At 40.6% G+C, this 121,896-nt stretch overlaps 2 protein-coding genes across 7 annotated transcripts; one reads left to right on the top strand and one right to left on the bottom strand.

Annotated features, from left to right (window-relative positions):
• Window positions 1–3,216: 3,216 nt before the first annotated feature.
• trmt5 (tRNA methyltransferase 5) lies at window positions 3,217–24,962 on the bottom strand. 4 transcript variants are annotated; one of them, XM_087989707.1, is made up of 6 exons: window positions 24,742–24,758; window positions 16,921–17,023; window positions 15,595–16,232; window positions 14,810–14,934; window positions 13,315–13,969; window positions 3,217–5,372 (listed from the first exon to the last, which is right to left on the bottom strand). In XM_087989707.1, the coding sequence occupies exons 2-6, from the start codon at window positions 16,941–16,943 to the stop codon at window positions 5,302–5,304; spliced, it is 1,512 nt and encodes a 503-aa protein (XP_087845833.1). In that variant the 5' UTR covers window positions 16,944–17,023; window positions 24,742–24,758; the 3' UTR covers window positions 3,217–5,301. The 4 variants fall into 4 exon arrangements, with proteins under 4 accessions (XP_087845833.1, XP_043553180.2, XP_043553179.2 ...); XM_043697245.2 differs by lacking the exon at window positions 24,742–24,758 and adding an exon at window positions 18,181–19,489; XM_043697244.2 differs by lacking the exons at window positions 16,921–17,023; window positions 24,742–24,758 and adding an exon at window positions 24,899–24,962.
• A 25-nt stretch (window positions 24,963–24,987) lies between these two features.
• On the top strand, window positions 24,988–96,973 carry slc38a6 (solute carrier family 38 member 6). Of its 3 annotated transcripts, XM_043697248.2 has the most exons (18): window positions 25,025–25,121; window positions 31,540–31,633; window positions 31,736–31,757; window positions 32,846–32,976; window positions 35,376–35,449; window positions 36,079–36,131; window positions 39,922–39,961; window positions 46,876–46,954; window positions 58,186–58,271; window positions 62,497–62,555; window positions 65,531–65,593; window positions 67,599–67,646; window positions 68,449–68,528; window positions 69,140–69,240; window positions 69,324–69,448; window positions 73,780–73,924; window positions 74,958–75,052; window positions 76,361–78,454. In XM_043697248.2, the coding sequence occupies exons 4-18, from the start codon at window positions 32,903–32,905 to the stop codon at window positions 76,445–76,447; spliced, it is 1,209 nt and encodes a 402-aa protein (XP_043553183.2). In that variant the 5' UTR covers window positions 25,025–25,121; window positions 31,540–31,633; window positions 31,736–31,757; window positions 32,846–32,902; the 3' UTR covers window positions 76,448–78,454. The 3 variants fall into 3 exon arrangements, 2 of the variants coding, with proteins under 2 accessions (XP_043553181.2, XP_043553183.2); XR_006312720.2 differs by lacking the exons at window positions 31,540–31,633; window positions 31,736–31,757; window positions 76,361–78,454 and adding exons at window positions 87,561–87,703; window positions 96,648–96,973 and having other exon boundaries at window positions 24,988–25,121; XM_043697246.2 differs by lacking the exons at window positions 31,540–31,633; window positions 31,736–31,757 and having other exon boundaries at window positions 24,988–25,121.
• The last annotated feature ends 24,923 nt before the right edge of the window (window positions 96,974–121,896 follow it).

Here is a 121,896-nt window from a genome sequence, read left to right as displayed (position 1 = left end):
GTGGGATGCTTTTCAGAGGGTTGGTATGGACTTGTTGGGCCAAATGGCCTGTTCCCACACTGTCGGGGTTCTATGATGAAAAGAACCTTAATAATTGGAGTTTAATTCTCAAACAATATAATTTGTGAAATGTTCATGTGCCTGATAAAGAAAATGGTATAGAGGATGCTTTATTAAGAGTACATATGAAGGATAGTGTGTGGTGCCTATGGACATATGTAAAATATGGTTGTTTTGTAATGTGTTGTATCTTTAATGTCAGTACACAACTGTTAACGTGCCATAGAAGTAGTGTTAAGATAATCTTGATGGGTAGTGAAAATTACTCAAAGATACATTTCGATTCTTCTGGGTGGCTGGTGTTGATGTAAAATGTGTTACTTAAAATGTTTTAAGAATTTGGATTTTGAACTAATGGCATGTAGATTTTGCTGTGAGGACGTTTCATGATTAACATGTCAGTATTTTTGAAGCATTGAGTTTTTTTCAAAAACCAGCATGAGAGAGGGAGTCATTGAAGCGTTAATGGGAATTTGTTGGCATTGGGCATCAAATTATGATTGTCTCAACAGAGTTTAGAAAGATCAAGAATTTTTTTTTTGGTGGTGGTGGGGGGGGGGGGGGGGGGAAGTTACCCAGAGCTTAGAAAACCTTTGTGTTTTCAGTTCATTAACGTTATGTTGAAGTTGAATAAAAAATAAATTGTCATAAGGAAAGGAGTTAGATCAAAAAAGTTAGGAATTAGGTTACTTCAACATGTGGATGAAAGTTCCAGACCGGACTTGGGTCGAACCTTGACTGGGCTTATTCAAAGCTGAGAAAAGTCTAAAATCAGTTGTGGAGCAAATCAAGAGGCTACCAAACCCTCAATATCAGAATTTGAAATAAACAATTAAGTTAAACCTATTGACATGATGGGGATATTTGCAAGGTTTGTAGCTCAGGTTGAGGTTTAGGGTGTAGGTTTGATATCCAGACATTTCATTACCTGGCTAGGTAACATCATCAGTGGCGACCTCCAAGTGAAGCGAAGTTGTTGTCTCCTGCTTTCTATTTATATGCTTGTCTTGGATGGGGTTCCTGGGGTTTGTGGTGATGTCATTTCTTGTTCGTTTTCGGAGAGGTTGATAGATGGCATCTAGATCTATGTGCTTGTTTATGGCGTTGTGGTTGGAGTGCCAGGCCTCTAGGAATTCTCTGGCATGTTTTTGCTTAGCCTGTCCCAGGATAGATGTGTTGTGCCAGTCGAAATGGTGGTTTTTTTCATCCGTGTGTAGGGCTATGAGGGAGAGGGGGTCGTGTCTTTTTGTGGCTAGCTGGTGTTCATGTATCCTGGTGGCTAACTTTCTTCATGTTTGTCCTACGTAGTGTTTGTGGCAGTTCTTGCATGGAATTTTATAGATGACATTAGTTTTGTCCATGGGTTGTACTGTGTCTTTTAAGTTTGTTAGTTTTTGTTTGAGAGTGTTGGTGGGTTTGTGTGCTATAAACAAGCACATCGATCTAGATGCCATCTATCAACCCCTCAGAAAACGAGGAGGAAATGACATCACCACAAACCCCAGGATCCCTGTCCAGGAGAAAGATATAAATAGAAAGCAGGAGACAACAGCTTCGTTTCACTTGGAGGTCACCACTGATTATGTTACCTAGCCACGTAATGAAACGTCTGGATATCAAACCTACACCCTAAATGATGGAGATATAAACTGTCTCCAGTGCTTGAGTACTATAAAGTGATGGATGTTGGGTTAGAAGGGGTTGTATTTTTACAGTTTCAAAATCTTTTAAATTGTGTCTATGTAAATAGTTTTGTTTATGGTTTCATTTTTCTTTTGCATAATACTATTTAATTGTTGAACCAAATCTGCAACATTGTATGCTTGTGTTTCAGTGAAAGACTACCTGGTTAACTAAAACAAAAATCTATCAAGCTAGATTTTTGTTTGGGAATTGTCCTGAAATAAAAATTAACTGGGATTATAAGTCAAGAGTGTGATGGACAACTTTGCATCTGCCTTAATGGAAAAAAGTTCCAACAGCAGCTTAACACCATCCAGGACTAGGCAGCCTGTTCAATTGACACCACGTCTTCAAGCATTCACTCCCTCTGCACCAATGCACAGATACCAACATGCAATGCAGAAAGAAGCTCCTTAACAGCTTCGAACCCACAAACATTTTCATCTGGAAGAACTCAAGTGCAACAAATACACCTGCAATGTCCTCTCCAAATGACTCACCATCCTTATGTGGAACTATTTCACCATTCCTTTCGTGATGCTGGGTCAAAATTCTGGAAATCCCTCCCTAACAGCATTGTGGGTATATTTGTGCCAAAACAGTTCAAGAAGGCAACTCACCATCACCCTCTTTCTCAAAGGCAACTGTGGATGGGTGATAATATTGGCTCAGCCAAAGCCCATATCCCTGGATGAACAAAAAATAGGATACATGGAATGAGCTGCCAGAGGAAGTGGGGGCTAGTGCAATTATAACATTTAAAAGGGATTTGATGGGAAATGAATAGGAAGGGTTGAGAGAGATATGGGCCAAGTGGTAGCAAATGGAACTAGATTAGATTAGGATATCTGGTTGGCATGGACAAATTAGACCAAAGGGTCTGTTTCCATGCTGAACATCTCTATAACTCTATGTAATGTCCTTTCGCCCTTTACGACTCGAGTCAGGAATCATACCGTAGCTGAAGCTGAAAAACCAGTAGACCGGTCATAGAGTCAGTAGGGAACAACAGTAGTTTGGAATGGTCTGCGAATAGACCCAAATTACTTCTAAATTTAAACAGCAGGTCAGATGCATAGCGACTGAAACTTATGGTGTACTCCCAGTGTAGTCCCGTGCAAAAGTATAATCTTGATGTCCAGAAAAGTCCAGAAAGCAGGAAGCTAAATTTGAGAAAAAAAAGATTCTGTGCTCAGTGAAGAAAGTGATAAGCAGGTATGATAGGAGAATGGGCAATCGAAGTAAGGGCTAAAATGCACCCAACCAATAGACCAGAGTTTAATCAAAGGGAAAGGTTTGATGGTCACGGAATGAAGTAACAGATGTACAGAATGAAGCTTCTTAGGGAGCTGATTACCAAGAATTCTATTCACGTACAAAACCTTCAAAAAACCAAAAAGAACGTATTTCAAAGCTGAAATTTAAATTTAAAATCATGAAGGAATAAAAATCACTATCTGAACCAGGATTCAGTGAAGTTAGAAAGCTGTATTTTGAAAAATATTGAATATTTTTCTGTAATGTGCAAAAGTGACAACTGCTACAGCAATTAATGTCAATCTAAGAATGCTGAATGCCTCACAACACATAGCATAAACTACTGGTATTTAATTACTTTTAACTGCTCAGTAAAAATAATAAAAACAAAGTCCAGAGCAGCCCTTTTAGCTTTACTGGCAGACAACTTGAATATTTTGCCCTTTCACACAATATTTTTCAGAAAGCTGTCACTTGGAAACAACTGAAGTTGAAACCACAAATACAAAGTGTTTTTTTCTAGGGTCGTAACGGATCAATAATTCGAGAAGGTCCCCACATTATCAACAGGGTTGATAACCATAATGTGAATGCTGCCACACTCCTGACCTTTCTCCACGCCACTGTGCTATGCAATCTAAACCAGAGGATGCACACCTGTATGACATTTGAAGTGTGCGCATTGTTTTAAAGGTAAATCATCTTCTGTCTGCTGCAGTTTGATTTACAGAAGGGTCAACTAAGAATTATCGAGTAAAAAACAGGATAGGGTTATTAATAAGTGTCTGCATATATCCTGGCTTGGGTCCTGAAAGGATCCTTTAAAAATTATTTCTCTTTCAAGTGTAGCACAGAAATATGAACTTTAAGTGAGACATCCCTAAAACCTCTATTAAATGTATCATTCATAATATAACAGTTGCTTGCAATGACATTTAAAAAGAGACAGGAGTCAAGAATGACACTCACAAAAGTGTTTGATATGTATAATAAATGTCACACACTGCCTGTATTGGCGTTTTGGAGAGAGTTTCCTGAGCAGTTTTCAGGCAATAAAGAAGAAAATACTTGTGGAGCTAATCAAGGCATTTCTCATTATGATGCCTGATATTGACCCAAGAACAGAAATATATGAGAACAGGTCACAGACCTGAAGTGTTAACTCTTTTTCTCTACATACAAATGTTGCCAGATTGCTGAGTATTCCCAGCAGACTCTTGTTTTTATTTCAGCTTTCTGGCATCAACATTATTTTGCTTTTCAAGCAAAAATATATTCCATTCCTTATCAATATTGTTTACATTAATTAGCAAATAATTCTGTATTAAAAAATAAACCAAACCTGTCTAATTAGCTACAGCCTATTCACAAGGCTCTTGTCTACTTAGATTCATTCAGATTTTTATTAAAAATATGAATTATTTCATAACAGGAAATGTAGGGATACGTTAATTTAAAGAACCCAACAAAATAGATTTGTGACTGCATTGTACAACTTCAAAGTACTTTACTCTCATCCTATTTCATTACCTCTGATGATACTAAACAATTATCTGACTGGCTTTCATTATCTTTGATATATAAAAGAAAAGACCGTATCAACGTCATTATTACACCTGAGTAGATTTACCACTGTGTAATGATAATGAATCAAATGTATAAAAGTGCAGAAGGAACTAGCATTCCATTCTGAACAATCTCAGAACATTTCACTTAAATGAGTTAAAATTAACAAAATTAAAATACACTTAATTTGTACAGTGTTTCAACAAAATAACAATTGCTTCATTTCTCTCGTAAAATGAATGCCTATTCATGAGACATAGAGCTGAAAAAAATATGTTCATGACAAATACAAATGATTTTACTGCAGTTGGATTGAAGCCATCTATTCTCAAACCGACTGAAATGTTCTCTGCTGTGCAAAACATAATTCGAACTATTTCAATTCCAAAAAATAATAATGATTAATGTACAATACATTTTTAAAATATATATTTTTGCAGTTCTGATGGTGGTGTTGAAGGCAGAATTTCCCTTTGGTTACTTATTAACATGATAGAATTCAATATGCTCAATGGAAAAACTATCCTAGTGAGCATGAAAAAAGTGAACCCTTGAGAGGGCTTCATTACCCATTATAACAAATCACTGGCTGTTTATAGAAGCAAATCATGACCAGGAGTATGGAGTCCAGGAAATGATGCAAACATTCTGAGATTCCTTTTACTGACTGGTAATTAAATTGCACTGTATTCGGTTTCTTAACTGCTAAAAATGATGTTGCTCATTTATCACAAGTCACTGTGGTCCTTCTGAGGCAGTAACCTCATCTGGCCGTAGACGTTTTGGAGCTGGTTCTTCAGTATTGTCTGGAAAGATGAAAGCGAGATTGTATATTAGTAACAGAACTCATGAACTGGAGCCAAACTCCCAAACTTGCAGGAAAAAAATGATTCTTTTTTAAACATTTGATGCTTTGATCACTAACATCTACTGTGTTTCCATGTTCTGCTATTTTTCTGACTTACAAATTAATACCGTTAATATGTATTTTATTAGTTCAGTCAATTCCTGTTGACATGCAATGCTGTCCTTAAAGCAGACACACTAAACTGAGCAGTCCACAATTTAAATGACATTCAATGAATATGCAAATGGTAAATAGACACTTGGTTTCCTGGCATTTACCTGTTTCTCTAAATGGTAACATAGATCAGGTCATCAAAGGGACTGCAATGTTCACCTAGTTTCTAATAGTTAGTTTGAAGCATGAATAAGATATTGGAAGGAGAAAATTAATCTCCATTTGGAGAGGCATGGTTTGATCAGGGATTAGATTACTTACAGTGTGGAAACAGGCCCTTCGGCCCAACAAGTCCACACCGGCCCAACAAGTCCACACCGACCCAATGAAGCGCAACCCACCCAGACCTATTCCCCTACATTTACCCCTTCACCTAACACTACGGGCAATTTAGCATGGCCAGTTCACGTGCACTTTTTTTTTGGACTGTGGGAGGAAACCCACGCAGACACTGGGAGAATGTGCAAACTCCACACAGACAGTCACCTGAGGCGGGTATTGAACCCAGGTCTTTGGCGCTGTGAGGCAGCAGTGTTAACCACTGTGCCACTGTGCCGCCCACTTTGTCAGCTTTGTCAGATGAATGTCATGCCTAACAATTTGATGGAATTTTTCGAGTTGGTGATCAGGTATGAAGATGAAGGTAGTGCAGTTTATGTAGTTTTTATGGATTTCAGTGAGGCCTTTGACCAGGTCTTAACTGGGAGACTAATAAGGAAGGTAATGGCACATGAAATCTGGGTAACTTGGCAAATTGGATCAAAAATTGGCTAAATGGTAGGAAACAGGGGGGTGTTAGAAGCTGTTTGTGTGACTAAAGGCATACCACAGGGATCGATGCTAACTCCCTTATTGTTTGTGATGCATATAAATGATGTAGATGATAAACAAGTTTGCAGATGACATTGGCTAGGTGGTTGACAGTGAGAAAAAATGTCTTAGTTACATTTTTTTAAAAGTATACATTTTTACAATTCTTATGGTGGTGTTGAAGGCAGAATTCCCCATTGGTTACTTAGTAACATGATAAAATTCAATTTGCACAACGGAAAAACTATCCTAGTGAGCATGAAGAAAAAAGTGAACCCTTGAGAGAGCTTCATTACCCATTATAACAAATCACTGGTTGTTTATAGAAGCAAATCATGACCAGGAGAATGGAGTTCAAGAAATGATGCAAACATTCTGAGATTCAGGAGGACATAGACAGATTTGTTCAGAAGGGCTGATGGAATTTAACTCTGAAACGTGTGAGGTGATTTACTTTGAAAGAACTAACAAACAAGGGAGTCAGTGAATGGCAGGACATTGGAAGCTCAGAGGAATAGAAGGATCTTGGGGTGATTGCCCACAGATCCCTAAAGGCAGCAGCACATGTTAATAGGCTAATTAAGAAGGTATATGGGACACTTGTCTTTATAAGTAGTGACATAGATTACACGAGCAGGGTGGTTACGTTGGAGCTTTACAAAACTTTGGTAAGGCCACAGCTGGAGTTGTGTGCTCAGTTCTGAACACCACACTATAACAAGGTGATGGTGATAGTGGTGATGGTGGTGGGGGGGAAATGTTGCCTGGAATGGAGAATATTCGTTCTGAAGAGAAACTGGATAAGTTCAGGTTGTGTTTTCTACAGTACAAAAGGCTGAAAGGGGAACTTGACTGAGGTGTATTAGATTATGAAGGACATGTAATAGGATGGATAGAATGCAGCTATTCAACTTAATTGATCTACAATCTTTAAAAAATACTTGGATAAGCACATGAAATGCCACAACATTCAAGGCTATGGGCTAAGCACTGGAAAGTGGGAATATTGGAGATTTAGAATAGTTTAGTTGGTGCAGATACAATGGCCCCTTCTGTACTGTATGATGTTACAAGATCATAAGATATAGAAGCAGAATTAAGCCATTCTGTCCTTTGAGTCTGCTCCATCATTTAAACATGGCTATGTTTCTCATCCCATTCTCCTGCTTTCTCCCTGTAACCTTTTATCCCTTTACTATAATTCTATATACAAGGTTGACTCGTGACAGAGCAGGAAATATGGAGAACAGATCATTTACAGTTTAAATTTTGGGGCCAGATGGTGGTAAATAGTGACTTGATTCAACCAAAAGGGGATATTTTCCAAAAGCAAGATTTCAATTTTCAAAACTGGTTATGATTCAATTTTTTTAATTTTTGACTTTGAGTTAATTTATCAATATAACTTTAAATGTACTAATGTGGTTAAAAAAATCTTGTCTCATTATTAGTGAATACTTATTGGCATGTTTGATTATAAAAACAGGTTAGAACTGCTGAACATTTCAAAAAATTAATCAATGCAAGTACTGAGGAGACAAAATTGAAATTCTTGAAAGTGCTAAATGTTTCTCTGTTACTTTCTGTTTGTAAACAGAGGGAAATAAAAGGAGACAAGATATAGTTTATCATCAAAATCTTCAACCAGAATGCTACAAGGAAAAGCGTTGACCAGATTCAGATTTAACTGGTAGATGAGTAGTTAGTAATAATGTCAGTTAAGGAGAAATTGAGGTCTGCAGATGCTGGAGATCAGAGCTGAAAATGTGTTGCTGGAAAAGCGCAGCAGGTCAGGCAGCATCCAGGGAACAGGAGAATCGATGTTTCGGGCATAAGCCCTTCTTCAGGAAGCTCGATAATGTCAGTTAAGTCAAGTTTCCCCAATGAAATGATTTAGAGATTCTTGTGTTAAGCTCCTTACATTACAGAGGCTATCACATACAACATAGAGTCATAGAGATGTACAGCATGGAAACAGACCCTCCGGTCCAACCCATCCATGACAACCAGATATCCCAACCCAATCTCGTCCCACCTGCCAGCACCCGGCTCATAACCCTCCAAACCCTTCCTATTCATATACCCATCCAAATGCCTCTTAAATGTTGCAATTGTACTAGCCTCCACCACATCCTCTGGCAGCTCATTCCATACACGTACCACCCTCTGCGTGAAAACATTGCCCCATAGGTCTCTTTTATATCTTTCCCCTCTCACCGTAAACCTATGCCCTCTAGTTCTGGACTCCCTGACCCCAGGGAAAAGACTTTGTCGATTTATCCTATCCATGCCCCTCATAATTTTGTAAACCACTATAAGGTCGCCCCTCAGCCTCCGATTCTCCAGGAAAAACAGCCTCAGCCTGTTCAGCATCTCCCCATATCTCAAATCCTCCAACCTTGGCAACATAATGGTAAATCTTTTCTGAACCCTTTCACGTTTCACAACATCTTTCCGATAGGAAGGAGACCAAAACTGCCAAAATATTCCAAAAGTGCCCGAACCAATGTCCTGCACAGCCGCAACATGACTTCCCAACTCCTGTACTCAATACTCTGACCAATAAAGGAAAGCATACCAAGCGCCACCTTCACCAGCCTATCTACCTGCGACTCCACTTTCAAGGAGCTATGAACCTGCACTCCAAGGTCTCTTCGTTCAGCAACACTCCCTAGGACCTTACCATTAAGTGTATAAGTTCTGCTAAGATTTGCTTTCCCAAAATGCAGCACCTCGCATTTATCCGAATTAAACTCCATCTGCCACTTCTCTGCCCATTGGCCCATCTGGTCAAGATCCTGTTGTAATTTGAGGTAACCCTCTTCGCTGTCCATGCACCTCCAATTTTGGTGTCATCTGCAAACTTACTAAGTGTATCTCTTATGCGCGCATTCAAATCATTTACTTAAGTGACAAAAAAGTAGAGGAACCCAGCACCAATCCTTGTGGCACTCCACTGGTCACAGGCCTCCAGTCTGAAAAACAACCCCCCACCACCACCCTCTGTCTTATACCTTTGAGCCAGTTCTATATCCAAATGGCTAGTTCTCCCTGTATTCCGTGAGATCTAACCTTGCTAATCAGTCTCCCATGGGGAACCTTGTCGAACACCTTACTGAAGTCCACGTAGATCACATCTACCGCTCTGCCCTGATCAATTCTCTTTGTTACTTCCTCAAAAAACTCAATCAAGTTTGTGAGACATGACTTCCCACGCACAAAGCTATATTGACTATCCCTAATCAGTCCTTGCCTTTCCAAATACATGTACATCCTGTCCCTCAGGATTCCCTCCAACAATTTGCCCACAATCGACGTCAGACTCACTGGTCTGTAGTTCCTCGTTTGTCCTTACCACCCTTCTTAAACAGTGGCACCACGTTAGCCAACCTCCGATCTTTCAGCACCTCACCTGTGACTATCAATGATACAAATATCTCAGTAAGAGGCCCAGCAATCACTTCTCTAGCTTCCCACAGAGTTCTAGGGTACACCGGATCAAGTCCTGGGGATTTATCCAACTTTACGTGATTCAAGAATTCCAGCATTTCCTCCTCTGTAATATGGACATTTTGCAAGGTGTCACCATCTATATCTACAGTGTATATCTTTCATATCCTTTTCCACAGTAAATACTGACACAAAATACTCGTTTAGTATCTCCCTCATTTTCTGCAGCTCCACACAAAGGCCACCTTGCTGATTTTTGAGGGTCCATATTCTCTCCCTAATTACCCTTTTGTCCTTAATGTATTTGTAAAAACCCTTTGGATTCTCCTTAATTCTATTTGCCAAAGCTAACTCTTGTCCCCATTTTGCGCTCCTGATTTCCCTCTTAAGTATACTCCTACTGCCTTTATACTCTAAGGATTCACTCGATCTATACCTTACACATGCTTCCTTCTTTTTCTTAGCCAAATCCTCAATTTCTTTAGTCATCCAGCATTCCCTATACCTACTAGCCTTTCCTTACACCCTAACAGGAATATACTTTCTCTGGGTTCTTGTTATCTCATTTCTGAAGGCTTCTCATTTTCCTGCCGTCCCTTTACCTGCGAACATCTGTCTCCAATCAGCTTTCGAAAGTTCTTGCCTAATACCGTCAAAATTGGCCTTTCTCCAATTTAGAACTTCAACTTTTAGATCTGGTCTATCTTTTTCCGTAACTATTTTAAATCTAATAGGATTATGGTCGCTGGCCCCAAAGTGCTCCCCCACTGACACCTCAGTCACACTGCCCTGCCTTATTTCCCAAGAGTAGGTCAAGTTTTACACTTTCTATAGTAGGTACATCCACAAACTGAATCACAAAAGTTTCTTGTACACACTTAACAAATTCCTCTCCATCTAAACCTTTAACACTATGGCAGTCCCAGTCGACGTTTGGAAAGTTAAAATCCTCTACCATAACCACCCTATTATTCTTACAGATAGCTGAAATCTCCTTACAAGTTTGTTTCTCAATTTCCCTCTGACTTAGGGGGTCTATAATACAATCCCAATAAGGTGATCAACCCTTTCTTACTTCTCAGCTCCACCCAAATAACTTCCCTGGATGTATTTCTGGGAATACCCTCCCTAGTACAGCTGTAATGCTATCCCTTATCAAAAATGCCACTCCCCCTCCTCTCATGCCTCCCTTTCTATCCTTCCTGTAGTATTTGTATCCTGGAACATTCAGCTGCCAGTCCTGCCCATCCCTGAGCCATGTTTCTGTAATTGCTATGATATCCCAGTCCCATGTTCCTTACCATGCCCTGAGTTCATCTGCCTTCCCTGTTAGGTCCCTTGCATTGAAATAAATGCAGTTTAATTTGTTAGTCCTACCTTGTCCCTACCTGCCCTGAATGTTTGACTCGCTTCTGTTCTCAACTGTATCAGTCTCAGATTGATCTCTTTCCTCATTATCTCCCTGGATCCCACCCCCTCCCACCTTACTAGTTTAAATCCTCCCAAGCAGTTCTCGCAACTTTCCGTGCCAGTATATTAGTCCCCTTCCAATTTAGGTACAATCCGTCCTTCTTATTCAGGTCACTTCTACCCCAAAAGAGATTCCAATGATCCAAAAATGTTAATCCTTCTCCCATACACCAGCTCCTCAGCCAAGCATTCATCTGCTCTATCCTCCTATTCCTGCCCTCACTAGTTCGTAGCCCTGGGAGTAATCCAGATATTACTACCCTCGAGGACCTCCTTTTTAAATTCCTACCTAACTCACTGTAATCTCCCTTCAGAATCTCAACCTTTTCCCTTCCTATGTCGTTGGTTCCAATGTGGACAATGACCTCCTGCTGGCCGCTCTCCCCCTGCAGAACATTCTGCACTCTCCCCGAGACATCCTTGATTCTGCCACCAGGGAAGCAAAACACCATTCTGATTTTTCGCTGCTGGCCACAGAAACGTCTTGTCTGTATCTCGGACTAGAGAATCCCCTAACACAATTGATCTCTTTGAACCCGACGTACCCCTCATTGCATTAGAGCCAGTCTCAATACTAGAAACTTGGCTGTTTGTGCTACGTTCCCCTGAGAATCCATCACCCCCTACATTTTCCAAAACAGCATACTTGTTTGAAATGGGTATAGCCACAAAAGACTCCTGCACTACCTGCCTACCTCTCTTACCTTTCCTGGAGTTAACCCATCTATGTGACTGTATCTGAGACTTTCCCTCTTCCTATAACTGCCATTCATCACACAGTGTTGTTGTTGCAAATTCCTCATTGCTTCTAACTGTCTCTCCAACCGATCCATTCGATCTGATGAGATTTGCAACCAACAGCATTTATGGCAGATATAATCCACAGTAACCCTTAAACTCTCTTTAAACTCCCACATCTGACAAGAAGTACATATCACTCTATCAAAGGCTATTTATGCTCCTTCACAATCTACAGACCCAGAAACTAACACCATCTTATTCCTCTACAAACACTGCCCCGGGTTAAATTAATAGTTATGGCTTATATTTTAAGTTTAATCAAGAGACATATCCATGTGCGGCACAGTAGCACAGTGGTTAGCAATGCTGCCTCACAGTGCCAGAGACCTGGGTTCAACTCCCGTCTCAGGCGACTGACTATGTGGTATTCGCACATTCTCTCCGTGTCTGCGTGGGTTTCCTCCAGGTGCTCCGGTTTCTTCCCACAGTCCAAAAATGTGCAGGTTAAGTGAATTGGCCATGCTAAATTGCCCATAGTGTTAGGTGAAGGGGTTAATGTAGGGGAATGGGTCTGGTTGGGTGGCGGGTCGGTGTGGACCTTTTGGGCCGAAGGGTCTGTTTCCACGCTGTAAGTAATCTAATCGAATATAATCAAGAACAAACCCACTCTACTCACTACTGCAGACTTTCTGTAGGCCACACTTAAAACAATTAACTTATCTGATTCTGTACTGTGAACTTCGCGCAACAGTTCCTCCAAGATCAGTTGTGAATTGCACTGTTTGTTAATTTTCCCAGATGCACTTCAATGTCTAGCGATACATGAATTCAAACAGCAAAGGCAGTGTCAGTTTCTTTCTCTCTCTCTCTCCTGCACTGACCTCACTATGTGCTTCCTTTGTCTGTTCTTCTCCCTTTTAAAACTGCTGTTGTTTTGACTTTTTTTCCCCCAATGTTCCAGAACAATGCAACAGCATATCAATTTTGGGCAGTTAGAGAACATCCAACATTAGTTGCTAGGGTCACAAAGATGTAGCTGATACTACTCTACACGAATATATCTTTAAATTCTGAACTTATAACAATACTTTCTCATAGTAACTGTTTCATAGAGTGCTTTTCTCTTCCTGTTATAAATGACCCAATTCAATATTTTTCAATCACAGCCTTTTTTGCAGGAATAAACATAATCATACTAATGCCAAAACCTGTAGATATGTCATTTTGAGTGCAGGTATTGCGACTAAAATACTGACCTCTTTCTGCCAAGTAATTTTTGCATAGCACCTCAGCAGGAACTTTAAAACTTATACACATCATTTCCTTGTTTGGAGCCACATTCCGAACCAAATGGATAGAGCACCGTCCCTCTAAGGATGTTCCTAGGAAATCCTCGGCTCTTCTCTGAATATCTTTGGCAGGTTCATTAGACTTAGAAAAACTATAGCAGTGGACTGTGGGTAAAGCGTCAACTAAGTTTTGCTTCTCAAAGAGTTGTCTGAAGACATCCAAGAACTCAATAGCCAAACCAGGTAGATTCATAATTATGTGAATAGAGGATTTGTTCTCCTTTGATGAAAGTATTTCAATTTGTTTTATAAAATCCTTTTTAACAGGACCTAATAAAAAGTCCCTGCCATCCATATTGAATGACTGTACTTTATTGTCGACTTTGTTCAGCTTACAGTTGTGGACTAGCCACTTATATGATTCTGGGTTCAGATCATTTGCCATGACTCTGCAGTTTTTCTTTGCTGCTGGAATAGCAAAAGGCCCAACACCAGCAAACATGTCATACACTAGATCTCCAGAGTTCAGGAGACCAACTATTCGACTATGTTCTGTACTGAGCCGTGGATTCCAATAGACTTTAGAAAAATCAAATTCATATGTTATATTGTTCTCTTTGACCTATCAAAACACAAATTAATTAAAAGTTATTTAAGAGCAAATAATAGATAAATCAAGGACATTGTTAAACTTATATAATTGAAATTGAATTGCAAAGACATTTTGTTTTACCATTCTCCATAGAGTTCAATTGATCAGCATGGTTTGTAAATTAATTTACATATTCTTTTTCTAAAAATCTGACAAATCATCCGCTTTTAAAATTAACATGGTACAGAGTATTCCCACAGATTCAGCAATGTGGTTATACAAGTACTCTCTCTATAAACTCAGCAACGTAGATGAGCACATATGCATTTTTCCAGGGCAGTTCTATAACTTTAAGCACTGGTAATATTCTTATTCGACAAGACAACCAATTATATGCACCTTCTCTCATTAACACCCTCCCACCAATTAATAATTTTATTTCTTAAATAATTGATTTAGATCCTGAAGAAGCAAGCTTTTTGCCTTCCTTCTTCTAAATAAAGCTAACTCTTGGATTTCATTGCTGTTTAATTACCAATGGCAGAAGAGGGCTGATTATCACCAGATCTGTTGTGTTTCTATTTGGACTGGTGATACTTTCACTTGTTAGTTGTCAGTCTATATTATGTGCACAAAACATGTCATTTTACATTTCTCAAAAACCAAGCCTCTCTCAGGAGTGACAGTCGTTCCTCCTCCAAAACTTAAGTGTTGACTAAAAATAATGTTAAATTAAAAATATTTTAGTAATGGATAGTTATTTGGAAAGTTCAAAGCTTATTCAGTGCATGTTATTAATAGAGATAGAACCATTTCAAGGAAACATAACTGCAGAACTTGAAAAAATGTAGTGAAATCTGAAAATTTTACCTTTGCTATCATATTGTCTTCCCCAGCTAGTACTTCCATCTGAAAATTACGGTAAGTGTTGTCAATAATATTGGTTTTATTAACCACTGAAGTTACTCCAGGATTCTTATCCATTATAACTTGGCCTAAGAAACAAGATTAGTGATTATATTCTGAGCTGCCAGACAATTACTCAAAGACTTACAATTAAATAAAATTGTAATGATCAAGATTTTAAATTACATATAAACACTTGCAACAAATTATTATTAACTTGACTGAAGAAATCCATTCGGCCCACTGGACCTGTGCAAGCTCTCTGCAATAGTAGTTTAGCTAGGCCAACACTCCTATCCTTTCCATGTCTCCATAATTCTTTTCCTTCAGGCACTGTCGAATTCACTTTGACTTCCACAATTAAGTGTCCCTTCACTATATATTCAGGCAGAGCATTCCAGATAATGATCACTGACTACATAAAAACGTTCCTCCTCATGTCATAATTCATTCTTTTGCCATTTACTTTAAATCTGAGTCTCATGATTCTCATAACTTCTAGCAATAGGGACAGGATCTATTTAGTATAGACTTCTTATGGCTTTAAGTACCTCTATCAAATCTCTTCTCAATCTATGTTCTCTAAAGGGAACATGCACAGCTTCTCCAAACTATTATGTGTAATTTCAAAACATCTGACAATTAATTAGTTATTATTAATCTAATATAATCAGATATACTAAGAAAGAACATATTCCCCTGAAATAAACTTTAAACCAAATCTAGAAGCAACAAAATTCAAATCTTACCAATCAAATACTTGTATGGAAGCTGATGATCACGAAGGTTCATGTGAACAATATGGCCGACTCTACTAAATCCAGAGGTTACATCCTGCCCTTCAGGCAAAACTGCCTTCAGAATCTCTTCAGGTTTGAAATGTTCATAAGTCATTTCTAAATGATACATGTGAATCTGAAGATCAACATTATACTCTTTTAGAACAGCCTTCTCAGATATCTCAAAAGATTCCATGCATGATATTCTACATGGGTCCAACAAAATAAACCTATACATTTCATCTTTAGAGTCTTCAACAACTCGCTTTAGCCCAGGTCTTTTGAGCGTGGAATTTTTCAAGGATTTTGTGACTTTGTTCACTACGTCCTTTTTCACCTTCAGAGCTGGAAGAGCTACATTCTTTCTAAATAAATCTCTGTTCAGCTCAGTAATTCCACGTACTGTTGTGGGAGGAGTGTAAAGATTGACATCCTCTTCAGGGTTATATGCTGACATCGTGTTCAATTCAGTAACACCAGCTTTGGAAATGCACAGGCTGGAAAGATGCAGTAATGGAGTCAATTGAAGTTGTTGCCTAGTTGCCAATTTTTTAACTGACACACTTAATACTGTATTTGTCCAAGTCTTGGTAAAGAAAAGAAAAAACCTAAGATGGAAAAGAGTCAACACCAATCAGTTACCAATACAGTAATGACTTAGCTATGAGCTGCCTTAATACTGATTTCAATAAGAAACCTATCAATCATTTGTCACTAAGTGAACAATTAGACTTAATTGACATTTAAAACTTCGTATCGCCAGACTCTGAGAGATATTGATAAGAATGACATTTTCCATAATAAAGTCTAATGATTACCCCAAAAGATGGAAAGTCTGTAAGAATGTATTTAGGATTTTGAGTTTCTGCTGATATCTGGAGATGTTCCAAGTGGTGTTGCTTTGAGAACGCATGTGGTTCACTGTATTTTCACCTAATTGTAGGATATGTGAAAACATTTCCTGTTTCAGTTCCATTCGGAGCTGCTCCTTTGCCTGCTTTTCTAGTAAATTGTTGGAATATATTAGTGTCACCACCTGTCCTAGCTTCAAACTGGAAATTTTCATCAACTTTGTTTCCAATTTCTTTCCCACTGTTATGTTCCATGCCAGACCCCCTCAAAACGTTTCAAGAAAGTAGCCCTAACTTTTCTAGTTGTTTTAAGCAGGTGTAAGTGGATATTCCAGAAGTGATGCAGCTGATCTAACCTCCTTGATTTTAAAGAAGATAGAATTTACTTCGAGTACAAAATGAAATACAAACAAAAGAGAACAGAATATAGAATAACTTAACGTACCTGAAAATCCAATAGACTACCATAACTTATTGATGCTGTTCCAAATGCTTGCAACAGTCCCCTTACACACCCCCTTGGCAAAAAGGTAAAAATCAGGCAAGTTCTGAGAGGAGGCAGAGAGAGAGAGGCAGCAGAGAGATTTAGCATTGAACCTGCTTCTACTGTAGCTGTTTCTTTGGATACCCCAGCTCAAACTGACTGCTTGCTAAAACCAAACCAAAACCAAACCAGAGAACAGCTGAGCTGGGAGAACTGGCCATTCCCCTTTCATCTTACAAGAGCTTTTTTAAAACTTGAAAGCCTTTTGCCTGAGACAGTATTTGTTAGCTAGAATCAAATTGGCCCTAAAACTCATCCAAACCAGACATCTCGGAATCTATGCATTCACAACCCCTCTGAAAAGAAACCCAAGGACAACCTTTCCTTGTTAAAGAAGCAACATCCTCACACCACTCTTATCTACACATAGTTCATTTCAGACTCTTATCATTGCAACTTTCTATCTCCATTTCTGGGGACAGGTTGTTAATGAATATCCACTACAAGCCTACTTATTTCTACAGCCATCTTGATGGTTTGCTTATACACCAATAAACATTTAGCTGATAGTGTCCTGTAAGGTAGGTTTGGAGTACGGTATTCACTTCACACAGTATCTTATAGGATTCTAGTAGTTGAAAACTATGGGAAGGTTGAATACCGGCCCCTTGGTTACTTAAATGGCCGGCAAGGAATAACAAATGAAGTACAAAAAGTATAATGGACAAGGTAACAACTTTGCAAGTTATTTTTATAGATCAATACCAATCTATTCCATACTTTCAGTCTCTATGTTTCCATTATATATGCTCTAATAATCTTACTAATCCTAGAAATTTTGGTCTTCCCATTTAAGGAAGGATACACTTAACATAGAGGGGGTTGAGTAGACGTTGGCTAGGCCGATAATGGGAATGGCAGGACTGTCCTACGAGGAGAGATTGGCTTGACCAAGTCTCTAATCATTCGGTTTTAGAAGAATGAGAAGGAACCTGATTGCAATATCTAAAATGTTGAAAAGGCTGGACAAACTAGATATAGGATATTTTCCTTGGTTGGGGTGGCTAGAACCATGGGACACAGGATACAAGTAAACTATTTAAGACAAAGACTAAGAAAACTTTCTTCACCCAAAAGGTGGTCAAACTGTGAAATTCTGTCCCACAGAAGGTTGTGGAGGCTGAGTCACTGAATTTATTCAAGTTAGAAATGCAGAGGAACCTCGATTATCTGAAGGATACGGGCAGGCAGTATTTTGTTCAGTTAATCCATTTCCGGATAATCGTTTGCTGGGATAACATAGTTTAGTCAATCTGGGAACTTGCGATCTTGCCGGATAATCCGATATTCAGCTAAGCGAAAGCCGGATAATCGAAGTTCCTCTGTAAATGTATTTTTAGATGTTAAGGCATGAAGGGATATGGGAGGAAAATCGGCAAATGGCATTTAGACAGGATCAGTCATGTTCATACTGAATGGCAGAGCAGAATTTCAAAGAGCTGAATGACCTACTCCTACTAGTTTCTATATTAATGTTTACCTTCCATACCAGTGCTTCCATTATGTCTTCTTTCTCCCCACCTGAAGATTCCCCTCCAATTTATCTCAAGAGGACTCCCAAACATTTTGATTCAACTTCTCACACTTACATCCTAATCCTTCTCTTGCAGCCAGAATCTTCATCGAATACTCCTTGTCCCCATCCTGCACCCCTCAGCCCCATGCTCGATGGATCATCTTCTCACATTTCAGCCAATTCCAGCATGATGCTGCGACATTTCGTCCCCTTTCACCCTTCTGAAGAGACAGTTCAGTCCAAGCCAATTAGGCCACTCGTCCATTAACCCCAGCACCTCCGAGCACTTTCCCCTGGAAGTGCAATAGACAATAGGTGCAGGAGTAGGCCATTCGGCCCTTCGAGCCAGCACCACCATTCATTATGATCATGGCTGATCATCCCCAATCAGTATCCTGTTCCTGCCTTATCCCCATGACCCTTCATTCCACTATCTTTAAGAGCTCTATCCATCTCTTTCTTGGAAGTATCCAGAGACTTGGCCTCCATTGCCTTCCGGGGCAGAGCATTCCATATATCCACCACTCTCTGGGTGAAGAAGTTTCTCCTCAACTCTGTTCTAAATGGCCTACCCTTTATTTTTAAACTCTGTCCTTTGGTTCTGGACTCACCCACCAATGGAAACATGCTTCCTGCCTCCATAGTGTCCAATCCTTTAATAATCTGTTTGTATCTAATCATGTAGTACAAAGATGTGCATGTTAGGTGGATTGGCCATGCTAAATTGTCCATAATGGTGAATTAGTCAGAGGGGAATGGGTCTGGGTGGATTACTCTTCAGAGGGTCAGTGTGAACTGGTTGGCCAAACGGTCTGTTTCTACACCGTAGGGAATCTAATCTTTAAAAAAAGAAAAAAGGGAAAAAAAAGAAAGAAAAAAAAACAGGGTGGCACGATGGCTGAGTGGTTAGCACTGCTGCCTCACAGCGCCAGGGACCCGGGTACAATTCCCACCTCGGGCAACTGTGTGGAGTTTGCACATTCTCCCCATGTCTGCGTGTATTTCCTCCGGGTGTTCCGGTTTCCTCCCACAGTCCAAAGATGTGCAGGTTAGGTGAATTGGCCACGCTAAATTGCCAGTAGTGTTGGGTGCATTAGTCAGGGATGAATTTAGGGGAATGGGTCTGGGTGGGTTTCTCTTCGGAGGGTCGGTGTGGACTTGTTGGGCCGAAGGACCTGTTTCCACACTGTAGGGAATCTAATCTAATCTTATACATCTCAATCAGATCCCCTCTTATCCTTCTAAAGTCAAGTGTATGCAAGCCCAGTCGCTCCAATCTTTCAACATATGATAGTCCCGCCACTCCAGGAATTGACCTCATGAACCTACGCTGCACTCCCTCAACTGCCAGAACGTCCTTCCTCAAATTTGGAGACCAAACCTGCACATAATACTCCAGGTGCAGTCTCAGCAGGGCCCTGTAGAGCAACAGAAGGACTTCTTTGCTCCTATACTCAATTCTTCTTGTTATGAAGGCCAGCATGCCATTAGCTTTCTACACTGCCTGCTGTACCTGTATGCTTGCTTTCATTGATTGATGTACAAGAACACCTGGATCTCATTGTACTTCCCCTTTACCTTACTTGATTCCATTTAGATAGTAATCTGCGTTCCTGTTCTTGCCAAAGTGGATAACCACACATTTATCTGTGTTAAACTGCATCTGCTATGCATCCGTCCATTCATCTAGCCTGTCCAGGTCACCCTGTATTCTCATAACATTTCACCCTCCTCACATTTCACCCTACCACCCGACTAGTTTCAGATCTGTTCTTTCACCCCCTATCTTCCCACTGCTCAAGGCCCAAACATTTCTTCCAGGCATAACAATGATTTATTAGTAATTGCTGCAATTTATACTGTATTTGTGGGTAACTGTTTTTTTTTCTTATCGTGGGAAGTCAAAAACGGAGTTGGCGGATCACTTTGCCAAACATCTCAATTCACTTCACCAAAGACTCTAAACATGTCCTGTTGCTACCTGATTTTGTTATTTCATCTCTCCCGCATTTACGCTAACCAGACCTGCCATTTTCACAGCTTCTATACTTATTTGAAAGGCTGTTATATCTGACTTTTACTGTTCTGATGAAAGATCATTTCTTTGAAATATTAACTGTTTTTCTCTCTCCACAGGTGGTGCGCAAGGTGCTGAACATTTCCAGCATCTTATTAAATCTTATCTGTCTAATTAATGAATGTAACCAGGGTTTGACTTAGTATCAATTAGGATTCTACACTTTCATGTTAAAGACTAATTCCGTTCTGGACCACTATATAAACTGTATAATTCAGCTGCAGTTAGTTGAGATTTGAACACAAAAATTCATTCAATACTTAAAACACAGATTTGCTCCAGCACTTAGAGTCATACAGTTGTACAGCACGAAAACAGACCCTTTGGTCCAACTCGTCCATAGTGACCAGATATCCTAAATTAATCTACTCCCATTTGCCAGCATTTGGCCCATATCCCTCTAAATCCTTCCTATTCATGAACCCATCCAGTTGCCTTTTAAATTATGTATTATACCAGTCTCCACCACATCCTCTGGCATCTCATTGCATACATGCACCACCCTCTCGAGTGAACATGTTGCCCCTTAGGTCCCTTTGATATCTTTCCCCTCCCACCTGAAACCTATGCCTTTTAGTTTTGGGCTCCCCTAATCTGGGAAAAAGACCTTGTCTATTCATCCTATTTATGCCCCTCATGATTTTATAAACCTCTATACAGTCACCCTGCAACCTCAATCATTCGGGGGAAGTTAGCCCCAGCCTATTCAGCCTCCCTCTAGAGCTGAAATCCTACAATCCTGGCAAATTCCTTGTATATCTTTTCTGCACCCTTTCAAGTTTGGCAATGATTCAACAAACAACAGAAGTTATTGACTTTGATGAAAGAAAGGGTTGTGGGCATAATTCAAACTGCAAAGAAATGCTTTTATTTAATTCAGCAGTTACACTGATACCTCTTGGACAGTAAATCTCAGCTTCAATATGACACCTTGTTTGAGCTGTTGATATAGTTATTTTCAAAATCAGTCTTCAGTCTTTTCCATATTTCAGAGTTTTGTACTAACTTCCTCCTGCCATTTAAGTTACAAAGAGGGACTGAAACCTTAACTGTTAACAATTAGCACATATTACAGGCTGCTATATTTGACATGAACAGACTTTAATGTCAATAAGCTACCTACTTGAGTATTCATTGGAAAATAAACAAGTTAGCAACCAAATTTACAATATCAAGTACCCCAAGGTCATATAGCACAGCCAGTTATAAAGTTATGTCTATGTTTGTGGTCTATTACAAAATTCAGGAAAGTATTCTACTGCATTGATAGGATAATATTCCAGTGGTGTTGCTAGTTCAGTGATAAATTAGGCATAACTTTGTGCTGCTGTCTCACAGTCTGAGCCTCAGTATCCTGGAATCCACTAACTAGAACAATCATAAAATTTACATCACCACAGATCTACAGCATATTTAATTTAAGAGTCAACCAGATTGCTGTGGGAAGGGCTTTTGCCTGAAACGTCGATTTTGCTGCTCGTCGGATGCTGCCTAAATTGCTGTGCTCTTCCAGCACCACTGATCCAGAATCTGGTTTCCAGCATCTGCAGTCATTGTTTTTACTAGATTGCTGTGGGGTCTGTTGTCATATTTAGGTCAGACCAGGTAAAGATCCTTACGTTGAAACTTTATTGCTGGAACAGCACAGCAGGTCAGGCAGCATCCAGGGAACAGGAGATTCGACGTTTCGGGCACAGGCCCTTCTTCAGGAATGAGCAGAGAGTGTTCAGCAGGAGAAGATAAAAGGTAGGGAGGAGGGACTTGGAGGAGGGGAGTTGGAAATGTGATAGGTGGAAAGAGGTCAAGGTGAGGGTGATAGGTCGGAGTAGGATGGAGGCGGAGAGGTCAAGAAGAAGACTGCAGGTCAGGAAGGCGGTGCCGGGCTGGAAGGCTTCAGAATGTGGCTGAAGAGCTTCTGTGCAGAGGAGATGACCTGGGGTGTGCAGTGAGAGAGGGACTCACTGAAATCTTTGTAGAGAGAGGCAGAGAGCTTCTTCAAGGAAGGCATCCTTGTAAGAGGATTCGCAGTAGGTTGAAATCTTCGAGGAGAAAGTGAGGTCTGCAGATGCTGGAGATCAAAGTTGAAACTTTATTGCTGGAACAGCACAGCAGGTCAGGCAGCATCCAGGGAACAGGAGATTCGACGTTTCGGGCACAGGCCCTTCTTCAGGAATGAGCAGAGAGTGTTCAGCAGGAGAAGATAAAAGGTAGGGAGGAGGGACTTGGAGGAGGGGAGTTGGAAATGTGATAGGTGGAAAGAGGTCAAGGTGAGGGTGATAGGTCGGAGTAGGATGGAGGCGGAGAGGTCAAGAAGAAGACTGCAGGTCAGGAAGGCGGTGCCGGGCTGGAAGGCCTGTGCCCGAAACGTCGAATCTCCTGTTCCCTGGATGCTGCCTGACCTGCTGTGCTGTTCCAGCAATAAAGTTTCAACTTTGATCTCCAGCATCTGCAGACCTCACTTTCTCCTCGAAGATTTCAACCTACTGCGAATCCTCTTACAAGGATGCCTTCCTTGAAGAAGCTCTCTGCCTCTCTCTACAAAGATTTCAGTGAGTCCCTCTCTCACTGCACACCCCAGGTCATCTCCTCTGCACAGAAGCTCTTCAGCCACATTCTGAAGCCTTCCAGCCCGGCACCGCCTTCCTGACCTGCAGTCTTCTTCTTGACCTCTCCGCCTCCATCCTACTCCGACCTATCACCCTCACCTTGACCTCTTTCCACCTATCACATTTCCAACTCCCCTCCTCCAAGTCCCTCCTCCCTACCTTTTATCTTCTCCTGCTGAACACTCTCTGCTCATTCCTGAAGAAGGGCCTGTGCCCGAAACGTCGAATCTCCTGTTCCCTGGATGCTGCCTGACCTGCTGTGCTGTTCCAGCAATAAAGTTTCAACTTTGATCTCCAGCATCTGCAGACCTCACTTTCTCCTCGAAGATTTCAACCTACTGCGAATCCTCTTACAAGGATGCCTTCCTTGAAGAAGCTCTCTGCCTCTCTCTACAAAGATTTCAGTGAGTCCCTCTCTCACTGCACACCCCAGGTCATCTCCTCTGCACAGAAGCTCTTCAGCCACATTCTGAAGCCTTCCAGCCCGGCACCGCCTTCCTGACCTGCAGTCTTCTTCTTGACCTCTCCGCCTCCATCCTACTCCGACCTATCACCCTCACCTTGACCTCTTTCCACCTATCACATTTCCAACTCCCCTCCTCCAAGTCCCTCCTCCCTACCTTTTATCTTCTCCTGCTGAACACTCTCTGCTCATTCCTGAAGAAGGGCCTGTGCCCGAAACGTCGAATCTCCTGTTCCCTGGATGCTGCCTGACCTGCTGTGCTGTTCCAGCAATAAAGTTTCAACTTTGATCTCCAGCATCTGCAGACCTCACTTTCTCCTCAAAGATCCTTACGTGGTCTTTGCTAAAGGGCATTAGTGAACCAATGTTTTTTTTCCCCCAATAATTAGCATCTCAATTCCAGACTTTTAATGAATTCCAAGTTCCCAGTCTAATATGGCAGGATTCAAACCCAAGTTCCCAGGACATTATCTTTGAGGAGAAAGTGAGGTCTGCAGATGATGGAGATCAGAGCTGAAAATGTGTTGCTGGAAAAGCGCAGCAGGTCAGGCAGCATCCAGGGAACAGGAGAATCGACGTTTCGGGCATAAGCCCTTCTTCAGGAAGCCCTTCTTCCTGAAGAAGAGCTTATGCCCGAAACGTCGATTCTCCTGTGCCCTGGATGCTGCCTGACCTGCTGCGCTTTTCCAGCAACACATTTTCAGCAGCTCCCCAGGACATTACTTAGGGGATTAACAAGTCTAGCAATACCACTAGACCATTACCTCTCCTGAGTTGATCATAAGTGGTAACATGAAAGTACGTGAAAAACAGCAGTCTATTCCTCTACCAACATCACACACTGTACGCCCAAAACAGCGTTGGTAGTGTTATTTATAAACCTGCGATTTATACGTTTTCGCTGCAATAACCCGAAAGCGACCTTCAATCAGTGAAGTGCATCCTTGAGACTGCGGCTACTCCCTCATGCCCTCAGTCTGAATCCACTTCTCAGACTGAGGCCTCTAGCTCAGATCCTCCCTCAGTCTGGAACCTCCCATTCAGTCCCCCTCTCCCTTACCCTCTCAGAATTCATCCTCCTCCAACTAAAGGCTCACGCCAACACTGGAGGAGACCGCCTACCCCAAACCCCGGGCCTCAAGGAGGGTCGAGGCTCTGCTTGGGTTGCTAAGAGACACCGCACTCCGACCACACGTGCCTCCCCCTCACGCGCTCACCTCATAACGGCTTCCAGCGGGATCACTAGGGGCTGGATCGTCATCAAAAAGCGCGCAAGTGGGTTGCTGCGTCATCGACGAGTGCGGGCGTTTTGTTGGTTGATCACGTGCTCACGCTGCTGTGAGAGATTGAGAGAGAGCGAGCGGTGGCAAGTAGAGAATGATGAGTGACGAATGGACTGAGAGCGGGCAAGATGACCAGTCAGCTTTGGTGCCGAAAGATGTGAGTCTGTTTAGTGTGGGATTATGGAGTTATTGTACCACATATGTTTGCAGTGATGCTAGAGGTCGGTGGTCAGACCTCCGTGCTTCTTCAGCCGGGCTGAACGTGAGATGAAGCTCAGTTTGTTATCGACCTGGAGGGCCCTTTGCTCATGAAGGGGATAAGAGAGAACTGAGAGAGTTTGAACGTTGAGCAAACTGAGAAATTGATGTGTGGAGGAGAGAACGAAGTGGAGAAGCTGTAGGCTCTGTCTGATACGATTGTGGGCAAGTTCTTACACGGCCACTGGTAAAATAATTGTATGAACAGTTGGATAAGTAGTTGATCACGAATTTGTAAAGAAATAAACTAGTATACAAACTTGCAAGTTTTTAGTTAAGGCATCCATGCTTAGCGTGTTTTAAAACGGGTCTCTGGACTCCTAACAGCATTTAAGGCTTCTCGCAACTATGAACAAACCTGAGTGCGTGGAGTTGCAAATAGCTTTGGTTCTGAAGCGTTCCTTGATCACATGTCAGGTCATGTAGTAATATTGACTTACTGTTGAGTTGACACTTATTATATAAACTGACAAGCTACTCTAACTACAGCCATGATTTCCTGTATTGCACTGTTGTCAGGCTCCCTAGTTTACCTTATAGAGTCATGGAGATGTACAGCATGGAAACAGACTCTTGGGTCCAACCTGTCCATGCTGACCAGATATCCCAACCCAGTCTAGTCCCACCTGCCAGCATCTGGCCCATATCCCTCCAAACACTTCCTATTCATATGCCCATCCAAATGCCTCTTAAATGTTGCAATTGTACCAGCCTCCAGCAGCTCATTCCATACACTTACCACCCTCTGCGTGAAAAAGCTGCCTCTTAGGCCTCTTTTATATCTTTCCCCTCTCACCCTAAACCTATGCCCTCTAGTTCTGGACTCCCTGACCCCAGGGGAAAGACTTTGCCTATTTATCCTATCCATGCCCCTCATAATTTTGCAAACCTCTATAAGGTCACCTCTACTTAAATGAGTCTGATCTTTCTCCCCATCTTGATTTTTGTGGATTATGTACAGGTGTCAGGTGACTCCAGTTTGCATTTGATCCACCGTGTATGAAAACTTCAGCACTGACCTTTTCTCAGCCAAATCAAGAGATTGCATAAAGGGCAACAATGCTAATTCTGTGCCATTTTTAAAAATTACTTCCTGTGCTCAATTCTAGTGAAATACTTGTCACTCTCAAACTATACAGTCATAGATGTACAACATGGAAACAGACCCTTCAGTCCAACTCATCCATGCTGACCAGCTATCCCAACCCAATCTAGTCCCACCTGCCAGCACCTGGCCCTCCAAACCCTTCCTATTCATATACCCATCCAGATACTGTTAAATGTTGCAATTGTACTAGTTTCCACCACTTCCTCTGGTAGCTCATTCCATATACTTAACACCATCTGTGTGAAAACGTTGCCCCTTGGATCTCTCTTATATCTTTCCCTCTCACCCCAAACCTTAATAGACCTCTATAAGGTCACCCCTCAGTCTCCGGTGCTCCAGGGAAATCAGCCCTAGCCTATTCAGCCTCTCCCTATAGCTCAAATCCTCCCAACCCTGGCAACATCCTTGTAAATGTTTTCTGAACCCTTTCAAGTTTCACAACATCTTTGCATAGGAAGGAGACCATAATTGCATGCAATATTCCAACAGTGGCCTAACCAATGTCCCGGACAGTCGCAACATGACCACCCAACTCCTGTACTCAATACTCTGACCAATAAAAGAAAGCATACCAAACATTGCCTTCACTGTCCTATCTACCTGCGACTCCACTTTCAAGGAGCTATGAACCTGCACTCCAAGGTCTCTTTGTTCAGCAACCCTCCCTAGGACCTGACCATTAAGTGTATAAGTCCTGTTAAGATTGGATTTCCCAAAATGCAGCACCTCCCATTTACCTAAATTAAACTCCATCTGCCACTTCTCAGCCCATCGGCCTATCTAATCAAGATCCCGTTGTAACCTTTGCTGACCACTACACCTCCAATTTTGGTGTCCTCTGCAAACTTGCTAACTATACTTATGCTCACCTCCAAATCATTATATTAATGATGAAAAGTAGTGGACCCAGCACCGATCCTTGTGGTACTCCACTGGTCACAGGCCTCCGGTCTGAAAAACAGCCCTCCACTTACCACCCTGTCTTCTACCTTTGAGCCAGTTCTATATCCAAATGGCTAGTTCTCCCTGTATTCCATGAAATCTAACCTTGCTAATCAGTCTCCCATGGGAAACCTTGTCAAATGTCTTAGTGAAGTCCATATAGGTCACATCTACCGCTCTGCCCTTATCAATCTTCTTTATTACTTCTTCAAAAAACTCAATCAAGTTTGTGAGGCATGATTTCCCACGCACAAAGCCATGTTGTCTATCCCTGATCAGTCCTTGCCTTTCCAAATACATGCACATCCTGTCCCTCAGGATTCTCTCCAACAACTTGCCCACTACTGACTTTAAGCTCACTGGTCTATAGTTGCCTGGCTTGTCCTTGCCATCGTTTCTTAAACAGTGGTACCACGTTAGCCAGCCTCCAGTCTTCTGGCATCTCACCTGTGACTATCAATGATACAAATATCTCAGTAGGAGGCCCAGCAATTGCTTCCCACAGAGTTCTAGAGTATGGCTGCTTAGGTCCCAGGGATTTATCCACTTTTATGCGTTTCGTTATTGTACACGATTAGGTGGTTCAGCTTCTTGTGTCAATTTTACCCCTGTATTCTGTATCCCAATTTTGCTGATCCTTTTATGTTTCTCTATTTAAAAAATTGTCCTATTGCCTTTTTAAGTCATTAAGTTTCTGTCAGCTGCTTGTGGTGAAAGATCTCATGAACTATTGGGGGCATGATGAAAAGGTCTGCCTTTTAGTAACACGGTGGCTCAGTGGTTAGCACTGCTGCCTCACAGCACTCGGGACCTGGGTTCAATTCCCACCTCTGGCACCGATCTGTGTGGAGTTTGCACGTTCTCCCAGTGTCTGCGTGGGTTTCCTCTGGTTGCTCCGGTTTCCTCCCACTGTCCAAAGATGTGCAGATTAGGTGAATTGGCCATGCTAAATTGCACGTAGTGTTAGGTACATTAGTCGGGGTAAATGTAGGGAAATGAATCTGGGTGGGTTGCTCTTCAGAGGGTCGGTGTGGATTTGTTGGGCCGAAGGGCCTGTTCTCACACTGTAGGGAATCTCTACTAATCTAGAAGTATAGAACTTCAGAGCTGCAGTATGCTTTGGTATAAAGTCTCTTCAGGATAATGAGGGGGTGTCATTTGAAATATATAAATTTTTGAAACTGCAGGAATGATGTTTCCTCTGTCTTGGAGTGGGGGTGTGGTGCATGATGTAAGTTATTTGGTGAGTTGTCAAGTTCTTTCTAAAAGTATGGTCCACTGGATGAACTAGTAAAGGGAGGTTCTTCTGACCTGGGGGTAGATCAGCTACTTAAGTGAAATGCTTCAGTCTACTACTGGTGCTGTATCTGCGACAAAGTTTGTAAATGGAGGTGGGCAGAATATTTCTTAAATAGTGAAAAGTTGGGAAGTGTGTGTGTGTTTTCAGGATCTGGATGTCTTTACTCATGAGTCACTAAAAGCTAGCATTTGAAACCTTGCATGGAATGAGAAGGGACAGCAGAATCCCTTTTAAAGTCTATTAGTGATATGTTTTTATGACAACTAAGTGGTTTATGGTAGTCATTTGATTCCAGATTTAGTGAATTACAATTTCACCAGCTTCCATGGTGGAATTTGAACCAATGTCCCTCAAACTTCAGGCTTGATCTGTGGATGTTTAGCACAGTGACATTATCACTGACTCACCTTATCATTTAACCTTCAAATTACTCAAACGTATTTGTAAAATGATATGTTGGCATTCATTTCAAGAGGATTTGAGTACAAAAGTAAATATGTAGGATGGTGAGATCCTCACCAGAGATTGAGGAAATTGGTCTGTATTCTCAAGTGTTGAAAATTGAGGTGATCCCACTGAAACTTCCAAAATTCTTACAGGATGATACTGGTTGTCTATAGATAGGATGGATCCCTGGTTTGTTTATCTGTAATCAAGGGATGTAATCTCAGGATAAGTGTAGTATCTTTAAGACTGAGACCAGGAGGAATTTTTTTCACTCTATGGTGAGTCATTGTAATTCTCTCTCCGAGGGTGGGAAGTTCAATTATTCAGCAAGTTCATGACAGGTAGGAAAATGGTATTGATCAACTTTGATCTGCAATGGTAGGTCAAGCCTGATGAACCTACTGGTCAGCTCCTGTACCTTTGTTCCTCCCACAAGGAATCATTCTCAAGATATGGGGTAAGCCATTTAGATCTGAAATGAAAAGCCTCTTCACTAGTGGTTGTGAATCTGTGGCAATCTCTACCACCTCTGGCTTTGAGGCTGAGTAATTGAATATATTCAAGAAGAGAGCTTTCTACATATGAAAGACATCAACACAAATGGAAAAGAGTATGAGTATGGAGTTGATTGTGGATTAGCTGTGATCCTATTGAATGACACAGCAGACTTGATGGACCAAATTGCCTACTTTATATTCTGTTTCATTGTAGATGTGGTCTTGCCAATGCTTTCCTTTTTTTTATATTCTATCACCCTTGCTATAAATGATGACCTTCTGTTTGCCTTCCTAATGACTTGCTGTACCTGCGTAATAGGTTTAATTACTTTCTCCTGGATTTGTCTGTGAGCATTCTAATTCTCTTCCCTTTTAACTCAGTCATTCAGAGATGCAACAAAATGTTGGTTTCCACATCCAATCCATGTCATTTGTTACCCCTCTTTTTTTTTGAACACCCAGTTATAGCTTAAAGCCTAGACATCATCCACAATCAACTTTTACACTCAGTCCTCTGAACCATCCTCCAAACCTATCTGATAACTTGCAATTTGCAGTCTCTCCAAACAAACTCTTCCCGGTTTTCCAAATTAGCATCATCTGTCAGCAATGCTCATTCAATCCATATCTTATCCTAGGAGAATCTTGGGCCAATCTTTAATGGTAGGCAACCTTTTGACATGTCAGGAATTGGTTGGCTAGTAACATTGTTAAACTCCATCCAAATTACCTTTTAAGATGTTTGGTGATAAGTTGTGGGGTGAGCTGGTTATGATCAGTTGGAATGAGTGGTAGGAGGATCATTTTTGAAAATTATTATACAATATTTTTCAATATTTTCATTCCATTATTTTTAAGGATTGTACTCAGTTTGTCCCCTTGAATCTAAATAATAAGCTTATGCTTGTGACCAAAAATCCAAGCCTAGCTCTGAGTCTTATGAATTTTTTTTTACAAACTCTTACCTTAATTGGATGTACAGATGTAGTGACGCATAGACCGAGTACTTCAGATTTTTAAAAGTCTGAGAAAAACAAAATGCGGGAAATTCTCAGGTCAGGCATCTTTTGAGGTGAAAAACTTATGTTTCAGGCTGAACCTGAAATGTTATTGTCTTCCCCCTCAACCAAGGCTGCAGACTTACAGAGAATTTCTGACACTTTGTTTCTCGTCCTATTTTGCTGATCTAGTTAATGGTTCACCAAGCAGCATTTTAGATGGCTTTCTCACTAATGACCTCACCTATGGTTTTTTTAGGCACCTCAAACAGTGATTAACCTCTGATCTACTGGAAAGATCATTGAAGCCCCCTAAAGTTTAGCCTGTCCTTATCTATTAACTAATATTTTCTAAAGTGGGGAATCGAAACTAGGATACCACGTTCTAACCATTGATTTTAGTTTAATTGTGACGTTTTACAGATCATAGAACTAAACCCAACATGCTTTACTTTGTATTTGTCAAGTCTTTTAAAAATAGCAGCAGGAGAAGACCATTCAGCCTTTTGAATGATTTGATTTATCCTGTTCAGTGAGATTGTGACTTGGTTCTTTTTAAACCTCCTTGCCTAAGAAAAATTAGTTTCTCAGCTTCTAAAATTGAGCTGTGCCTACTGCGTTTCTTTTGTAGGATGAAGTATTTTTAGACTTTTGCCATCCTTCATAGAAGTTTCTTAACTTTTTTTTTTCTGAACAGCCTAGTCTAGTTTTAAGGTTACATCCTCTTGTCCTAGACTTCCTTGCAATCCCAGAAGTTTGTTTCTTTACCCTATCAATTCCTTTCAAAATTCTTAAATGTCGATCAAGGCACTCCTTAACCGTCTACATGCAAGGCAATATACACCTACTTTGTAGACCTCTTCTTGTACACTACTCTAACCATTGAACCTTGTTAAGTGAATCTAGAGACTTGTATTGTACTACTACCATGGAGAGCGAACAGGGTCAAAACACCAAATAACCACCTCTGTAATATCATTCTGATTCTATTCTTTTTAATGTATTTTAACTACTTTCCTTTACAGTTGCAGGCTGATCATGATTGACTTCCTGCCAATAGCTTTTTACAAGCTTTGTCTCATCCAGATTATTTTGTAAACAATCTCTGCTCGTGGGCAGGTAATATGCACATTAAATTTCCTTACACATGAATCATTACTTTCAAGTAGAATTTCATTAATTTTACAATGATTTCTTCCTTCCCTTTTTTTATATATATAGTACTGCAGCTGTATTACTATGTGTAAGTATATGTGATGCATCCTAAAGTATTTGTGAGCCCTTTATTTTTGCATGGAAGCAATGCATGATTGTTTCATTTGACTAAAGCTATTCGTTAGTGTTTAATATATCATTAACATTCTGGTGTCTTCTGAAATCCAGAAATGTGGGTCAAGCAATCCCATTTGCTTCAAGATTGCATCCATAGGAATGCCTCTGAGGGAGGGAGGAAATGCCATTATGAATGACTGAGAAGAGTGCAGAATGAACATAATGATTGAACTAAGTGCTTTTTGAGAAAGATGAACAAAAATGAATAGTTGTACTAATGCCTGCTGAATTAATACACTTTTTTTTTTAAATAGAGTTGTTCAAAACTTCTTTCTATATTGCATTGGAAAAATGTTGTTCAAAATCTACATTCTGAAGTCAATTGATTTGGCAATTTGTTTCATAAGGATTCATAACCAAAGTATCAAATATTTGGTTTTGTAAAACTTAACATAGTGATATCATGTAATCAGTGTATCCAAAGCCCAGCCAATACTGAAATAGTGGCTTCCTGATTTCAGTACAAAGGTTGGGAATGTGTACGTGCAGTGAAACTATCTACCAGCACAACGCAGGCGGTTTCTATCCTAATTTTATCTTTATGAATCAGTAAGGAAACTTTAAATGATGTAGTTTGGTCAAGTGGCTCTTCATCAAATACATTGCAGCCCACCCCAAATTAATTTGGCAACACGTATGTTGCAAATGTCAGTGTATAGTCATATACTTCAACCATTTTTATATTAGCTTTTATTCCTTTAGCCCATTTGATGCAATGAGACATGATTTTTTTTTTAAGAAACAATTCAGTTAAACAGAGTTTTATTAAAAGCTAAAAATCTGAAAACAATTAAATGCTTGAAATGTGCAAGTTGGACAACATCTATGGAGAGCGAGCGCCTATTTAGCCCACAACCTTTGAGCAGAAGCTTTTATCACTTATAGTGAACATGCTGTAGTTAGAAGTTATATATTGCTAGATGCACTGTGGATTCAGTTACAAGTCAAACACTTCACTGTGACTTTTCTTTCAAACTTAATGCAATTTTATTTTTGCAGGCAACACAGCACCAAGAATCAGCACGAGCTTCCTTTGCTTCCTCTGTGTTTAACATAATGCATGCTATCATGGGAAGTGGTATTCTGGGTTTGGCATATGCAATGTCAAGTACAGGTATTATTGGCTTCAGGTAAGAAAGCAAGACATCGTTGCACTTGATGTGTTTTAATCAGTTGACATCCCAAGTTGTTTGCCCATAAACAGACCCTCTAAAGATACAGGAACTCTCTTTGAATCTTAGAAAGATCTGATTCTTAAATGAAGAACCCAAATAATTACAATGAAATTCAAGTTAGTATACCTTTTTGTTACTTCTCCACTTGAGCTCAAACATGTTCCCATCTTCCAACATGTGTATGCTTGTAGAAGTTTAAAACTGCCTGAATTTGCACACTCATTCATGCATCTTGTGTTTGTTTATCTACGTTGGCTCCTGATTAAGCAATGTCTCTTCATTAGCAAATCCCGTCATAACTTTGTCTTTCCTTACTCTCTCACTTTCTCTAGTTCTAAAACATTTAAATACCTGCACTTCATACTTCATCTGGCCTTTGTACTTTCCTGAGTTTTAATCCGGTTTTGTAGCTACTAAGGCCCAAACCTGAGATTTGCTCCTTGAAGTGTTCTGCCATCCCACATTGTTTTAAAATACTCTTTAAAATAAATGTATGGCCAAGTGTGCACTAATATCATTTTATGGACTGCTGTCAATTTTTACAAAGGTTCTGCCAAACAACTTAGATCAAATTACTCCATTAACTGTGCTATCTTAATATAAGACCTCCTGACTCTCCAATGCCTGTCTAATATCTAAAAGGCACAAGTCAGGCGTATGATGGAATACTCCCCACTGCCTGGATGAGTGTAGCTCCAACAATACTAAGTCTGACGCCATCCAAAACAAAGCAACTTGGTTGGCATCACATCCATCCACTCCCTCAAACAGCAGTATGTACCATCTATGCGATGCAGAAATTCACTAAAGCTCCTATAAACAGCACCTTCCAAACCCTTAACCACTACTATCTAGAAGGACCACGGCAACTAATAGATGGGGATATCACTTGCGAGTTCCCCTGCAAGTCACCCACCAACCAGATTTGGAAATATCTCTCCTTTTTGACGTCACCTTGTCAAAATCCTAGAAATCCTTTCCCAACAGCATTGTGGATCTGCCTACACCACATGGACTACAACAGTTCAAGAAGGCAGCTGACTACCACCACCTCAATGCCAACTGGACATGAACAATGTCCACAACCTGTGAATGAATTTAAAATGTTATTGTTGATAGTTTTGTTCATAGCCTATGTACTAACTGACAATTAATGTTTGTTTTTTAACACTTCATTTACGAACCCAACTGATGTTATCACTGATATTTCAGATTCAGGCTGAAACCTGGCTTGTTAAAACAAGAACGCACACATTTGGATCTAATGCAGCATCAAACTGATGCAACACAGTAGACAAGCAGAAGGCTGGAAGAACATAGCAAGCCAGGCCATATCAGGAGGTGAAGTCAACCTTTCAGGGGTAACCCTCCTTTCAGCCTTCTGTTTGTCTACTTTGGATTCCAGCATCTGTAGATTTTGTTTTTGTCTGTAATGGCTACAACACAAACCCACAATGTTGCAGACTTGTAAAACAAATTTTATAATAAGAAATGAGAATAAGAAGAAACAATGATCTACTTGTAGCACAAGGATTAGGTGCACAGTAAAAGTATAATCTTGTCCCAAAGCACCTTTTTATAAATTGAACAGAACATCAACAGCTTTTGTAGAGCATCCAAGACATGTATTTTGTTTAATACGTAAAAATGCCATACAGTACTTTCACCAGAGTTCCTGCTTCTAACATCTCAATAGTTGAACTTGTGACCATAGCTTGACTGGAAGTGCAGATATAGCTCCAAGGAGAAGTTTGTACACTTAATAGCAAATGTCATCTTGAAGTAACTTATTCACGGGTTTATCTCTATGCTTTTAGTCAGGCTTAACTCTTCTCCAAGGTGATCCATTGCACAATATAACATTCCTTTCTCAGGAGTGCTGATCTTTTCCAGCACTTTCATCGAAGGACTTCAGAGTTGCTTAAAAACAAAGGAAAAACTTTTAAACTCCCTAAACTATTGGTATTTTCTTGAGCTTTTAAGCAAAAACCTCTCCTGACCTTAAAACTAGAGCTTGTGCATCTTGTTCAGTATTAAACCCTTCCAATGTGTACACAAAACAACTATTAATACCAAAGCCAGGCCCCAAACTGTTTTTGGAAAAAAATCACCGTGTGGAAACTGAAAAGTCTATTAATTCAATAGAAACCATTGAGGATGGCTTAAAGTTGTTTAAGGCAGCATAGCATGGTAGTTATTTTTGTTCCTCCTGTCAATCCTAACGTAGTATTGCTTCATTCAACACCTGGATATCCAGCTGCAGTTTAGATAGAGAAAATATAGCAATGTTTACTACAATAAATTATCATTAATCAATCTGAGAGTGTATATACTGCTTTGTTTTCATCCTGCAGTCTCTTATTGCTGTTTGTTGCTGTTACGGCTGCATATTCAGTTCATTTGCTGCTCGTGTTGTGCGAACAAACTGGTGAGTTTAGTTTTAAACTGCACTTACAAGGTGAAAGAATTCTTTAAGTGGCTTTAGGGGCTGATAACACCACTAGGGCTAGACTTAATCCAGAGACCCAAGCAATGTTCTGGGGACTTGGGTTCAAATTCTACTGTGGTAGATGGTGGAATTCAATTTTTTGAAAGGCATCTGAAATTAACAGACTCTAATGATGACCAGTTTCCTTTTTGGGAAGGAAACCCATCTGGTTCACTAATGCTAATTTTTCATTTCGAGATGGATATGGCCATCCTTGTGTGATCTGCCTTGCATTTAACACCAGAAAGCACAGGGATTCTTAACTGTCCTGTGGGCAATTAGTCACAGGCAATAAATACTGGCATAACCAGTGACACTGACATCCTGTCAAGGTGTTTTGTAAAAGTAATGACTAAATTTATTTTGCTAAGTATTTAATATCTATTCTTTTAAAGTTCATAGGGCACTTGCTTACTATTATCAGATAAGCATAGTGTGGGGATTATTTTTAAAAATTGAGAACTGGAAAGGAAGAGTAGCATTATTCTAATGAAATTTTATAAATTACTTTTTTGAAGAAGAAGAAACAACCTAGTTCTTTTACTAACTGTTCCCTTGTAAATCCACAGCACTGACTACTTATGAAGACCTTGGGTTTTGTGCCTTTAAGATAACTGGAAAGGTAATAGGAAAATACTTGTTGCTGCACACAGGTTTATTAGACTCACAAGTAAGCTCTTGAATGTAACACGTTAAGAAGAGCAAGTATCTGTAGAGCCCTCAGATGATTCTATTGACTGAAAGCAAGTTGTTCTCGCTGCTCTTCATTTCTATGTACTGACTAGCCTATCAGCACTGCCATTTTTTGTCAATTAGATGAAAATTCTGTGTCTATTCCCCCACACTCTCTCTATTGGATGTGGCTGTTGTGCTTTGACTAATTTGACTACAAACTGGGTACTAAAACTACCGTATGCTGTTATGATCACCAAAGGCTTAGCACTATCACCTCTGACTCAAAGTTGTCAGTTGTAGGACTTGAGTGCAAAATTTAGGCTGCTGCTGCACTGCCATAGTATAGGATTTCTAAATTTTAAGAAGGCTTTTGAACTAAATTTTAAAATGAGATTCTATGCCCACTTTGCAAAGATTTGAGAACTTCTAGCTAATAATATATTAGAACACAGAACATAGAAACGTTCAGCACAGAAAGGCCCTTCAGCCCATGAAATTGTGCCAAGGATTATTCCTAATCTAAAATAAAATGACCTAACCTCCACACCCCTCAATTCATTGCTGTCCATGTGCATGTCCAGCAGTTGCTTAAATGTCCCTAATGACTCTGCTTCCACTACTACCACTGGCGATGCATTCAATGCATTCACAACTCTGTGTAAGGAACCTACCTCTGACGTCTCCATATACCACCTTCCTAATATCTTAAAACTATGACTCCTTGTGCCAGTCATTCCTGCCCTGGGGGAAAATCTCTGGCTATTGACTGTATCCATGCCCCTTATTACCTTGTATATCTCGATCAGGTCACCTCTTTCTTTCTTCTCTCCAGGGAGAAAAGTTCGAGTTTAGTCAACCTCTCTTCGTAAGGAAAGCCCTCCAGTCCAGGCAACGTCCTGGTAAACTTTTTTTGTGCCCTCTCCAAAGCCTCCGTATCTTGCCTATAATAAGATGACCAGAACTGGACACACTATTCCAAATGTGGTCTCACCAAGGTCTTGTAGAGCTGCAGCAAAACCTCACAGCTCTTAAACTTGATCCCCCTGTTAAGAAAGCCAAAACACCATAAGCTTTAACAACTTTGAGGGGTCTATGCACTTGAACACGAAGATCCCTCTGTTCCTCCACACTACCAAGAATCCCGTCTTTAATCCTATATTCAGCATTCAAGTTCGACCTTCCAAAATGCATTGCTTTGCATTTATCCAGGTTGAATTCCATCTGCCATTGCTCAGCCCAGCTCTGCATCCTATGTCGCGCTGCTGCCTGCAATAGCCATTGATATTATCAACAGCACCTCCAACCTTTGTGTCATTGGCAAATTTACTAACTCACCCCTCAACCACCTCATCCAAGTCATTTATAAAGACTAAAAAGAGCAGAGGCCCAAGAACAGAGCCCTGTGGTACAATATTTGCCAGTGACCGCCAGGCAGAATACTTTCCATCTACAGCCACTCTCTGCCTTCTGTCAGCCAGCCAAATCTGAATCCAATCGGCCAAATCTCCCTGTATCCCATACCTCCTTACTTTATGAATGAGCCTACCATAGGGAACCTTATCAAATGCCTTGCTGAAGTCCATATCCACCACATCCACTGCTCGACCTTTTCTACCTGTCTCATTACCTCCTCGGAGAACTCAATAACATTTGAGAGGCATGACCTGCCCCTCACAAAGCCATGCTGACTGCCTTTAATCACTCTGCTTTTCCAAGTAGTCATACGTCCTATCCCTCAGAATTCTTTCCAAAACCTTGCTGACCACAGACGTAAGACTGACTGACAGGTCTGTAATTGCCAGGGATTTCCCAATTTCCCCTTGAAAAGAGGAACAACGTTCCTCCAATCCTCCAGTACGACTCCCGTGGAGAGCGAGGAAGCAAAGATCATCACCAGCGGCTGAGCACCTCCTTTCTCGCTTCCCAGAGCAACCTATGATAAATTTGGTCTGGCCCTGGGGGCTTATCAATCTTAGTGTTTGCCAAAATTTCCAGCACATCAACTTCATCAATCTTCATCTGTTCAAGCCTGTTTCCCGGCTTCTCAAAGTTCTCATTCACAACAAGGTCCCCTTCTTTAGTGTAAACGGAAGCAAAAAACTAATTTTAAGGATCCCCGCCCTGCCCCCCCCCCCCCCCCCAAATCTGCTCAAACCCCGTGCACAAATTCCCTACGCTATCCCTGACTGATCCTACCTTCTCCCTGATCATTCTCTTTTTCCTCATGTATGAGTAAAATGCCTCTTTGGGTTCGCCCTAATCCTTCCCGCCAAGCCTTTTCCATGCCTCCTCCTGACTCTCCTCAGTCCATTTCTGAGCTCCTTTCTAGTAAGCCTGTAATCCTCTAAAGCTGTGCTAGATCCTTGTTTCCTTCACCTTACGTAAGCTTCCTTCTTTCACTTGATGTAAAGCTCCTCTGTTGTCATTTCAAGGCTCCTTAATCTTGCCCTTTCTTGCCTGTCTCAGAGGAGCAAATTTGTGCACACTGCTCCTTAAACAGTCTCCATGTCTGTTGTGCCCTTTCTGTGGGACAGTTGCTCCCAATTTGTACTTCCCTCCTGAACACATCTGACAAAAATGGCTCCATCCAAACCATCTTCACTTCCAGTCAATATTGGGAAAGTTGAAGTCACCCATAACGCCAATAGATAATAGGTGCAGGAATAGATTATTCAGCCCTTCTAGCCTGCACCACCATTCATTATGATCATGGCTGATCGACAATCAGTATCCTGTTCCTGCCTTATCCCCATGACCCTTGATTCCACTATCTTTAAGAGCTCTATCCATCTCTTTCTTAGAAGTATCCAGAGACTTGGCCTCCACTGCCTTTTGGGGCAGAGCATTCCATATATCCACCACTCTCTGGGTGAAGAGGTTTCTCCTCAACTCTATTCTAAATGGCCTACCCCTTATTTTTAAACTCTGTCCTCCGGTTCTGGACTCTTCCCCCCCCCACCCACCCACCCACCAGCGGAAACATGCTTCCTGCCTCCATAGTGTCCAATCCTTTAATAATCTTATACATCACAATCAAATCCACTCTCCTCCCCTTCTAAAGTCATCACCCTTATTTCTGACACACTTTGCATTAAAGCAAACACACGTTTTAACTGATTCCTTTGTTTCATCACGTGAAAAACCTTTTCCGATAGATTCACTACATCCTGTCACTGCCCCATCTCCAACTACCCACCCCCTTAGATATGTAGCTCTGGTTCCCAGCCCATTCGGGCGTCTGCTTGTGGCACAACGGTAGCACGTCTGATACCTGATTGTAGCTCTGGTTCCCACCCCCTAAGCACATTATCAGCCAGCATCTTGTCATTAGTCTTATTTAGTGTTGAGATGTTACTGTACCTAGATAAAACTTTATTGGCTTTAAAATAAGACAGTAAAAGTGAGCTATTGCGGATATTGGAAATCTGAAATAAAGCACAATGTAAAGAAGAGCTTGGTGAATCAGACGTCATTTATGGAGATGAAGAGTTAACCCAAGGATACAGCAACACTAGACATGGTGAGCTTTTGCCCTCAACACCTTTCCTACCTCACCCTGCACTGCCATTTTGTGCCCTTCTGAGTAAGGCATGACATCTAGATTTCTTTGTGTTGTCTGGGTCTTTTCCCTTCTCTACAAATGCTACCTGACCTGAGTATTTCTAACAATTTCTGTTTTTCTTAGTTAGGTTTTTTGTGATGTCTGAAGTAACTGAGGCTTGTCGGTTTTCCCACAGGTTATGGTTGCTGGTGCAATACTGATCCAAAACATTGGAGGTAAGCAAACCTACCAAGAAATAACTTGACCAAAGAATGTTGAATTTACTTCCGGATTCTCAGTTGAAATATTTTGAGGAATTAACTTTTTTTTTAAAATACAGGAGTGTCGCAACCTGCACGTTTTCACAAGTTTAAAATGAGTTGTTGGCTTAGAAATTAAAATGCTTCATCCCTAGAGTTGTGATGAGGCTTGTTTTGAATGAATTCTTTTCCAACTTTGTTCTTTTATTTCTTCTTTGTTGCCGTAGTGTTCAAATGAATATCCCTCCATTTTAAGGAATCAAGTGGATTGTAAAAGACAATTTGACTATGAATTACTAAGTCTGTTGCTAAATTAGAGTTATTCTGGAAGAACAGAGTCCTCAGAATGCAAAGAATCTAGATGACAATATGAACTCTCGACCCTTGCTCGTAAGGCTATCGGGGGAGAACTGAGAACAAACTGGACAAGGCCTTTAATCCCGAAGGTTGATACTTAAAGCAAGATTACAATGCAGCTCCTTTATAAAGGAGATATGTGGAACCACAGGAATAAGGAAAGATACTAAATTAATATTTCCCTTCAATATTTATAATGGAGAAAGACATGAAAGCTAGGGAAGTCGAAATAAACATTGTCTTAAACAGTCCAGATTACTAAAAAGGTGGTGATGGAGGCCTTAAAAGATTTAAAGGTAGGTAAATGTCTTGAAATGGGTAAAGGTGGATAAATCCCCAGGATCTGATCGGGTGTACCCTAGAACTTTGTGGGAAGCTAAAGAAGTGATTGTGGGCCTCTTGCTGAGATAGTTGTATTATCGATAGTCACAGGTGAGGTGCCAGAAGACTGGAGGTTGGCTAACGTGGTGCCACTGTTTAGGAAAGGTGGTGAGGACAAGCCAGGGAACTATAGACCAGTGAGCCTGATGTCGGTGGTGGGCAAGTTGTTGGATGGAATCCTGAGGGACAGGATGTACATTAATTTGGAAAGGCAAGGACTGATTAGGGATTGTCAATGTGGCTTTGTGCTTGTGAAATCATGTTTTACAGACTTGATTGAGCTTTTTGAAGAAGTAAGAAAGAGGATTGAGGGCAGAGCCATAGATGTGATCTATATGGACTTCAGTACTGTTTGACAAGGTTCCCCATGGGAGATTGGTTAGCAAGGTTAGATCTCTCAGAATGCTAGGAGAACTAGCCATTTGGATACAGAACTGGCTCAAAGGTAGGAGACAGAGGGTGGTGTTGGAGGGTTGCTTTTCAGACTGGATGCCTGTGACCATTGGAGTGCCACAAAGATTGGTGCTGGGTTGTTGTCTTTTTGTCATTTACATAAATGATTTGGATGCGAGCATAAGAGGTACAGTTAGTAAGTTTACAGATGACACCAAAATTGGAGGTGTAGTAGACAGTGAAGAGGGTTACCTCAGATTACAACAGGATCTGGACCAGATGGGCCAATGGGCTGAGAAGTGGCAGATGGAATCTAATTCAGATAAATGTGAGGTGCTGCATTTTGGGAAATCCAATCTTAGCAGGACTTGTAGTCTGAATGGTAAGGTCCTAGGGAGTATTCCTGAACAAAGAGACCCAGGAGTGCAGGTCCATAGCTCCTTTGAAAGTGGAATCGCAGGTAGGTAGGATAGTGAAGAAAGCGTTTGATATGCTTTCCTTTATTGGTCAGAGTATTGAGTACAGGAGTTGGGAGGACTCATTGAGGCTGTATAGGACATTGGTTAGGCCACTGTTGGAATATTGTGTGCAATTCTGGTCTCCTTCCTATCGGAACGATATTGTGAAACTTGAAAGGGTTCAGAAAAGATTTACAAGGATGTTGCCAGGGTTGGAGGATTTGAGCTATAGGGAGAGGCTGACCAGGCTGGGGCTATTTTCCCTGGAGCATCAAAGGTTGAGGAGTGACCTTATAGCGGCTTACCAAAATTGAGGAGCATGGATAGGATAAATAGACAGTCTTTTCCCTGGGGTCAGAGTCCAGACCTAGAGGACATAGGTTTAGGATGAGAGGGGAAAGATATGAGACCTAAGGGGCAACGTTTTCACGCAGAGGGTGGTACATGCATGGAATGAGCTGCCAGAGGAAGTAGTGGAGGCTGGTACAATTGCAACATATTTAAGAGGCATTTGGATGGGTACATGAATGGGAAGGGTTTGGGGGGATATGGGCCGGGTGCTGGTGGGTGGGACTAGATTGGGTTGGGATATCTGGTCGGCATGGATTGGTTGGACCGAAGGGTCTGTTTCCATGCTGTACATCTGACTCTTATAAATCTCTGGGACCTGATAGTGTATCCTAGACATTGTGGGAAGCTAGGAAGAAATTGCGGGACTCCTAGCAGCTATGTTGGTATCATCAACTGTCATGGGTGCGGTACCAGAAGACTGGAGGGTGGCTAGTGTTGAGCCTTTTTATTGAAGAAAGGCTGCAAGGAGAAGCAGAGGAACTACTGAGAACCTAATGTCCATGGTGGATAAGTTATTGGGGATTCGGAGAGACAAGGATTTCTGGGATAATCAGCATGGCTTTGGCCATGGGAAAATGTTGTTGTCTTACCAACTTGAGTTTTTTTGAAGTGACCAAGAAGATAGATGAAGACAGAGCACTAGAAATTGTCTGTGTGGAGATTATGTTCTTTGACAAGCTCCACTTGATTGGTTAATAAAGTTTGATCACATGAGATGCAAGGTGAGCTAGCCAATTGGATACAAAGTTTGTTCGACTAGGAGAGGAGAGCGGTAGTGTTTTTCTTTCAGACTGGAGACCTATGACCAATGGTGTTCCACTAGGCTTGGTGCTGTGCACACTTCCATTTACAAATAATTTGGGTGAGAACATAGCAAGCATGGTTAGTAAATTTGTGGGTGACACCAAAATTGGCAGTATAGTAGACAGTAAGGAAGGTTATCTAAGATTATAAAGGGATCTTGATCAATTGGGTCAATGGAGAGAGGGATGGTAGATGAAGTTTAATTTGGATTAATGTAAGACAATGCAAGATGAACAAGAGCAGGACTTGCACAGTGAATGTTATCGAGAGTTGTCGAGTAGAGTCCACTGCTCGAGTATATAGTTCATTGAAAGTGGCATCACAGGTGGGATAGTAAAGATGGTGTTTGGTTCACTTGCCTTTATTGCTCAGACCATTTTGAGTATAGTAGTTGGGATGTCATGTTATCGTTGTAAAGGGTATTGGTGAGGCCATTGAGTATTACATACAGTTTGGTCGCCCTGGTATAGGAAAGATATTGTTAAATTGGAGTGTTAAGAAAAGAATTACAGGAATGTTACACTGGAGGGTTTGAGCTCTGAGGGGCTGGGACTTTTTTCTCTGGAGTGTAGGAGACTGAGGTGTGATCTTTAGAGGTTTATAAAATCATTAATGGACATTAGATAAGGTGATTAGCAAAGGTCTTTTCCCTGGTTGGAGGTGTTCCAAACTAGGGGGGCATAATTTTAAGGTGAGAGGGCAAAGATTTTAAATAAGACCTGAGGGCAACTTTTTCAGTGGTTTATATCTGGAATAAACTATAGAGGAAGTAGTGGATGCAGGTACAATTACAACGTCTGAAAAGACATTTGCACAGGTACGTGAATTGGAAAGGTTTAGCGATATGGGCCAAAGGCAGGCAAATGAAAGTACTTTAGTTTGGGGAAACTTGGTTGATATGGACAGGTTGAACTGAAGGTCTAATTCTGTGCTGTATGACTGACTCTAAGTGACAATCAAAGTATTTACAGAGAACCTTGCACACCCTACAGTCATAGTGTTGTCATTAGAATCCTAATGTATATGCCTGCACATATTGATACAAATGCTATTTTTACTTGTTGCGATGTCCCTGATGAAGAAATGGAGCATGTGATGGTGGGACAAAAATAGAGGAAGGAAAAAAATCACTTTCTGGAGAAATATGGCATAGATATGTTCACCACTCTTTTTTGCACCCCCCCCCCCTCCAAAAAAAATAACGGCAGGAGTTTTAACGGTAGGCAAATGATTTGTCCACTGAAAGTGTGTTTTGGCTCCAATAAATGGCTTATACACTCTACATATGGGGAGATACACTTGGTTTAAAATACAACATTTCTTATCCATTTTGGATGTTTTTCGATGATGGCAATTAATCCCATGCAAAATGATTGCTATCTCAACCACATGCTGGAAGTTTTTAACAAAGTTCCCATGCTGCTCATCTTCAGCAATGAATTCCATGCTCCACTAATGGGGTGAATAACCACTTACTTAAAATTCAATGCATTCCCTTCTGAATGTAAGCTTTTTTTTATTAAAAACTAATGTTCTGTGTCACTAGTAGTTGAAGTAAATCATTTCGCATGTCCAACAAATTTGGATAAACTTAATTAAGAATGTATGAACCAGAATTTAAATTTTGCCATCTCTGTTGTAATATTTAAAAATCTTGTTTCAGAAGCTAATTCTGCCCACATTGCTCTAGGAGACTGATTTTCATGCAACTTCAACTTTGTTGTAATAGATCTTTTGCTAAAATTAGTTCAGTTACAACTGGCTCTTTTTTTTTAATGGAAGGGTCTAAATAAATGCTATTTCGTTTTCTTATTTTATTCTGTAATGTCCTACTTTGTGGAGAAATTGCTGAAGAACTGTACAGGACATTTCCAAGTGCTTTTCAATCCATTAAGCACTTTTGAAGTGTCATCATGTGCAGGAAATACTCAGCCAACGTATGTAGAGCAAGATCTTAAATATAAAAATGATCAATCTTGTTTTGGGGGTGTACATGAGATTAAAAACTAGCCTGGATGCCAAGAGAACTTTGTTCTTGGCAATATGCTACGATTTCTTTTTTGCCCACCCAAGGGCAGACAAACTGTTTAATACCTCAACAGTCAGGGATGTATAGCCCAGAACAGACCCAATGGTCCAACTCCAGCATGCCGACCATGTTCTTCTCTCTAGTTCTGGATAACCCCAACCCAGGGAAAAGACCTTGTCTATTTACCCAAACATGCCCCTCATGATTTTTATAACCCTCTGTAAGGTTACCCCTCAGCTTCTGCTTCAGGGAAAACAGTCCCAGCCTATCCAGCCTCTCCCTCCAAACCCTTCAATCCAGGCAGCATCTTTTTGTAAATCTTTTCTGAACCCTGTCAAATTTCACAATATCCTTCCAATAGCAGGGGAAACTAGAATTGCACCTACTAGTCCAAAAGTGAACTAACTGATGTCCTGCACACCCACAACATGACCTCCCAACTCCTATACTCTTTTTACTCTGACCAATAAAGGCAAGCGTACCAAAAACCGCCTTCACCAACCTATCTACTTGCAACTCCACTTTCTAGGAATTATGAACCTGCACTCCAAGGTATCTTTATTCAGTAACACTCCCCAAGACCTTACCATTAAGTCTGAGTCCTTCGTTGATTAGCGTTTCCAAAATGCAGCCTTTCGTTTATTTAAATTGAACTGTATCTGCTCCTCCTTGGCCCATTTGATGAAGATCTTGGTGTACTCTGAAGTAACGTGTCTCACCGTCCACAACCCCTCCAATTTGGTGTCACCTGCGAACTTACTAACTGCGCTCCCTATGTTCACATCCAAATCACTTCTCTAAATGATTAAAAGCAGAGCACCCAGCACTGATCATTGATCCTTGTGACTAGTGGTGTGCCACAGGCCTCCAACTTGAAAAACAACCCTCCTCCCACCATCTTCTGTTTTCTACCATCGAGCCAGTTCTGTGTCCAAATGACTAGTTCTCCCTTACTGCAAAAAAAAAACTCCAAGAGCTCAGCATTTCATTGCTGCAGTGAAGTGGCTACTTAATCTTGTGCTCCAGTCTCTAGAGTGCATTACTCGACATCAACCCACAACCCTGTCATTTAAAATTAGGCTATCAGTTAACCATGGTTGACATAGAAGTCTGACATCCCTGTTTCAGCTTGACTCTTCTGGTATTTAAACTTTTTGTGATTTGAAATTTTTTAATGTTGTCTCTTTCAAAATCTAAAGCTTTTTCTTATGATCTGATCTTTTGTCAAAGAATTGTCCCAGCTTGTACACCTTTCCTCTATAGAATCCTGATATCCAGAAACATCTTTAATGTGTTCTTTTATAACTTGCAGAGGTCTAAATTTCCTTAAGTTAGAACTCTACCAAACTCTCAATGGGTCTAATCAACTTCTTCAATGTCTGTCTGTCTGTCTGTCTGTCTGTCCGTCCGTCCGTCATGACAAAACACCATATACCATGATGTATTAATTATGTCAATTGCTCTTCATCTAAAACACTTTTTACAAAATATTGTCACATTGATTTGTGTAGTCGAAGGATGGAATGCTTTTTGTATAGGACCTTTGATAAATAAGAATGGAGCCTAAATCTTTTTCAGGCAGAAAGTGTTTTATGAAATGGTGAGATTTAATCCTAACAGATTGGACTTTGGCCTTCCAATTCATATTTTACCAAAGTTTATACACTTTTTTTTTAGTTAGGTAATTTCTGGGTTTTTGTAAAAAGTGATGCTAATAGCTTTGATTCTTGACCTGAGATTGAAATGTTGACCTGAAATGGATTCTCAGTTTGTTTCTTCGGTGGGGGGAGCTCTTCCTAAGTGAAACCAATTTAATTGACACAATAGCTTGAAGATTACTTTAGAATTTACAGCTGAGTCATTATAATTTTAGCATTTGACCATTTTAACTTTAAAGTTGAAGCTGTGATTTTAAAAAAATTACAACTATAATAATTGTACTTTTACAATTCATTGGGAACTAAAAGGAATGAAGAAGTGGTAATAATCTTGGAACTTGATTGGTCAGCATTGTTTTAAGCAGCCTGCTTACTTGTTGAGTCAGCAGCATAGCTTAATAGAGCTCTTAGTTGTTTTGAAACAAATTACATTCTGAAATGTTACTTTTCTTCCATCAGCTATGTCATCTTATCTGTTTGTCATAAAGTCTGAACTACCTGCTGCAATTGCTGGTTTCCTACACAACAGCTATAATGGGTAAGTATCTACACTGATCTTAATGTGTAGATTATTCAGGGGAACTGGATTAAATATACAATTAAAGCAAATTTTATCTTGACTGGGGTGAGAACAAAAGTTGTGCTACATTTTTATTGTACAAGTTGCTATCCACTCAGTTATGCTAAAAACTCAAGTTTAGTTGTTGAACTGTAACTTAACGGTCACTGAGTAATTTTAGGTTATACAATGCTGACTATTTTCAAAACCTTTTAGAAGAATGGCATCTCGATTTCTAGTACTACAATAGTGTTGATTTCTGGGAGCTGTAGTGTTCCTTTTGGTCCTGCAACTAAATTGTTTACTTCGAAAGTGTAATTTTATTCACTAACAGCGAGATCCTGCATTTGTTTACCATTTTCCATTTGTCAAGATGAACTGCTTATGAATGTATTCCTACAGTGCTATTAGAGAAGGATTTAGACCCAACAATGAAGGAACAGTGATTGATTTTCCAAATTGAGTTGGACTTTGAGGGGAGCCTGAAAGTGAGAGCATTCCCTTGTCTGCACTGTTGAAAAACTTGTCATGCATTATGTAATTGGTACACATTGGCTGAATTTGTAAGGTAAGATGATCATGTCCATCAAGCAGGCTGCTTTATTCCAAAAACTTGAGGTTCAACACCATTCAGAACAGTATTTATCCAGGCGAGCAGAGTACGTTCCATTGCATTCCTGGTTTTTACCTCATTGATGTTGGAGACACAGGAGTTGAGGTGAGTCACTTGCTGCAGAATATCGATTTCTGAAAATTCTTGTGGCTAGAACTTAGGCTTAAGTCAATGGTGGCACCCAGAACGTAGATGTTGAGCCTGTGATGTGACTCGAGAAATTCCACAAATACATTCATGGGCTGAAACGATTGCAGTTCCCTAGGCAGAGATCTTTCCTCTTCAATTTAGAGTTCACCATTCCATTCCACTAGGCATTAAACATAGCTGCCCAACTGCATTTTTGTCTCCTGCTAAACCCCTCATCTATGTATTTGTATTCTTTGTAAACTTGAGGACTGAGTGACCATGACTTGCACCAAAGCTTGTTAGCTCATCAACTATTTGTTTAACATTGAACTAGCGTAATCAACATTGTCTTTAGAGTCAGATTCAAATGTGCAGCACGGAAACAGACCCTTCGGTCCAACTTGTCCATGCCTCCCAGATATCCCAACCCAATCTAGTCCTACGTGCCAGCACCTAGCCCATATCCTTTTCATATCCATCCAGATGCCTATTTTAAATGTTGCAATTGTACCAGCCTCCACCAATTCATCTGGTAGCTCATTCCATCCACGGACCACCCTCTGCGTGAAATAGTTACACCTTAGGTCTCTTTTATATTTTTCCCCCTTTGCCCTAAACCTATGCCCTCCAGTTCTGGACTCCCCACCCCAGGGAAAAGACTTTGTCTACTTATCCTATCCATGTCCCTCATGATTTTATACACCTCTATAAGGTCATCCCTCAGCCCTAGCCTATTCAACCTCTCCCTATAGCTCAGATCCTCCAACCATGGCAACATCCTTGTAAATCTTTTCTGAACCCCTTTCAAGTTTCACAACATCATCTTTCTGATACGAAGGAGACCAGAATTGCACACAATATTCCAACAGTGGCCTAACCAATGTCCTATACAGCTGCAACATGACCTCCCAACTCCTGTACTCCATACTCTGACCAATAAAGGAAAGCATACCAAACGCCGCCTTCAGTATCCTATCTACCTGCGACCTCACTTTCAAGGAGCTATGAACCTGCACTCCATGGTCTCTTTGTTTAGCAACACTCCCTAGGACATTACCATTTAAGTGTATAAATCCTGCTAAGATTTGCTTTCCCAAAATGCAGCACCTCATATTTATCTGAATTAAACTCCATCTACCACTTCTCAGCCCATCTGATCAAGATCCTGTTGTAATCTGAGGTAACCTTCTTCACTCTCCACTGCACTTCCAATTTTGGTGTCATCTGCAAACTTACTAATTATGCCTCTTATGCTTGCATCCAAATCATTTATATAAATGATTAAAAGTAGTGGACCCAGCACCAATCCTTGTGGCACTCAGCTGGTCACAGGCTTCCAGTCTGAAAAACAACCGTCCGCCACCACCTTTTTTGAGCCAGTTCTGTATCCAAATGGCTATATCTCCTTGTATTCCATGAGATCTAACCTTGCTAACCAGTCTCCTTGTCGAACGCCTTACTGAAGTCCATATAGATCACATCCACCACTCTGCCCTCATCAATCCTCCCTGTTACTACTACAAAAAACTCAATCTAGTTTGAGGCACGATTTCCCATTTTGTTTTACTTTACTTAGAAACTGTCACACTTCATTTCAAATTTGGCCCTTCCTGATCTCTCTAGCCTTTCAATTATACTTTCAAACTCATGAGATGAGAAGTTTCTTCAACAATTCTATCCTTGTAATTGGGGTCAGTAGTTTAAATTGGTTCTCTGAAGTTGGAAATATTGCAATATAACTTATTGCTTATCTACTAAAACAATTTGATTAGAAATACCACTTCATGTATCTGTAATTATAAATTTGAAACCCAGATGGTAATGCACAAAGATGTGTTGTAGTGTGGGTGGTTAAGTAACTAATATATTCTAATCAACATGTTGCGCATCGCTGGAACAGCTAATACTTGAACGTGCATCTCTATACTTTGTAAGTAGCAGTCATAAAACATAGAATCCCTACAGTCTGAAAGCAGGCCATTCGGCCCATTGAGTCTACACTGACACTACTCCTCTGCCCCATCCCTGCATTTCTCGTGAATAATCTACCTAGCCTGCATATTCCTGGACACTATGGACAATTTAGCATGGCCAATGCAGTCAAATAGCACTTCTGTGGGAGGAAACTGGAGCACCTAGAGGAAACTTGCACAGACACTGGAAGAATGTGCAAACTCCACACAGTTGCCTGAGGCTGGAATCAAACCAGAGTCCCTGGTGCTGTGAGGCAGCAGTGCTAACCACTGAGCCACCATACCATCCTAGCAGTGTTAGCCTTGGGTCTTTCCCATTGGTTTAGGTACTTCTCATTTTGTTGCGGTCAGGAGCAAGTGGGTCAGTGAAGAAAGTGAGGATACAAAAGGTAGCAATGGAGGAACCTCTTTAATGTGACCAGGGACAAGTGAGTGAGCAAAATGGGTGCAAGGAACCATTCAGCTGGGCACAGAGTAAAAACACAATACAGTTTGTATAAGATGGTATAATTAAAGGGATAGATATGGTTTTCTACAGCTGAGCACCTGAGCTGCAAAGACTATATTGCCAGCCTGATACCATACATAAACACCAGCTTTATCATAGAATGGAGTCTGAGGCCTGAGAGGAAGGAACACATTATTATGGAGCATGTGAGTACCGATAAATAGTTAAACTGCTTGTGGGAAATATGAGGGAGTAAAGTTTTTAAAAAGCAGAACCACCGATCCAGTATCTGGATACTATCTCGAGTAACAAGCAAATTAACACAGGATAAATGAGTTGAGTGCATGGGAGGGAGAAAATGGTTTCAATTAATGGGTATTTGGATTTGACCTACTGAGCCTTTATAATGGGCTGTAAAGAGTTTTAAATAGTATGGCCTGCAAGTAGGAGGGTAGATTTGGAATTTTTTTTAGAATGGGCAAGGCAATAGTGCAGGATAGCAATAAGGATGATACTCCAGTTTGTACCTTGTTTATACTAGCAAATGTGAAAGTGGAAACATAGCTTTTTATCTTCAGTTTGGTAAATTGCGACCAGTGGAGTGTTGCAAGTATCTATCTTGAAGTCTCAACTATTTTCAACATTAATGATCTTAACACATTACTTTCTGTCCCTTAATCTAAGTTTGCCAGCAATACAAGCCTAGGCATCGTGAACAGAACACACAGGCTTCAAATTGATGTGAATTTAAAAAACAAATTCCCTTTAATTCATGGTCTTATGGACCAGGCCAGATCCCCTCAAAACATTTCAAGAAAGTAGCCTAGACCCTACCTTTGCCAGTTTTTTTAAGCAGGTGTAATGCAGATATTCCAACTGAGATGCAGTTGGTTAAACAAACTAGTTTTAAACAAAACAACTTATTTATTACATTAGTGACCAAAACACACACAAAAGAGAACAGAATATAGGATAATGTAACCTATCCAAAAACCTGACAAATCATCCCAACTTGATGCTGTTCCAAGTAGACCCATAGAGTCATAGAGTCATAGAGATGTACAGCATGGAAATAGACCTTTCGGTCCAACCTGTCCGTGCCAACCAGATATCTCAACCCAATCTGGTCCCACCTGCCAGCGCCTGGCCCATATCCCTCCAGACCCTTCCCACTCATATCCCTATCGAAATGCCTCTCAAATGTTGCAATTGTACCAGCCTCCTCCACATCCTCTGGCAGTTCATTCCATACACGTACCACCCTCTGTGTGAAAACGTTGCCCCTTAGGTCTCTTTTATATCTTTTCTGCTTTCACTCTAAACCTATGCCCTCTGGTTCTGGACTCCTCGACCCCAGGGAAAAGACTGTCTATTTATCCTATCCATGCCCCTCATAATTTTGTAAACCTCTATAAGGTCACCCCTCAGCCTCTGACACTCCAGGGAAAACAGCCCCAGCCTGTTCAGCCTCTCCCTGTAGCTCAGATCCTCCAACCCTGGCAACATCCTTGTAAATCTTTTCTGAACCCTTTCAAGTTTCACAACATCTTTCCGATAGGAAGGAGATCAGAATTGCACGCAATATTCCAACAGTGGCCTAACCAATGTCCTATACAGCTGCAATGAGTCCTCCCAACTCCTGTACTCCATATTCTGACCAATAAAGGAAAGCAAACCAAACGCCGCCTTCACTATCCTATCTACCAGCAACTCCACTTTGAAGGAGCTATGAACCTGCACTCCAAGGTCTCTTTGTTCAATAATACTCCCTAGGACCTTACCATTAAGTGTATAAGTCCTGCTAGGATTTGCTTTCCCAAAATGCAGCACCTCTCATTTATCTGAATTAAACTCCATCTACCACTTCTCAGCCCATTGGCCCATCTGGTCAAGATCCTGTTGTAATCTGAGGTAACCCTCTTCGCTGTCCACTACACCTCCAATTTTGGTGTCATCTGCAAGCTTACTAACTGTACCTCTTATGCTCGCATCCAAATCATTCATGTAAATGACAAAGTAAAGGACACAGCACCGAACCTTGGGCACTCCACTGGTCACAGGCCTCCAGTCTGAAAAACAACCCTCCACCAGTACTTGTAATGGACTCTGCAAGATGGCGGTGATACTGCAGAACTGCTGTGGACAGCTCTGCCTAACAGCCAAGGCATGTTGGTTTTTTTTTGCCATCCCTAGCTAACTTTTGAGGAGAAATTACTGGTTTAAAACCTTACAGAACGCATTTGTTATATTTTGGGAGTGGGAAGGATGCCAAAGGAAAGGGAGTGAGCAAACAGCATCAGGGACCACACTGCCCTGCAGCACCAGACTCACCAGAGGCCCCACCGCAGCAGCCTCTCCTGAATCCCCTGGGGGCATGACACTCCCAGGAATTGGCAGCGGCAATGGAGAGACTCACCTTGAAGGTCGGGGCTGCAATTGAGAAGATTCGTGCCCAGATCCAACCCAAGCATGAATGGGAGGTCCAGGGCCTCTGGGAGCGGCTGGAGGAGGTGGACAGTTGAAGCAAAGTCTTGAAGCGGCGATGGAGTCCTCATCTGGTCAGATCCAGGTGCTGGAGTGGGAGGTGCGCACCTTATGAGTCCAGGTTGACCTAAAAAATTGAGGTCTGAGAATGAATGAATCTTCCAGTTGTTGGGCTCCCGGAGGTTTAAAAAAAGTGGGCAGCCAGCCAGCTGCTTTGAAAACTGGCTGCAGTTTCTGGACCTTCAAATCTAATCCAGCGAGCTGCAGATTGAAAGGGCCAGTCGGACCGCAGTGCACAGGTCTGGGCCAGTACAGTGCCCCCACCCAGTCTTAGTGCACATGCCTTTTGGATCCAACAGTGGACAGGATGCCTAGTGGGCCCCCAACTATTTCTTAACAGGCCAAGCAGGTGGCTGACTTATGTGAGGAGTTAGGGCTGGTGGACATTGAGATGCCTTGACACTACCGGCAGGGACTTCACCTTTTTTTTTCAAACCCACGTAAATGTCTCATGAAGATTGATCTCTTTCTGGCTCCCTCAGCCCTTCTGGATTCAATTATGTGCTGTAAAGTTGGGAACATAGCTATCTCTGATCGCATGGTATATTTGGAGGTTAAGGCCAAGAGTGAGGGGCTAGGTTTGCGGCACTGGCGTCTGGATCCTTTTTTTCTTAAGAATTCCAAATTTGTGGAATACCTTTTGAAGGAGTTTCAAGAATTCTTGACTATTAAGACCGGAACGGCTAGTAGTCCGTCTATGTAATGGGAGACCGCTAAGGCCTTTGCTATATCCTAGTTGGCTAACCAGAAACGACAGAAGGGGGAGCAGCAGCATCTACTTGAGGCAAGGTTGAAAGCTGCCAAGGTGGCACATCTTGTGCGGTCTTCGGTGACTAAGTTGCACCGAATCACGGCCCTCCGGGCTGCCTTGAACTTGATACTTACCGAAACTGCAAAGAAAGAACTTGCTTTTGCTAGACAAAGACTGTTCGAGTATGGGGATAGGCCAGGGAAGTATTTAGCGTACCTGACTAGGAAAAAGCGTGCCTCCCAATCTATTTCTGCAATCGGAGACAGTGTCGGGGTCCTTGCATACGATGCCAAAAGGATTAATGAGGGTTTTTAGAGTTTTTTGCTCTGAATTGTATGGAGACCTTTTTAGAACCTGGACCTCCCAGGGGTAACCTTGGAACAGGCCTCTTCCCTTAATACACCCTTGACCGTTCAGGAAATTCAATAGGCAGTTAGGCAACTTCAGAGTGGGTTTGGGCCCTGGCCCTGATGGTCTCCCGGGTGAGTTTTTATAAGGCATTTAAAGGGATTCTGTTAGGATCGATGTTGGAGATGTACAATCACTCTTTTATATGCATGAATGCTTACCACCATCTTTGAGAGAAGCAAATATTTCCTCAATCCTTAAGAAGGGAAAGGTTCCTGAGGATTGTGCCTCTTACAGGCCCATCTCTTTTTTTTAAATTCAGATTTTGAGATTCTAAGATCTTGGTGTTGAGATTGGAAAAGGTGTTGCTGTATATTGTTAAAGAGGACCTTGCAGGTTTTGTAAGGGGCTGCAGGTCTTCTAATAATATTAGAAGGTTGCTGAATATAGTCCAAGCATGTCAGCAACGGTTGATTGAGGGGTTGGTGATTTTCTTTAAATGCAGAGAAAGCATTTGACTGGGTGGAATGGCCATCCCTTTTTTGTCTTAGAGTGGTTTGGGTTGGGTTGGGTGGGATCTTTGCTAGGTGGGTGGAGGTTTTATGCCATCACCAACAGGGTGAAGTCTGGGAACTTCAGGATTGGTACGGGTAGTCATCCCAAGGCTGCCCCCTTTCACCATTGTTGTTTACGTTGGTGATATAGCCACTGGCAGAGGCCATTCATCAGAACATCTACATAACCGCTCTGGAAATTGGATAGAGGGTACGCAAGGTTACACTGTATGCAGATATTGTCCTGCTGTTTTTTTTTATCAAACCGGATAACTTCCGTACCCCATCTCTTATAATGTAAGATCAACTTTGCAAAGTTGGCAGCTACGCCTTTTGGGGGACTTAAGGAAGTGCCAGAGGTTGAAGGTGGCTCTAGGTTCCCCTTTAAGTGATCACGAGCGGGGTTCCAATACCTAGGCATTTTTATTTCCCCCCCCCCCCAAGTTTGGTTATTTCAGACTAACTTTGCTCACTTGCTCGACCATGTTCGGTGGGATCTCCGAGATGGGAGGCTCTTCCAAATTCATGGTTGGGCTGAATATCTCTCATTAATGTTCTTCTTAGTTTGCTTTATCCCATGCGTGTGCTCCCTATAATGTTTCCCAGATCAATGCTGTGGAAACTTATGGATTTGTTTGGTTTCTGTTTGGCATCATGGGTGGCCCCTCATCAAACTTACTGAATTGCAGTTGCTTCAAGGAGGGGTGAAGCTGATTTCCCAGACATCAGGAGGTATCAACTGAGTACCCTGCTGTCCTTTGTCTGCAGTTGGGTAGGTAATGATCCGGGCTCAATATGGTTGGATATCGATGCCTCCCAGGCAAAGTGCCCTCCTCTTATCCATGAGCAACAGGTTAATATGAGGACTGTTATGGACCACTGGCAGAACACTGTTAATATGGTCAAGGCATGGAGGGCAGTGTGTTAGTGAGGGTTGCTTATCCAAGACTTAGCCACTCATTCTGATAGTTGGTATGTCAGGGTTCCAACCAAGGGTGATGGACTCAGGGTTCAAACTATGGGCAGTAAGAGGAGTTTCTAGTTTGGGAGACTTGTTTGAGGGGGAGGTTATGATGTCTTTTGAGCAACTGAGCCACAAATGTGGGTTGCCCAGCAGAGATCTTTTTTCTGTTTTTTTTTCAGGTTAGGGATTTCATCCAAAAGACAACTATGCTTCTCTATGAGCCCGATACAGAAATGTTGTTGCTAAATTCCACAAGCACCCTTTCGGTTAATGCTTTCTATCACCTGCTGGGTGGCAGGGCCTGGCAGGATATTAACCGGTTATGTGCACTCTGGGAGCAAGAGCTAGGAGTGGAGATCTCTTCTGAAACATTGGAGAATGCACAAAGATCTCAATCTGTAATAGGACATGCGCTATGCAGTTAAAAGTTCTGCACAGGATTCATCTGACACTGGACCTTCTGGCGAAGTTTTTTAAAAAGGGGCATCTTCAATGTTCCCCAAATGTAAAATAAGTGTAGGTAATCTTACCCATTGCTTCTGGATATGCCACAGGCTGTGTTTATTGTAGCGCTGTGGCAGGAGAGAGATGGTATTGAAGACCGAAGTTAAACTAGACTCCAATTCAGTAGACCTAAGAGGAGAAGTAATCATCTTCAGACAGGCACGGGACAAAACTATTTAATATTTTTGCAAACTGTGCACAGATGAATTGGGTGTCTGAGAACCCACCGTGCTTGCTGGGATGGTGGAAATTATGGAGCATATTCCCATGGACTTTTTTTACAAACATGGTGCACCGCACAACAGACCATTTTTGTAAGACATGCAGCCCTATTTGAGTTATTTGGATATAGATTTTTTTTCGGCTATCTTAATTAGGATATTTGTTTAACCAGGACAGTTAGGTCTGTGTCCTGGGCCCAGGAGTGGTGAACTCCTAAGTTAATACGGGTGTATGTCTAAACTCTCCCATTCATTCGCTTGGATCTGCTTCTTTGGGTCTAGCAGCTTTTCCACTGCCTGATTGCTTTCGGTGAATAATTAGACCAAACCAAATAAATGTTGAGCTGGGAGAACTGGCCACTCCCCTTTCATAGTGCAAGTGTTTTTTAAAATTTTGAAAGCCTTTTTTTTTCCTATGGCAGTATCTGTTAGCTATAATCAAATTGTCCTAAAATCCTTCAAACGTAGACTTTTTGGAGTCTGTCTTCTATGGCCTCTTCTGGGTGGGTGAAAGCCAATGACACTAAGCATTGTTAAAGGAGCAGCAGCATCATAATGGGATGTATATTTATTGCTCATTCTTGTTTACCTTACGAAGGTGATGAGCTTCTGCCCTGTGTACATTGCATTTGGTCAAGACAGACTTGCAATGCTTGGGTCACCATCCTGGAACTATTACACAGAAGGAATAATGTATTTCCAAGTCAGGATGGTGAGTGGCTTAGAGGGGAAGTTGCTGTTGGTGTCTCTATCTGCTACTATTAACATCTTTTTAGATGGTTGTGGGTGTGATATTGGAAGCAACACAGTGAAGCCCACAAGATTGGTACCTGTGGTGATGGGATTGTCCTGTGTTAGACCCACTTAACATAGGTTGAGTAATTTGGAATTTAGTAAGATGAAATGATCCTTATTAAAACCTTCTCAGTTCAGCCCCTTCATAACTTTGTAGATGTTTAAGCATTGTTTTCCCCTGGCTGGGAGGACTAAAACAAGAGTAAGTGACATTATTTAAGACTGAGATGAAGAGAATTTTCACGTGAGCAATTGTGCATCCTTAGCATTCCTTACCTAAGAATATTGTGGATGTACAATTTATTGAATGCATTCCGGGTTGAGTTGAGACCTCTTTGGTCATTGAGGGAATTGAAACATGGGAATGGATAGGAAAATGGAATCTAAGCCCAGCTTAACTATACTGAATGGTGGAACAGCCTTGATAGTTAGTTTAGTCATCTCCTCACTTCTGATATACTGATACAAGTGCTTTCCTAATTCCAGCTGATAAACCCAAAGCTCTGGAATTCTGTCAATTTCTCTGCCTTTCCATTTGCTTGACTCTTATGCAACCTTTTTAAAAAATCTAACTTTGTTCATTCTTTTGGCCATCCAACCTAACAACAACAAACTTATGGTTTGGTGTCATTGATTTGTAATGTCTCTGAAATGCCTTGCATTATTCTGCAATGTGAAAAGCACAACATGAATTCAAGTTCTATATCTCCAGCAGAGAAGGGTTCCCAATTTCACTTTCAGTTTTACCGGTATCTGACCCTCCTGAGTACAGTTTACACTCATTATTTTACAAATTCAATTTGGTATTGGTTCATACATGGATGTCAGTTGGGCTTGGATTCAAGTGATTCTTCAAACTGAGCATCAGGTGAGTTATTTAGACAGTATCCATTACTCTTTCCATTATTTGGCTGTCTAGTGTTTTGAGGGTTTGCTGATGGTGTTGTAATTGACCCAAAGAGATTTTTTTTGGGGGGGGGACTGGGCATAATCAGGTCTCTGCTGTGACTCCAGCTGCCAATATGGTAATTCTACTGAAATAACTTGGTTCTGGATATGTCTTCAGTCTACAATCAGACACAGGACTTTTTTTTTGTGAAGCCTTTTGCCAATGTGTGGTGTTTTTTTTTGATACGGAAAGAATCGAATTGCCTGAAGACTTGATTCCGGGGGTAACTCGGAGTAGACCAAGGTGGATAATTTGCTCAATACTTGTGGCCAAAGATTGCAAGTATTGAGAGTTATCGTTTGCAAATCTTCATGCTCTCAACAAATTGTGGCATAATCTTGCAAGTTGTTGGATTTATGTTAATTTTTTTTGGTGCTATTTGTTAAACTTTGATTTTTTTTTTTATTCACACTTTAGGACTCCCTGGTACCTTAATGGACAGATTCTCCTGCTCATTACTGTTATCTTTGTTGTTCTACCTCTTGCTCTTCTTCCTAAAATAGGTAATTGTTTTACTTTATTTTCTTTTAGTCCCTAATGCAGAATGTCATCGATAACATACCATTTTTGATCTGTAGTTATTGCTGTTTATGAAGTGCTTGCAATATTCTGCTCTGTTTTGGTCATGATTCACTTCAAATTTCTTTATTGCATTATATCGCCAACATAATCTGAGGTGCTTTTTTAAATTTTTGATAAAACCATTGGGACCACGGCTAATTGAAAATACTTGTCACTTAGGTGATTTGTTTGAAATTTGGAATTCTAGGAAGTATTTCTATATATCGAGTTTGGAAATGAAAGTGGATGAAAATAATTCTAAGATGCAGCTTGGGAGCCCACTATTTTTGTATCTCCCAAGGTCCTAAAATTATTCCCTATCAGATGTTTGTGATTTACACCAACCCAACAACAGGATTTCTGTCTTTTACCAAATGCTGGGGATCTTATTATGCAACATTATTCTACGTACATTAACGTGTTTTACACATTTGAGTTCCTCACTCCCTTCAGTAACTTTAAAACTAAACTTACAATAAGCATTAAGTGGGGTAACAATCCTTTAAAATAGTAGCATTTTTTCCTTTATGGAAATTGAAACTGGTATTTTAAACAAAAAATGAAGCCACAAGTAGTTGCTTTTAAAGCAAAAGAATGTTACTACACCAAATTCAAAGCACATTAGTTAATTCTCTATTTAAGATATTTTGTTTTAAAACTACAGCAAATGAACAGTCTTTTTAGCTGAACTACATACTGCATCAAAAATTTCTGTATAGGTTGGGATTTCCTGGGTCTTCCACCAGCATCTGGCAAGGTGCTTTCTTTAAATCTCTCCCAACTGACCTATTGCAGGTTCCACGAATGACACATGCACTTCTGGCATTTTACCCATAGCGATCACAAGTCCCAATACCTTTATTCTAATGTTACTAATTCTGGAGTTTTGGATATGAACATTTGCTTTGCTTCTTAGGTTTGATTTGAGTGTGCCAAGCTAAGAGTCCTTCAGTTAATGGGTTTTTAAAAACTTTCTTTTAGATGACGACAAACAGAATTTCAACTGAATCCTGTTAGAAATGTCTCAGCTTTTTCTTTTTGTTCTTTTACCCCGCTTCTGCCTTGTAAAAGTCTTTTGTGACTATTTAGTTGCATGTCATTTTGTTAGTGGCTAGGGAAAGAGGCTGAAACACCAAAAATTGAGTCATAATATCATCTTTCTTGCACTTCATTTTCCTTTGTGCTGCACAGTTCTCTCTATCATGGTTGCAAACTTTGAACCCAAACACACTCCCCTTTGCAGTTTTGTATTGCCTGGAGGTATTTGGCAACCTCTTCAAATTTCACATGAGTCATAGAGTTATAAAGGTGTACAGCATGGAAACAGATGCTTCGGTCCAACCCGTCCATGCCGACCAGATATCCCAACCCAATCTAGTCCCACCTGCCAGCACCCGGCCCATATCCCTCCAAACCCTTCCTATTCATATACCCATTCAAATGCTGCTTAAATGTCGTAATTGTACCAGCCTCCTCCACATTCTCTGGCAGCTCATTCCATACACGTACCGCCCTCTGTGTGGAAAAAGTTGCCCCTTCGGTCTCTTTTATATCTTTCCCCCCTCACCCCTAAACCTCTAGTTCTGTACTGCCCAACCCTAGGGAAAAGACTTTGTCGAGTCCATGCCCCTCATGATTTTGCAAATCTCCTAGAAGGTCACCCCTCAACCTCCGCTCCAGGGAAAACAGCCCCAGCCTGTTCAGCCTCTCCCAAATCCTCCAACCCTGGCAACATCCTTGTAACGGTGGCACAGTGGTTAGGACTGCTGCCTCACAGTGCCAGAGACCTGGGTTCAGTTCATGCCTCAGGCGACTGACCTGTGCAAACTCCACACAGACATTCTCCCTCTGTCTGCGTGGGTTTCGTCCGGGTGCTCCGGTTTCCTCCCACAGTCCAAAAATGTGCAGGTTAGATGAATTGGCCATGTTAAATTGCCTGTAGTGTTCGGGGCAGGGGTAAATGTAGGGGAATGGGTCTGGGTGGGTTGTGCTTCAGCGGGTCGGCGTGGACTTGTTGGACAGAAGGGCCTGTTTCCACACTAAGTAATCTAATCTAATCTTAGTAATCCAAAATCTTTTCTGAACCCTTTCAAGTTTCACAACATCTTTCTGATAGGAAGGAGACCAGAATTGCACACAATATTCCAACAGTAGCCTAACCAATGTCCTGTACAGCCGCAACATGACCTCCCAACTCCTGTACTCAATACTCTGACCAATAAAAGAAAGCATACCAAATGCCGCCTTCACTATCCTATCTACCTGCAACTCCACTTTCAAGGAGCTATGAACCTGCACTCCAAGGTCTCTGTTCAGCAACTCCCCCTAGGACCTTACAATCAAGTGTATAGGTCCTGCTAAGATTTGCTTTCCCAAAATGCAGCACCTCGCATTTATCTGAATTAAACTCCATCTGTCACTTCTCAGCTCATTGGCCCATCTGGTCAAGATCCTGTTGTAATCTGAGATAACCTTCTTCGCTGTCCACTACACCTCCAATTTTGGTGTCATCTGCAAACTTGCTTCCTGTACCTTTATGCTCCCATCCAAATCATTTATGTAAATGACAAAAAGTAGACGACCCAGGACCGATCCTTGTGGCACTCGACTGGTCACAGGCCTCCAGTCTGAAAAACAATCCTCTGCCACCACCCTCTGTCTTCTACCTTTTGAGCCAGTTCTGTATTCAAATGTCTAGTTCTCCCTGTATTCCATGAGACCTAACCTTGCTAACCAGTCTCCCATGGGGAACCTTGTCGAATGCCTTACTGAAGTCCATATAGATCACATCTACTGCTCTACCCTCACCAATCCTCTTACTACTTCAAAAAACTTTGAGAGACATGATTTCCTATGCACAAAGCCATGTTGAATATCCCTAATCAGTCCTTGTCTTTCCAAATACATGTACATCCTGTCCCTCAGGATTCCCTCCAACAACTTGCCCACCACTGATGTCAGGCTCACTGGTCTGTAGTTCCCTGGCCTGTCCTTACCACCCTTCTTAAACAGTGGCACCACTTTAGCCAACCTCCAGTCTTCTGGCACCTCACCTGTGACTATCTATGATACAAATATCTCAGCAACAGGCCCAGCAATCATTTATCTAGCTTCCCACAGAGGTCTAGGGTACACCTGATCAGGTTCTGGGGATTTATCCACCTTTTGTGTTTCAAAGTGCTTATCCAATTTTAGAAAGATTCCAGGTGACCTTTAGAAGTTTATAAAATCATGAAGGGCATGGATCAGGTAACTGGAAAGGTCATTTTTTTTTATCCTGGGTTGGTGTATTCCAAAACTAGAAGGCATAGGTTTAAGGTGAGAGAGAGAGCTAAGACTTAAAAAGGGACCTCAAGAGGCAACCTTTTTCAAGTACACAGTGATGGGTGTATGGAAGACGTTGCTCGAGCAAGTGTTGGAGGAGAGTACAATGACAATATTTTAAAAGGCATCTGGATGGGTATATGAATAGGAAGGGTTTAGAAGGATATGGCCCAAATGATGGCAAACGGGTCTCAATTAATTTATGATATCTGGTCAGCATGGACAAGTTCAACCGAAGGGTCTGTTTCCGTGCTGTATATCTGACTCTGACTATACATGAAAGTAGAATATTCAAAATCATTTCGAACTCAGTGTTTAAAACTAATCTTATCATCTTCCTCAATTATTTCACTGATTTACCTCTAAATTGGTCTCTATTAGGGGTATCCTTCAAACTCAAAATAAACTAACTCTCTGCTCCAAATCCTTCCAGTTTCATTTGTTAATATGGCTGGCTAACAGGAGGTGCTCAGCTGAAAGGATGCCATAATTGAATGCCAGTTGCAGGCTCCCATCTTAGACTAAGCAAAAGTCATAAAACATTTAGGAAAATAGAAACGTGTATATTTTGAACTGTTTTCTACCATCCTTTCCAAATCTTTTCTATTTCAGAGGGCTGCAAATTTGCCAACGCAGTTGATGTTTTCTGCCCATGTTTTTGCATTCTGTTTTAATGTCTTTTTTTTTGTAGGAGTTGGAATATATGTAATACTGCTCATTCTTGAGGTTGACCATGACTCTGTAGACCATTATTCCTTCATTGTAAATTATCAAATGTTTTTATCCTTGCCAGCACAGCTTGTATTTGGGATTTCCTAATACTTGACGTCATTTTGTTTTCAGAATTTCTTGGTTATACAAGTGGTTTGTCCATCTTATTCATGGTCTACTTTACCATTGTGGTGAGTGAAATTTCCTGTTTGATGCCTTTTATACATCAGTTAAACTGGTCATTTTTTAGGATAGTTGGTATATATTAGTCTTCTGTTGACCAATGTAAATCCCATCATTTTACGTTTTCAGATTCAGTACCTCCGTGACCACCAATGTGCAGTATTTTGGTCAATATTAAACTAAGACTTGGATTGTTCTACACACTATAGGCTGTTTTAGGCTTTCCCTTATTTCCTGTTCTCAGTTGTACCCCTTTTTAAACAAAGAACCAAGATCAAGCAAAAGAGCTTGAATGTCTTCCAATTTTCAGCATTGATTTGTTCTTTGGGAGCAAATGTTCCTTATCACACTGCAGTTGGCATTGATGGGAAAAATGAAGATAATGTGCTGAAAACGATGTTTGCTCAACTTTGCTTTTTTTTTGGAAGTTGCATAATTAATAGTTTGTTCTATAATTGCTTGAGAACAACCTCAGCCCAGACTAGATGAGAAGCTAGATGTGAAGGGAAATATTGAGAAAATTGACCTTGAACCTTTTTATAATGTGCTGTGGAAGGATACTGCATCACAGCAGCAATCTACTGCCAGTGATCTGCCTTGGGATATTCCTGCCTACTGACCTGCCACTATCAATAGCTGGGAAATTGTAACCAGAAAAAATTGCTCTAACCATGTAATGCACAAAGATATGGAAAATTTGGCACAACTGTCATTTTTATTGGACGTTTTCATTTAATTGCCTGCTGCAGCTGTTATGTATTTGTCAAGTGTCACATATTATACTGGAATTAATGATAATGAAACATTACTATAAAATATGTACCATGACTCTACTTAACTTGAGACAGATCCACTGTCCAGATGCACGGACTATTCCTTGCCATCATAGTACAACATAATTATGAAAAATGTAGCACCATAATAGAGCAGTTTTTAAAGCTTGTTCACTACTTCACTTTGGAAGAAATATTTGAATAGTCTTAGAACCAAGCATGCAGATGGCTGATTTGTCTCTAATGATCCAATTAAAAAAGTAAAAAGATAGATCACTTACCTATTTGTGCCTATGCCCGTCATACTTCAACTACATTTATCTATTCTAGTCTTATTTTCTTCTCTGGAACTAATCCTTCTGTCTTTCCTATTTTAAGTATTCACTTTTGTTTCTATGATGCTGTCTGTACATTAATGACTAAAGTGTTTTATTAATCCTCTTTAACAAGTTTTAAGTTCTTGCATTCTTTTATAGAAATGTCTGTATTTCCACATCAGTTCACTACAAAAACATTTGTCACTTAACATTAAAATTCTACCAAATATTTTTAGGACCTCTTCTTTTAATTCACCCTCACCAAAAATATTGGAATTGACAAGCCCATTCATAATGTTTCAGTTTGGCTACAACTCTAACGATGGTAATCTAAGTACTTTTTGGCCCAACTTGTCCATGCTGACCAGGTTTCCTAAACTGAACTATCCCCACTTTTTTCGTGTTTGGCTCCTATGTTTTAAAACCTTCATATCCATGCACCTGTCCAAATGTCTTTTAAATATTCATAATTGCGCTTGCCTCTACCACTCCTCCTGGCATCTCTTTTTATATGCAGGCCAGTTATATTTCCTCAAACTTGAACAAAAAATGATCGTATTTCAAAACTACTTGTAGGGTGCTATTTTAAGTACCTCCATGGTGGCTTAGTGGTTAGCATTGCTGCCTCCGCACCAGGGACCCGGGTCAGATCCCAGCCTCTTGCGACTGTCTGTGTGGAGTTGCACATTCTCCCCATGTCTGTATGGATTTCTGCCGGGTGCTCCGCTTTCCTCCCATGATCCAAAGACGTGCAGGTCAGGTGAATTGCCCATGCTAAATTGCCCAGTGTTGGCTGCATTAGTCAGGGGTAAATGTAGGGGAATGGGTGGGTGGGTTACTCTTCGGAGGCCTGTTTCCATGCTGTAGGAAATCTAATATAATAGTAATACAATTCGAATCAGGTCTGAGTTCAAAAGCACAGTGATAGCTGAGTATTTTTTAAAAATTCTCCAGGCTGCTTTACATGCCTCTTTGTTGTTAGAAGCAAAACCTTCGGAAATATGATAAATTCCTTGCAGGGAAAGGTGAAATATTTAAGTTGGATAAATGTTTTTATCTATACAAATGTAACAAACCAGAAATTTGAACGCACTTTTTTTTGGGACTCATCATATACGCTCTTTGTAAATTAAAATAGCAATCTGTTATTTATTGATTTTGTTTTAAATTTTGGTGATTTGCTGTTTTGATTTGTCAGAAATTGACTACTTCTGCTTGCAAACCATTTATGACCGTGCAGTTTGCTCTAAACATGTGAAGCTTTCAACTTAACTGGAAGGTGTAGATCTGAAAATGTGTTGCTGGAAAAGCGCAGCAGGTCAGGCAGCATCCTTGGATGCTGCCTGACCTGCGCTTTTCCAGCAACACATTTTCAGCTCTGATCTCCAGCATCTGCAGTCCTCACTTTCTCCTGGAAGCTGTAGATATCTAGCCCCTTGTCTCGCATGATCTTTCTTTACTAGAAAGAAAAAAAAAATGGGTGAACTTTAAAATGGGTAACTGGGGTGAAAGCTATGGAAAATTTGAATTATGGTAAAAGTTTTAAAGTTTTTTTTTTGTTTTTCCCTTCACTTAATCATGCACTAATATGCATGTATGTGCTATAATGTTAGTGACAATTAAACCATTTCGATAGCCTTATCTCTGCACCATACCATTCTCTCTTGATTCACATACCCCTCTCTCCTTGTACAAGGCTTTCTTAATCATTATTGCTGTCAAGTCAAAAACTTCTGCAATTTAGAAACTTCTGCAACCTAATTTAATTGCAACATAGGCTACTTTAAAAGCTATGCCTATTGAAACCTCTTAAATGCCAATACTTGTTGTGATTCTTTATCCCATTATTTGCATTTGGGTGTTTTTAAATTTAACATGAATTGACTTCTGCAGGTTGTGGTTAAAAAATGGTTCGTTCCTTGCCCGCTGTTTAATGGCACTGTCAATTACTTTCAGGTAAGACACCTTTTGATATTGCTGTGATGGTTAAGGAGATTAGAATGATTTCTTGCTGTTTGTTTAATATGAGGCTCTACTGAAAGTTATGTTGAAGAAATGACCGCTCACTCATAACTAAGTTTAATTTGATCAGACATGGTATTGTTTTAACTGTTGTGGAAGCAGATTTAATTGAAAAGTAAACAGACTTGAATGAAAACAAATTGCAGGATAAGGGAGGGAGTGAGCAAGGGATAGGATTAATTGGACACCTCTTTCAAAGCATGGGCATGAGTACAATCAAATGGCTTCCTTCAGTTCTGTTATTGTGATAATTATCACTCATTCCAGGCCTTAACTGTGCCACACTTACCCTGTTTTGAGGTTGGAATATCATCTAAATGCATTACATAAAGGAAGGTTTTAATAAACCAGTACAGAAGTTCAAGGATTAAAATTGCCATTGATAATTCAGAGTTTGTTTTCAGCAATGCTCTAAAGTGCAAGACAAAATAAAAACTTGTTATGATGAATTGTTTAAGGGGAAGAAAATAGCATTTTGTACTCTGAAAGAAGAGTGCTCATTGAATGGATTCTGATTGGTGGAGGCACGTCGCTCAGAATCCAGTGACGATATTTTTCAAGTCCTGGGTTTGGTGTGATCCTATGGTAAATGATAGTCTGGATGCTGTTTTGCTATTGATATACAATTCATGTATGGCTTTCACAAATTAATGAATCCATCAACGGATAAGTAGAAACTTTGCACTGACTTAGTTGTAACAATTTACTAAACTGTTTGACTGGTTTGTGTTATCTGTGGACAAGTCATGATGGGTATAAAGCAAAATCACTTGAATTGGGCAGCCTGTATATGCCTTTGCATAATGTGGCATGAAAATGAATGAATGGGGAGAAGGGTGGTTGCCTTGCAGTGTCCTTGGAGGCTACTGTGGCACAAGGAATCTCTAGTTCCATGTTATGTTCTCAAGTGGCTCTAGATTTTTTCCATGTATGGGATGAAGGCCTCCAAAACGATATATTTAAGAATCCGATTTTTTAAAGAACTTTAATTTTTTTTTTTTGCTGTTCTATTTTTAAAATGTTGTTATTATTAGAAATGAATACTTTCCATTTCCAACTTCACCTAGCATTGACGTCACTTTTTCAGTCAGTGTATTTCTGTTTTTAGTTAACTGCCTTCTAATCTGCCTCATTAACTGTCTTGCGTCAGTGTAATACCTGTTTAAATTTCTGCCACTAGGTTATCCAGTTGCCTAAGATTGCGGATTGAGTAATTAGTACTGAACTCTCACTCATTGTCCAAACTTTTCACTTAAGGTCCCAAATCTGGTTAGTTTGAGACCCGTGTTACTGCTGGAGAAACTCGACATGTATGGCAGCATCTGTCGAAGAAAAACTGAGAATGATTTAAGTCCAGTATGACTCTTCCTTGAACTTAAAGGTTAAGATTATTTTCACATGAAGCAATTTCAGTGTATGAAAGCTTAAAATGGAATATGTTAATGTCATGAACAATACCTACTTTAATTGAATTGCAAACATGCTACCTTTAAACACAGATGAATAGAATTGTTGCAGTTTTAAACTTTTTTTTTATTATTGCTTTCTGGAATGTCCAACAGTGAAATTTCTCCATTCCCTAAATAGCTACTAGATTCCGTCCCTAGGCTTGCTCCTAATCTACTTTCTTATGACATTAGATGAGGATATGTGGATATCAAACTTTTTTTTATGTTTATCCTACTCTTGCACATCGAAAATGGTAGGTTTTTTATTGTCCATATCCAAGTACATAGCACTTCCTCTCTCCTCCCCCCCCCCCCCCCCCCAGTGTGAATTATTTCTTGGTGTGTGGGAGGTGGAGGAGATATATATTTAGTTGATTTCAAGTACATGTGCAAGATAATCACTGTACACTATATTCCAGAGTGAAAAATTAGACATTATTTTAAGGGTCTTGTTAGACTGTAAAGTGTTTTTTTTTCTTTTTCTTGTTTAGAACTTTAGTTCTGAATGTAAACCAAAGCTTCTACAAATTTCATCCAAGGTTTGTACTCTAGTTACTTGGTCTGCAAGAACGGTTTGTTTGTATTCTCATTATACAATTTATAATCCATTAACTTTCCAAGAAAAGTTGCAATTTTAAATATCTGGCAGTTCAGTTTTGCTGAACATTAAATGTGAATCTAGTGCTTTATTCACTTGCAATATGTAACTTGCATATGGGATCCAATTTTAATTTTGCTGTTTTCTTTTTAAACTAAGCCATTGTTTTATAGGTGCAGGTAACATTTTTAAAATCTGAACTAAAAAGGCTAGAAGCAATTTCCTGTGAATGAATGTGCCTGTTTATTAACCACTGATAGACATATTCACTTAACATCATGACCCTTCATGTTATGGCATGAAATCTCTGAACTAGGCTTTCTGAAAAGGAATGGTAACTTGTACTGTGGGGCCCCTCTTAAAATCATTGTATCCTGAATAACAAAACTGCTGTCAGCACTTTATGCTTCAGCACAAATGATATGGTTGATCCCAGTTAACATCAGGCTTACATGAGGGTTCCTTAATGCCACACTCAGTTAAATGCTGCCTTAATGTTAAAGGTAGTCACTTGTGACCTCCCTCTGCAATTCAATGCTTTGTCCTTGCTTGAGTCAAATTTTGAAGTCAATAGTCTTGACAAAAATCAAACACACTATTAGTGAACATGTTATTGCTGAGCACGTATCACTTGATAAAGCTGTTAATGATGACTCTGATCACCTTAAATCATTGTCATGCGCATTAAGTCCAATTTTATCCATAAATGTATTTTAACACTGCTATTTTTCTTCATCCCGTAGAGTGCATACGCAATTCCAACAATGGCATTTTCATTTCTCTGCCATACATCAGTGTTGCCAATTTACTGTGAACTCAAAAGGTATGTCATGCAGAGAGTCTAAGTTTTTTGCAAGCATCATATCTCTTAAGTATCCAATTGACTATGCATCGCTTTTCAACTTGGGAAGCAGTCTAAAATTCTGTCCTTAGATTGTTGAAATTAGTATCAAATCAATGTTCAGTCATGAAGTGTTCAAAGGCTTAAATTAATTATGCTGAATATCCAATCCTGCTCTTTCACAACTTCAGTGATTTCACACATCCCTGTTTCTCTATTGAAGAAAGGTAAGCAATTAGATAATTTACTCATGTTTGCTAGTCAGTTTGTGAAAGGTGCTTTGGAACTCCAGAATAAATTATCAAAGTCTGCTGACTTGAGTCATTTGATGCTGTGATAGTGGCAAGGTAAAACACAGCTTTACCCAGAAGTACTTAGTGTTGGATAACCAAGAATCATTTTCATTCCCAAATACCTGCCATTAGTTAGGATAAACATATAAGTGTAATTTTCTTCAATATTTTAGCTTGTATATGCAAATTTAACACTTCTAATTGAGAGCTTTGCAAACCTGGTTTCAGACATAAGTGAGTATTCTGTGCATCTTGCAACCAAACATGTGTAACACTAATGTTTGAATTTCTTTTGAACAGGCCTTCAAAGAGCAGGATGCAAAAAGCGGTTAACATAGGAATGACTCTGAGTTTTTTGATCTACATGCTTTCTGCCTTGTTCGGCTACCTGACGTTTTATGGTTTGTGGTGTATTAATTATAATATTTTGAAAGTTGTTTCTGTAGTGCTTCCAAAACTAAGATTTTTTTTTTTCTTCTTTCAGCCAATGTGAACTCACAGTTGCTGCACAGTTACAGCCAATATCTGCCACGGGACCCCGTCATTATGTCAGTTAGAATATGTATACTCTTCTCTGTGCTTCTGACAGTGCCTCTAATCCACTTTCCAGTGAGTTTTGACAAAGATGTGGTTTTTTGTGTGTACTTTACCATTTTGTTTTCATTTTAAATATGGCTCAAGACTGTTCAGTCTATCAAACTTGACTTTAAAATATTCATCGCTTCCATAGTCTTTGTTAGTAGCTTTGTCATACTCTTATCCTAAATGCATGACATTTAATGGGATATCCTTGCACCTCTGCTTTATTCATTTGATCCTTATCATTAGACAAATTGAACACTGGTCCCTGAATTAACAGCAGTGTCCTTTCGTCAGTCATAGTCTTACTTTGGTGCACAAAATTAAAAGCAACCTGAGACTTGTTGTGCAGATCAAATCATTAAAACAAAAAACAAAGTTTGCTCTGATGGTATTTAGGTTTGGAGTTCCCGGAAGTGTTGATGTTTTTGTGCTGTGGTAGGAGAGATATAAGAGATTTTAGTCAACTTGGAAATTACAACTTGAGCAAACCACCTATTGATCATTACAGAGGGAATCTACCTCATGCTGTGCTTGAACAGTTTGAGTATCAAGCTATTGTAGTGAGAAGAGGCCCAAATAACAAATGTCATACCTCTGGAAAGATAGCTTTGAGAAAAGTGGAAATAAAAACAGGATTTGTATCTTGCACAGTATTTTAAACTCAAGGGGAGGTCAACAAAGTTTGTAAACCTCTTGAGAAAAGCATCTAATTTGTAATTAATAATGCGAATGTATCTTTCAAAATAAGGCATGGCTTTTTTCTCCAATACTAAAAAGTTATGTAATTGAAGTTTTTCATCTTGCAATCAAGACATGAGCAAGAATTACAATGTAAACAAAAGCAATTTGTAAGAGTAGAGAATGTGGGTTAGTTGACAAGTGGATTCTGTTTAGGTGCATCACCATGAAGAATACACTAGATTATAACTGCCTTTGGAAAATGAGCCAAAAGGTGGCTGTCACTGATTTTTTTTTTTTGTTATTTTTTTTAATTACTTTGAAATAATAGGTTCATTGCATGTACATCTTCTGTCGGCGAAGAACAGTCTTGTGTGTTAATGAAGCTTTATAAATGTGTCCAGATTGAATGCCTAATTAGCGATCTTTTTTAAATTGTTCGCTGTATAATTCTTAGCACAGGAATTCAGTTAGATTATTTAACAAATATTGTCCATTTGCAGAAAATCATCTACTGTTGAGCACTTGCATTTTGCAAGTACAGGCTGGGTGTGTAAAGTCAGTACCTTGCCTGTTCAGAAAAGTTAGGGAATGTTTTTTAAAAATCTACAAGTCTTTTTGGGATGTACAGCCTACATGTCTACTCCAATATCCAGCAGAATACCAGCACTGAAAGTCACATACCACGTTTTTATTGGCGTGACAGACGTATTTTTGGCTTTTCTGATGCCATCCTGTTAGTAGTAAATAATGTACTACTTCAAATGGTAGCAATGTGGAACAGCTAGCTTTGCCTGTTGCATAAACATTTTGAGGTACCTTGCTCATGCAGCTAATCTGAGGTAGGGCTGGGCACTTTTCAAGATTTGAAATGGCAGATTTAGGCCCATTCGAGTTTGTCCAATTTATATACAGAGGAAGCAATCTGATTAGGATGGTCATTATCTTACAAGGAAAGTTTTTTGATCCACCCTATTTGAGCATGTACTGTGAGCAAATGTCCTGTTCATAATGTTGCCAATAAAACTAATCTTGGGATTTGGACAGTTCCAAATACAATACCTGTTGCCCAGTATAGGTATGTTTGCAGTAGTTAAAATCTGCCAGAGTTTTCAACTCTCCCATCAAGGGATGGGTGCTCATTTAACTGCTCCAATACAAGACTAAATTTGAGTGCTATGTTTGTATTTGCATTTAAGAATTTGCTTACATGCCTCAATGGGATTCAAACTGCAAACATTCCAATTATTTAAAGTACACAAGGGTTTGGAGGCTAGGAGTCATCCCACCAAAGGAATGTTCCTCATGGATCCCAGCAAAGACTATTGAGATCTGGCCACAAGGGGATCCCATGATGTTTGCCATCTATTTGGGAATATGTGATGTCTCTAAATTAAATGTACAAGTTAGTTCATCAGTTCAGTTATTATTACTGATTGAAACATTGGGTCCAGATGGGAGAAAGGTGAGGATTGCAGATGCTGGAGATCAGAGTCGAAGAGGATGATGCTGGAAAAGCATAGCTGGTCAGGCAGCATCCGAGGGGCTGAAGAGTCTACATTTCGACTCCCCAGCTCCTCAGATGCTGCCTGACCAGCTGTGCTTTTCCAGCACCATATTCTTTGACTCTGATCTCCAGCATCTGCAATCCTCGCCTTTCTCCCATCTGAAGTGAAATTTAATGCAGTAGTGAAGGTTGTTCTACTGAAGCGGAATCTCTATGGGTAGAGCATAGAGGAGCAATTCCTGAAATGTGTACGGAATGTTTTTTTTAAATCGATTTTTGAGGAGCTGACCAGGAAACCGGCCATCATAGACTGGGCATTGTAATCTAAATAAAAACTACAATGGTAAGCAGTGCATACTGACTATGAACTTCTGTGTACGAGCAATTGTGATATTATGAGCCGTGCTTTCACGTTTTAGTTTTCAGCAAGGCTGTCAGGTGCTGAGCCACAAAACCAATGGAAACGAATTGGACCTAGTAAGGATGGTTTACATTTGATAGTCATGTCTGTTCATGAATGTTCCTTTTATCAGGTTTACAGATCTGTATGTTCAGGTTAGTCTTGAGGCCTTCAACGTCGCCATGTTGCATATGAAAATTTGATAGGATGCTAGGTATATCTGTGCTCGATCACTTAAGTGCACTTTAAAGGATTTAGCATCGTTTAGTGCTTTGTAGTATGATAGCTGAGAGCAAAGCTCAAACTGGGCAAATTCCACTTCCCACTATTTGTGGGATAGAAGTGCACCAAAATTGGCAAAGTTAATTGGATTTGTGTAATGCCACTTACTATAAGATTGGTCTTATCAGAAACTATACTGAGAAATGAAGGTAGATCATTTATTTTTGCTGTATTGTGAAAACTCTCAAATGGGCCCAAGGCTACCCCTTCAGTCCTGAAAAGTGCCTTCCTGTGATTATCATGGAATTTTGAGGTTTCTCACAGGGATGATTGGTGAAGCTAGCTGTTTCATACTGCTGATTTCAGCAGCAACACAATTGATGTTTGCCCCTAACAGGATGGTGCTGTCCACCCACAGGGTGTTCTGTCAGTCTCTGAATAATGCGGTATGTGAATTTCCATGCTGGAGTGATGCTAGCTATATAAAAGTTGTTGCAAAGACTGGCAGATTGTATTGAATGGCATTTTTCTTTTGGGCTGTTCACAAGCAATAAGATACTATCAGTATCCAGCCAGCATTCGCTTGCAAAACTCCAAGCAACATCCAGCATTTTAAATGATTGTTTGGACAACGTGATTTGGATAGTGTTTGTTATCCTGAATGTTCTAAGAATTATACTACAACCAATTTAAGAATGAGTAGTGGCTTATAGTAAAGTGCATTGTGTACTGAATCTATATATTGATATATGGGCCTCATTCTTTCAGACAAAACATGTACGACCATTGTCTATTTCAATTCAGCAAAATAGGTGCAGCCACCCTCTGGTAATGCTTCAACCAAAGGAATCACCCAATCAGTCAACTTATCTGGTTTAAATTTTTAAGCAAAACTTGATTATTAAGTTGTGGTCATCTAACTGCATTTCCAGGCAATGCCTTCTACCAGAATTCAGTTATCAACCAATCAAAACGCACTATTCTCAGATAATTATAAAATGTTTTCCCCTTTGTCTTGTACTCATCAGGACATGTGCAGGAATATAACAATCATTGACAAAATTTCTCTTTTTACATTACTACTGTTTCTGTACTGTCAAATGATTATTTGATATTGTGTTGATCATGCATTATATAAATTTCTTTTTTGTATTGAAGCAATGACCAAACTATCTAAGCTATAAAAGGATCAGGACATTCACCTGAAGTAAGAATAGAGATATCTGACTAATCCGTCATGGCTTGAGATTTAGTTTTAATGTAATATGTTTTTAATAAATGCAGCTATAACAGTATTAATTTTAAGGTTTACTATAAATATGGTTTTTCTGCAGAGCCTGGAAATATGTACTAAATTTGAAAAAAAAATTCAAATTTGTTTTTTAAAATGTTTTATTAGTCTTGTATAATGAAACCATCATCTGTTACATTTGGTGTTTTGAGCTCCACCACCAAGGAGCACTTAGTACTTCAATGACCCCGTTTAACATTTGGCTTGAGTCAGATTCTAAGAGCATATCCTTATCATTGATACATTTTTTTTTCCTGCAGGCAAGGAAATCTTTTATGCTGCTATTTTGTTCAAGCTGCCCCTTCTCATGGTTGTGTCATATACTTGTCACACTTGTTATTCAGACAGTGATTGTGTTATTGGCAATCTATGTGCCAAATATTCAAAATATCTTTGGTGTAGTTGGTAAGTTGTTTTATTATTTTGGTCTTTAATCAATCTGAAAGTAAATTACAAACACTATACAAGTAGAATCTGGGAAAAATAAAAACAATTTAGCATTTCTAGCCTCCTAAATAAATAAAGTATGAATTGTAACATGGCAGTAAAAGGCTTTGGAGAACTTGTGATTTTAAATGTAAATGATGAATGTCAAGGCTGTTGTAGTACAAGTAAGAATCATTTTAAGACCAGCATTAATCTGGTTTATGCTTTCATCTCCCCCAATTATAAGCAACTCATGAAGGATGAGGCATTAGGTTAATGACCAGAAAGGCTAAAGAGTACATTTCCTAGTTAAATGAACACTGAAGTTTCTATTTGTGTTCCAGTGTTGAGCATTATCCTTATCCTTCTGATTTCACATTTTAAAGCTGCCATAAGGTAGTTTAGTGTAGGAAAAAGAAATCTGAACTTGCTTTCTCATTCCTTCACCACCCCCCAGCCCACTCCATCTAAGTTAGCTTTGTCAATAATTATGAATCGGAGTCTCTAGTTAGTGACCTTCCTATCTGTGTGGGCTGTTCATCTTGTGCAAAGCAATTGAATCTCCTGTTAACCTCGATCCAAAGGTGAGTACTCCAGTGTATCTAATCTTTTCCTAATCAATTACAACTTTGTTTCTTTTCTTGTCCCATCCCCTCCATTTTTTTTCCCTCAAAATATGGATATTTTGGCTCATGTCTTGGACATTAAGCAGTTAAGATGTTTTTGAGAGGAAAGTAGATCAACACAAGGAAATGAATACAAAGTAATGCTGATATGGTTAGATGACGTTCTGAAGGAGAAGACCTAGTGTGAAACGTAAATTATGTGCATAAATCATTCAGACCATTGGTCTGCTCCACAGCATGTTCTTCACAATTCTGTGTAAAAATCAAAATTGCATACACAATTCATTTGTTTTGCCTTTATGATTGCAAAATATAGCATATGCAAAATGTTATGTACAGATTAATTTGTATCATTTTATGATTTAAAATTCTCTCCTTTTCCTCAGGTTCTACAACTTCAACTGCTTTACTATTTATCTACCCTGGACTCTTTTACTTGCAAATAAGCAGAGAATCTTTAAAATCTTCAAGGAAGCTTAAGGTGAGTTTTGAAATATCTAACTTTACACTGAAAACTGTGTAATGGTTTCTGGTAAAATCCTGGATTTCTTTTTATCATAAGGTGATAGATATTCCACTCTGCTTTATTACCAATGGCCGGTAGAGTGTTGGAGTTCCTTTTTTTTTGATGCTGGCATCTGTTGAATTTAAACTGTTTTTGTCCATTATTGTTAGCGCACATCCTTACTCCATTCTATTTTCAGTAATTTATCACATTGATCATATTTTCAAATGTTTAATCAGTTTAACAACAGTCCTTCCTGCCACAAGTACTTGTATCCTTTCAAGTTAAGTAAATATGGTTAGAATAATCCATATTATCCTTTCTTTTTTGACCTATGTAACAAAGGCATTCTAAATACAGGTACACAATCCTTTAACCGAAACGCTTGACCAGCTGGTTTTCGGAATTCAGAATGCTTTGAATTCTGTAATAAGTGACAGTTCAACGGTGAAATTTTTTAAAAAACTTTTACCGGACAGCAGACTCCCATGTGAGTAACAATCCCTGAGATAGAATTGAGGCCTGCCAGTGCTGGGCCTCACCCCTTCACGTCACATCTGAGTGACCCGCATCGAGTGGGTCTGGAGTTGGGTTAACTGTTGCACACCAAACAACCTTATTAATGAGATTAAAAAACTTTTTAAAAACCTTCAGATTTTGGAATTTGGGATTTCAGATAAAGGGTTGTCTACCTGTACCAGGCATGGACCTCAACAGATTGAAATTACTATAGCCATGTGGAAACATCAAACACACCAGTCCTTCTTTGAATGATGTATTGCTTTATTCTCCTTTCTATTATTCTGTCCTTTTTATTAGGCTAACCAGCCTTGAGTGAAGGACACTAATCAGTGCTGCCATCAATCTTGTCGATGGAATACAGGAAAGTAGCAATGTACCAAGTGGTAGCAGGGGGCTTTAATTTTTGTAGCTCAAACCCAAAGTGACACTGCACAGGCGTGTGCATTTCATATTTTAAAGGAAATGGAGGATGCATACACATTTGATTACCTGCATAACTCTTATTGGACCATGTATCCTATCCCTAGGCATATGGTTTCAACATATCCCTTTGCACATTTAGCAAAGCACTAACCCAATTCAAAGCCATATATCAACATCTATATAATAAAGTAATTCCAAACTGACACTTGGTTTGTACGCCACTACTGATCAGTTTAGTGATCTCGAGGCTGCTGAATTTTAAAATGAAATAAAGATTGTGTAGAAATGTTTTTGTATTTTCTTTCCTTTTGTTTGTTCATTTTTCTTTTGTTTCACCAGGCTCTAGGATTGATTATTCTAGGCATTCTCATTGGGGCTGTTAGTTTGCTTGTTATCATTATAACCTGGCTGCACAATGAAAATTGAGCCTAATCAATGGAATTTGCACAAAGTGAAATCACACAACTCAGGAAGTAATCAGTTGAACAGTGAAATCAACTTTGCAAATGTGTATTTTTTTCTGCTGACTTACTGGCAATATGATGACAAGTGAAATTACCTTTTGTTAGAAGTGGGATCGGGTCCTTTGAATCTCAATGGAAATGAAAATAAAACTTGCGATTGGGCATTCAGATTTGTGCAGGATTAAAATTAATGCTATGCTTTGCTTATGTTCAGTAACTATTCTCAATTGGGTTAGGGTGGGAAAGAAATCAACTGATGTGAAACCCTATTACCATGGAGAAACTTCTACCAAAAGGCAAATCTCTAACATTGTAAACTAATAAAACTCAATTTCAATAACTGGTACAATGTTTTGTAACTTTAATTAAATTGCGGTATAAATATTAGTGATTTATGGTAAGTTTTATATATTTTTCTTGTAATCCAGAATGATCAGTTGAAATTAAATATTTAAAACTAATCTTTATTGATAAATGTGCACATAAGGTGACATTAAATTTGTTCAGATAAAAGTCTAACAGTATTATTGCATACTTTGGGTTAAGGAGTAAACCTAAATTATCACGTATAGATATATTTTGCACTTTGAGGTGTGCATTTGATTCCTTGTGTGCCTGTTAAAATAATGTTCAACATCATCTTGACCTTGTACTAGTAAATATGGGTTAAAGGCCTTTTTTTTTCCTGCTTTTTAAATTTGTTTAATTAGAATTATATTAATGGAATACTAAGGGAGAGAATATGTCTGATCAATTTTGACACCAAACTTTTTTTGTCTCAAACCAGTGAGTAATAAATCAAAATACAGAAGTCTTTTAAAGTGCTGCACTCTTGCCTAACTTCGCGTTAACATTATATAATGATGCAAATTACTAATGTGGCTTTGATAGTCCATTTAGAAAATTCTTCCCTTGATTAACAGTTTAGTGTTTTAACTGATGGGTAATATGGTTAACATTTTGTCTTGAGGTTCTAAGTAAACTGTTTTTTAATAAGTGACTTTGTTTAAATGTTTTTGAAGTCATTCTGCTTGGCAGTTAACACTTGGACTTTGAATGATCAAAGGCATACAATAGCTGTCACTCGGTTAGATTAATGTTGTTTATGCATTCAGCCAGATTAGGCTGCACATAAAAATGTTGCTGACTGCTGAAGTGCTACTTTTATTCACTAGTGTAACTAATATTTTTGTTCTGAGCTTTAGTCAAGTTTTTTTTGTTTATTACTTTGTACTAGCCACACACTTGCTTCCCAAGTTTTTGCACTAAAGTAAATTTGCCATTTTAAAAATTGAAATCCATCTTGCCTTCTGATCTTGATAACCTCTTTAACAGTTGGTTTTTTTTTAAATACTGGTTGCATATTGTAGCCTATTATGTTTTACTGAATGTCTAATTTATGTTCAGCATTGAAAGTATCTTTTTACATTAGTTTTTCCATTGTATATTAAAAGATAAATATTTGTTTACATTTTCTAGAAAATATTTATTGTGAAATCTTGCACTACTATTTTCAATTATCTTTTGACTTTTGTACAACAAAATAACTTATGTATTGCCTATTTTCTCTTTGGTTCCTGAAAGTGTCTTGTTCTTACATTTTTTCTTTTGAATTCCACTGTGGGGGTGGGGGGAGAAGTCATTTGCTCTGAATTCCCAAAGCATTGCAATAATCCTGTTGTTTTTTTTTCTTTAAATCATACTTTTTGTAGATGTTGACCCTTCAGTTCTGTTAATACATGTCAAATCAATCTTGTTTTCTCCAGGATTCTGTTTTAATGCACTTTGATATTCTGTTAATAAATCAGGTTGTTTGTTAAATCTGTCATTTACCTTCAGAAAGCTATTGAACTGTATTTTAAATCTTTTTTGAATATTTCCAAATCTTAGTGTAAATTCCATCATCAAACTTGAAAACTGCAGTGGTTAATTATATGGATTATTGTAAAATAAAGTGTATGCAACAGTGTTATCATTCTGATGTGCATTGTGTTGATATAAAGTCTACTGGAGAGGACAGATTTTAAAATCTATTTTTGGGCTTGGCATCAATCTCCATTCCTACACTTGGCTTGGGTTTTTGTTTTGAAAAGAAGAGTAATTCCTTTTGAAGGAAATGGCTTATGCTGGATGCCAGCCTCTCTTTCTTTCATTTGAGACTTGAACTGGGAATCTTGATTATTTCTTTGATAACTATTCACCAGCAGAATTCCAGCTTGTCCTCTCAGCATTTTGAAGCAACAATTGAAGATCTGGGGACTCTGGCAAAGATACTTCTCAGGTCTGAGAGATGTTGGGATAAATTTATAACCCCCTGCCTAAAATTAACTAATCTTACACCAACTAGGAATATACCAAATTTTGATGCTTCTGTGAGCGACATTTTTACATGTTTTTTTTTGAGGAATCCCAGTGATTTTTTTCTCCCTAAGTTTTGGCTTATTCGTCTTGCCTATATTTGACGACATTTCGCTCATCTTAGCAAGCATAGTTATCATGTCAGTCTCTCAATTACCTTTTTTGAATAACTTGACTGGTATTATGTATAATATGTTCTATTTTCATCAGTAAACTCAATGCTATCATGACTGATCTGATAATCCTCAATGCCACTCGTAACCCTTGTTTGTCTGAACTAGGGTGCTATCTTTTGTGGCTCGTGGATGACAAGGTTCCCAAATCACCCTAGTTAGCTCTTCTGTAGTCTTTATCTAATTAAATAAGATTCAGGTGCTCTATTCTTCCTGCCAAAGTGCATAACCTCAATCTTTATATTCCACATACCAAGATTTTAGCCCCCTCACCTAACTTGTCTGTCCCACTGTAATCTCCATCACCCTGTACCTTCTCGCCTATTTTTGTCATCTGCAACCTCAGCTAAAATAAATTCACTTTCCTCATCCAAACCATTAAATAGTAAATAATTGTAGATCCAGCACTGATGACCATGGCACTCCCAGTTAAGTCGTCATCCTCAAAATGCCCATTTGTCCCAATTTTCTCTCCAGGCTAATATTACTTGGAACACCATGGACTCTTAAATAGCTAAAGTGTAGCATCTTATCAAACACCTTTTTTTTTCTAAAATTGAAATGTTACCTTGCTGCTACCACTTTTGACTACTTGTATAGTCTGAACTTCTACAGCATAGTATGTTAGACTATTGCAATCCTCTCTCAAACCCCCTTAATTGAAATAATAACCTGCACATCATTATACTCTAGAACACTTCCAACCCTAGCATGTTTGCAAAATATTTTAACAATATAATTATCCAAGTTGCGTTTCAGAAATATTTGCACAATTCTTTTTGTCATCTACTAAAAGAATATGCATACCTCTTTTACCCGTCACCCCACCTTGAGTTGCTTTTAAAAAAAATTAAGCCTGAAAGTACTACTCCTAGCACTGAAAACAACTAGATGGTACCTCCGTTATCCCTTTAAATCAAAGACTCCATAAACAATCCAGATTCTGGACTCATTAGAAGATATGTTGATGCAGGAAAGACCTTTCCTCTATTACAACATATTAACATAGAAAATCTAAATATGTTGAAGAGAAATAATATAATTGGAAGTCAATTGTGCTCAAATAGAGATTGAAGGTCTTTTCATTTAGTGAAATTAACTTTTTATTATATTGCTTTGAGATCCCTTCCACATATTAAGTCATACTATATGGAGCTAACTGTTGTGCACCATAACTTGCATTATGTTGCATCATTCCCTAGCTTGGGATGGTTGTAACATACTTTACAGCAATGGAGTACATTTGAATTTGAGTCACTTCTAATGTAGAAATTGTAATGACGAGATTGCACTTGAGCTCCTGCATGCAGCAATGAAATGAGTTGCCAGATCATGGAGTTATTTATGGCACAGGAGGCTAGTTAATCTGTTTTCTTGTGGGTAGTGTTCAAATTCATTAATGCTTGTGTTATTAAATGATCTCTTTTAACCAACCTATTGGACTTATTACTGAACAAATTTCTTCAAAATGGGAAATCTGAGGTTGTACTGTACTTGCATTTCTCAAAAGCAAGTACAGTACAAAGTGCCACAAGTCATTGTAGAAAATGAATGCCACAAGTCATTGTAGAAAATGAATGCTTGTAGTGGAAGGCTAACATATTGGTAATGTTGTGGACTAGGTCAGACCACTCAAAGCATTCTTAAGAAGGCAGCCCAGACCATAACTTTGCAGATTAGATAATTTTCACTGTACACTTATCAAAACAGTAAGTTAGCTAGGTTTTCTACCAGGTTTTAAAACCAACAAAAATTATTCACAAAATTACACAATGAAACATAAAGAACCCTAACAGAACTCAGTCCGTCCACACTAGACTTAATTATGCTGTTCTGAATATACACAACAGTCCCAATAAGCAAACCCCCTTTTAAACAGTATTAAAAACAAAGGAACAGATGCTTACAGGTTGAAGTTAGAAGGGCAGAAGGAGAGAGAGCCTGTTCACACAGCTCACTGCTGAACTCTCAACTAGTTCTGGACTGAACTGATTAGCTAGAGAGCTGACCACTCCCCTTTCATTATACAGGTCACTTCCAAAATATGATCACTTTGGCCTGAAGTCTCATCTGTTTACATATAAACTTGAATATAAAAGTAGGAAGCTTGCGTTTCAGTTTCTCAGAACTGAGACCACAGCATTGGTCTTTCATGCAAAGAAGGATGTAAATGCAGCAGAGGCCTTCAGAGAAGGCTAACTGATGAATGTTTGGAATGGGTATTATTCTTTTGTGAGGAAAGGTTGAACAGGCTAAGTTTGTATCTTCTGGAGTTTAGAGGAATAAGAGGTGACTTGATTGAAACTCAAGATCCTGAGAGGCCTTGATAGGATAGATGTGGAAATTGTTTGCTTTTATAGGGGAATCCAGACCAAGGTGTCACTTGGAAAAACATGGGGCTGCTCAATTAAAGTTAAGATGAGGTGAAATCTCTGGGTCATTTGAGCCTTTGGAACTGTTCCTGAAAAGTGATGCAAGCAGAGCCTTCAAACAGTCTTACAGCAGAGCTGGATCAATTATTGGTAAGCAAAGGAGTAGAAGATCATTAGGTGAGAATGGATTCAAGGTTACAGTCCAATCTGCCATGTTCTTAAATGGTGAAGTAAGCTTTAGGGACTGAATGGTCAACTCATTGTATGTTCATTTCTTCCTGCACCCAAACCTTAGCTTGTGTCCTCTAGTCATTATTTCATTAGCTAATTGGAACATTTTTCCATGTCTGCCATAATTAAGTCTTCTATAAAGTCTTCCCTGTGTTCTCCTTGGAGCAAAGGACATCAGTTTTTTTTTTATGCCATAAGACATGATCAGACAGTGGGCCGAATGGCCTACTTCTGCTCATGTCTAATGACGGGGAAAAAAAACTGATGTCCTTTGCTCCGAGGAGAACATGGAAGGTTTTATAGGTTACTTAAGTATGTAGACAAGGAAAAACTTTCCAGTTAGCTAATGGAATAATGAAATAAAGGCAGCAGCTTATAACAACAGCTGGGAGAAAATAACTAACTCAATTCCATTTTTATTTTAATTATAGAGAAAGGTAGCAATGTTCGCGCTCATACACACTTCCATGCAAAGTCTTCTCAATGACTCGTTCACATCACAACTATCTAGCTACTGAGGAACCAATCATCATAATTCTCACCAAGATGATGATCTTTGGTTTGTGCAGATGTGACTAGTCATAAATGCCAATCAGCTACCTATTGCTAGCCATTTCACACTCTTCAAAAATTCTGCTGTCAGGTCATGTACAAACAGCCCTCCACCCAGTACTTGAAGAAAGCAGCAGTACAAACAGGACTTAAGCTGCAGCAATGCATTCCACAGTTTCAATCATGTATATCCTCACAAGGTTATATAACAAACAAATAACACACCATAATGCCTGCATTGATTCATCCTTCCTCCTGTAATTGCTTTATTGGTTCCAGTAATGTGAATAATCTTAATATTGAATGGATGAAATAATAGAATAATCATGTATTCAATTTTAAACTTAGCAACAAGTGACTCATAGAATCCCTACAGTATGGGTACAGGCCATTTGGCCATCGAGTCTGCACCAACTCTCCAGAGAGTATCCCACCCAGATCTCTCTCCTCTCTCCTCCCTCCCCCTCCCATGGCCGATCCATGTAACCTACATATCCCTGGACAACTTAGCGTAGCCATTCCACCTAATCTGCACATCTTTGAATTGTGGGAGGAAACCCATGTAGACAGTCATCCAAGCGTCGGCTTGAACCTGGATCCCTGGTATTGAGAGTCAGTAGTGCTAACCACTGAGCCATTGTGCTGATGGCTTATGATAATTAACTGTGAGGATGATAGTGTGGAACTCCAAAAGAACATTGACGAGTTGATGGAGAGGGCAGATGAGATGTGATGGAGAGAAGTGTGAGATGATGCACTTTGGTTGGAAGAATATTGAAAAACAATGTAAAGTAAAGGCTACAATTTTAAAGGGGGTGCAGGAGCAGAAGGAACTGGATATATATGTGCCCAGATCATCAAACGTGGCAAAACATGGAGAGAGCTCGTGATAAAGCAAACAGTGTTCTCAGCCTATTTAATAAGGGCATAGAGTACAAGAGCAAGGAGATAGTTGAAATTGTACGAGATGATTGTTAGACCTCGTGGAGTTCTATGTATAGTTGTGGATATCCCATTATAGGAAAGATGTTATACATTGGAGAAAGTACAGAAGTGACTTACTAGGATGCTTCCAGAAATTAGAAACTTCAATTTTGATGATAGACTGAAGAAGTTGGGTCTGTTTTCCTTGGAGGGAAGACTGAGAGGAGATTTGATAGAGGTTTCAAAATTATGAGCAGGCTGGTTAGAGTAGATAAGGAGAAGCTGTCTCTGCTCATGAAAGAAAAAGGAACACAAGGACATAGACTTGATCTAATGTGCAAATTAAGCAGAGTGATTAAAGAGAACTTTTTCACACTGGATAATTAGGGTATGGCAATGTAGTGGAGGCACGTTCAACTAATAGAAATGGTGCGCAGGAATATGGAGAAAAGGCAGGAAATCAACACTAGATAATAAAGTCAGTGCAGGAATGATGGGCAATAGCCTCTTTATGCACCATGATGATTCTGTGTGATTAATGCTTCTCTTACAATGTTGAATATAGGCTTCAAAGTGTTGAAGAGTCAATAATAATCCCAAAGTATTTTTTTCTGCAGTAGAGTACTTCCTCTGATACGGGTTTATTTGTTAGGTAAATAGCGGTATTGCCACTCTTGATATGTTTACAAAATTGCTTCCAGTTTCTCAAATGCTACTTGGCATTCCACTGACTACACCATCTTTGCTTGTTCCCTTAACAAAATTGTTAAATTTATTGCTATTGAGCTGAAATTATGCCCAGTAACATCCACACACATTCCTAAAAACCTCCTGCTTTCTTGTTTAGTTTTAGGATTTGCTAATGGTGAACTGTGCAGAAGTGGGTACTGCAAATGCTAGAGATTAGAGTCAAGATTAGAGTGGTGCTAGAAAAGCATAGCAGGTCAGGCAGCACCCGAGGAGCAGGAAAAGTGATGTTTTGGGCAAAAGCCCTTCATCAGGAAAGGGCTTTTGCCCAAAATGTCGATTGTCCAGTTCCTCAGATGTTGCCTGACCTGCTGTGCTTTTCCAGCACCACTCTAATCTTGACTCTAATGGTGAACTGTAGCTGCTTTGACTAGGTTCAATCAAATAATTTTCCAGCAAGTATTGAGTCTTTGTTTCCACATAAGTGTGTTTTTCTGGGCTTAACTAAGCCAGGATGGTGAATGGCTTGAAAAATAACATGCAGGTGGTGGTGTTCCCATGTAATTGCTGCCCTTGTCCTTCTAGCTGGAAGTGGTCATGGGTTTGGAAGGTGATGTCTGAAGATCTTCGGTCAGTTTCTGCAGTGCATCTTGTAGAGCATTGGTGGTGGAGGGAGTTGGAAATGTGTTGCTGGAAAAGCGCAGCAGGTCAGGCAGCATCCAGGGAACAGGAGAATCGACGTTTCGGGCATAAGCCCTTCTTCAGGAATGAGGAAAGTTTGTCCAGCAGGCTAAGATAAAAGGTGGGGGGGAGGGGCGTCGGAAATGTGATAGGTGGAAAGAGGTCAAGGTGAGGGTGATAGGTCAGACTGGGGTGGGGGCGGAGAGGTCGGGAAGAAGATTGCAGGTTAGGAAGGCGGTGCTGAATTCGATGGATTTGACTGAGACAGGGTGGGGGGAGGGGAAATGAGGAAACTGGTGAAATCCGAGTTCATCCCTTGTGGTTGGAGGGTTCCTAGGCGGAAGATGAGGCGTTCTTCCTCCAAACATCGTTTTGTTGTGGTCTGACGATGGAGGAGTCCAAAGACCTGCATATCCTTGGTGGAGTGGGAGGGGGAATTGAAATGTTGAGCCACAGGGTGGTTGGGTTGGTTGGTCCGGGTGTCCCAGAGGTGTTCTCTGAAACGCTTTGTCCTGGATGTTGTCAAGCATCTTGAGTGTTGTTGGAGCTGCAGCCATCCAGACACGTGTGGAGTATTCCATCCCCGTCCTTCCTTGTGCCTTGTAGATGGTGAATAGGTTCTGGGGAGTCAGGAGGTGAGTTAATTGCTATAGTATTCCTAGCCTCTGACCTGCTCTTGTAACCATTGTGTTTATGTGGCAAGTCCAATTGAGCTTCTGGTCACTGGTAATCCCAAGGCTGTTGATAGTGGGGGAATTCAGTGATTGTAACAACATTGAATGTCAAGGGGCAGTAGTAAGATTGTCTCATGTTGGAGATAGTCATAGCCTGGCATTTGTGTGGCACAAATATTACTTGTCATTTATCAGCCCAAGCCTGGATATTGTCCAGATCTTATTGCACATAAACATGGACTGCTGTAGTATATGAGGAGTCGCAAATGGTGCTGAACATTGTGCAATCATCGGTGAAAATCCCCACTTCTGACCTTATAGTGGAGGGAAGGTTATTGATGAATGAGCAGAAGATGTTTGGACCTAGGACACTACCCTAAGGAACTCTCATTTTCCTTCCTTTAAATATGAGAACATAATGCTCAACTGCCTGGGCATTTCTGTGTTGCCTAATCAAATTGTAGGAAGTTCACTTGGATAACTGTCTACCTCTCCTTTAACCTCACTCCATTTTTCTTTATTTGTTAAAGTGTGTGTATCACTGGCTAGGCTAGAATTTATTGTCCATCCCTAATTGATCAGAGGGCAGCTAAGAGACAACACATTGCTGTCAGTCTTGTCTCTGTTATCCTCCACCATTCTTACCACCTGCTCCTCTTTATCCTCTTTTTGATGATACCATTTCAACATGTTTATGTGACATAAACTGATTCTTATTCCTACAATCAGGAGTAGCTATTAGATTGGTCAGTCACCTTACACACTTTCCATACCTTGTCGCGGTCACTGAACTTGACTTTCAGAGGTTCATCTTGCAAAAGCAACAAAACCAGTACTTCATCAGCCACTTGAAATGTTCTAGTTAAGAATATTTATCTGTGCAATCTTTTCATTTGTGAAGCCTTCAGATGCTCTCCTGTACTACTTAACATGCTCCTATGAATCTTTCTGGAAATATGGAATCTAATGTTGAGGATTTGACTTTTTGTTTCAAGTATTTCTCCCTAATCCATTTTAATTGACTTTCATGATCATAAATCAACTCAAATAGTGTAAACCCGGTAGATTCATTTGGGGAATCTCTAGTGACAAACAGTAAGAAATCCAATCCTTGGCCCCAATCCATGACAGTATGATTTATTTATGGTTTTGGGAGTCTAATAGTGCCTCTTCAAAAATCCCATGTTTGCACATGATAAGCAATTGACTTAAATTGTTTTATTCACTGCTGATGATTTTAAGTATCATTCATGACAGCAAATATGGTACCAGACATGAAAAGCATAAGTGTTTTTGATGGCAGAATAATTAAAATGGCTATGACTAAGATTTTTTTTTAATCAAAGTCTAAATAAATCCCTTTCCAAGGATGGTCAGTTGAAGAGTCTGCAGAATGCAAGCACACCACAGTTAACTGAGAAAGTGTAGCTGTTTTGAATATAAATATATTTTAATAGCATCAGCTGTTCAAGCCATCTCTCTCTAGGCTTTGGCTGTGTGTGGTATATCCATGCAATTACACTTGGTACCTCAGCACTTCTGTCCATAAGTCTGTGGACAGAATGGCAGCCACAAGACGCCAGCAAACTATCTGCACCTGGTTTAAATTTGAAGGTTGTTTTACATGATGTCAGAATACTATTGTCAGCAACCTAAAGGTCACAGCAGCATTCATTGTAAGAAAGGAGGCTTTCCATTTCTAGAATTCTTCTAGCTTTATTGTAGTGGAGCTATAAAATCAAAGAATATGATTAATAGTTTCAGTGCTTCAGATCTTTTAAAAAAAAATTGTTTTGTAAACCCTGCCTAGATGACACTGATGGGCTCTGACACACATTAACCGTTTCAGTGATGTATCATGCAGCATTCTTAATCGAAGTCGGATGCAAAAAAGTGATCCTCCTAAAATTCAAATATTGGAATAATTATGATTTGCTAAATTACAGATGTGTACAATAGTCATGCTTTATAAAATAAGACAGCTGACGTTGAGGTTGCAATTACAACTTGCAATGTATCTTGACAGTCGAGATGAAACCATACAAATTTGAGATTGTACTCAGATTTAAGACTGACAAAGCTAATACAACAATAGATTGCTTTGCATTTACTCCAGTGATCAATCGGATTTTGTTTGGTGAAACAGATCCCTTAAGTGTAACCATTCAATGAGATAGATCCAATTCACATATTGTAGCTGTGTTTTTTTTAATTAAGTAAATACCATAATTCCATCTTCTCATTTGCTCTCCGTAGATAAATTGAAATTTTGTTTATCAAAATAATTCTCTTTCTAGCCAGTACAGAAAAAGATGGGGGGTGGGGGGCACCAAATAGAGTCATAAACATTAACAATTCTATTACATGGTTCAATTATTTAATACTCATGTTTTGAAACATATTACATTTTGATTTGTTTCAAGATTTTGTGAATGAGAACGAAAATAAAACACCAAAGGCTACTGAGTAAAATGAAAGACATTTCCATTGCCCAGTGATTGCTGCTGATAGAGAATTTCTCAGTTTGGTTTATGTCCAAGGCACAAAAACTACAACAATAGGAAAGGTAATTTTATATTTTTTATGTTTCATATGTATTTGCCTAAGTAATATTCATCTGGAGCTTTAAGTTAAGTTTGGTTGACTACTGATGCACTGTTTAATGTGATGTTTTGATCAGATAGTCTCTAACATGTTTAATTGTAAGCTGCTGTCGCTAGTCAAACTCCCCCTGTCACAGTTTGACCAAATGTGAAACCTGAAACTGAGACATTCACCCCTGGGAGCAGTGAACTTGGTAAGTAAAAGGAATGCAGAGAACTGCTATAAAACATTTCACCCTACCGGGAATATATCCGAATTAATCTTAACAATTTATAAGAAGGGAATACTATAAAATATTTATGCAAGAACCTTAAAAAAAGTTTGTGTTTGCATCAGACCTACTAATAGAGTTTTATAACTATCATTGGAAAAGTGGATACTACTCAAATCTGTAAAAACTATTTTAATTGAAATATAATGCAAGATAAATTTCTTAGTATATTAATGGAGTACATTAATGCTATTTAACTTCCTGGTTAGTAGAAATGGCATATCAATGACATCAGTGTCTGCCTGTATACCTGCATGGCGTGATATTGTTGCATATGATAGAAATGCATATTTGAGCTGCAACAGTGTTTCAAACTGTGCAATGTCAGGCTCTCATCCAGAAGAATTGGTGACCCGTACCATTATTGAAACTGATTTTTGATCGCATTCGAGTGGTGACTTAGTCAAAAACAATCATTTGAATCAGGTACTTGTGACCCTGGAGCATGAATTACGTCAGAAGGAGTTTGCTTCTAGTGTATAATGTATATTGTCACAAGCCAGTACCATTCAGCTAGTTACTAATATAAGAAGTAGCATGACAACATAGGATAATGTGTGAATTGAGGCTGATACTGAGAAAATACTAAATAACTTACTAACCCTTAGATCTCCTAACTGCAGTGATATTGCTCCGAGGCTGACTCTGTATTCCACCTCCATTTCCTTTGACATCATCACTCAATTTTCTTCTGCTATTGACAGCTAAGTAAGCAAGAACCCCATTTATTTCCCACCTTTAGTTGTCCTGGAGGAGGTGCAAACGATGCTGCTAAGAGGCCATCCGTAGAGCTTTGACTCTGAGATGATAAAATGGAAATATATATAGTGTGTTACTTGGCGGTCAGGTGCTCCCATATACCAGCTGTCTTTGTCTTTCTAACTGGTGGAGGTTTCAGGATTGAGAGATGCTGTCAAGAGATTTTGGTAGACTCCTGACACCAGGACAATGGTGGATGGTGTGAGTGTTTAACAGAGTCAACATGGTGTAAATCAAATGGATTATTTGTCTTGTTATGTCAGGTTTCTTGTCAAGTTGTTGGAGCTGCATTAATTGATAATGCTTCTGGCTTTCCCTTTAAGATGCTTAGCAGACATGCTTGGGAAGGCAAGTGGTGAGTTTCATAGCAATAGAAGCAGGAGTAGGCCACTTGGCCAATCAACAAGGTAAAAACAATGACTTCAGATGCTGGAAACCTCCTTGGATGCTGCCTGAACTGCTGTGCTCTTCCAGCACCACTAATTCAAAATCCATTTGGCCAATCAAGCCTGCTCCGCCATTCATTAAGATCATGGCTGATCTATCCATCGTCTCAGCTCCTCATACTGCGTTATCCCCATAACCCTTAATTCCCCTACCGTGCAAAAACCCATCCAACTGTGTCTTGGATAGATTTAATGAAGCTGGCTCTATTGCTTCTTTGGTTAGAGACAAAAAAAACTGCATATGCTAGATTCCAAGGTAGACCAGCAGGATGCTGGAAGAACACAGCAAGACACTATTGTCACCCACCCCCCCGCCCCCATATGATGAGTTTCCCTCTCATCCCAGCATGCTGCCTCCAGTCGCCAGAATTGAGTCCCCACATTGTCTGTCACAGAAGTGGCCCAGGATATACCCCTTGACTTTCACTGAGCTATGACCCATCCCCTCTGAATAACTTGGGTGGACTGCCCTGAAAGCTGAGTGAGCAGACCCCGACTGATCTGTGTACAGCTCCCCGAATGATTCACCATAACTCCCCAGGATGGCTGTATTGAACCTGCAGGACTGACTGTAATCCACTCCCCAAACTGTAATGATGCAGACTCCCAATCACTGACCATCCCTAGCAGCATCCCGCTAATGTTTTTTGTTCTGTGCAGATCTGTGAGATCCGAGCGCTGCAATAACTTCCAGAACCAGAATTCAATGCTCCAAACAGTGTTTGCCCACCAATCTATACCTGTGGATCCTCGAAACAGTCACACAACCTAGAGGGAACATTGGCCCCAAGCAGCTGACAGACCATGTCCAAGCCCCTGGACTGATATGTGATGCAGCCTTTGGCTGACTATTCAAGGACTCTTTGACCTAAGACTCTAAAGACCATATCTTTCTATGTTTCTATATTTTTAGATTGTGAATTGAAGTGGGATCAGAACTGTTTTGGAAATCAAGGATTGTTGTAGTTTTTAAAATCAAATTACCTGGCCCTCATTGAGAACACTTTTTACACTGCTGTTTGTTCAGGTGAAAGTGGAAGCTTGAACAACTTCAACAAACAGAATTTGCTGGAAAAGCTCAGCAAGTCTGTCAGCATCTTTGGAGAAAAAGCACAGTTAAAGTTTCAGGTCTAGCGACCCTTCTTCAGAACAGGATAGTGGAAGCTTAGTTTGCAGGTGAGCTGGAGCCAAGGGCTGTGTACAAGTGGAACTTGGGCTGAGAACAAGCTGATTAGTCTGCAGACTATTAGTGGACTAGTGACCAGTTATTGATGATAAAGGTCTTCTGCCTGCCAACAACTGTAGGATTAGCTTCCAGATAGCTAAACAGTTTGTGGTTATGAATCTTTTATTCATAGTCATCAGACCTGTGGAGGGAAAGAGCTGTTTTGCTTTGCAATAAAAAATGCATCTGAAAGTCTGAAAATAGCCAGTTTATTTCCCCTTTCCAAATGTTGTTGTAAGCTGTGACTTTTAATCGATAAGTCAAAACCCTTTGAGTGGGAACCAGTCACCATTTGCATCTTGCAAACAGATGAAGATACCTGGAGAAGGAAGACCCAGAAGCAGTATTCTGATCATCATAAGGGATCGACTCAGCACGCTCTGTGAACGTACAAACAGCTTTTCCTCCACCAAATAATATTAATTTCTTTTCCTGTCCGTGTCTGTCTGCATTTCTGTGTAGAAGAGGGGTTTAGAAGGGATTTTGAATTTTAATGAGGAGAGTTACGTCAATAGATCATAATTGTTAATCTGTAGCTAGAATCTATTTTTTGCAACAAGAAAATCTTGGTAAGTACAGAAACCTGGTCCATGCTTTCCGTCAACCTGGGTCTGAAAGTCAGATACATTAAGGAATTCTACATAATTTTTCACATCTTCAACTTCCATGATAACGGGCAGAATAGCTTGGCTTGATTTCCAGCATGAGGCATGAGACTCCATTGACTTGCTTGAGGATTACTTCCCTGGACTTTGAGACATGGCCATTTGATTGATGAAAATGCAGTGTGTTTGCCATATACACTGCTGGCTCATGGTGCAGGTCTGATGTCACACAGGGCCAAACTGCAACATGTCCATCTCCTTGACTAGTGAGAATATTACTTGCCCCTTATTGGCCGAAGCCTGAAAGTTATGCAGATTTTGCTATATTTGTTTACAGCCTGTTTCAATATCACTGAAACTCAAGGCAAATTCTGTCCTTGGAAATGATAATGTGATAGTTGGTAGAAAAATGACCAATTCTGTTCCTCAAAGCCTGTAATTATGTCTTTGAATACCATGGATATAGCTGAAGAAGTCGTAACGCTTGTGTTTATAGCAAAATCAACTTGCACATCCTGAATGAACTGGTGTCTGTTTACAAATGGATGAAGAGTTTTTTGTGTTCCAAGGTCAAGAATGTAGCAGCAAATTGCAATGTTCTGGGATTAAGAAGATTTCTGTCAACTCCATGACAGTTCAAATGAGTTTATGTTGTAGGATGATGGTGTTATTATGCAGACAAATAATGAGAAGGGCAATTTTATTGCACCTGTCAAAAAATGATTGTGATATCAATTTTACATAATGATATAGAATGCACAATAAAAAGGGTTCGGATTTTCCATTTCATGTCTACACAGATTTCAAGTAAAGTTAAAAAAAATTTTTTAACTAAGCAGCATTGTTATTTATTTTAAAATGTATTTGGTATATACAGCATTTATTTTGCACTCTTAAATAAAAATATTGACAGTAAATCGAAGATGTGATCAATACATTAAGAAAAGCAAAGAGGCAGATATTTGGAATATCTGCACAGCTAAAGATTTTTTTTAAGAAACCCTACAGTTTGGAAACAGGCTATTTGACCCAACAAGGAGATAGGAGAAAGTGAGGATTGCAGATGCTGAAGATCAGAGCTGAAAATGTGTTGCTGGAAAAGCGCAGCAGGTCAGGCAGCATCCAAGGAACAGGAGAATCGACGTTTCGGGCATGAGCCCTTCTTCAGGAATGAGGAAAGTGTGTCCAGCAGGCTAAGATAAAAGGTAGGGAGGAAGGACTTGGGGGAGGGGCGTTGAAAATGCGATAGGTGGAAGGAGGTCAAGGTGAGGGTGATAGGAGGAGTGGGGTGGGGACGGAGAGGTCACGAAGAAGATTGCAGGTTAGGAAGGCGGTGCTGAGTTCGAGGGATTTGACTGAGACAAGGTGGGAGGATGGGAAATGAGGAAACTGGAGAAATCTGAGTTCATCCCTTGTGGTTGGAGGGTTCCTAGGCGGAAGATGAGGCATTCTTCCTCCAACCGTCGTGTTGCTATGGTCTGGCGATGGAGGAGTCCAAGGACCTGCATGTCCTTGGTGGAGTGGGAGGGGGAGTTGAAGTGTTGAGCCATGGGGTGGTTGGGTTGGTTGGACCGGGTGTCCCAGAGGTGTTCTCTGAAATGTGGGACACCCGGACCAACCAACCCAACCACCCCATGGCTCAACACTTCAACTCCCCCTCCCACTCCACCAAGGACATGCAGGTCCTTGGACTCCTCCATCGCCAGACCATAGCAACACGACGGTTGGAGGAAGAGTGTCTCATCTTCCGCCTATGAACCCTCCAACCACAAGGGATGAACTCAGATTTCTCCAGTTTCCTCATTTCCCCTCCCCCCACCTTGTCTCAGTCAAATCCCTCGAACTCAGCACCGTCTTCCTAACCTGCAATCTTCTTCCTGACCTCTCCACCCCTATCCCCACTCCGGCCTATCACCCTCACCTTGACCTCCTTCCACCTATCGCATTTCCAACTTTCCTCCTCCCTACCTTTTATCTTAGCCTGTTGGACACACTTTCCTCATTCCTGAAGAAGGGCTCATGCCCGAAACGTCGATTTTCCTGCTCCTTGGATGTTGCCTGACCTGCTGCGCTTTTCCAGCAACACATTTCCAACAAGGAGATAGTGAGGACTGCAGATGCTGGAGATCAGAGTCGAGAGTGGGGTGCTGGAAAAGCACAGCAGGTCAGACAGCATCCGAGGAGCAGGAGAATCGATCTTTCGGGGAGGGCCTTCATTCGACCCAACAAGTCCACACCAAATCTCCAAAGAGAATCCCACCCAAACTCAACCTAACTGACGCATCCCTGGATATTGTGGGCAATTCAGTGTAGTCAATCCACCAAACCTGCACATCTTTGGACAGTGGGAGAACTAGCTATGTGGATACAAAACTGGCTTGAAGGTAGAAGACAGAGCGTAGTGATGGAGGCTTGCTTTTCAGGTTGGAGCAATGTGACCAGTGATGTGCCACAAGGATGGGTGCTGGGTCCACTGCTTTTAGTTATTTATATAAATGATTTGGATGTGAACATAGGAGGTATGGTTAGTAAAGTTGGAGGTGTATTGGACTGCAAAGGAGGTTACCTCAGAGTACAATGGGACCTTGATCAGATGGGCTAATGTACTGAAGAGTGCCAGATGGAGTTTAATTTAGATAAATGTGATGTGCTGCATTTTCGAAAGGCTAATCAGGGCAGGACTTGTACACTAAGAGAAAGTGAGGACTGCAGATACTGGAGATCAAAGAGTGTGGTGCTGGCAAAGCACCAAGGAGCAGGAGCATCGATGTTTCAGGCATAAGCATTGTACACTCAATTATAAGATCCTGGGGAGAGTTGCTGAACAAAGAGACCTTGGAGTGCAGGTCCATAGTTTCTTGAAAATGGAGCTGCAGGTAGATAGAATAATGAAGAAGGCCTTTATTGGTCAGTGCATTGAGTATAGGAGTTGGGAGATTATGTTGCAACTGTATAGGTTAGGCCACTATTGGAATACTGCATGCATCTGGTCTCCCCTGTTATGGGAAGGATGTTGTGAAACTTGAAAGGGTTCAGAAAAGATTTACAAGGAAGTTGCCAAGTAGGAGGATTTGAGCTAGAGCGAGATGTTGAATAGGCTGAGGCTCTTTTCCCTGGACTGTTGGAGGCTGAGGGGTGATCTTATAGAAGTTTCTAAAATCATGAGGGGCATGGATAGGGTAAATAGCCGTGGACATTTCCCCAGGTTGGGGGAATCCAAAACTAGACTGCATAGTTGGTGAGAGGGGCAAGATTCAAAAGAGACCCAAGGGTAGTGTGTATATGGAATGAACTTATAGAGGAAGCAACATTTAAAAGACATCTGGATGGATATACGAATAGGAAGAAGTTAGAGAGATATGGGCCAAATGCTGTCAAATGGGACTAGATTTATTTAGGATATCTGGTCAGCATGGACAAGTTGGATGAAAGGGTCTGTTTTCCTGCTATATATCTCTATGACTCTAAGTGTATTTTACATGTGCAGTGTCTCATTTCACTATCCAGTAATCAAAAAAGTAAAACCCTCAACAATGAAAAATAAACTTTTCACATTTTGCAAACAAATACATGAAACAATTACATTAGGCAAGGGAATGAGTATTGGGATTACATATCAAATGAATGTATCTATTACTCATCATTAATTTACTGATCTGAAATACAATTCACCTCATCAGGATTCCCAATTACCATGGCAATGTTGAAACGTATAAACTCGACTTTAAGGAAAATTAGTTCAAGATAAAATTTATTTAAATGTTGAGACAAATTTCAAATATAAGAATATTGAGCAAAATTATAATATTAAATGAGTATTGAGCCTTTCATAAAAAGGCTTCTGAAAACCTACCTCTTCAACATATTTCCTGATGTAGTTATGTGTCAAATTTTGTTTGCTAATGATCCTGTAATTGCATTGGGACATTTTACAACATTAAAGCTATTATGCAAAATGTGTTTTTTTCAGCCATCTTCCTCCAGAGAATCCAAAGTATCTGTTTGTTATCTTTTCTTGACATACTGCTCATGTTTCAGATTTACTCCCTACATTTTTATGTAAGACTGCTTAAAATGATAATATAGCAGCTTCCACTTTCCACCCCTTTGCCTCTTCCAGTGAACACAAATTTCAGGACCTGTCTCAGTGTTTCCAGAATGCCAACTCAAAACTATTCCCATTCCACAGACCCAGTCCCTCTCAGATCTCTCACGCTCTTTGACTCTCCCAAAAAGTACTTCTTTCTAAGAGACCCCCCCATTACACTAATATTATACGCATGGCTGCCCCATTGCAACTAAATCCATGATCATACCAGTTTATACAACCTTACTCTCAATAAAGTCAATTACTGACCATGAGCAATGCTCTAACAAAATTGCTTATGTGTTTACTACACTCCCAGTCTGGTTTTAGATCATCTCAATGATATGTGAATGCAAACCCATTAATAATTCATCGCTTTATCATTCACTGGCTACCTCTTGAATGATACATGCAAAGTATTTTGTTCCTTCACTTCCAGTATTGAAATCCAGCTGATGTTAAACATAGAGTTGGTTATAGTGATACGGATGCATGTAGAAAGCTGGCTCGAGGTGAAATTGTACTGTGGATGTTTATTAGGTAGGTAAAAACAATGACTGCAGATGCTGGAAACCAGATTCTGGATTAGTGGTGCTGGAAGAGCACAGCAGTTCAGGCAGCATCCAAGGAGCAGTGAAATCGACATTTCGGGCGAAGGCCCTTCATCTGATGTTCATTATCAGAGTTATGAACTCCATTTAAAAAATCCCTGTTCTAACCTAACATCAAAGCACGAGTGTCAAATGGAGAACATATGTTGTGTTCTGAACATACACAGAGAGCCTGTGGAATAGCCTCTCTAATTTGCTTATTTAGTTGTCAGGTTTATTATCCAGTTCAGATCCATTTACAATTATGATAAGATAAACTTTTCTATAGACACTTTATAAGATTAAATTAATACCAAGTTTGTTGGATCAACTTATATCCTTGAACTCTGACTGTAGCTTTATAAAGATTTACGTAATGAACAAATACTACTTGTTGAGTTTGGTCTCACGGCCAGTACTTTAATTCATCTTTAAGAGACATTCTCACGATATTATCAGTACATAATAGCATGTAACCTGAGTGCATAAAGATCTCCTACTCCATCTTACCTTGGGTTATTTGAAGCCTGACACTGCAATGGAAGCATGCTGTTTTATTAAACTATTAGCTTAGTGTTAGCCCAGGCACTTATGTGTGCATGGAATGTGACGTTCATATATAATGTTTAGTTGTAATAAATGTCTGTTAGTTTGTTCAACATCACAATATCCCAATTTTTTAACATTATAAAAAACAATATAATAATACCAGATCAGGTGAAAGGAGGTGTGTTTGACTATAGTGTCAAAAGTGAAACAAGGTTTTTGTAGATCTTAGGAAGTTTATAAGTAAATTCTGGAGAATTGCAAAGTTATCAGATTCTTTTCCTTTTGTAAAATGTTTTAATTTTTCTGTACTTCTAATTGACTAAAACATTATTTCTGCTGGAGAGCAGCTGATGGCACTAATTTTCTTTGGCTAGCTGACAACATCTTTCGAAGTTTGGACAGAGCTCCATAGAAGTACGCCAGTGTTTGCAGGAGTTCCCAGGAGTATGCCAATATTTGCAGGAGGCCCCAGCACCGTCTGTGAATATTTGCAGAGGATCACCCACCACCCACCTATGAAAAAAATGAAAATTGCTGTGATAGAGGTTGCATTATTAAATGAGATTTTGTATAAATATGATTAAAACTGTAAGCTGTTTCATGGAACATTTTAACTAGAATAACACGTTGGAAGACATTCACATTTGATGTCAAAATTGCTTTTGGAATTGTTAAACACATGAAGTTATGGGTTCGAATAAATCCAAAAATGCAACACAGCTGTTGCTTTGTGACAGCAACAGTTTGTACTTTGTATAGCACCTTTAACATTGCAAAATATCCCAAGGAGCTTGTGGTGAAACCAAGAGGTCAGCTTGTTACAGAAATTAGCCTTGCCACAGTATTATAAAAAGCAGCATAGAATAATGTATCATTGCATTTTGGAAGTGGAAAATGATCTGTGGAATTCAGTTAGAAAATATACTGAACTACTTTTCATGCGCTGTCTCTGCTGGCAAATAACAATTCTGACATGTTGGCACCTCTAGAGAATCTCAGATTGATCCTTTTAACATAATGTGGCACATAACAGAAAGGCCACATATGCTCAACTCCGCCCCCACTTTCAACACTGGTTTAACTCGACCGAAATTTGCAATTAGACATTCTTCTCTTCAGAAAATATTAGTTGAGTTTGGAACTCAGCTCTTTGCTATCCTTTACATCTTATAAGTCAAAATATTTGAAGAGGGAATTGATTTCTGATGTAGCAGAGAGTGAGTCTGCTGTTTTTATTGTCAACAGTTTATAATCCCAGTTTAGGCAGCACATGGGCAAATTAAAGTTCATCCTTATGGACAGTGAAGGCGGACATTAGGACAGACTGAGACTGAATTGCTTCCAATTAAGGATGTCCAATTAATATCAAACTTTCCAAAAGCCAAGCATATTTGCTTACTTTTAGTTTCAATGATTTCAAGCCCCATTTAGTTTGAATTATTTGTATTTTGTTTGCCTCTGTGTGCTTGTGTATGAGACAAAACACCCACCCTGTTCAAACACCATTTCCCAACCTGTGGCAGATTGTGCAGATCCAGCATTGGACTGTTTAGTCACTTCATGGCCCAAAGCTTTGTGAAGGGAAGAAAGTCATCAAAGGTGTTCATCATCTGCCCAAGAGAGAGATCTGTATGTGTGTTTGGATGTAATCATACTTGGTATGCATACATTATGATATAGACTCATAGAGATGCAGAGCACGGAAACCGAACATTCAGTCCAACCCGTCCATGTTGACCAGATATCCCAACCCAATCTAATCTCACCTGGCAGAACCCGGCCCATATCCCTCCAACCCTTCCTATTCATATACCCATCCAAATGCCTTTTAAATGTTGCAATCGTACCAACCTCCACCACTTCCTCTGGTGCGCATTCCGCACACCACCCTCTGCGTGAAAAGGATGCCCCTTAGGTCTCTTATATCTTACACCTCTCACCATAAATCTATGTCCTTTAGTTCTGGACCCGCCCACCCCAGGGAAAAGACTTTGTCTATTTATCCTATCCATGCCTCTCATGATTTTGTAAACCTCTATAAGGTCACCCCTCAGTCTCCAACACTCCAGGGAAAACAGCCCCAGTGTATTCCCTATAGCTCAAATTCTCCAACTCTGGCAACAACCTTGTAAATCTTTTCTGAACCCTGTCAAATTTCACATATCTTTCTGATAGGAAGGAGACCAGAATTGTGAGCAATATTCCAACAGTGGCCTAACCAATCTGCAACATGACCTCCCAACTTCTGTACTCAATACTCTGACCAATAAAGGAAAGCATACCAATCACTTTCATCACTATCCTATCTACCTGTGACTCCACTTTCAAGGAGCTATGAACCTGAACTCCAAGGTCTTTTTGTTCAGCAACACTCCCTCGGACCTGACCGTTAAGTGTATAAGTCCTGCTAAGATTTGCTTTCCCAAAATGCAGCACCTCACATTTATCTGAATTAAACTCCATCTGCCACTTCTCAGCCCATTGGCCCATCTGATCAAGATCCTGTTGTAATCTGAGGTAACCTTCTTTGCTGTCCACTATACCTCCAATATTGGTGTCATCAGCAAACTTAACTAAACCTCTTAAGCTCACCTCCAAATCGTTTATATAAATGAAAGAAAGTAGTGGACCCAGCACCAATCCTTGTGGCACTCCACTGGTCACAGGCCTCCAGTCTGAAAAACAACCCTCCACCACCACCCTCTGTCTTCTACCTTTGAGCCAGTTCTGTATCCTAATGTCTAGTTCTCCCTGTATTCCATGAGATCTAACCTTGCTAACCAGTCTCCCACGTGGAACCTTGTCTAACGCCTTAATGAAGTCCACATAGATCACATCTATTGTTCTGCCCTCATCAATCCTCTTTGTTACATCTTCAAAAAACTCAAGGTTGTGAGACATGATTTCCCAACCACAAAGCCATGTTGACTATCCCTAATCAGTCCTTGCCTTTCCAAATACATGTACATCCTGTCCCTCAGGATTCTCTCCAACAAATTGCCCACCACCGATGTCAGACTCACTGGTCTATAGTTCCCTGGCTTGTCCTTACCACCCTTCTTAAACAGTGGCACCACGTTAGCCAACCTCCAGTCTTCCAGCACCTCACCTGTGACTATTGATGATACAAATATCTCAGCAAGGGGCACAGCAATCACTTCCCTAGCTTCCCACTGAGTTCGAGAGTACACCTGATTAGGTCCTGGGTATTTATCTACTCTTATGCATTTCAAGACATCCAGCACTTCCTCCTGTGTAATTTGGACATTTTTCAAGATGTTACCATCTATTTGCCTACATTCTGTATCTCCCTTTTCCACAGTAAATACTGATGAAAAGTACTTGTTTAATATCTCCCCTGTCTCCTGCCGCCTCACACAAAGGCAGCCTTGCTGACCTTTGAGGGGCCCTATTCTCTCCCTAGTTACGCTTTTGTCCTTAATGTATTTGTAAAAGCCCTTTGGATTCTCCTTAATTCTATTTGCCAAAGTTATCTCATGTCCCCTTTTTGCCCTCCTGATTTCCCTCTTAAGTATACTCCTACTGCCTTTATACTCTTCTAAGGATTCACTCGATCTATAGGGAGTGGGCGGCACGGTGGCACAGTGGTTAGCACTGCTGCCTCACAGCGCCTGAGACCCGGGTTCAATTCCCACCTCAGGCGACTGACTGTTGCACATTCTCCCCGTGTCTGCGTGGGTTTCCTCCGGGTGCTCTGGTTTCCTCCCACAGTCCAAAGATGTGCAGGTAAGGTGAATTGGCCATGCTAAATTGCCCGTAGTGTTAGGTAAGGGGTAAATGTAGGGGTATGGGTGGGTTGCGCTTCGGCGGGTCAGTGTGGACTTGTTGGGCCGAAGGGCCTGTTTCCACACTGTAATCTAATCTAATCTAAAAAAAACTTACATATACTTCCTTCTTTTTCTTAAACCAAATCCTCAATGTCTGTAGTCATCCAGCATTCCCTATACCTACCAGCCTTTCCTTTCACCCTAACAGGAATATACTTTCTCTGGATTCTCGCTATCTTATATCTGAAGGCTTCCCATTTTCCAGCCGTCCATTTACCTGCAAAAATCTGTCCCAATCAACTTTTGAAAGTTCTTGCCTAATACCGTCAAAGTTGGCCTTTCTTCAATTTAGAGCTTCAACTTTTAGATCTGGTCTATTCTTTTCCATCACTCTTTTAAAACAAATAGAATTATGGTCTCTGGCCTCAAAGTGCTCCCCCACTGACACCTCAGTCACACTGCCCTGCCTTATTTCCCAAGAGTAGGTCAGGTTTTGCACCTTCTCGAGTAGGTACATCCACATACTGAATCAGAAAATTGTCTTGTACACACTTAACAAGTTTCTCTCCATCTAAACCCTTAACACTATGGCAGTCCCAGTCTATGTTTGAAAAGTTAAAATCCCCTACCATAACCACCGTATTATTCTTACAGAAAACGGAGATCGCCTTGCAAATTAGTTTCTCAATTTCCCTCTGACTATTAGGGGATCTATAATACAATCCTAATAAGGTGATCATCCCTTTCTTATTTCTCAGTTCCACCCAAATAACTTCCCTGGATGTTTTTCCAGGAATATCCTCCCTCATCAATGCTATCCCTTATCAAAAACACCACTCCCCCTCCTCTCTTGCCTCCCTTTCTGTCCTTCCTGTAACATTTGTATCGTGGAATATTACGCTGCCAGTTCTGTCTATCCTTGAGCCATGTTTCTGTAATTGCTATGATAGCCCAGTCCCATGTTTCTAACCATGCCCTGCGTTCATTTGCATTCCCTGTTAGGCCTCTTGCATTGAAATAAATGCAGTTTAATTTATCAGTCCTACCTTGTTCTCTGCTTTGTCCCTGCTTGCCCTGACTGTTCGACTTGCCTTTGTTCTCAACTGCACCGGTGTCTTTCCTCACTACTTCCCTGGGTCACACACCGCCACCTTACTAGTTTAAATACTCCCAAACAGCTTTAGCAAATCTCCCTGCCAGTATGTGACTCTATGTGTGACTTTTCCCCCTTCCTATAACTGCCATCCATCACATACCATTGCTCTTGTAAATTCTTTATTGTCTCTAACTGTCTCTCCAACCAATCCATTCGATCTGATAGGATTCGCAACCAGCGGCATTTATTGCAGATATCATCGTCAGTAACTTGTAAACTCTCCCAAATGTCCCATATCCGACAAGAAGAGCATATCACTCTACTAAAAGCCATTTTTGCTTCTTTCAGTCTACAGACCCAGAAAATAGCACTGTCTTATTCCTCAACAAAACATTGCTCCAGGTTAAATTAATACTTATGGCTTATATTTTAAGTTGAATCAGGAGACATATCTCAATAAAACATATAATCAAGAAAGAATGATGGAGAACGGGAAAAAATTGTGGCTGTAACAGCTACTCCTTTTTTGAGGTATTTTAGGTGTTAGAGGTGATTTCTTTCAATTCCAGGAGCAGCAATTACTATTTTATATGCTGTTGCATTGTTTTGGAACTTTGAATCTTCTTGTGAATAACTGATTTCCAAATTCATAATTATTTTGGTCAGTTGTTTCAGTTCCATCTTCCATATTAAAAAATTGTTTGATGAGGTTGCTAAAGATTCCACAAGTGTTTTGAGGATGGAAATCTCATTTGATCAATTTAATAAATAAATTATCTTTCTTACGGTTGTGCAAGTTAAGAACACAATATTGACATAATGTGAAGTCCAGCATGAATTTATTCAAATTGGTTTGAAATGATGGGAATTTAAATTGGTTTCTGTATGCATTGGAATGTGGCAAATAGGATATGGTGTGGACACTAATTAGGAAACTTATTTTGAAAATGTGGAGAGAGAAAAACATTTTGGGGTATTAGCTTCAGAAACTGTTTTGGTTGCACAAAGGCAGGGTTGTCAGTTTGGAAAATGTTGTTTTAGAAGTTGTTTAGAAGTACAGTTTTAATCCTTCGAAAAGTATAAAGGCAGCAGGAGTATACATAAGAGGGAAATCAAGAGGGCAAAAAGGGGACATGCGGTAGCTTTGGCAAATAGGATTAAGGAGAATCCAAAGGGATTCTACAAATAAAGTAAGGACAAAAGGGTAACTAGGGAGAAAACAGGGCCCCTCAAAGATCAACAAGGCAGCCTATGTGAGGAACCACAGGAGATGGGGGAGATATTAAACGAGTATTTTGCATCAATGTTTACTGTGGAGAAGGACGTGAAGACATAGAGTGTGGGGATATCGATGGTGACATCATGAAAAATTTCCAAATTAGAGAGGAGGTGCTGGATGTCTTAAAACGCATAAAAGTAGATAAATCCCCAGGACCTGATCATGTGTACACTCAAACTCTATGGGAAGCTAGGAAGTTATTGCTGGGTCTCTTACCGAGGAGGATCAGTGGGCGGCACAGTGGCACAGTGGTTAGCACTGCTGCCTCACAGCACCAGAGACCCGGGTTCAATTCCCGCCTCAGGTGACTGTGTGGAGTTTGCACATTCTCCCAGTGTCTGCGTGGGTTTACTCTGGGTGCACCGGTTTCCTTCCACAGTCCAAAAATGTGCAGGTTAGGTGAATTGGCCATGCTAAATTGTCCGTAGTGTTAGGTGAAGGGGTAAATGTAGAGGAATGGGTCTGGATGGGTTGCTCTTCTGAAGGTCGGTGTGGACTTGTTGGGCCAAAGGGCCTAATTCCACACTGTAAGTAATCTAATCTCATCAGTAGTCACAGGTGAGGTACCGGATGACTGGAGGTTGGCTAACGTGGTGCCACTGTTTAAGAAAGGTGGTAAGGAAAAGCCAGGGAACTGTAGACTAGTGAGCCTGACATTGGTGGTGACAAATGTTGGAGGGAATCCTGAGGGACAGGATTTATATGTATTTGGAAAGGCAAGGACTAATTAGGGATGGTTAACATGGGTTTGTGCATGGGAACTCATATCTCACTAACTTGATTGAGTGTTTTGAAGAAGTAACAAAGAGGATTCATGAGGGCAGAGCAATAGATGTGATCAATATGGACTTCAATAAGGCGTTTGATAAAGCTCCTCATGGTAGACTGGCTAACAAGGTTAGATCACATGGAATGACAGGGAGAATTAGCTATTTGGATACAGAACTGGCTCGAAGGTAGAAGACAGAGGGTGGTGGTGGAGGGTTACTCTTCAGACTGGAGGTCTGTGACCAGTCGTGTGCCGCAAGGATTGGTGCTGGATCCACTGCTTTTCGTCATTTATATAAATTATTTGAATGTGAACATAGGAGGTATAGTTAGTAAGTTTGCAGATAACACCAAAGTTGGAGGTGTAGTGGACTGCAAAGAAGGTTATCTCAGAGTAAAATGGGATCTTGATCAGAATCGCCAATGGGCTGTGGACTGGCAGATGGAGTTTAATTTAGATAAATGTGATGTGCTGCATTTTTGAAAGGCAAGTCAGGACAGGACTCATCTACTTAATGGTAAGGTTCTGGGGAATGTTGCTGAACAGAGAGACCTTGGATTGCAGGTAGATAGAATAGTGAAGAAGGTATTTAGTATGCTTTCCTTTATTGGTCAGAGCACTGAATATAAGAGTTGGGAGGTCATGTTGCAACTGTACAGGACTTTGGATAGGCCACTATTGGAATATTGTGTGCAATTCTGGTCTCCCTCCAATTGGAAGGATGTTGTGAAACCTGAAAGAGTTCAGAAACGATTTACAAGGATGTTGCCTGCTTTGGAGGGTTTGAGCTATAAGAAGAAACTGAATAGACTGAGGCTGTTTTCCCTGGATAATTGGAGAATGAGGGGTGACTTTATACGGATTTATAAAATCATGAAGGGCATGGATAGATTAAATAGACGAGGTCTTTTCCCTGGGTTGGGGCAATCCAAAACTGGAAGGCATGGCTTTAGTATGAGAGGGGAAAAATTTAAAAGAGAACTAAGGAGCAGCGTTTTCATGCAAAGGGTGGTGCGTGTATGGAATGAACTGCCACGGGAAGGTTTGGAGGCTGGCACGATTACAATATTTAAAAGATATCTGGATGGGTGTATGAATTGGAAGAGTTTAGAGGGATATGGGCCAAGTGCTGGTAAATGGGACTCTATTAGGTTAGGATATCTAACTGCGGTAGTTCTTATTTTTTCCCCAGCACCCATGTTGTGTGTGTGCAGTGTGACACACAGTGAAAGACACAAACTGTACAAATCTTTATTTAATTTCCACCACCAGGTAAAAAAGAGAACACCCCAAGTGGCCAGTGACAAGCAGTGCCCCTCACATCAAAGGGCAATGCTGCATGATCAAACAGTGAAGGGGAGGCAGGGATTAAATCAAAATAGCGTTGGAACACTCCTGTTTTTTTTATTTTTTTACTGCGGTAGTGCTTATTTTTTTCCCCAACACCCATGGTGTGTGTGTGCAGGTGTGAGACACAGTGAAAGACACAAGGTGCACAAAACTTTATTCAAATTTCCACCACCAGGAAGAAAGGAAACACCTGAGTGGCCAGTGACAAGCAGTGCCCTTCACATCAAAGGGCAATGCTGTGTGATCAAACAGTGAAGGAGAGGGCAGAGGTTAAATCAAAATAGAGTTGGAGGGGGAAATAATGCACTCCACTCCCTGCGGCATTCACCTCTCCCTGAACAACTCCAGGGTGTTGGTGGAAGCCGCGTGCTCCTTCTCCAAGGACACCCGGGCCCTAACATAACCGCGGAAGAGGGGCAGGCAGTGGGCCCTAACGACCCCCTCCACAGCCCGCTGCCTGGACCTGTTTATGGCCAGTTTGGACAGGCCCAGGAGCAACACTCCTGTTTATTTATTTTTTTCCAGCACCCATGTGTGTGTGTGCAGGTGAGAGACACAGTGAGAGACTCAAGGTGTACGAATCTAACACTCCTATTTATATCTGTCAGCCAGGAGTCTGTGATTGGACCAGATTAACAGCCCCAATCAGGGAACTCATATTCTATGAGGCCCAGCTGGCTGACCTCATTACAATCACCACAACAGGAAAATCATGTGAAAGTGGCATTGCCTGCTGTAAAAGAGACAGACTTGTTTGAGTCTTCTCCTGTGTATAAAAGTACAGTTTTGATAGTAGAGCCAAATCCAGTGAAATGCTACTAACTCAACCAAGAAGGCATTTATTTCCCAGTGTTTTTGTTTGGGTGAGGGGATTACAGAGAATCAGCCCAGCATGCTTGCATTTGCACTTATTTCTATAATTCTGAACCACATGGGAGAGGAGAAAAATTGTCACCAACAATGTTTTCTGTATTTCCTGCTGTGTAAGTAATAACATTGATCCAATTAATTGGAGTCAACAGTTGTGCAATAAAACCAGAAGATGTAGAAGCAGAAGTAGGTCATTCAGCCCATCGAGTCTGCTCTACCAGCCAATGGGATCATGGCTTTTCTGATAACCCTGATCTCCACTTCCATGGCTTTCTTCAATAATCCTTGATTTCCTTATGAGTCAAAAATCTGCCTATCTCAGCCTTGAACACACTTGATCCAACCTCAACAACCCTCTGCAATAAAGAATTCCACAGACTAATTAACCTCTCAGGGAAGAAATTACTTTTCATCTCTGTCTTAAATGTGCAACCTCTTACTCTGAGATTCTGTCCTCTAGTCCTAGAATCTTAAAGAGGGGAAAGAAGTTTGCTGCATGTGTCCTGTCAGGTCCCCTAAGTATGTTTCAAGAAGGCCACTACTCATACTTCGAAATTCAAGGAGTACAAGTCCAACCTAGTCAACCTCTCCTTGTAAGACAGCCCTTCCATACCAGATATCACGCTAGTGAACCTTCTCTGGACTGCCTCCAATGCCAGTATATCTTTCCTTCGATAAGAGCCCCAAAATTGTTCATACTATTCTTAGTTGGAAATGTGTTGCTGGAAAAGCGCAGCAGGTCAGGCAGCATCCAGGTAACAGGAGAATCGACGTTTCGGGCATAAGCCCTTCTTCAGGAAGGGCTTATGCCCGAAACGTCGATTCTCCTGTTCCCTGGATGCTGCCTGACCTGCTGCGCTTTTCCAGCAACACATTTCCAGCTCTGATCTCCAGCATCTGCAGACCTCACTTTCTCCTCATACTATTCTTAGTGCCTTGTATAGTTTTTGCAAAACCTCCCAAGTTATATACTGCATTCTCTTTGAAATAAATGTCAACATTTCTTTTTGCTATTACCCGCTTAACTTGGATGCTAGCTTTTTGCAATTCGTGGACGAGGATGCCCAAATCCCTCTACTCTGTAGTTTTCTGCAGTCTTTCTCCATTTAAATAATAGTCAGCTCTTCTGTTCTTCCTGCCAAAGTTCATAACCTCACATTTTCCCATATTATATTCCATCTGCCAACTTTTTTGCCCACTTGCTTAACCAGTCTACATATCTGCAGACTCTGGAGTTGGATGAACTGAGAATTATTCGAGAGGCTGAGAGGGTGATAGATAGAAGCTACAGGGACATAGTTACGCCAGAGAACAGAGGTAGCTGGGTTAACAGTTAGAGGTGGGAAGGGGAGGAAGCAGGCAGTGCAGGGATCCCCTGTGGTCGTTCCCCTCAACAATAAGTATACCACTTTGGATACGTTTGGGGGGGGGGGGGGCCTACCAGGGGTAAGCTACAGTGACCGGGTCTCTGGCACGAGCTCCGGCTCTGAGGCTCAGAAGGGAAAGGGGGAGAGGAGGAGAGCGCTAGTTATAGGAGACTCTATAGTTAGAGGGACAGACGGTTCTGTGGACATGGGCGAGACTCTCGGTTGGTTTGTTGCCTCCCAGGTGCCAGGGTCTGAGACGTCTCGGACCGTGTCTTCAGAATCCTTAAGGGGGAGGGTGTGCAGCCAGAAGTCGTGGTGCACATTGGTAGGAAGAGGAGTGGGGAGGTCATTCAGGAGCTCAGGGAGTTAGGCTGGAAGCTAAAAGCTAGGACGGACAGAGTCGTCATCTCTGGGTTGTTGCTGGTGCCACGTGACAGTGAGGAAAGAATTAGGGAGAGAATGCAGTTGAACACGTGGCTGCAAGGATGGTGTAGGAAGGAGGGTTTCAGGTATTTGGACAATTGGACTGCATTCTGGGGAAGGTGGGACCTGTACAAGCAGGACGGGTTGCACCTGAACCAGATTAGGGAGGGTGGTAAAAAAGGAGGGGGTGTGGCGTTGCTAATTAGTGGGCGGCACGGTGGCACAGTGGTTAGCACTGCTGCCTCACAGCGCCAGAGACCCGGGTTCAATTCCCGCCTCAGGCGACCGACTGTGTGCAGTTTGCACATTCTCCCCGTGTCTGCGTGGGTTTCCTCCGGGTGCTCCGGTTTCCTCCCACGCTCCAAAAATGTGCAGGTCAGGAGAATTGGCCACGCTAAATTGCCTGTAGTGTTAGGTGCAGGGGTAAATGTAGGGGAATGGGTCTGGGTGGGTGCGCTTCGGCGGGTCGGTGTGGACTTATTGGGCCAAAGTGCCTGTTTCCACACTGTAAGTAATCTAATCTAATCTAAAAAATATCCTGGGAGGTAGGTTTGCTAGCACTCTTCGGGGGGGGGGGGGGGGGGGGTTAAACTAATTTGGCAGGGGGATGGAATCCGGACTTGTAGTCCAGCAAGTAGGTTAGCTGTTTTTCAGGATGTCCAAGAATGTAGGGAGGCTATGGAAAAGTTAGCACTGACAGGGAATACTTGCAGACACAGAGATGGGTTCAAGTGTGTATACTTCAACGCAAGGAGTATCAGAAATAAGGTGGGTGAACTTGAGGCGTGGATCGGTACTTGGGACTACGATATTGTGGCCATCACGGAAACGTTGATAGAAGAGGGACAGGAATGGTTGTTGGAGGTTCCTGGTTACAGATGTTTCAGTAAGATTAGGGAGGGTGGTAAAAAAGGATGGGGTGTGGCGTTGCTAATTAGAAATGGTATAATGGCTGCAGAAAGGCATTTCAAGGGAGATCTGCCTTTGGAGGTAGAATGGGCTGAAGTCAGAAATAGGAAAGGAGCAGTCACCTTGTTGGGTGTTTACTATAGGCCCCCCAATAGCAGCAGAGATATGGAGAAACAGATTGGGAAACAGATTTTGGAAAGATGCAGAAGCCACAGGGTAGTAGTCATGGGCAATTTCAACTTCCCAAATATTGATTGGAAACTCTTTAGATCAAGTAGATTGGACGGGACGGTGTTTGTGCAGTGTGTCCAGGAAGCTTTTCTAACCCAGTATGTAGATTGTCCGACCAGAGGGGAGGCCATATTGGATTTGGTACTTGGTAATGAACCGGGACAAGTGATGGGTTTGTTAGTGGGTGAGCATTTTGGTGATGGTGACCACAATTCTGTGACTTTCACCTTGGTTATGGAGAGAGATAGGTGCGTGCAACAGGGTAGGTTTTACAATTGGAGGAAGGGTAAATACGATGGTGCAAGACAGGATCTGAGGAGCATAAGTTGGGAGCATAGGCTATCAGGGAAGGATGTCGTGGAAATGTGGAACTTTTTCAAGATACAACGTGTCCTTGATATGTATGTCCCTGCCAGGCAGGAAAGAAATGGTTGTGTGAGGGAACCTTGGTTGACGAAGGAAGTTGAATGTCTAGTAAAGAGGAAGAAGGAGGCTTACATAAGGTTGAGGAAACAAGGTTCAGACAGAGCATTGGAGGGATACAGGATAGCCAGGAGGGAGCTGAAGAAAGGGATTAGGAGAGCTAAGAGAGGGCATGAAAAATCTTTGGTGGGTAGGATCAAGGATAACACCAAGGCCTTTTATGCATATGTGAGAAACATGAGGATGACGAGAACGAGGGTAGGTCCGATCAAGGACAGTAGTGGGAGACTGTGTATTGAGTCGGAAGAGATAGGAGAGGTCTTGAATGAGTACTTTTCTTCAGTATTTACAAATGAGAGGGACCGTATTGTTGAAGAGGAGAGTATGAAATGGATTGGTAAGCTAGAGGAGATACTTGTTAGGAAGGAAGATGTGTTGGGCATTTTGAAAAACTTGAGGATAGACAAGTCCCCCGGGCCTGACGGGATATATCCTAGGATTATGTGGGAAGCAAGAGAGGAAATTGCAGAGCCGTTGGCAATGATCTTTTCGTCTTCACTGTCAACGGGGGTGGTACCAGGGGACTGGAGAGTGGCGAATGTTGTGCCCCTGTTCAAAAAAGGGAATAGGGATAACCCCGGGAATTATAGGCCGGTTAGTCTTACTTCGGTGGTAGGCAAAGTAATGGAAAGGGTACTGAGGGATAGGATTTATGAGTATCTGGAAAGACACTGCTTGATTAGGGACAGCCAGCACGGATTTGTGAGGGGTAGGTCTTGCCTTACAAGTCTTAATGAATTCTTTGAGGAGGTGACCAAGCATGTGGATGAGGGTAGAGCAGTGGATGTAGTATACATGGATTTTAGTAAGGCAATTGATAAGGTTCCCCATGGTAGGCTTATGCGAAAAGTTAGGAGGCATGGGATAGTGGGAAATTTGGCCAGTTGGATAGAGAACTGGCTAACCGTTCAAAGTCAGAGAGTGGTGGTAGATGGAGCCCAGTTACAAGTGGAGTTCCGCAGGGATCAGTTCTGGGTCCTCTGATGTTTGTAATTTTTATTAATGACTTGGAAGAGGGAGTTGAAGGGTGGGTCAGTAAATTTGTAGACGATACGAAGATTGGTGGAGTTGTGGATAGTGAGGAGGGCTGTTGTCGGCTGCAAAGGGACTTAGATATGATGCAGAGCTGGGCTGAGGAGTGGCAGATGGAGTTCAACCCTGTCAAGTGTGAGGTTGTCCATTTTGGAAGGACAAATAAGAATGCGGAATACAGGGTTAACGGTAGGGTTCTTAGTAAGTTGGGGGAGTAGAGGGATCTTGGGGTCTATGTTCATAGCTCTTTGAAAGTTGCCACTCAGGTGGATAGAGCTTGTAAGAAGGCCTATGGTGTATTAGCGTTCATTAGCAGAGGGATTGAATTCAGGAGTCATGAGGTGATGTTGCAGCTGTACAGGACCTTGGTAAGGCCACATTTGGAGTACTGTGTGCAGTTCTGGTCACCTCACTTTAGGAAAGATGTGGAAGCTTTGGAGAGGGTGCAGAGGAAATTTACCAGGATGTTGCCTGGAATGGAGAATAGGTCGTACGAGGATAGGTTGAGAGTGCTAGGCCTTTTCTCATTGGAATGGCGAAGGATGAGGGGTGACTTGATAGAGGTTTATAAGATGATCAGGGGAATAGATAGAGTAGACAGTCAGAGACTTTTTCCCCGGGTACAACAGAGTGTTACAAGGGGACATAAATTTAAGGTGAACGGTGGAAGGTATAGGGGGGAGGTCAGGGGTAGGTTCTTTACCCAGAGAGTGGTGGGGGCATGGAATGCACTGCCTGTGGGAGTGGCAGAGTCAGCATCTTTGGTGACCTTTAAGCAGCAATTGGATAGGTACATGGATAGGTGCTTAAGCTAGGACAAATGTTCGGCACAACATCGTGGGCCGAAGGGCCTGTTCTGTGCTGTATTGTTCTATGTTCTATGTTCTAACTCTCACCACTTGCCTGACCACCTGGCTCTAGTGCATTTGCTTTCATCATCCAAGACATTGGTATAAATTATAAAGAATCGTCCTTGTGAAGAACTAATCACTGTGGCACCCCACTAGTTGCAGATTGCCATCCTGAAAACTCAGGCCTTATCTCAACTGTTTGCCTTCTATTAGTTAGCTAATCCTCTCTCCTCCTAATATATTAACTCCAACACCATGGGCTCTTATTAGGTGGCTTAATATGTGATACTTTATCAAATACATTCAGAAAATCCAATTATATCACATCCACTGTTTCCTCTTTAGCAATCTGTTTGTTATTCCTTGAAGAAAATTCTGATAAATTTGTTAGATGTTTTGTTCCCTCATGAGGCCATGCTGACTGTCCTTGATCATATTAAGTATTTTGAAATTCTTTGCTATTATATCTTTTATAGAGTTTAACATTTTTTCAATATCAAATTTTAAAGCAACTGGCCTTTGGTTACCTGTTTTTTTGTATCCTTCCTTTTTCAAATAAAAGTGTTACATTGGCAGTTTTCTAGCCTTAGATTAGATTACTTACAGTGTGGAAACAGGCCCTTTGGCCCAACAAGTCCACACCAGCCTCTGAAGAGCAACCCACCCAGACCCATTCCCCTACACCTAACACTATGGGCAATTTAGCATGGCCAATTCACCTAACCTGCACATCTTTGGACTGTGGGTGGAAACCAGAGCACCCGGAGGAAACTTACACAGACACATGGAGGATGTGCAAACTCCACACAGACAGTTGCCCGAGACCTTTCCGGAATCTAAGGATTCTTGGAAGATTACTACCAGTGTATCCATGACCTCTATAACTGCTTCACGTAATATCCTAGGATGTATCACATCAGCTCCATGGAATTTAAGGATCTTTAGCCCCATTAGTTTCCCTAGTACTTTTTTTCTTGTGATAGCTTTTGATCTGTTTCTCCTCCTCGATTTGCCCCATTTTGGTATGCTAGTTCTGTCTTCTACTGTGAAGACTGATGAAAAGTATTTATTCAACCTTCTGCCATTTCCTGTTTTCCCCATTGTTTCCCCAGCCTCACCACCTAAAGGGCCTATGTCACTTTGACTTTTCTTTTCCATTTTATATCTTTAGAGAAGTTCTTGCTGTCAGTCTTGATAATATTAATAATTTATCCTTAAAATGTATTTCCTCTTTATTATTTTTGGTCATCTTTTGATAATTTTTAAAACTTTCCCAGTGCCCTGGCTTGCTACTAATCTTTGCCTCACTACATGTCTTTTCTTCTTTCAAGTTGATGCTCTTTTTAACTTCCCTGGTTAACTATGGTTGGCTTAACCCCTTTATAGTATCTTTCTTTTTTTCCTGGAATGTGTCTTTGCAGTGAGCATGAACTATTGCGCTAAATAGCTGCTATTGTTCCACAATAACCTTTGCTGCTAAACTGGTTTGCCAGTCCATTCCAGCCAGTAGGAATCCCTACAGTGCAGGAAAAGCCCATTTAGCCCATTGAGTCTGCACTGACCTTTGAAGAGCATCTAACCTAGATTACACCTCCCCCCAATCTATCTCCACAACCCCACATTTCCCATGGCTTGCACATTGCTGGACACTATGGGCAATTTAGGAGAAAGTGAGGACTGCAGCTGCTGGAGATCAGAGTCGAGAGTAGAGTGCTGGAAAAGCACAGCAGGTCAGGCAGCATCCTGATGAAGGGTTTATGCCCAAAATGTCGATTCTCCAGTTCCTTGGATGCTGCCTGACCTGCTGTCCTTTTCCAGCACTACACTCTTGACTACAGGCAATTTAGCATAACCAACCCACTTCATCCGCAGATTTTTTTCACTGTGAGAGGAAACTGGAGCATCCGGCGGAAACTCACATAAACACTGAGAGAATGTAGAAACACCACACATGCAGTCACTCAAGGCTAGAATAGAAACCCAGATCCCTGGCACTGTGAGGCAGCAGTGCTAAAATACTGTTGCACCATGCCACCCTCTGCCTCACACCTTTATAATCACACTTATTTAGGTTTAGCACAGTTGTTTCTGACCCAAGTTTACCCATTTTGAATGAAGTTTTACCATGCTATGGCCACTGTTTCTCAGAGGATCTTTTGCTTTGACACAATGTATTAAATTTGCCTCATTTTACATTACCAGGTCTGAAAACAGCCTGAACACTGGTTGAATCCACAGCACTTTTGTTCGAGGAAGCTGTCCCAAATACTTTGTATGAATTCTTCTTGATGGCTACCTCTACCAATATGACTCTCAAAATCTACATGAAGATTAAAGTCACCCATCTTTGTTATGTGCATTCATTATTTCCTGTCCCACCGTATGACTACTATTAGGAGAGTTTTTGGACCTCTCCAACCAGTTTCTTCTTTCCCTTTTTACTATTTACCTGCATCCATATACATTATTTTCTGATTCAAGATCATTTAGAATCAGAGATGTATGGCACTTTATAAAGGAAGAAGAAAACCACATGGTCAGTGAGAGAGAGAGAGAGATAGACAGTGAGAGAAGGAAACCTATACTGTTGTCTGACACAGCAGTGAATCTGCACAGCTACTGCAGTTACTGTTTGAGTTCAAGTATTTCTGGAGATTGGAGTGCATCTAAGAAAAATTAATAAACAGTGAAATTCACAGCTGGCCTTGGGAGAACCTGTGTGAGAGAGCTCACAGCGCAGGAGCAGTTAAGTGCATAGTTTTAAAGAGTAACTTTACTGTCTTTTCTTAATAGTGAGTAGAGTGGGTTCTTTTTGATTGATTTTATTGAGATCAGTCTCTTGATTACAATTTAAAAATATAAAAAGAAGGTACTAAGTTAGCCTGGAGCAGTGTTTTTTAAAGCAGTAAGACTGTGCTATTTTTTTCTGATTGTTAAGGTGCATAGATGACCTTTAATTGAGTGATGTGCTCTTCCTTTCGGATGTGGGAGATTAGGAAGAATGATTATGTCTGCATTAAGTGTGTTTGGTTGCAAATCCTATCAGATTGCATGAATTGGTTGGAGCAGCAGTTAGAGGCAATGAGGAACTCACAAAAGCTACGGGGTATGATGGATGGCAGTTATAGGAAGGGAGAAGAACTGCAGATAACAGTCAGGTGGATGGGTTACCACCAGGAAGGGTAGGAGAGGGAGGCAGATAATGCAGGAGTGTTCAAGTATGCTGTTTTGAAAAATATAGGGGGTGATGGACTCTCAGGGGAATGTAGCACAAATGCCAAGTGGGTGGTACTGAGAATGGCTCAAATGTAATGAGGGGTACGTCAGATTCCAAGTGATTGTTTGTGATAGGGACTGTTTAGTCAGAGGCACAGACAGACACTTCTGTGACCAACAGCAAGAAATCAAAATGGTGTGTTGCCTCCCTGGTGCCAGAATCAAGGATATCTTGCTGAGAGTGAAGAATATTCACACTGTAGAGTGGGACCAACAGGAGACCATTGTATACATTGGAACTAACAATATAGGGAGGAAAAAGGATGAGATTCTGAAGGGAGAATATAGGAAGTTAGTCAGGAATTTAAAAGGAGGTCCTCGAGGGTAGTGATATCTGGATTACTCCTGGTGCTACTAGCTAATGAGCGTAGGAGGATAGAGCGGATGATAGTGTGGCTGAGGAGCTGGTGCAGGGGAGAAGGGTTCACATTTTTGGAACATTGGAATTTCTTCTGGTGTATAAATGCCCTGTATAAGAAGAACAGATTGCACCTGAATTGGAAGGGGACTAAAATATTGGCAGGAAGATTTGCTAGAGCTGCTTGCGAGGATTTAAACTAGTAAAGTGGGAAGTGGGGGGGAGTGGGGGGAGGGGCCCATGTGAATAGTGAGGAAAGAGATCAGTCTGAGACTAATACAGTTGGAGAAGGGAGCAAGTCAAACAGTCAGGGCACACAGAAACAAAGCAGAGAATTAGGTAAAGTAAACTGCATTTATTTCAATGCAAGAGGCCTACCAGGGAAGGCAGATGAACTCAGGGCATGGTTAAGAGCTTAGGACTGGGATATCATAGCAATTACAGAGACATGGCTCCGGGATGGACAGGACTGGCAGCTTAATGTTCCAGGATACAAATGCTATAGGAAGGATAGAAAAGGAGGCAAGAGAGGAGGGGGAGTGGCGTATTTGATAAGGAATAACATTACAGTTGTACTTAGGGAAGTTATTTGGGTGGAACTGAAAAATAAGAAAGGAATGATTACCTTATTGGGATTGTACTATAGACCCCACCCCCCCAACAGTCAGCAGGAATTTGGGAAACAAATTTGGAAGGAGATCTCAGTTATCTGTAAGAAAACTAATGTGGCAGTGATAGGGGATTTTATCCTTCCAAACATAGACTGAGACTGCTATAGTGTTAAGGGTTTAAATGGGGAGGAATTTGTTAAGTGTCCAAGAAATTTTTATGATTCAATATGTGGATGTACCTATGTGAGAAGGTACAAAACTTGACATACGCTTGGGGAAATAAGGCAGGGCAGGTGACTGAGGTGTCAGTGGGGGAGCACTTTGGGGCCAGCGACCATAATTCTATTAGATTTAAAATAGTGATGGAAGAGGATAGACCAGATCTAAAAGTTGAAGTTCTAAATTGGACAAAGGCCAATATTGATGGTATTAGGCAAGAACTTTCGAAAGCTGATTGGGGGCAGATGTTCACAGGCTAGAAAATGGGAAGCCTTCAAAAATGAGATAACAAAAGTCCAGAGACAGTATGTTCCTGTTAGGGTGAAGGGCAAAGTTGGTAGGTGGAGGGAATGCTGGATGACTAAAGAAAGTGAGGTTTTGGTTTAGAAAAAGAAGGAAGCATATGTCAGGTACAGACAGCAGAGATCAAATGAATCCTCAGCAGAGTATTAAGGGAGGAGTATACTTAAGAGGGAAATCAGGAGGGCAAAAAGGGGACATTTGATAGCTTTAGCAAATAGGATTAAGGAGAATCCAAAGGGATTCTATAAATACATTAAGGACAAAAGAGTAACTAAGGAGACAACAGGGCCCCTTAAAGGTCAGCAAGGTAGCCTATGTGTGGAACCGCAGGAGATGGGGGAGAAACTAAACGAGTATTTTGCTTCAGTGTTTACTGTGGAGAAGGACATAGAAGATACAGAATGTGAGGAAACAGATGTTGAAGTCTTGAAAAATGTCCATATTACAGAGGAGGTGGTGTTGGATGTCTTGAAGTGCACTTCCTCTGTGGGAAATTAGGGAAGTGATTGCTGGCCCCCTTGCTGAGATATTTGTATCATTGATAGTCACAGGTGAGGTGCTGGAAGAATGGCTAACGTGGTGCCACTATTCAAGAAAGGTGGTAAGGAAAAGCAAGGGAACTGATATCGGTGGTGGGCAAGTTGTTGAAGGGAATCCTGAGGGACAGGATTTACATGTCTTTGGATAGGCAAGGATTGGTTAGGTATAGTCAACATAGCTTTGTACGTGGGAAATCATGTCTTACTAACTTGATTGAGTGTTTTGAAGATACACTGGTTACGTCTTCCTCATGCAGCTGAGAAAATTTGCCAACTTTTATAGGTGCGCTGTCGAGAGCATTCTGTCTGAATGTATCACGATCTGGTATGACAACTGCACAATTCAAGCTCAGAGACTGTTACAGAGAGTGGTGAACTCGGCCTGGACAATCACAAAGGCCAACCTCCCAATTTTACTGCTCCTCGGATGCTGCCTGAACTGCTGTACTTTTCCAGCACCACTAATCCAGCATCTATAGAATCCATCTACCAGGCCCGCTGTCAAGGAAAGGCCACCAGCATTCTCCAAGATCCATCCCAGCCTGGCAATGCTTTTCTACAACCTCTACCATCGGGGAGAGGTTACAGAAGCCTCAACGCACGCACCAGCCGGTTTCATACCCTACTGTTAGAATACTGAATGGACTCACAAACTCCTAACATTTGCCTGTACCTGTGTTTATGGATTAGATGATTAGATTCCCTACAGTATGGAAATAGGCCCTTCAGCCCAACAAGTCCACACCAACCCTCCAAAGAGTAACCCAACCAGACCCATTCCCCTACATTTACCCCTGACTAATGCATCTAACACTATAGGCAATTTAGCATGGCCAATTCACCTAATCTGCACATCTTTGGATTGTGGGAGGAAACTGGAGCACCTGGAGGAAACCCACACAGACACAGGGAGAATGTGCAAACTCCACACAGACAGTCACCCGAGGTTGGAATCGAACCCAGGTTCCTGGTGCTGTGAGGCAACAGTGCTAACCACTGAGCCACCATGCCACTATTTATCTATTATTTACTTATCTATGCTGCTTAATTATGTGATCTGCCTGCATCACTCACAAGACAAAGCTTTTCACTGTGCCTCGGTACACGTGACACTAAATTCAATTCAATCAGCTTCTTTCTCTGCACTCATTCCACACTGTGGCATCACTCAGCCACTGGTCTCACTGCAGGTCGAACTTGGAACTATGCCTTTTCTCCTCTTCCACTCGCCTCTAACTCTGGAGTGTTTATTTGTTGCAGTAAACCTCACCTCTGGCCCCCTTTGCACAAAATTCCCATTTGAATCAAATTTCAGTATCACCTCTATACTCATTCAGCTTTCATCTCACTTTGTTGCAGTCCTAATGACTGTGCTCCTCCCCTTCAATTGCTGCATTTATTCAAGGAGAAACAACTATCAACTTAATAAACCAGTGTATAATATCATTTTGGCTACGAATAAGTCAATTTATGGAAGACTGTCTTTGGGACTACTTTGCAATTCTGTTCATTGCACAAAGTGAGGGAGTTACACCTTGATTTCAGTATTCTTTGAAAAAAACATCTTTCATTCTTTTTAGTGAATTTGGTTTACAAAATGCAGTCAGACACAATGCACATAGTTCTGTTTCAGTAACGCCTCACATTGCCTCAATTCTGACTGAAAAATGCTGAAATGTTACATTTCAGAGCCTTTGATGTAGACCACATCATAGTGGGTGGTGTGCATCTCCCACAAGAGTGGTTGGAAGATCATTGTTAGTAACTAATTTATTTTATCTTGTGTGTGCTAATTTTAGCCACAAAAAGACCAGATAATTAGGTGATGCTCTTTTTCACAAAATTATTAAACATTGTAAAACATACTTCTTGCTTTTGCCTAAGCCACCCTAATAAAAGGGGTGATCTTTAATCATTCTAAGACTTTCCTACATTGTGAATTATTTTTATCCAATACATCAATGTGTTTGTAATTATTCTGATTACAGTCTAATCCAGAAAAGTCCTCTATTAGTCATCCATCTGGTACAAGTTTTCATTATTGATCTTGTTCACAGGAAAGTAAGGAAGCTTCTAATTCGAAAAGCTTCACAAATCTCAGATTAGTAGCACGTTTCGAAGTCGCCTTGCTGATGTCCGGGAGCTGGATTCCCACATATTCTACTTGCAGGGTGGTAAAAGGAAGAGACAGTATGTTAAAAGCAAATTTGTATTGAGGAAGGTGCAACCCGTCCCAACAGTTTAGATACATTTAGATCATTTTTGTTGTTGAAAATAAGTATTCACTAAAAATAATTATTTATAAGGAAACACACCAGTTTTCAAAAATCTATTCCAATCACAATGTACGTTTTTAACTTTGTGAATGTCTCTTTTGTTAAGCCTCCATTTATAATATTAATTACAATCATTCTCAACTAGAATAAATATTCATATAAATCTCCTTTAAATTGATGGCATGAGAAACATAAACCCCTTGTTTGGTAAAAATGATTTGATATCCTAATATCCTTTCAATGGTGTTAATGTTTGACTGCTCCATTAGTCCTGATTTTTGTGGCTGGCTATCAACTAACAAATTGGCCTCTTACTAAGTCACATGGGTTTACGTTGCTAAGGCAATGTTTTCCTGGAAGACAGTGACTCATTGCACCCATATATTACTGTTTCCAATTGTGGAAGCCACATGCCTGATCCTCAGCATGTGGAATGAAACAAGCTGGATTCCAACTGTCACTCTCTCAAATAACCCGCCAGTGGCATCACTGACAAACCTGTCCACAGCTCACAAAAATAAGAACAGCAAATTCTGAAACTGAGCTTCTGTACAATTCTGTTTATTTCAGGGAGAGGGAGAGCTGTGGGTAGAGAGATGATGAATATTGGAAGCCTGAATCTGTTTGATATGTAATGCATTAGTCTCTGCAATATGAGAAACAGTTTTTTTTCAGGATTAATATTTGAGGATTAATCTGTTTCATGGTTTGCAAAATTAATGTGAGTCTAGATTGGACGTTGGCTCATATTGGCCTGCCAGCATGCATTTTGTGCAGGGATTAATGCTCTGTGCCAACTGGCCCAAGGCTTGCCCAGTTTTGAGCACTGGGCCTCATTTATGACAGCCTGATGAGTTGCAGGTACCTTCTGTACATACCAAGACTGCTCGTTAGTGAAGAACCTCTGAACTTGGTGCCAAGGTGTGTCAATATTGGCACTTATATTGACCCTGGAGAATTGGGTATGATTGGGAGGGGGGTGAGGGAAATGAAGGGAGTTGCAATTCAGAAGGAATTGCTTAGAGTTGGCCAGGTAGCCTATGGATGAGAGAGCTGAAAGAAAATTTCCTGCACCCTTTAGAAGCACAGAATGCTGCTCACAAAAGACAACTGGAGTAGTCGTAGGAAAACTGTCCTACAAAAGCAAGTCACAAAGAGAAGAAATCTTGAGGCCGGTGACTCACATCTTTCAACCACAAAATCTGTCTGCCATTTACAAAACATTAGTCAGGAATGTGATTCAGATTTTTTCCACTTACCTGGATGAGTACAAATCCAATAATACTTGAGAAGCTTGATGATATCCATGACAAAGTAGCCTGCTTGATTTTCACCCCACTCCTCCATCACCAAGCAGTAACAGAGTGTACTGCAACAACTTGTCAAAGTATCTCCATAAACACTTTCTAAACCTGTGATCAGGCTGGAACACAAGAATACGACAAAAGGAGCAGGAGTAGGCCATCTGGCCCATCGAGCCTGCTCTGCCATTCAGTTAGATCATGGCTGATCTTTTTGTGGACTCAATTCCACTTATTTGTCCACTCACCATCATCCTTAATTTCTTTACTGTTTAAAAATCTACCTATCTGCCTCAAAGTCACCTCGAAATACAATGATAGCAGCCACTGGGAACCCATTACTAGTAAGGTCTCCTCAAAGTTATCCTGATTCAGAACTATATTGTGATAAGGTAACTCACCACGACCTTCTGAAGAGCAGTTAGGGATGGCAATAAATTCTGACTTTGTCATTAACTCTCACATACCAAGAATAATTTTAAAATCTGTTTTGGCTCCCATATAATGCTTGTGAAATGGCCACATTTATTGAATTTCTAGGCCTGAATGCCCAGAAGTTAATTATCAGAGTTAGCCTTGATTTATTTTGAATAGATGAGTTAAAGTAATCAAAAATGACTGAGGCATATATTTTTCTGAATTTTTTTGGTTTTATATTTTCTTACAGAAATGGAATATTCATGAGTGTAATTTGTTGTCCACAGTTTTCTGAAAATTTGAAACACCATCCAATTAATTTGAAAACGTTCCTTTGTTTTCATACACAAAACTAATTGCTGGATGCGAGAGTGGACAGCTAGAGGTACTCTCTGCATCTACAAAAGAACCATAAAATCATAGTTATAAAACAAAAGGAGGCCATTAAGTCCATAATAGTTCTCTGCAATAGCAACTTAACTATCCTCTCTCTCTCCAATTTTTTTTATAGCCCTGCAAACTTTCTTCTTCAGTCCAGCCAATCGACAGTATGGTTAAATATGATTATTTAAATATGGACAGTATAGAAATACTCCATGTCAGTGTGTCAGAGTCTCCTGCCATTATTGCCCATCTAAATTTCTCAGTATAGGTAAAATCACCATAGTCCCAAAGGACTGCTGTCCCATTAGACAGACAGACATCTGGTGATGGTTTAACCTCAGGATCACCGTGCCTCAGGCATGGGGTGAGGTTGAGAGAGTGGAATCTTCATGGTAACCTCAGCCAGTACAGGTTACACACTGTTGGTATCATTCTGCACAGCAGACTGGGCTAACTGACCTCAATATAACTCACTCATATCTCTCTCATTTGCTCATCCAGCCTCCCCTTAAGTGCATCTGCTACAACCTGGTGGTAGAGAGTTTCCACAGTCTCACCACACCTTAGGTAAAAAGGTTGCTGTTGAATCCCCAAGTAGATTTCTTAGTGACTATTTCATGTTGATGAACTCTAATTATGCTCTTCCCAATATAATCTCTAACATAAAAAAGAAATATCAAGCTAGATGTCATTATGTTGAAATGAATTGTATAAAGGTACCATCATTGTACTGTCACAATGATACAAAATGCAGACAATGGATCTTTGACTTCTGTCACCAATTTCATAACTGAGATATTCATAGACTGAAACGATTTTAAAAAGGGACCAAAACATGGATTTAAAGTGGCCATAGCAATCAGTTGATCAATGCAAGTTGAATGACTTTCATGAAATTGACATGATCTTTTGTCAAAGACAGTCTAAGCTAAAATTCACATTGTCCGCAAAGCCAATAAAACCAATTAGCCAAACCTCTCTGGGAATTGTGAAAAGTCCATCATCTCCATTTCGATTTTCACTCTTTACTCTTGGAGAAGAAACCACTCAGCAGTTATCAAGCCTGAAAACATAACTTAAACAGATACAGTGGTGGTGGAGGATTGTTTTTCAGACTGGAGGCCTGTGACCAGTGGAGTGCCACAAAGTGGGTGGCACGGTGGCACATTGGTTAGCACTGTTGCCTCACAGCGCCAGAGACCCGGGTTCAATTCCCACCTCAGGCGACTGACTGTGTGGAGTTTGCACATTCTCCCCGTGTCTGCGTGGGTTTCCTCCGGGTGCTCCGGTTTCCTCCCACAGTCCAAAAATGTGCAGGTCAGGTGAATTGGCCATGCTAAATTGCCCGTAGTGTTAGGTGCAGGGGTAAATGTAGGAGAATGGGTCTGGGTGGGTTGCGCTTCGGCGGGTCGGTGTGGACTTGTTGGGCCGAAGGGCCTGTTTCCACACTGTAACTAATCTAATCTAATCTAAAGAATATTTTAGACAAGC

Source organism: Chiloscyllium plagiosum, unplaced genomic scaffold (genome assembly GCF_037043375.1).
Source record: "Chiloscyllium plagiosum isolate Xiang-an unplaced genomic scaffold, Cpla_swu_hap1 HiC_scaffold_8, whole genome shotgun sequence".
Classification (NCBI taxonomy): domain Eukaryota; kingdom Metazoa; phylum Chordata; class Chondrichthyes; order Orectolobiformes; family Hemiscylliidae; genus Chiloscyllium; species Chiloscyllium plagiosum.
The sequence above is the reverse complement of the archived record's forward strand: the minus strand, read 5'-3'. Positions and strand labels throughout refer to the sequence as shown.

Coding starts and splice junctions, on each gene's coding strand:
- trmt5 (XM_043697244.2), bottom strand. CDS start 24,942: ATGACGATCCAGCCCCTAGTGATCCCGCTGGAAGCCGTTATGAG. Junction 13,970..14,809: donor AAGACAATATGATAGCAAAG/GTAAAATTTTCA, acceptor GTGTTTTGATAG/GTCAAAGAGAACAATATAAC. Junction 5,373..13,314: donor AAATTACTTGGCAGAAAGAG/GTCAGTATTTTA, acceptor TCATCTTTCCAG/ACAATACTGAAGAACCAGCT.
- slc38a6 (XM_043697246.2), top strand. CDS start 25,059: ATGATGAGTGACGAATGGACTGAGAGCGGGCAAGATGACCAGTCAGCT. Junction 25,122..32,845: donor CAGCTTTGGTGCCGAAAGAT/GTGAGTCTGTTT, acceptor TTATTTTTGCAG/GCAACACAGCACCAAGAATC. Junction 73,925..74,957: donor AAATATCTTTGGTGTAGTTG/GTAAGTTGTTTT, acceptor CCTTTTCCTCAG/GTTCTACAACTTCAACTGCT.